Raw genomic sequence first — 136,945 nt, forward strand, 5'->3', positions numbered from 1 at the left:
GCATCCCTTCTGGACCCACATATCCTTGCTGTCATTGTCCCTAGGCCTGGCTGAGTCCCTGCCCTGGGCAGCCGAGGGCCCCAGTGGGCCTGGCCCGGAGGGTTATGGATCTGCTGGTGCAGGGAGGGTGGGCCGAGGGTCCCTAGTTAAACCTGAATTACAGATAAACAATGAATGCTTTTTAAAAAAAATACATAGCCCCAGTGTTGCATAGAATATATACTAAAGGAGTTCTTGGTGTTTATCTGAAGTTCAGATTCAAGCAGGATTCCCGTTTCGATTTTGATTTGCTCAACTGCCCCCCCTCCCTGAGAGGGATGTTTGATCAGCTGGGGGCTCTGATTTTAACCGGGATTTGAGGCACGGCCTGAGCAGCCCATAAGATGGACAGAGGAGGGTCACGGGCCAGGGGGCCTGCAGGGAGGCAGCCTCAGTCAGGGTTGGCTGGGGGCTTGGTTGCCACATCACCTCGGGGCTCCTTGCATGGGTGGGCCCCCGGAAGGGCCCCCAGAGGCAGGGCACCCACACAGGAGAGGGGCAGCCTTCCAGGCCAGGAACACAGCAGGGCCTCCGAGACCCCTGTCTCCACGCCTGGGATGGTTGCCTTTTGTGTGTCTGGACGAGATGAACACTTACATCAGTGGACTCTGGGTAGAGAGATCGCCCTCTGTGATGTGTGGGACCTCACGCAGTCAGTGGGAGGGGTTCCCCAGCAGACCGCCCTGGTCCCGGCACTGCGCGTCGGCTCTCCCGGCTCTCCCCCAGACCCAGCTCCCTGCAGGTTTGGGGTTCACAGCCTCCACAATCCCCCAAGCCAATTCTGATAATGTCTCCTTTCTACACACTGTTTTCCTGGAGAGTCCTCCACCCCCAGCCCCCGAGGACACAGTGCTCAAACGGGCAAAGGCTCCCGGGAGTCAGGACGGCTGTGTCTAGTCCCGTGGCCGAGCCTCAGTGTCCCGACGTACCCATGAGGGAGGGGTCAGCTGGGCGCTGTTCGTTTTCCCCAAGCACCCATCCTATGCGGCTTCTCTCTCCCTTGAGTGACCCGGTTGTGCAGCTGGTGCCCAGGGAGGAAGAAGGCAGACGACGGACACCAATGCCGCCAGCGCAGCAGCGACAGAGGGAGCGACCGCCTCCTGTCCCTGCCCGGGGCTTCCTCCTGACCAACTGGTGCCACCGCATCCCTGGACAATGTGTGATCTCTGCTCCACTGGGCGGGAACAAAAAAACATAAATCAAGATCTGTGTACGTTACGAATGCAAATCAGAGGGGGAACAACGCAGAAAGCATGACACTATTTACATCTTTCCGAGTCAGCTTTCGGGCTTCTGTCCTGTTGATAAACATTCCCAAGGCGCGTGCGGCTCCCGGAAGTTGGCACGCAGTGTGACGTGACCACATTCTTGTCCCTTTGACACCCATGTCATATTTCTTCACGGCCACATCCTGGGGTTTGCTGGGCTGGTCATCCTTTGTTAATCCACAGAGATGCAACGGCCTTTACTGTGATAAACAACACTTCAAGAACATCTTTGCACAAACTGCATTTCTTTGCAGTTGCTTCTTCAGGGTCATGATTTCCTGGAGAAATAGCGTCTGTGGCAGTTTTTGCATTTCCTTACCTCCGGGGCTCCCTTCCCTGAAGCCCGATCCAGGGGAAGGATGACCAGATGTGCGAATCACACCTCTTTCACCAGTTCCCCCCCCCCGAGACCAGACTTTACCTACGTCCCCATCTGCCAGGTGTGTCAGTGCCGTGTTGCTGGCAAAATTATCTCCTTTATAAAAAGAAACAAACTCTAAGGAAACCATAAAAATCAGACCACAGGACAGAATTCCCTGGCGGTCCAGTGGTTAGGACTCTGCACTTTCACTGCAGGGGGCAGCGGTTCAATCCCTGGTCAGGGAACTAAGATCCTGCAAGCCGCATGGCGTGGCCCCCTCCCCCCCCAAAAAAAAATCAGACTGCGGGAGATAGATGAAGATTTGGACAAATCTTCGGACTGCTATGCTAACATTGTCGAAATTTCCTGAGTTCCAATGCAGTTTTTATGCGATGCCAATCAAAATCCCAAAGCTGCCCTTTTTAATTAATGAAGCTCCACCGAACGTCTCAAAGAATCAATAGGCAAAAATATTTTGAAAAAGTGAGGGAAAGCTTGGAGTCCAGTATGAATTACACTAAAATTAAACAATTCAACCTGGTCTTAGCATAATATGGAAAAGTTAAAGTTATAGATGTTGGAAATAAAAAGAGTCTGGAATAGAATTTCTTTTGCTCTTTGGAGGGAAATCTTCTAAAGGTAAAAACAATGGAAGTAAATGAAGTCAGTGAAAAGGGAAGACAGAGGTAAAGAGATACTGTTTATATATTTGTCAAACACATAACGTTGTGTCGTTTAAAAATATAAATAAATAGAAATGCCAGCACAAACTGAGGAACCATCAGGACTGGAGTCACTCAGAAGGTCAGTACTTTGAATGTGTGAGGAGGCTTTACAAACCAGTACAAACACGACGCCCCGCACGGACAAGAGCAAACATTCCCAGCAGGAGAAATCCAAACGGTGCAAAACAGACTAAATTGGTGAGTTACGTCCACAGGTCATCGAGCGAATGTCACAACCCCAGGTGCTCCGGGGCTGGCGTGGTGACCAGGACCTGCCAGGGTCCTTCTCTTGGGGCTGCTAAACAGTTGAAAACTGAGCAGAGCACTTCTTCTGTTTGCAAGTTACTGGCTTGGAAAACCTCAGTCTTGGTGTCCTCATTACTGTGACGTCCAGACTGACAGGCTCTGACTCCAAGGCGACTTCTCAGCCCGGGGCAAGGACGGGAGGGTTGGCATCTACTCCGCGCCCTTGATCCAGTGACCCCTGCAAGACCGCTAAGCCCAGGGGAGCCTGGAGGGGACCTGGGTCCTGCTGACCGTCAGCTGGGCCATCTTCTGGCAACACCACTAACCCCGGGTGATAACCAGCCCCCAGAGAGACAGCGGGACCCGGTCCTTCCGGCCAAGCAAGGTCCACCCTGGCTGGTGCCCTGCGGTGGGCACAGGGGAAATGCCAGCTGAGCCAAGACAGCGGGGTGCCGAGGGCTCTGGGGAGCAGGACGGCCCAAGGGGGCCGCTGCCAGCTCAGCTGTGCAGGCGGAGGGGCCGCCCTGGTGGGGCCTGGCAGGGGCAGCCGCTCAGAGCTGTGCCAGGGCGCCTGGGTCAGGGCCCGGGTGCCCACTCTGCACACCGCCGCAGACAACAGGCCCCTCAGAGAATTCCAGCATAGAGGTGACCCCGCCCAGAGAGGCCTCCAGGCCCTCATCGCTGACCTTCCGAAGGTCTGAGTGTGCGTGTGGGGGCAGGGCAGGCGGAAGCGGGAGGAGCGTGCGGAGCCGCGGTGGACGGTCCTGTAGGGTCCCTGCCCCGGGCTGGCTGGGCGCTGGGAGTCGGGTGTGACTTGATGAGATAAGGGACTTTGAACAGGTGACAGCTCAGTGTCCCGACTGTTCTGAGAGCTACACCTGCCACAACTACAAATCCAGTGACTGTGGTCCTCATATGTTTACATAAATGTGTTCTTTTCGGATTTTCTCCGTATCTTAACTTCTCTGATGTCACTGCCCGGCTGTGGAGGCTTGATGGGCCACCGCCGGACGTCTCTCTGCCATCCACTGCTGCCCAGCAGCCTGGTCACGCCCTAGCTGGGAGCACGGCATCTCTCATGACCTTGGGCAAGTGCTCTCAGCACTCGGTGCCTCAGTTTCCCCGTTCAGAAGTAAGGGTCGGCTGTCAACATGGGCTCTGGTGTCAGCGTCCAAGCCTGGTGGCCGCTCTCCCTCTACTCCCAGGCTGCTTCTGTCTCTGCTGCTTCTTCAGCCTTCCTTCAAAGGCCCCCTCCTCTCCAAGAGCAGCTGGGCACAGAGGGAAGGTCGGCCGGTGGGCTTGTCTCTCCATCTCGCTTTGCACAGAACTCCAGGCAGGTGTGTGGCTGCTTCTGACAGCTGAGTCAACCACGCGCCTGCCCTCTTTCTGGCCAGTGTTGTTGCCGTGGTTACAGATGCAGACCCGGGCACACCTGGGTCCCAGTGAGGGCATCTCCGCTCCTGGCCGGCGCGGCTGCATGTGGGGAGGGGCCCGTGAGGCCGGGCTCCACTCTGCCTCTAGCTCTGGCCATTCTTCAATCTGGGGCTAAGCCCGGGACTTGCCTCTTCGTTTTGGCAACACTCCAGGGCCCAGATGAGGACTTCCAGGCCTGGGTGTCAGAAGGCCCAGATTCCAGCCCCACTCTGCCTGCAACAAGCCAACTCCTGCATCCGCCATTTCTCCCCCTGGACCTCGGAATCTTGGGTTTCTTGTCTGAAAATAAAAACATTCCCAACCGAGCCAGGGCCCCGTGAGAATCCGCTGAGGTGCCCTGCCCGGCGGTACACGCTGCCCACGTGCCTTCATGGCCACTGCTCTTTGCCAGTGGGCAGCCTGCCCTGGGCACAGCTGCGGGCCTGAGCGCTGATTTCCATGCCGGGTTCCTGCAAGGCCGTGCAGCTTGGCAGCCGCTGAGCCCGATCTCATCCCCGTCAGTCAGCACGTCCTCCGTGGGGCCCCCCGTGTGCAGCCCGCCCACTGGCCCACCCTCACCAACTCCGGGCCCGGGCACCCACCCAGAGGCCCTTCCTCCAGGCCGGGTCCAAGCTGCTGCCCCTGAAGAGCTGTCCCTCCTGACACGCAGCCTCCTCAAGATCTTGCACCCAGCCTGGCACTCGGGGGGTCCCCCTACATCTGACCTCAGGGCCCCCGGTTAGGGGTCGGCAAGGCCTCGCCTCTCTCCCTAGCCTGTGGGGGGCGAGGCTGAGCGGGGCCCCCAGACGTCCCCTGGGCAAAGGAGAAATGAGTGCGTGTGCGCGCGTGTGTGCGTGTGTGTGCGTACACACTTTGTGGGCACGTCTGCTGGCGGGGGCAAGTGTCCAGTGTATGGCCCTGTGTGAGTGTGAATGCGTGCACCTGTGGGCTTGCCTGGTGGGTGTGTGTGCATGTGTGGTGAGTGTGGGTGTGTGTGTCTGGGTGAGCACGTGCATACACGTGCATGAGTGTGTGCACGTGTGTGCACACTGTAGGTGTGTAGTGTGTGTGTGTGTGGGGGGGTCCGTGGAAGCCGGCAGGCTCAGAGTTCCAGCCCTGCTGTGGCCCCTGCACTATGGCCCTTCGTCTGGGAGGGTAGCTCCCATCTTGCAGGGAAGGGAGTAAGGCCAAGAGGTGAAGTGAGCTCCTGAGGTCACTCTTGGTCACTCGGCCAAGGCATTAAACACGTACTGACCCCAAGAACTGGGACTCAGTGCGGACGAGCAGGGCAGCCACGGAGCTCAGACGGCCATCTGCTCTGGGCACAGCAGCCGCTCTCGAAGTGGGGAGACTGTTAGTTCCCTGAAGCTGCTGTAACAAAGGACCACACACTTAGTGGCCTAAACAATACCAATCTATTTTCTTAAAATGCTAGAGGTCAGAAGTCCAAAACGGGTCTCACTGGGCTAAAACCAAAGTGTGCAGGGCTGTTTCCTTCCAGAGGCTCCAAAAGAGAATCCATTCCCTGCCTCTTCCAGCTTCTAGGGGCTTCCTGCGCTCCTCCCTGCATTCCTTGGCTGGCGGTCCATTCCCGATCGTCACGGGCTCCCGGGATTAGGACCTGGACATCCTTGGGGGCCACTGCTCTGCCCCCAGAACTGACCTGAGGTGGGGGGAGATGTGGAAGCAGAACTGGCTCACTGGGTGCCAGGCGGTGCCCCTGAGGGACCCCAGCAGCAGTGCTAACAACCTCCAAACGGCCAACAGCCTTCTCGGGGCAGGAGGGGGCGACTCGACTGTAGCTGCTGTCAACGGCCCTGAAGTAAAGGCTCTCCCGTGGACAACCTCAAGCTGACATCACGGTGTCGACTGACTCACAAAACTCCTCAAAACCTGACAGTCGGCCATCACGAGCCTGTTCGAGCCGCTCCAGGCGGGCCCAGCACCCCCGGAACCCCATCCCTGGCCCGGCTCTTCTAGCCGTGGGCTCGCAGCGCTGGCGGCTCCGCAACACAGCAGGGAAGGCAACGTGGGCAGGTCCGGCCCGCGTGGGGTCGCAGAGCCACAGATAACAGAGCCCCTCCGCAGTGGACTGAAGCACAAAGGTTTATTGAGGATTCGCAGACGGTAGGTGGGGAGGACAGTAGAATGGGGTTTGGGGCCAAGCCTCCAGGAAAGACGACTCCAGAAACCGCCCCAGGCTCCTGCCATGGCGGTGGAGGGGGGGGGAGCTGCCACAAGTCCAGAACATTCCATCTCCTCCACAGTCTTCAGCGCCTCCTCCCCAGGGAACTTAGTCCAGGACCCAAGTCTCATGCAAACGCATCTTGGACAACAGCCTGCAAGGGAGGCTGCAAGTCTTCATGCAAACGCATCTTGGACAACAGGCTGCAAGGGAGGCTGGGGAGCACCGGGCACAGGGCTGTCCAGCCCCCCGCCTTTATCCCCTCCCCTCCGCCCCACCTCCTCCCTGGAGCAACTTTCCTTTAAGAAAAACACAACCAGGTTTAACCCCAGTCCCACATCCAATTTAAAACTGTCATCCACCCTCCCTGCAGGGGGACTGAGGGACTGGGTCCCCAAGGTGGGGGGCAGTCCCTGGTTCCAGCACCGGGGCCCTTCCCAGAGAGGAACCATTTCAGGCATCCTCCCAGCCCCAGCCTCGAGGCCCTCCTACAGCCTTGCAGCCAGCCTCGAGGAGGGGCCTGGGGTGTTTCTGGAGCAGAACTGGGAGCCCAACCCACCAGGGAGAGCCTCTGTGTATCAGGATGGCTCTGCTGGGGGCTCAGCAGTATGCCTGCTCATCCCCCAGTGCTGGACCACCCAAGGGAGCAACTGTGCGTGTCTGGGGGCCCCAAAGTCCAAAGAGGAAGGGAGGTGGGGTGTCAGGAGGCTGTGAGTGTGGGGTGTCCCCTCCTAGGGTCAGGATCAGGGGTGGGGCTCTGGTTTCCAAGGGGACCGCCCATGGTGAGGCCAGGGACCAAGAGAGCAAGCAGTCTCACCCCGGCCCAGAGTGGCTGGGCAGGGGGACCGGGCTCCCGAGCGGCCCATGAGCCCCTCACTGCCCCTCCCCTCCCCTCTGGCCCCCATGGGAAGGATGAGAGGCCCGGCTGGGCGGCTGTCAGGACAGTGCACTCACACCACGCCTCTGCCCCATAAGGAGCCCCAAGGTCATCCCACCCTGACCCCCAGACCCTGTGAAGTGCTACCTCCGCAGGCAGGAGGGGCTTTGCAGAAGCGGGGCTGTGCGCACGAAGCTCTTTGACGCCTCTCACCTGGACTGCGATGACAGCCAGGGGCCACCCATGTCCCAAAAAGGCGCCGCCCACTGACCCCCCGACTGAGGCACCCCCTTTGCTGTGTCCCCACCACTGTCAACACGGGTCCCCTCCATGGGGCCAGCTTGACCCCGGCCTCCACAGAACTAGAAGACAGCAAATGCCGGCTCATGCCGGCCCATCGGTGCTGGGCTGCAGGTGGAGGGTCAGCCTGAGGACCCACAGGGCTGGGGATGGGCGTCTGTACTCACACAGGGCAGCAAGGAACCGGGTGGGCCCAGGCAGGGCATTGCCTTCAGCAGTCCCTTATGGGAGGGGAGAGGAAGACAGAAAAGGAGGAAGGGGAAAAAGGGCAAGGGGAGGGCTGGGCTCCCAGACACCAGGGCTGGGAGCTTCCATGAGCAGGAAGGAGCTTCCGGGTCCTGGAATTGGGGTCCTGCTGGTCTTGGCAGGGAGGTATGCTCTCCGGGGAGACCCCACAAGGGGCGAGGAGGGCAGAAAGGCCAGGAGGGGCCGGCAGCGCCCTGACTCTGGACTCGGGATGAGAGGGAGTGGGCCCTCGGGTGTGCTCTGGGCTCCTGGGCCCACTTCCTCTTCCCAGCAGGGCGGAACAGGAGCCTGGCAGGCCCACACCAGGGGGAAGGCTGGCTGGGCGCTGGGTACCAGCAAAGGCTGGGGGGAAAGAAGCCCCACTCACTCCCCGTGCGCCCCCAGAAGAGCATCTGGCTGGTGTCAGGCTCCGGGCTGGCTCTATGTAAGAGCAAATGAAGAGTTCCCTGGTAGCGGAAAGGGCCCCCCGAGGTGCCCAGGCCGGCTGGCACCTGTGGGACCCGAGCCGCAACGGCAAGACGCTCACATCCGCCCCCACCTCCATCCAGGCCTCAGTCTGGGACTCAGGGTCACGTCCATCGGGCAAACCTGCCAGGTGACGGCTCCTTGTGTTGGCGGGACCCTTCACCCCAGGATGCACGGGGAAGGGAGACCCAATTCACCCACAGAGCCCGTGTCCCGCTGGTCAGCCGGCGGCCACACGTACCTGCTCCCATGGCGTTTGTCCCACGAGCGGACCAGCACCCAGGCTGGCTGCTTGGCTTTTTTAGTTCTCACTGGCAGGGTGGGTGGGCTGTTGGTGTCCTGAGGACCGGCATCATTCGCAGCATCATCTGAGCCCTGCCCCCCACTCCTGCACCCTGGTCTGGGCGGTGGGCAGAGAAGGGCCCACCCCACACTCAGAGCACAGAGCCCCCGGGTCACACTGTGCGTGCTGTGCCCCCCGTGACCGCAGGGGGTGGTGCTGGGGTGTGGGAGGGTAGTGGCATCTGTTGGTTGTTTTTTAACGCACCACAACTGAAAACTCATGACGCACTGCATCCACACGTAAATGTGTTTCCCACTGCCAGTCACACGACACTTTCCGAGTACAAACCTCCCCCGACCTTTACCCTTTCTAAGCATCTGTCCTTTACACCTTAGATCCATGAGCAATGTACCCCTAACTGGCTTCCCCCCAAAATATTTGAAGTAGTTTAAAATATAAACACTCATACAAAAAGACCGTGAAAAATAAAACTGGAAAGACAGATCAGGGTTACACAGGTGGAGGTAAAGTCTACCCTGAACATGAATTAGGTAACAAAACTGAGCAGTAAAGTAGCATTGAGAGTCCTGTCAGCAAAGCTGAAAAGGAGAGAGTCCCCGTCGCTGGAGGAAACGAAGCAACCTGTTGAAGAGCCCTGAAACATCAGAGGTCGATCCTCCCATCCATTGGAAAGGAGCTGCTTAGTGAGTAGAAAAGCAAGGCGTGGAGCGACCCAAGATGACAGGCTCCCTGGGGCAGGGCACAGCCGCAGGAGCAGGAATCGGGACACGGCCACACTTCTCTGGCTGCTGACACGGCCCCCTGAGGAGCTACTATGGACCTTCCTCAGGTTTCTCTCCATGGTTTAAGTTTTTGGTTTGGGGTTGGTTTTTTTTTTTTCCCCTTCTCACTGGACTGAAATTTTGGTACAAGTGTTACTCTTAACACACATTCTGAGAATAAACAAAGCTGACAAAGTTGTTCAAAGGTTACATGTTCCACTTATCTCCCGAGAAAAATCCGGTCTCTACCACTTGGCTGTGGATAGAGCCCTGTGCTCAGAGGTGTTCAGGAAATACCGGGGAAGCAAAGGCAAACCAGTTCCACGGGGTAGGACGACCTGTGCCTACAGCCAGCAAAATGCACCCAACCTCCTCGGGGAGCCTGACTCATGGGCACGCACCCTTTCTCCTCTGAATGCTAGTCCACCCTGCGGGCGCCCCGTGGCACAGGCTCCCAGAGCGGAAGGGGCGTAGCAGGATGGACGGCCTGAATTTACACCCCAGCGGGATCACTTCCTGTCCGTGACTTTCCATTTCTCTGAGTCCGTGTCCTCATCTGTCAGTGGGTCCGATGGTAGAATTGCCTGACCTGAAGGTGTCGCAGCAGCTACACGCCCTGTGGAAAGCGCTCTGTCGGAGTGAAGCCCTGGACAGAAGCAGCCGTGTCACCCTCCCTGGGGGAACATCGAAGGTGGGACTCAGTCACCATCTGCTACAGGAGTGACAGGAGACAGGTGGGCCTTGGGCTGCTGGAGCCGTGGGCACTAGGGCGTGGGGCCGATGGGGTCCTTGGACGCAGGAGTGCTGGGCAGGGACTTCAGGTACTCCAGGTGCCTCCTGGCGTCCTCCTGGTTCTGGCGCACGTAGCACACGACGTAGGCGATCACCATGGCGAACCAGCCAAACATGGTGAGCAGCATGGCCACATCGGTGGTCTTGTGGTGGACGCTGCAGAAGCTGACGCCGGAGTCGAGAGCCTGGATCAGCGGCTTCCCCACGTATTCCTCCTGCACCGAGGTGTGGCAGGCGATCTCGTCCACTGAGTCAGGGTCCAGCTTCAGCTCCCACAGGGCCTCCTGCAGGGCGCACTCGCAGTGCAGGGGGTTGTGGGACAGGCGTATCTTGGCGCTGAGCTTGCCCAGCGCGTCCTTAGGAATCCTGCGGATGCGATTGTGAGACAGGTCCAGCAGCCGCAGGCCCCCGGCCAGGCCCGAGAAGGCGGCGGGGGCAATGGTCTCGATGGCGTTCTGAGACAAGTCCAGCTCCCTCAGCTGGTTCAGGTGCTGGAAGGCTCCGTTGGGGATGCGGGCGATCTTGTTGGCGTCAAGCTTCAGGAGCACAGCGTCAGTGGGGACGTCCTTGGGGATCTCCTGCAGGCCCCTCCCGCTGCAGTGGACGGCCACGGCCCCAGCATGGTCAGGGCACTGGCAGCTCAGCGGGCAAGAGGCACCCAACCGCAGGCAGAAGAGGAGGAGGAGGCAAGACCCCCCCGTGGGTACCGGCAGGGACGACGGGCTGTGTTTGCCCACGGGGCCCATCCTGAACACTGGGGACAGACGGCACTTCGCTCTCACTCAGCGCGGCGGTCTACACTCTTCCCCACTCCCCGGTGCCGCTGTGGAAGGGACCATCCCACACAGACATAAACGCTCCCTCCTCACGTGCAAGGAAGAACGGTGTTCTCTTTCGGTCCTAAAAGAGAGAAGCAATCAGCATTGCCGGCCGTGGCCTGGCTGGGGACCCAGGGGCACACTTTGACTTTGGGGGAGATGTCACAGCCAAACGGACACACTTGACCAGTGGGGGGGTCTCTGTGACGTCCTCCTGGAGATTCCCACTGCCACCCAGGACAGCAAGGCTGTGCTGACTGCTGGCTGGGGGTTGGTGCCCAGCAAAGCCGACCGAGAACACTGCCACCCTGCCCTGGACACACCCACTGCACACCTTGGGGGTCAGGGGCTTGGACAGCACCGGGTAATGGGAGTCCACCCCTCCTAGCTACTCAGGGCTGGAAAGCAGGAAGACTGGGCTGCAGCGTTTTCATAAGAAACTGGAATGCAGGGGCGACCGCCGGCCACCACTGGGAACCAAGCCGGCACCCTCATCCCCGCGGGGCTAGGCTGCTGTCAGAAGCTCAGCGCTTTGCTAATTGTGACAATCCCTTTGACAATTATAACATTAAAGCTCTTCTCTGTCGGCCCTAATGGGAGGAGCCACCCGCACCGGCATCGGGGTCGGCGCCTTTTATATCAATTATGTTTGAAAAAGGGAAACGAGAAAAGAGAAAAGCCAAGCCCTGGGCGCGCGGCCCGCGCTGGGCGTGGAGTGGCGGGGCCGCGCGGGGCCTGGGCGGGCGGGGCTCGGGCCCCGGGGGGACCCCAGACCTCGGACCTCTGGATTCCCAGGCTCCGGACCCCAGGGACCCCCGGGACTCCCGGGTGGGGGATGGACGGGGGCGGGGGTGTCCACGCTCCGGGATGAGGCGGGAGCTTTACCTGCGCGGCCGCGTCCGGAGACTGCTGTGCATGAGGCTCTCTGCCGCTCGGAATCCGAGCCGGCGCCACGCCCGGAGGGCGGCGGCGACCGGGAGGCCTACGCCCAAGTCCGCGGCCGCTGGGTACACACGCGGCTCGGCCTGCGCTCCCGGGGCGGGGCCTAGGAGGAGTCTGGGGCGGAGCTGTGGGGCGGGGCGGAGTCCGGAGCGGGGCGGGGCCTGAACGACAGCAGGGCCTGAGAATTAGGGGCGGGGCATGGGCGGAGCTTGTGTGACAGGATGCGGCCAGGACATCGCGGGGCCTAAAGATGGGGGGTGGGGCCAGGGCGAGGTCTGGCCGGAGTCTTGAGTGGGGCGGGGCCTGGACGATGGGGGGAGGGGGTCCTGAGGACGAAGGGCGGGGCCTGGGAGCCTAGCTTGTGGGAAGGCGTGGGCAGGCCTGGGATCAGGATTTTAGGAGTGTGTCTCATGGGCTGTGGGCGGAGTCGTGGGGGGGGGGGACCCCAGAGCCCCGCCCCTGGCTGTGGCTCCAGGATGTGGGGGGCGGGGGCGGGGAAGTTGGAGACCCTCGGGTCAGCGCGAAGACCCAGAGCGTCTGTCTCAGGTATGGTGCCAGTGGCTGCCAAAGCATTAATGGAGTTAGGTCTCCGCCCACCTGGGTCTCTTCCTGCCCACCCCCCATATCCCCACCCCCACTCCTCCACCTCGCGTCTTAGGGTCCATGCATGGGCGTCCAAGGCGCGTAGGCAATGTGGGGATTGAGCCATCCTTAGGGGTTTTATAACAGCTTTACTGTGGTGTAATTGATATACAGTAAACCACATATTCAAATTTGATACATTTTGACATTTGTATACACCCGTGAAACCATCACCACCTCAAAGTATTGATAGTAAATACCCCAGTCTCCCGTTTGCAATCCATCCCCTCTGGTCCCCATCACCAGGCAAGCACTCATCTGCTCTATCACTAGATCAGTTTGCATTTCCTGTAATTTATATAAATGGAATCATGGTTGTGTACGTTTTGTCTAGCTTCTCTCACTCAGCATAATTCATTTTGGTTCACCAGGTGCTGATGCGTTTAGCAATGGTTATTCCTTTTGGGGCTGAGTAATGAGACATTGCAGGAATGTTCCACCATTTGTATATCCACTCACCTGCTCATGGAGATTTGGGTTGTTTCCAGCTGTTGGCTATTACAAATGAGCTGATATGAAAATTGTGTACAATCTTTGTTGGGGCAAATACTCTATTTCTCTTAGGTAAATATCTAGGAGTGGAATGACTGGTTCATACAGAAGCTTATGTTTAACTTTTAAGAAACTGCCAAAGTGATTGTACAATTTTACATTCCTGTGCTGTGTATGCTCCGCATCTTCACCAGCACTTGGTATGGTCACTCTTCTTAATTTTAGATATTCTAATAGGTGTGTAAGGGTATATCTCATCATGGTTTTAATTTGTACTTCACTCATGACTTAAGTGTCTTTTCATCTATTTATTTGCTGTCTGTCTATCTTTAAGGAAGTGTTCTGTTCAAATCTTTTACCCACTTTTAATTGAGTTGTTTTCTTATTTTGAGTTTTGAGAATTCTTTGTGATTTGTATCAGATATGTGATATGTATATATATTCTCTAATTCTGTGGATTGTCTTTTCATTCTCTTTAAAGTTTTTCCAAGAGAAATTTTTAATTTTGATGAAGTCCAATTTATCAGTGTTTTATTTTTTATGGATCATTCTTCTGGTGTCATATGTAAGAAATCTTACATATTGCACTTATATTTTGCATTTGGGTCTATTATCCATTTTGAGTTAGTTTTGGTGTGCAGTGTGAGCTATTATTCTTCCAACTTTGTTCTTCCATAAAGTTCTTCTGGTCATCCAAGATTCTTTGTATTTCCTCATGAATTTTAGAATCAGCTTGACAACTTCTACCCAAAAAGCCTAGTGGGGACTTCCCCAGCATTCCAGTGTTTAAGACTCTGCCTTCCAATGCAGGGAGTGTGGGCTCAATACCTGGTTGGGGAGCTAAGATCCCACATGCCTCGGGGTGCAGCCAAAAATTAAAAACAAAAACAAAAAAGCCTAGTGGGCTTTTGTGTGGGATTGCATTGAATCTACAGATCAGTTTAAGAGAATTAACATCTTAACAATATTGAGTATTCCAATCCATGAACATGGTATATTTTCTCATTTATTTAGAGCTTCTTTTATTTCTTTCATTTGCGTTTTGTAGTTTTTAGTTTACAGATCTCACACATCTTTTGTCAGATTTATCTCTGATTTTTTAATGCTATTGTAAATGGTATTTTAAGTTCAATTTATCTTTGTTAAATGCTAATATATAGAAATAAAATAAATTTTTATATACTGATCTGAACTTTGCTAAACTCACTTATTAGTTCTAGTAACTTTTTAATAGAAGCCTTAGGATTTTCTACATACACAATCACATTATTTGTAACTAAAAAGAGTATTACTGCTTTCTTCCCAGTCTGAATGTCTTTTTACTTCATTTTCCTACCTAACTGTGCTGGCTAGAGCCCTAGTTCAATACCGAATAGGAGGAGTGAGAGCAGATATCCTTGTTCCTCTTGACCTTAAGGGGAAACATTCAGTCTTTCACATTAAGAATAATGTTGACTGTAGGGTTTTGTAGCTGTCCTAATCAGTATAAGAAAGCTTCCTTCGATTACTAGTTTGCTGAGAGTTTTTAACAGGAATGGATGTTGGATTTTGTCAAACGTTTTTTTCTACATCTATGAAGAATATTTTTATTAGTCTATTAATATGACGGATTATACTGATTGACTTTCAAGTGTTAAATCAACCTTGTGTCCTTGAAATAAATCTCACTGGCTCATGATGTATTATTATTTTTACATGCTGTGGAATTATTTAATAGATACAGAGTTGCTGAGGTTATTTTTTTCTTTGACTGAACGTTATAGCTTGCATCTCTCAAGGAATTGCCCATTTCATCAAATCTGTTGAATTTATCAGCATAAAATTGTTCATCCTTTCAATATAGAGTATGAAGTGATGTCACCTCTTTCATTCCTGATGTTGGTGCTTTGTGTCTTCTCTCCTTCCTTTTACTGACCAGTCAGTATGGAAGTGTGTCAGTTTTATTGATAATCTCAAAGAAGCAGTTCTTAGTTTCATAGATTTCTCTATTTTTTTCCTTTTCTTTTTTCCATTGACTTCTACTCTAATCTTTTACTTACATTAATTTTCTCTTCTTTTTCTAGTATCTTAAGGAGGAAGATGAGCTCACTGATTTGAGACCTTTCTTATTCTCTAGTATAGGCAATATCTTGGAGATATTGCAGGTTCAGGTCCAGACTACTGCAATAAAATGAATATCAAGATAAAACAAGTCACTTAAATTTTTGGTTTCCCAGTACATATAAAACTTATGTTTACACTATACTGTAGTCTATGAAGTGTGCAATAGCATTATGTCTAAAAAAATTTATATAACTTAATTTTAAAATATTTTATCGCTAAAAAAAAATGTTAACCATCATCTGAGTCCTAGTAGTAGCACCAAAGATTACTGATCACTAATCACCATAACAAATGTAATAACAATGAAAAAGTTTGAAATATCGAAAGAATTACCAAAATGTTACAGAGAGATACGAAGTGAACAAATGCTGTTGGAAAAAATGGTGCCAATAGACTTGCTCGACTCAGGGTTGCCACAAACCTTCAATTTGTAAAAGACACAATATCTGCAAAGTGCAATAAAGCAAAGCACAATAAGACAAGATATGCCTGCGTAGGCATATAAATTTCCAAGTCTTGCTCTAGCTGCATCCCAAAAACTCTATGTTGTATTTTCATATTCACTAAGTTTGAAATATTTGCAAATACACCTTTTAATTTCTTTTTGACCCATGGGTTTAGAAGTACGTTATTTCATTTCCAGATATTTGAGGATTTTGCAGAGATTATTCCGCATTTGATTATTAATTTAAATCCATTGTTGTTAGAGAACATACACTGTATGCATCAGATCCTTTTAAACTTATTTAGACTCATTTTATGGACCAGAATATGGCCCATGTTAAAAGTTGTTATGTGTGTACTTAAATATGTGTTCTATTGCTCAGAGGAATATTCTATAAATATTGATGAAGTCAAGTCTGCTGATGGTATGATTACTGATTTTCCATCTACTTGCTACTTAATTATCGACAGAGGTGTGTTGAGGTTCCTGAGATCTGTCTGTTACTCCTTGCAGTTCTATCAGTTTTTGTTTCACGCATTTTGAAGGCTTATATTCAAATTAGTATGTCCTCTTGATTAATCAACCACTTTATCATTATGAAAAGAACCTCCTTATCCCCAGATTCTTTGCCTTGAATTCGACTTTTCTGACACTAATAGCCACTCCAGCTCTCTGTTTTGATGGGTTAGCATGGGATATCTTCCTCCATCCTTTTGCTTTTAACCTCCTATGTCTTTTTTAAAAATATTTTTATTGGAGTATAGTTGATTTACAGTGTTGTGTTAGTTTCAGGTGTACAGCAAAGTGAATCAGTTATACATATACATATATCAAATCTTTTCCCATATAGGGCATTACAGAGTATTGAGTAGAGTTCCCTGTGCTATAGAGCAGGTTCTTTTTTTTTAAAAATAATATTCTTTTTTCTTTCTTTTTCTTTTCTTTTTTTTTAAACCCCACATTTGTTTATTTATTTATTTTTGGCTGTGTTGGGTCTTCGTTTCTGTGCGAGGGCTTTCTCTAGTTGTGGCAAGCGGGGGCCACTCTTCATCGCGGTGCGTGGGCCTCTCACTATCGCGGCCTCTCTTGTTGCGGAGCACAGGCTCCAGACGCACAGGTTCAGTAGTTGTGGCTCACGGGCCTAGTTGCTCTGCGGCATGTGGGATCTTCCCAGACCAGGGCTCGAACCCGTGTCCCCTGCATTAGCAGACAGATTCTCAACCACTGTGCCACCAGGGAAGCCCAGAGCAGGCTCTTATTAGTTACCTGTTTTATATATAGTAGTGTGTATATGTCAGTCCCAATCTCCCAATTTATCCCTCTCCCCCTCCTATGTCTTTATATTTAGTTTCCTTCAGGATTTCCATAGCATCAAAGTTTCATCCTCCATATATTTATTAACTGCAAAGGGAAAAATATTAGCTTTACAGTGAAGAAACCCAGCAGAAACTACCTTACATATGTGACCAAGGTTAATATCAGTAATAAGACAGACTGACATCATGTAGCCCTTGATACCACGGACTGAGAAAGACACGGCATCACTGCCATAGTATTCTTGCCAAAAATGCACAATCTCTTCTTGCCAATCGTGGGAACACGTCAGACATACCCAAATTGAAAGGCACTTTATACAAAGTGACTGATCAGTATGCTTCCAAAATGGAGAGATCATAAAAGACAAGAAATGGCAACTAGATGGGATGTGGGATCCTGGGATATACCCGGGCACAGTGGGGAAACGGGGCGCACAATAAGGCTGGTGGTGCAGGTGATGGCTTGGTACCCCACATCCACAGGGTGATGGGAACTGTGAGCTCCCGTCTGTCCTCTGTTTCTGCCCCCTTTGTCCCTCTGCTCTGTTTCCTTTTCCTCTTTTCCTGCCTTCTTCTGGACTGAGTCCTTTATTTTTTATTTTTTATTTTTTTGCAGTACGCGGGCCTCTCACTGCCGTGGCCTCTCCCGTTGCGGAGCACAGGCTCCGGACGCGCAGGCTCAGCGGCCATGGCTCACGGGCCCAGCCGCTCCGCGGCATGTGGGATCCTCCCGGACCGGGGCACGAACCCGTGTCCCCTGCATCGGCAGGCGGACTCTCAACCACTGCGCCACCAGGGAAGCCCCGGGACTGAGTCTTTTTTGAGCCCATTTTCTCCCTTTAGTTGACTCCTAGCTGGGACTCTTCACTGCTATGTCAGTGGCCGCTTTGGGGGGTGCTGTCGGCTGTCACTTCTCATCACAGACTGCGTCGGGTCACGTCAGACCACCTGCCACTTAGGGTGGGAGCCCTGCAGGGTGTGCCCGTCCCCGGCCGTGCAGTGGACATCCACGTGGGTAGGAGCCCCTCAAATCTTACCATCAACAGTCTTTTAAAGGGATATAAATAAGATGAGCCGTGAAGCTGCCGCTATGTTATTGTAGAGTAGATTGAAGAGGGGAGCCCCAAATTATGGAATATTTTTAATATTTAAGTTAAACACATGAATGTGGTCGCCACCCAAAACTGCAGTGTGGATGCAGGTGAGTCCAGCCATTATGCGGGGGGCGGGGAGGGACCAGACACTCAGAGTTCACGCTGTGGCTTCTGTTTATGGAAAGTTCAAGATCAGGGGGTGGAGGCAGGGACGGGGAAGAGGTGTGAGGGGGCTTCTGGGGCTACATGTTCTGTGTCTTGATCTGGGTGCTGGTCGTCAACATAAGTAAAAAACCCACCAAGCTGCTCACACTTCAGATGTGGGCGGGTGACTGAGGGCGTGTAACTCCTCAATAAAAAAAAAACAGCGGTGTGCTGGCCACGTGTGCGCTCACAGGTGGTTACGCGTGTAGGTGATGAATAGAATGATGGATGGGTGGGTGGATGGGTCCATTCAGGGTGCAGTGTTGCCCTCCTGGTCCTCACTGGTCCGTGGCCTCACTAGGTGATGACGTCGGAGTCGCCACAGAAGGTGCTGGCAGCCGGCCAGGTCCAGGCTGCAGGGCCCCGCGAGAGCCTGGCTCACTGTCCACTCCAGACCACGAGCCTGCTCTCAGAAATACCAGAAACCTTCTAATGCCATTCTGGCCACGTGGTCTGTCCATTGTAGCTGCCCTTATAGTGTGAATGGGCTCCGGGCTGCTTACCTCACCCATTTATCCACCTAGGATCCAGGCCGTCTGACCCCAGGGAGAAAGCACGATGCTTCAGCTGGGTACTTGCTTCCCACCAGGCAGGCTGCTTTGCTAGCGAGGTCTGCGTGTGCCTCCCTGGGGAGGGGGTGGCAGGAGCAGAGCCTGAGGCAGCCACCGTGGTGGAGATGAATGAAACCTCCCGGCAAGGCCGAAACCTTGCCTGCCCGCAAAGACACCTCAGAGAAGCCCGGGACTGGCCCCTCCTTGCGGCGTGGCCGGCCGTCTAGCTGCGTGCTCGCCACCCTGCTCCCCCACCTGCCCGTCCACAGTCACCAGCGTGGCCCTCAGCCGCCCCAGCCTCACACTGGCTCCAGACGGCCCCGCCTCCTGCCCTCGTGCAGCCGTGGGGACCCTCAGACAGAACCACAGGCCGGCCAGGCTCTGCTGACTGCAGCCAGCTCGTGGGTAGGGGCTGGACCCAGGGCACCTGAAAGAGCCTGCCCGCTGCCCAGCACCACAAAAGCAGGGCCTGAGCTCGCCAAAGAGCCTCGATGGCTGGATTGCCTTGGGCAACGTTACCCTCAGCAGCTTGGGCCAGACTCAGCCTCCTCCTACGCTCCCTGAATCCCTGGAATCCCTGGATCTCCCGGAATTCCTGGATCGAAAAGCCCTGACGTTAGTTCCCCTCGAGGGCTTCCCGAGCACTGGGCCTGAGCAGCTAGGGCCCAGCCCCCCGCGCCCTTCCCGAAGCCCCTCGGAACCAAAGGGCCTCACACTCTGGGCTGCCGCCCGGATCCAGTGTGGGAGCAGAGGGCAGCCCGTTTCCCAGGGAAGTGGAGGCCACCTGCACCTTACCTAGTAGTTCTGGGTTTTCCAGGGCAGTCTCCCTCGCCCCCCGCCCCAGCACACAGCCCCCCTCCCCAGGTCTCTCACTCTTCCTCTTCTCCAAGTTTTGTCCATTTTGTTGCCCTTTTTCAAGAGCCGAGTCCTGAATACATTCACGGTGCCAATTCTTAATTTTTCCCTCTCATTAAACTCTGACTTGGTCCCTGCCTGAGCTCCTAGGTTGATGCTGTAGCTATTTTTTGAGCTTCTTGAGTCATAACCTCAGATAATTTACTTTCACTCTTTTCCTTTTCAAATAAGTGCATTTAGGGTCCTAGCTGTTCCTTCCTGAGACTTTCAGCCACAGCCCTGGGGCTGTGACCTGAGACTCCCTCACTGTCTCGCTCTGGCTGCTCCCCAGGAGGGTGCAGGTCTCGGGCGGGAGGTGGAGGGCATGGAAGCACATGCAGCACCCAGCCCGCAGGCCTCACTTGCCCCAAATCCCGAGCAGCAGGGGTGGCCCTGGGCCTAGTGCCAACCAGAGGCTCGGGGACAGCAACCACTCTCCCCACAGAGACACTGCCGCTCCCCATTGGTCCTCCTGCCCTGAAACTAGAGGCTCCAGAGTGAGGACGGAAGCCCCCCACCAGGGAGGGCAGAGGGTGGGGTGCCGCAGTGTCCTGTGCCCGACGCCGCCTCAGCTGCCTTCCAGTGGTCAGGGGACTGGTCACTCACATCCCGTGAAGGCACCTGGAATCACTGATGTATCTCCTGTCCTCTTCTGGGGCACGGCTGCGTTCTAACATTACGCTTCGGAAGCTGTGAGCCGAGTGTGGCCTCAGTGATGGAGCTCCCTTGGAGACTTGCTGAGATCCACACACTTGCTGGGTGTGATGCACGCCCACTTCTGTGAATGTTCCGTGTCTGAGAACCATGTGTCTCTTCTGGGCCATGTTGTTGTGGTGGGTACAGAATCACACACCCGCCATAGACTGTGTGTACATATATGCGCATATTACACATCATTTACTCTACCAATATACATATATATTACACATATTGTACCTAAAGAAACATATTGCACACGACTTACACATAAACACGTGTGTGTAAATTATGCATAATATATATGTATAATATATAATATGTATTTATAGATAAATACACGCATAATATGTAGGTAAACATACACCACACAGAATGACCTCAGTCCTGTTGACTGCGTTATTCAAATTCCGCCCTATTTTTCTTTTGCTCCTTGATTCCTTGATTTCTGAGAGAAAAGTCTCAAACATTACTGTGAATTTGCCCATTTCTCCGTGAATTTCTATCAATTTTGCATTATATATTTAAAAAGGTATTGTTCTAGGTGGATAGCAGTTCACAAAAGTGCTACCTTCTTAAAGGACTTATACCTTTTCCCACTCAAATATTCCCCTTTGTCCTTAAAAGGACAAACTCGAGCCTTGGGTTCTGTCCTCTGCTGGACCTGTCTCCCCAGTTTTCCTTTTGAGAGTGTTTGCTAGGATGAATCCCTTGTGTTGTCATCTAGTACATGTCTCCTTTGGGTGATAGAGAAAAACATATAGAAAAGAAGAGAAATTTTTTGTTAATTTTTTATCCCAATATGACTCACAATTTGTGTGTGCCATAATTGCTGACACGTTTTGACTGGTTCCTGCCATTTTATTTCATGTGAATCATCTTCTATTGATATTTTTTCTTTCCTTGATGTGGTCGTTCCTCTTGTTTCCTCCAGTGGTTTGACATTATTCCTCTCTTTGTATCCTCTGGAGGTCACCCTGGGCCTGTGATACACTTACAGGTCTCACCGCCTGCATTTCTCTCCCAGCACTAGGCCCGGTCAGCATCTATTTCTCCCTCATGAGCAAGAGGAGACCTGCGCTGCACTTGGATTCTCTGCGTTTGTTCTTCTGCCAGCTCCCAGGGAGACCAGCTGGGGCTTCGACAAGAAGCTATCATTAAATTTCTTTTTTTTTTTTTTTCTTTTTGCGGTATGTGGGCCTCTCACTGCTGTGGCCTCTCCCGTTGCGGAGCACAGGCTCTGGACGCGCAGGCCCAGCAGCCATGGCTCACGGGCCCAGCCGCTCCGCGGCATGTGGGATCCTCCCAGACTGGGGCACGAACCCGTATCCCCTGCATCGGCAGGCGGACTCTCAACCACTGCGCCACCAGGGAGGCCCAAATTTCTTTTTATATTATGCCTCAACAGTGGCAGGACTTGGCCCTACATTTACTGGTTCCTTTGCTTGCACAGAGCTCAGTCTGTGCACGCGTGCATGTGTGTGTGTGTGTGTGTGTGTGTGTTGGACGAAATGATTCCTACGTTGAAGCCATAATCCCCATTGTGACTGTATTTGGAGGGAGGACCTCTAAGGAAGTAAGGTTAAATGAGGTCATAAGGGTGGGGCCCTGACTTGATAGAATTAGTGCCCCTATAAGAGAAGAACCAGAGCCGCCCCCCCTCCTGCACACTCCAAGGAAAGGCCACCTGAGGACACAGTTCAAGGTGGCTGTGGCCAAGCAGGGGAGAGCCCTCACCAGGAACCACCCTGCCCACACCTTGACCCCCACTCCCAGCCTCCAGAACTGTGAGAAAGTGAATGTTCCATCTGTGGTGCCTTGTTCTGCAGCCCAAGCTGACTAAGACAGTGTGTTTTGCTTTTCTGTAATTCATCCTTGAGAAATTCTTCCAGGAAGGGTGCATGAGAAGCACACCTTCCGGGTCCTTATGCTTCTAAAAGGTCTTTGTTTGGTGCCGCCACTGGAACGGTCGTTTGGCTGGATATGAGATTCGAGATGCAAAACCGAGGCCCCCACAGTGGCTGCCTGCAGGGTAGGGGCCAGTGGGGAGGCGCAAGGGGCTGGGTCCCAAGCTGGGGGCCAGAGCCGGGGTCGAGGAAATGAGGAGGGTGTGTGTGTGTGTGTGTGTGTGTGTGTGTGTGTGTGTGTGTGTGTGTGTGTGTGTGTGTGTGTGTGTGTGTGTGTGTGTGTGTGTGTGTGTGTGTGTGTGTGTGTGTGTGTGTGTGTGTGTGTGTGTGTGTGTGTGTGTGTGTGTGTGTGTGTGTGTGTGTGTGTGTGTGTGTGTGTGTGTGTGTGTGTGTGTGTGTGTGTTGGGGGGTGTTGATTGGAGGAGAAATCATGAGTTTGGACTGGAGGGGCTGCAGGCTGTCCACAGGAGACCCCCTCAGGCCCCAGGAAGCTTGGCTGTGGGCTGGGTGAGGTCCTGGTGACCCAGACACAGCACCTTGACCACTGCTTGTGTCTATAACTTTATTCGAGGGAAGCACAGAAGAGGCGGGCGAGGCTGGTGTAGGAAAGCGGATTTCATGTGGGGTTTTCACAACATTCCACGGCTCCTAATGGCCTATGAGTCGCTGATGCTGAACTGGGTGGCCCCTCAGTCCACACCTACCGCCCGCTCCTCCCGGGCTCTCAGGGTGGGGGGAGGGGGCACCATGTGCAGGAGAGCCCCCGCCCGCACAGTGCGTCTGCATCCTCCCCGCCTGGGTCCCGGGGCAGCACACAGGCAGAGACCTCTGCATCTCGGGAGGAGGCCAGAGTTTGCCTGCACCTCCTGCCCTGCTAAGGGGCTCAGCACTGACAGCCAAGGGAAATAGGTCCCACAGTGCCCCACCCCAGGCCAGGCAAGGGGCTGAGTTAGGTCACGGTGGAGGCCCTCTCGGGGTGTGGGCCTGAGGAGGCCATAGGGGAACCCCGACTCTCCAGGAAGTGCCAGCCTTGGGTGGAGACACCTCTGCTCGTGGACATGCTGCTCACAGGATGTGGCCAGGAGGGTGTCCACTGGCCGCCAGCAGGCTCGGGACAAGCAGTGTTGGCTGGTGGGGTCCCCGTGGCCATCTCAACCCTGAGGCCCTGCCTCGTGGCCGGAACCCACCTGCGCCCTGCTCAGCTCTCCTCCCAGGGCACCCCGAAGCCTCCCAGTTCAACAGCTTGGCATAAGGGGCTGCTGATCCGAGGGGGCCGTGGATGGAGCAGCTCTGCCGGCCCCTGCAGAGCTGCCCGGGCTGCGTCCCCAGGTTAGTAGTAGGCCCCGAACAAGGCGGCCACCTTCTGGAGGATGGCCTTGTGGTTGGCGTACAGTGGGATGCGCTCGTCCACCACCTGCCACCGGATGGACACCCCCGTGTCGCAGGAGTATAGGTGCTGCAAGGACAGGGGTAGATCCTGACTCCCTCCTGAGCCGGCCCTGCCCCCACCCAGACACCCCGAGACTACAGACGTCAGGGGATGACGGGGACCCCACGACCTGGCTCCCGGCCCTGCCACAGCCCTGGCCAATGGCCGCTTGCTTTATCCTTCTGCTGCACAGGCACGAATCAGAAAATGCCCACAAAGCCTTAAAAACCCTTGAAGGAGGAGAGAGAAGAGGTGCAGCCTTGTTCTGGGGTTTTCTGTCCTGCAGACACAGCCTGAGTTTTGTTCCCTGGGACTTCGTGGTCCCAGTTCTGGATTAGGGATACGTAGGACTGATCTAAGTACAGGGGACGGCAACCCCACAAAAGTGCTGGAACCAGCCTCCCCTGGGTGCGAGCCTGGAGGCCTCCAGGGTTCCTGGCCAGCCCCGACTGTGCCCCAGTCTCCTGCTGCTGCCCTCTGGCCTCTCCCGGATGCCCCCTTGGTACCGTCTGGGCACAGCTCTGACCCACGCAGCTCCCACTCTGGCCCCGGAAGCCCTCAGACCCCTCCCTGCAGACCCCGGGGCTCTCCCGAGCACTGATGCCCCTGGCCCTGGAACCCCTCAGACCCCTCCCTGCAGGCCCTGGGGCTCTCCCGATCACTGATGCCCCCGGTCCCCCCGGTCCTCAGAGCCGGAGGCCCAGCAGGCCACGTACAGAGTTCAGCCTCTTCAGCTCCACGTCGCTCTGGTCTGGAAAGTGGACGCTCACAGCCACCGTCTCGATCCAGGCGTTGTCCGTGTTCCTTGGGTCATCCACGTACCCTTTGTACACCTGGGAGGCAGCACAGGTGTGAGCTGTTTCGCCTGATGGACCCCTGAGCCCCCCAGCTTCCTCCCAGAGGAAGGGGCCCCATGCTTTCTCTGCAACCGGTCCAGGTCTGGGATGCTCTGAGCACAGCTGTCCACTGCACCCAAGCCCCGCCTGGCTCTCCCCCACCCCGTCCACCTGCCCCCAACACCTTCAGCTTGACTGACGCATCGTGGGGACCCACAGCCTCACTCATCTCCCTTCTGGTCTCTGGCCTGGTACCCAGACCTGCCTCGACTGTCCTTGGGAGGATTAAAAAGGGCCAGTGGACCTCAAAACATTATGCAAAGTGAAAGAAGCCAGACACCAAAGGCTGCACGCTGTATGATTCCACCTATAATAAATGTCCAGAACAGGCAAATCCACAGAGACAGAAAGCAGCCTCGTGGGTGCCAGGGGCTGGGGGAGGGAAGGGAGTGACTGCCAATGGGTATGGGCTTCCTTTCGGGGTGATGGGATGTTCTGGAACTAGACAGAGGTGGTGACCATGCCACGCTGTCTGTGTACTAAATGCCACTGAACTGCCCACTTCAAAATGGTTCCTTTTATGTTGTTTGGATTTTACCTCAACAAATAAAGAAGTTTATTTTTACAAAGCAGAGAAAAGAGAGATGGCAGTGCTCCCTGTGGGGCTGCATGGGACAAGCCGTGTGAAACTGCTTGGTTTGTAGGTCAAAACCGTAAATATCAGCCATTGCCTATTTCATCCTGAGATGCCACAGAGACAGAACCAGCAACGACTCAGATGCCCACTTGGAGGACTGTTTAAATAAATCATGGCACAAAATATTATGTGGTCCTGAAAAAGAGCGAGGTGGATTCAAAAATGTGGACCTAAAAGTATGGCCTTTGAAAATTAACTGAAAAGAGAGTTATGTCTTTGTGCCCAGATGTGCTCAGGGCAAGAGGGAGTGTGGGCCGGACGCCAGGCGTGCCCCGGCCCCAGGGCGGCAGAGGCCGTAGCCCCCCAACTTGATCTCGGGAGGAGCAAACCCAGACAGAGAGAGAAGGCGAGGGGCCCAGAGCCGCGGCCACGTGGGTCCCTCCAGGAGGCTCCCCAGCTCCATGCAGCCCACCCTGCAGCTGTCACGACCCGCACCTCGGGGCCCCAGACGCACAGGTGCAAGCAGAGCAGGAAGATCACCTCACCTCCATGCCCTGCGTCAGCAGGTTCTCGAAGGAAGGCCAGAACTCTCTCCGGAGGACCTGCTTCAGCTTCCGGGGCAGCGTCTCTCCGGGTTCCTGGGAGCCCTAAGCAGAGAGGGAGCAAGGGGCGGGTCAGCACGGCTGTCTGGGGACCTGCTTCCTCTGGCCACCTGCCCAGCGTGGGCAGCAGGCCAGCCCCCTGGAGCCACAGGCGGACGAGTGTCTGACAGCAGCTGCCTCGGGGCTGGAGTGACACTGCCCAGAGCCTAGAGTCCACGTCAGCCCGCGGGGCAGGAGGGTGGCACAGCCTTTGAGGCGCGCAGGGCACTGTAGGGGAGCCAGCCCCCTGACCTCCACCACCCTGAGCGCCAGCCGGGCTGTGTCTTGTCTGTGTGCATCCCTGTCCCCGTCTCCAGCCTGTGCTCTAGCACACCAGGCTCCCGGCCACTCCCGACGCCCCAGACACGGGCCTGCACCCGCACTCCCCTCCCCATCCATCTAGGGGACCCTCTCAGTCCACGTCATGTCCATCCTCATAGGCCCTGGACACGCTCTAGCCCCTCGCTGGCTGCGGTGGCGGGGACCATCAGATGCCCCTCAGTACCTCTCTCGGGGACACAGGGACACAGCTCAGAAGATGCCCGTCGGCAGGAGAGACCGAAGTGCCAGAGGGGGAGGCTGAATGGTGCCGGGGAACCCGCGGGAGGAGAGGGCCGGGCCTGGGCTCAGAGCCGTGCTCCCTCAGCTAGAGGGCACAGGGGCTATGGCTGCAAGAACGGGAGCCGCCCAGGGCCCTGGAATCCTGGTTGGGGTCTGAAGACCCTCAGTGGCACCTCTGCCCCACAGACACCCACTAACTTTCTGTCGCAGCAGAGCAGCTGCTGGGCCACTGGGTGGATGGTGGGGAAACCCGACGGCCTCTTGCTGAGCTGGGCGAATCACGGACTCCCGGGTGCAGGCTCAGAGGAGGGGACCCCGGACAGAGCTGCACCCAGAGACCAGCCGGGGGTCTGGGGGGGCGACACGGTCCTCCTGCAAGGGTCAGCCTACTCCAACCCCAGAGCAGTGACAGGGTCGTGGGGGGCAGAGGGCAGATTGGCGGGTCAGAATCTGAGCGGTTGGGCCCGCTTGGACAGGACAGGCCCAGGGCCTTCCACACCCCAATTCTGTCACAAGGCCTCTGGGGTGCGCGCTGGCCTTCGGTCCTGCAAGGAGCTGCCGCCCTTGAGCTGAGGGCCTGTGCACCCCCATCCCCAGCCCCAGGCTCAGCTCGGGCCCCAGGGCTAGGGGCAGGTGCGCGCCTGAGACACCCACCTGGGAGCCGCGTCTGACCCCAACCCCTGAGCTCTGCAGGGAGACCCAGTCTAGCCTCCGAGGCAGCCCCAGCCCTGAGCCTGGTGCCCCCCGGGATGCAGTATGTGCTCAATTAGCGCTTCCACTCCGAAAAGCACCTGAACCCCTTTTCACAACCGCAAAACAAGGTACTAGGAGGGAGAATTCCCTCTGAAAGGCCAGGACCGGCCTTTGTCATTCAGAACCAAGGACAGAGTCTGAGCTGTCCAGGGCAGCGACCACAGGTGGGTGGTGTTCCTTCGGTGGGTGGGACAAAGGCACGCAGGGCCCCGGGCCCCGGGCCGGCGGGCGTGGGCTCACCCCGGGCAGCACCCAGTGCTCGGAGAGGCAGCGCTTCACCACCAGCACCTCCAGCACCTTCTTTATGCCCTTCCGACAGATGGCGCCGTCCTGGTTCCGCCTCCAGCTGCAGGAGGGATGGTCCGAGGTCAGTCCCTCCCCCGCTGCGGGGGAGGCCAAGGCACCCCCCCCCACTCCTGAGCGCCTGCTCCAGGGGCACAGAGATAGTAACCATCGCTCCCATAACTGCTGGTCTGACTAGAACGGGTAGGCCTTTGGGGAGAAGATTTTTCTATCAAAAGCCTTAAAGAAGCATGTGCCCTGGACCCGGCCCTTCCACCTCTGTGACTCTTTGGAAATGACGGGTAGATTGATATGGATTTTCACTTTGTCTGCGTAGTGAGCCCTGGCCCTGGCTTTGTCCCTCCCCCAAGGGGCCTCTGAGGGAGGGGGACCCACAGGGAAGTGAGGGCAGCCTGGGGGCATAGACGCTCCTGCCCTGTGTTTTGGGGCACGCCCGCGCTTATCCAGGCCACTACGGGGTAGGGCGCGTGGCGCACGCTGTGTGCTCATCGGGGCTACTCACCGGGTGATCACGGGCTGCAGTGTGTGGTTGGGGCCAAAGCAGCTGAGGTCCCCGCGCCCGCGCAGCCCTGTGCGGCCCATGGGGTTCCTGGGCGGACAGGGGTCTGCTCAGCCTGCCGCCTGCAGCTGGAGAGCCAGGCCGGGGCAGCAAGCGGGGCCTCTGATGGGGCACATGCCAGTTCCGCCCATACCTGCCCTGGCCCAGGATGGATGGGAGCAGGAAGGAGGCCACCGTATGGAGCCCTGACGCGGACCCCCAAGGCCCATGGGCCCCTTGACCGGTATGGCCGACTCCGCATCACCCACTGGGGCTGTCCACCCCGAATCCTGTCCCTGGGGGACTCCAAGGCTTCAGGTCACCTTGGCTGAGTTGGAAAGGAAAGGGGTCTCCTTGGGAGCAGAAGCCCAGCCCCACTGCAGACCCCCCCGAGCGTGCCTGACCGACCATCGTGCTGCGTCCGAGGGCCTCGGCCGGCCTGTGAGCTGGCACCCGACGGTCCCCCTGCCCCGCCGTGACACTCTGTCCTGCTCTCGTCCTGAGCACCACGTCCCCCTAGTCCCCTCCCATCGGGGCTGGAGACGCTCCTGGTCATGTCTGTTCTCCTGCCCCACCCGTCTCCCAGCACCTCCTTCCACAGCCTCTGTTCCCTGTTCCAGAACCTTCCCCAGAGGCCCAGCACACACCTCCTCCCCCGGTGCCCTCAACGACCGCCCGCCCCGTGGAGCCCCCGTCCTGGCCGTCCGCAGTCCCCCTGCAGGTGCTGACTGCTCCTTCCTCAGCCTCCGCCCTGCGGTGCTGCTTCCCCAGCAAACCCCAGCAGAGGAGGCCCTCGGATCCCCAAACCCCAGGCTGGCACACAGTAGGCGTCCGCTAAGTGCCTGCTGGGCCTGACGCCATGGGTCACCTGACATCTTTATGTTGATTCTTCACCTGTACAGTGGGGCTCAGTGCCCGTCCCTACAGAGCTCAGACCTGGAAACACCTCTGTCCCCTACACGTAACCCCAGGGGCCCTTTAACAGCTCCCCCCCTTCATGATCAGTGCAGCTGGCAGCCGGGCGGTCCACGTTTTACCCCATTTCCACACCACAGGAACGGAAGCCGTAAAGGTGACATCGGGGGACGAGGGCGCAGCGCCCAGGCCAGCGGGGCCAGCCCACGAAGGAAACGCCTTATCTGGATGTTTCTTTTCTTCCGTACTTTGTTTTTATCAGAAAAACGCCCACTTTGCCGGAGAGGAAACCTGACCCCAGAAGGAAACCCCAGAGGCCGCGGAGGAGGGCCAGGCTGCACTCACAGAGGGAGCCCGTCCTGCACAGCGTAGACCCCATGGAAGCTGCGCCTATCCAGGCATCCATCCACCGCGTTGTAGTTGATCCTGGACAGAGGCTCCAGGGCGCTGGGAGCGAGAGGAGAGGTCGCGTCCCCGACAAAGACGGCGGGATGCAGAGTGGCTGCGGTGACCCCTTAGGGGGTCCACCACGAGAATTCCCCGGCCACAGCCCTCCCAGCATGGCCCCAGCCCCCAGAGAGGATGGGCCACCCGTCCAGGCGGGAAGCAGGGCACTCACTCCCCCACAGGGTCCACCAGGTCCTTGTTCTTCCTGTCGGCCGTGTAGAAGGGCGGGTTGTAGATAAGGAACTCCGTCTGCACGACACAGGGGCTCCCCTCAGTCGGTCACCACCCCAGGTCAGCTGGCACCCAGGACGGCTGACCTCAGAGCCCAAGACCCTGGGACGGCCCAAAGGGCCTGGGAGCCCGAGCTCAGCAGACCTGAGGACGCACACACCCGGCCCAGCCCCCAGGATGGGGCATGAGGGGCTAGGCTGGGCTCTAGAGGAGAGAAGGGGTCCCACTGGCAGAGACTGGGGAAGAGTAACAGCCTGGAATGTTCCAAGGAAAACCAGAGAGAAGACCAGGGGGGCACCCACATGCCTCAACCATCTCTCCCTCTCTCTCTCCACCTCCGGCCTCCCCGGCACTCAGAAACAGGGCGGGGACCGTTCACTGGGGACAGGGGGTCGGACAAGCAGGGCAGTCGGCTGTGTGTGGATGGAGGCCCACCAGCGTCCTGGCTCAAACCCCAGCTCTACCCCCTCTGGCCACATGGACCGCGTGCCTCCGTTTTCTCATCTGTTGTCATGACCCTGTGAGGCCGCAGTGGGCTCATCCAGCCCAGGGGGCTGGACTGCTCCCCCCGAGGACACCGCGGCAGAACAGGCACTCACCTCCCAGGGGACCTTCTCGTTGGGCACTGGGAAACGCTGGACGGGGCAGTTGGGGTAGAGGAGGTGCCGGGCATCCACGTGGTAGGCATCGCCCGGGTCCTCCACTTTCAGCCCACCGTCCAGCTCAGGGTCCCGCCCCACCGAGGCCTTCTGGGGTGCTGGGAATGGGAACAGCCCCACGGAGCTGTGGGCAAAGCTGGGCCCGGACTCGGGTGCCAGGCGCACAGGACAGGGCCACCCTCTATGGTCCTTTCCCCCAAACTTCTGGGCTGCCTCTGCCTCCCCAAGCCCGGATTGAATGCCAGCCCCAAAGACGGTACCCTCCCCAGGGCCCCCAGCACTGCGGCCCAGGAGGACAGCGACCTGGGGTCAGGCAACCACCACCTTGGACAGCTCCCAGCAGGGCTCTCAGTAATTAGCTGGACACACAGGCCCTTACAGAAGCTTGTCCAGCTGAGGAGAGCACACTGCTCCTTCGGGGCCAGCAACACCCCAGGAGGGTTACTCATGCCCATTTCTTGGCCGACTGCAAAGTTAGGAACAAAGACTTGCTTTCTGTCACCCAGTCGACGTGACTGGGTCTCGGGTATCTGCTGGAGCTGCCCCCACTTTGTAGCTTGATGCACAGGAGGAGGATGGGGCTGTGGGCCAGGCGACCTCTGGGAGTCCCCAGCATGGTCAAGCGGGGGACTTGGCCACACTCTGTACATGTCTCTGTGGGGTGGGCCATGCTCCCCGAGGCACTGGGCATGCTGCCTCTCCTCCCCACGGACCCCCGGACGCAAAAGAGCACAGGTGGTAGAGACCAGCAGCTGGTACAGCCCTCCACTCACCCAGGGTGGGGATGCCCTCCTCCGAGCCAAAGCCGCTGTCCCTCAGGGCTTTCACGATCCAGTGCAGTGCTCTGGCCGTCTGGGCCACCTGGAAGGCACATCCCAGACAAGATTTGGTCAACACCTGCCCCCACATGGAATGCCCAGCTCCCACCCACCCTGTTCCCGTGTCGCAAGGCACAGGCCTTGGGGCCAGAGCACCCAGAGTGAGGAGGGGAACCCAGGGCAGGCCCACGGGGTTGGGGGGCACAGGGTCAAGGCCCAGCAGGAGAGGCACGGAGGGGCGGGGACCTGGCCTCTGCCTGGTCCACCCCTCCTCGTCCTGGAGTCCCAAGGCCTCCCTGACCGAAGCCCCTGCATCCACCTCCTTCACTGTGCCTACTGAACTACATTGTGACAATGAACCTTTATGTCTGTGCCTCCCCCTGACTGGGAATCCTCAAGGATGAGATAATGCCTGCCACCCCAACATTCTCAAGGCCAGCTCTGTACAGGCACGGAGGAGGCGCACAGGAAACGTGGGATGGATGGATGGATGGATAGATGGATGGACAGTTAAATGGATAGATGAATGGATGAATGACTGGATGGATGGATGACTGAATGGACTGGATGCATGAATGGATGGATGAATAGATGGATGGATGAATGACTGGAAGGATGGATGGATGGATGAGTGAATGGATGGATGGATGGATAGATGGAAGGACAGATGAGTGGGTGGATGGATGGATGGATGGATGGATGGATGGATGGATGGATAGAATGATGGATGGATGGATGGATGGATAGATGGAAGGACAGATGAGTGGGTGGATGGATGGATGGATGGGCGGGCAGATGGATGGATGGAAGAATGGATGGATGGATGGATAGATGGATGGATGATGGATAGATGGATGGATGGATGGATGGATGGATGGATAGATGGATGGATGAACTAATACACATTACTGTCCCTCAGCATCACTCATGCACCCGAGCCCAGCTGGCCTATGAGGCAATGACTCTTGGATGTGAGGCCACTCAGGGCTGCCCAGCTGATGGGGGGGCTGTCAGTGGACATTGAGGGGGTAGGGGCGGGGGGAGGCTGCTCTCCTGTTGCCTACTGGCCACCGCTCTCTCATCTGGAGCTGCTCTGAGACATCCACATGCTGCTTTCTGATGTTGCCCCTCAGTCCAGTTGTCCACACGGACATCCATACGCATCCTTGCTGGCCCCATGGCCTCCCTCCTTCCCAGCATAGCTGGCAGCCTGAGAAAGCAGCCAAGGGCTGTCAGTAATTTCCACGGCCTCCGCCCAGGTTCCAGATGCAGAGTCTGGAGATAGCGGCTGTCTCAGAGGACAGTTCCAAGGAGGCCAGGGGAAGGTCAAGAGTTTGTTCCCTCAGACCAGCCCCTGATGTGGCCGCCACACAGTGCGGTGTGGCAGAGCTCAGGCAGGGGAGCGTTTGGTGGAATTCTCTGGAGGACGGAGAAGGTGCCCCTGCCAGTTGGGAGCAATGGCCCCGATGTCACTGCCCCCTTCTCCTGGTTGGTTTCCCAGTATGCGCGCTCTCAAAGCCACCACACCACAGAGCGACCTTCCAGTCCATCGGAGCTGTGCCCAGAAACAGAGGTCCCAGCCCAGAACCCACCTGCTCCTCTAGGGAGGCCAGTCTCTGCTCCATGGAGCTCGACTGCTTCAGATGTGCCATTTCCAGCAGGTCCACCATGGTGTCCACCCTGCAAGAGGACACAGCTGAGCCCCGCAGGCCAGCCAGGGGCGGGATGTGAAGGAAGCCTGGTGCCTCTTTGCAGGTGGGTGGCCTATCAGATCCAGCAGCCCAGGCTCTGGTGGCCTTAATTTCACGCATCTTCCTCTTAATTTGAAGGTATTTATACCATACGTTTCCATATAGAATGAGCACCGCCTAGTGGCCCAAGGGGACGATCTCTCAGCCAACGGATGCCCCGGCTCACAGGGCTGCCCCAACAGCCTCGGGCTTTGGGTGGGGGGAGGCACGGCTGGGCAAGAGGCGCAGGTGTGCAGACGCGCACACGCCTGGGTCCTTGCCTCGATTTGCCACGAGTTCCACAGCCAAGTCACAATGGGGAAAGCTACCGCTGGGCGCCACTGGGGACTTTGGAAGGAGGAGGACGCAGCACCATTGTCTGGGGAATGTTTCTTTGGTTTCTGTCTTCTTTTGCTACAACATAGGAATTGCACCCAATGTGGCCTCTGTTTTTATACGAAAATTACTTCCAAACGCTCTCGTCTTTTGCGTGTGGGGTTCCTGAACTCTCTTCCCCCCCACCGGCGCCGCGTGTGCTGTGTGACAAAGAGGAAACGTGTCAGGAGCCCCGAGGGCCCCGCCCTGGTCCCGTACTTGTCGCTGATGTCCTGGATCTTCTGCTCTGGCCTCTGCTTCTGCTGGATCTGCTGGTCCTGCAGGTAGTTCTCCTTCAGGTAGATCTCCCAGGACAGGAGGGCCGCCTCCTCGTTCTTCTCTAGCTTGTTCTCTGTCGGCGGAGGGGAGCCTCTGACCCACTCAGGGCCCCGCAGGGAGGGGCCGAGACCTTGAGGGGCCGGAGGAGCCAGTCCGCACCCGCCCCCAGTGGGCTGGTGGGAAGTCGGTGGCCTGAGCGGTCTGCATGCCCACCGAGCTTCCAGAACTCTCCAAGGAGCTGCGGCCCCCACCCCACCCCGTCTGTGCCCCAGACGCAGCTCTGGGATGAGGGGCCGGCAGCTTACTGAGCTGCTTGTGTCGCTTGGTGGGGACCTTCAGGATGACCCTCTTGATGAAGAGATGCAGGTGGTTGAGGAGGATGAAGGGGGGCGGTGCGGGGGGCCTGCCCTGGTACTCCTCGATCAGGTCATGGCGCTGGAACTTCCAGATCTGGTCCGTGCGCTCCTGGACCTGCTGGAACGTGTAGCTGCAGGGGGCAGGGAGCACTGGTTACAGGGGAACACGGGCCACCCAAACACAGCTACCAAAACACCCGTGTCACTGCCCGGCGTGTCTGCCATGATGGCCCATAAAGAGCATACACACCACCCAGGGGGGCAACTCCAGATGCAGGAAAAGGCAGCTGAACTGCCAGCCTCAGAATTCTGAGCTTCCTGGGAGCCAAGGGGAGAAGGAAGAAAGAAGACCTAGATTTTAGGTTCTACAAACCTCGCTAGAGGGTAAAACAGAGCTGCATGTGTTGGGAGATGGACAGTGTCCTGCACTGGACTCTAAGAGGGGCTCGTCCCTTGAATCTGACAAACAGAAGGGACGGTGTCCTCAACAGGCCGACACGTTTATTCTCTGCAACATGTGTGTCTTGTGGATGGACTTCAACTGACCCGAATCCTTGCCAGAGAGAGGCCCTTGGAAGGAGGGAGGGAGGCCAGGCAGGGCCAAGATGCAGCCCCTGCCCGCCGGCCTTCTGGCCTCTCTGTCTCTATCACAGCCCAGCACAGGTCAGGGTCTCCCACTGTTCAGAACACATGGTAAATCAGAAAGTGGTGACCTCATCACACTAGCTGATGAAAGGGAAGAGAAATGGTGCCCAAACCAGGAATTCAGGGATTTTCACCAGGGTCACCAAGGGTCCCAGGGGCCCTTCTGCAGAGGCCGGGAGGGGCGCTGAGGGGTTGGCGATGCCCTGAGCCATGGAAAACAAATACAGGTCATCCTGCATCGTCCGATTTTCAATAAGTGTGACACGCACCTCCACATCCAGAGCCGGCCTCAGCCAGGTCGCTGCCCCGCAGCCCCTCCCTCCAGGGTGGGAGGAGCGAGACGTCCATGTGCCCCAGCCCGCAGCCTCCAGGCACATGGCCCGTGCGCTGGTCCCACAGCAGCAGTGCCTTGGATGGACTCAGCGGTGACCAGAGCGCGTGGCCGCGCACGGTCAACCTGGGCTGAGCCAGGTCCCAGGTCCCGGGCTCCGCCCCGTCCGCACCCCATGGGGATGGGGGGAGGGCAAGGGGTGTGTACCCGGCTAGGCCGGCGCAGGGCACTCACTTGAACATGGCGATGAGGAGGTTGAGCAGCAAGATGTTGGTGAAGAGCAGGTAGAGGCAAAGCAGGATGACCGTCAGCCACTCGGGGAAGGCGGGCTCCCGCCGCGTCGCGTCGACCTCGGGGCACTTGGGCTTGTAGGGGTCGGTGCCGTTGGGGCTGCACTGGTCCAGGTTGAAGTTCACGCCTGCATCGGGAGTGAGGGGGCAGGTGAACCAGGAAAGCCAAGTGGAAGCACAAGGGTCCTCGGGCGATGACCCCGCAGACCTGGACACCCACACATCTGGGTGACCTCAGCTGTCGGGTCAGGCGTGAGGGCAGCCCAAAGAGGGGCACCCATCTACACCCAAGCATCCTCGTGGGCAGGAAGTGCGGCTGCCAAGGGAAGCCCAGGAGCCAGACCTGTACTCCAGGTGGGCACGTGCCCCTGTCCAGATCCAAACATCCCACCAGGGCACTTTCTGGGCCCCAGGCGGGGGCAGCACCAGGAGGGGCTGTGTCATCATAAGACACAGATTCCAACCCTGGGGAGCAAAATGCATTGGGAAAGAATTCAAAGAGAAAATTAACAGCCATCAGAAAGAGAAGGGAGACACGAGAAAGGAAAAACGCTACAGAGGCAGCATTCCTGTATGTGGAACGAGTTATTACAAAACAAAATATAGCCCCACAATTGCAGAAAAGTAAAGGATACTATTTATGCTTTATTATAATATTTGTAATATACTATTACAAAACATAAATATATATTCCATTTGTGCATTTAAAAACCTCTGAGAAAATATACTAAGTTAATAGTGGTTAACTCTGGGAGGTAGGATTATGAACATTCTTCTTTATATTTAACTTGAATTAAAAATTTTTTTAGCAATGAGTATGCACTGTTCTGTAATCAAATATAGTTTTGAAAGTGCTACTAACCTTCTAAGATAGAAACTCATTATAATAGCTAGAAATACCTATATTTTTTTTAAAAAAGAGATCAAATCAATAAAATAACCTTCCATTTTAGTAAAGTAAACCCAGAGCAAGCAGAAGGAAGGTAATAATAAAGAGAAGAATGCAAATAAATGAAATAGAGAATTCAAAAACAATAAAGAAAATCAACAAAACCAAAATCTGGTTCTTGGAAAAGATTAACAGAATTACAACCTTTTGGCTAGACTGATCCAGGAAAAAAAGAAAGACTCAAATGACTAAATCATAGCTGAAAGACAGGACATTGCAACCAGCCTTACAAAAACAGAAAAAACTATAAGGAAATACTACAAAAAATTGTATGCTAACAAATTAGATAACTTATAAAAAATGGAAAAATTCCTAGAAAGACAAAAACTATCAAAAGTGACTGAAAAAGAAGTAGAAAATATAAATAGACCTATAACAAGTAAAGATATTGAATCTGTAATTTTAAGACTTCACACAAAGAAAAGTCCAGGCCTAGATGGCTTCTCTGGTGAATTCTACCAAATATTTAAAGAATAATTAAGACCAATCCTTTATAAGCTTTTCCAAAATATAAAAGAGGAGGGACTACTTTCTAAGTGATTCTATGAGGCCAGTATTGCTCTCATACCAAAACCAGACAAAAACATTACAAGAAAAGAAAACTACAGACCAACACCCTTTAAGAATATAGATGCAAAAATCCTCAACAAAAGGCTAGCAAACTGAATCCTGCAACATATAAAAAGATTTATACACCATGACTAAGTGAAATATACCCCAGGAATGCAAAGTTCGTTTAACATCTGAAGATCAATTAATATAATATGCCATATTAATAATATAAAGAAAATAAATGAACATATGAACATTTCAATTGATGCAGGAAAAGCATCTGACAAACCTAACACCCTTTCACAATACAAACACTCAAGAAACTAGGAATAGAGGGGAACTTCGTCAACCTGATGAAGGATATTTACAAAAACCCCATAGCTCACATTGTACTTAGTAGTGAAAGACTGAAAGCTTTCCCCTAAGATCAGGGACAAGATAAAGACATTTGTTCTTGATACGTTTCAACACTGTACCAGAGGTTCTAACCAGGATAATTAGGCAGGAAAAAGAATAAAAGACATCCAGACTGGAAAGGAACAAGTAAAAGTATCTCTATTTGCAGATGACATGATCATAGCAAATCTCCAAAAAATGCACTTAAAAACTATTAGAACTAATAAAGAAGTTCAACAAGGTTTCAGGATACAAGTTCAATATACAAAATATAGTGTATTTCTATACACAAGCAGTAAACAATCCAATTAATAAAACAATTCTACTTACAACAGCATGAAAAAGAATAAAACACTTAGGAATAAATTTAACAAAAGAAGTACAACTTATACACTGAAAAATAAAAAAATATTATGGAGAGAAATGAAAGATCTAAATAAGTGGAAGACATCACATGTTTACAGTCAAAATCCTAGATGCTCTTTTTGGAAAAATTGATAAGATGACCCCAAAATTCATGTGGACCCAAGGACCCAGAGGCCAAAACAATCCTGAAAAAAGAACAAAGTTGAAAGACTCACGCCCTGATTTTAAAACTTACTGCAAAGCTATACTAGCCAGGACTGTGGTATTGGCACAAGGGTAGACACATAGATCAGTGGAATAGAACTGAGAGCCTAGAGATAAACGCTTTCCTTCATGGTCAATTGATTTTTGACAAGGGTGCCAAGACAATTCAATGGGGAAAGAACAGTCTTTTCAACAAAGGGTGCTGGAACTACTGAATGCTTGCTGTAAAAGAATGACTCTTACATTGCATACAAAATTAATCTAAATAGATCAAAGGCCAAGAGTAGGTGCTAAAGCTCTAACACTTTTAGAATAACACCATAGGCATAAGTCTTCCTGACCTTGGCTTGGGCAGCGTGTTCTTAGATATGACACCAAAAGCACAAATGATCAAAGAGATTGACAAGGTGAGCTTCGACAAAACTGAAAAATTTTGTGTTTCAAAGGACAACATAAAGAAAGTGAAAAGACAACCCACAGGATGGCGAATATACTTGCACAGCATACATATGATAAGGGACTGGTAACCATATGTAAGGAACTCTTACAACTCGATGAAAAGACCAATACCCACTTGAAAAATGGGCAAAGGACAGAAACCGATATTTTTCCAAAGAAGATGGCTCGGTAATCACGTGAGGAGATGCTCAACAGCATTGGCCATCAGGGAAGTGCAAATCAAACCACAGTGAGATACACTTCCTGCCCAGCAGGGTGGCTAGAATCAAAAAAGACAGATAATAACAAGTGTTGGTGAGAATGTGGAGAGATTGGAACCTCATACATTGCTGGTGCAGCTGCTGTGGGAAACAGTTTGGCAGCTTCTCAAAAAGTTAAACACAGAATTACCATGTGACCCAGCCATTCCACTCCCAGGTATACATCCAAAAGAAACGACAACGTGTCCACACAAAAATTTATAGAAAACATTAGTCATAAAAGCCAAAAAGTAGAAACAACTCAAATGTTCACCAGCTTATGGATGGATAAACAGAACATGGCAAATCCATCCAATGGAATGTTATTTGGCAACAAAAAGGAAGTCAATGCTGACACGGACCCACTATACGCACGACTCCTGAAAACATTATGCTAAGAAAAAGAAGCAAGACGCAGTATTATGTGTCAAACATTTGTTCAGTTATACTCACGCATGTGTGGTTTTATTAGGTCATGGTAAAATGTACATCATGCGCTGACTATAAAAATTAAACCTTAAAAAAAAAAAGAAGCAAGACACAAGAGACTATGTATTGCGTGATCCACTTTATATGAAATGTCCAGAAAATGCAAGTGCTATAGAGACAGAAAGCCCATTAGAGGTCACCTACGGTTGAGGGGAAGGGGGAAGGGGGGGGACTACTAATGGGCACGGGGTGTCTCTTTGGGGTGATGCCAATGTTCTAAAATTAGATTCTGTAAATATACGAAAAACCACTGCAGCGGACACTTGATACCACTGAGCTTTACGGTAATGCGAATTAAATCTTAATGAAGCTGTTCAAGAGAACAAACTCAGTACACAGAGACTGTTCTCTGTGTCCAGAGAAGGAGGACTTATTTCTGACTGCAGTGGGAGGAACACAGGGAACAGGGCAGCATTTAATGCTGGGGGGGTGGGGGTCAGCTGATGCCTCAGGGCCCCATCTCCCCGAAGCTGTGAGGTACGGCTCAGGCTCTGCCAGCTGGCGCCCTCCCTGCTCAGCTGGACCCAGCGTGTACCTGTCTCTTTCGGCCACAGGCACTGCAGGAGCCACGGCCCCCGGGCCCTCCCTCCCCCACTTCTGTGAGCTTGCAGGACCCCTGCTGGGCTGGCCCCTCCTTTCCCAAGGCTGTCAGGGCCCATCGTACCGTCGATGTAGGCCGGGATCTGCCCGAAGATGGTGAGATACGAGTGGTAGACGACCCCCCGGAAGATCCACTCCACCCGCCTCTCATTGTGGATGAGGATGGCCTGCTTGGCCACCCCGAAGGACACGACCCACACGGCCAACAGGAAGAGGAAAAAGAAGACATCCTTCATCTGCGGGGACAGGGAGACACCAGGCTGCAGCCCCACACCCGCACCGCCCACAGGTGGGCTCCTGTGTGCCCTGCAGCGGAGGGGGACTCCATCGACGCCCACGGCATGGACGCCTAGAGCCAGGAGCTCCGGGGGAACAGCCCTGGGGCTGCCCCAACACCCCAAATGTGTGCTGGGCACCCCCCTGAAGTGCAGGAAGGGTCCAACGTGACCATGACCAGGAGGGGAGTGATAGGAGCCGTAACCGGGATCAGGAATGAGCTGTGGAGATCAGGCAAGGCTGCCTGGAGGAGGCAACATACAGGCAAAGACCTGAGATGGGCGTGCCCGGGGGTGGGAGCCCAAGGGGCAAGGCAGGGACTGGGGATCTAACGGGGTGTGCTGAAGCCCTGGGGCGCCTCACTTGCAACTGACATCAGAGGCCCCTCATCCCCTTACCATCCGCTTCACGATGATGATCTTGGGCCCCAGCGTCTTGCTGATGGTGAAAATGTGCATCAGCCGCAAGCAGAACATGATGAAGTCCAGGGACAGGATGATGCGCCCGGGGTACAGCAGCGAGGGGATGAGCCTGGCTGGGCAGAAGCAGGGGCCTCAGCTGGCCGCCCCAGGGCCTGGGCCCAGCCTCCTGTGCACCTGCCCCAGTCCAGGGGCAACCCCGGGACCCCAAAGTACTAAAGCTGGGTGTGAGCTCAGGGGCAGAGCCTCCAGGAGAGTCCAGAAGCCCAACGGGAACCAGAAGGCTGGGCTGGGCAGTCTCGCCTGGTGGAGAAAGCGGGTCATGGCACGGCAGACACGCGCAGCCTTGACGGGCAGTGGAGAGGTCCGAGCCCCAGGCTGGGATGCAGGCGCACACACCCGGCAGCTACCCGCAGTGACAGAGCCCCGAGTCTCCACCCTGGTTCCCTCACTGTCCCCGGGCGGGGGCAGGGCACCCTCGGGACAGATGCGTCCAGAGAGGAGCTGAGCCCCGCGGGGGGGGGCCCTGGCCTGTGGCCTCATCCAGAGCCAGCCCTGTGGGGCGGCTGCCTCAGACGGGATGGACGGGATGGGCACCACACGGGGAGGCTGCTCACCGGCAGGTCAGCCCCGCGATGAAGAGCAGGATGGCACAGATGTCCAGCTTATTCCAGAAGTCGCTGAAGTACAGGAGCGCCATCTTCATCAGGCCACACTCGTCTGGGTCGTAGAAGAGCTGGGAGGGGACACAGTGGGCCCGGCGTATTATGCATCTCACTGCCCCAGCAACCAGCAAACCACGGCTTCCTGGGGAGGGGCCGCGGGCAGGACACGTGGCCTCCGCTGGCCCCAGCCTCAAGCGAAGGTGTCAGGGGCCAGCTCCCCTCCCACAGGGCGTGCTCCCCGCCCCCTGCAGCGGCCCCCAGAGGAGGGAGAGACGGTGGAGGGACCGCAGCCCTGCTTGGCCTGCCCCGCGGGAGTCCCCAACCCGGAGCCCAGCAGCTGGGTGTGCGGGGCAGGTGGCCCCACAGGAGCAGCCGGGTCCCCTTCCTGGCACCGCTAGGCAGACTCCGGGAGAAGGGGCTGCCCTCTGTCCTGGGGCTGCCTGCGGTGAGGCCGGGGCCCAGGGACAGGGGGCTTCTGCTGCAGGAGGCCGTGTGGGACGAGGCGAGGCCCACAGAGCCAGCGCGGCCCCAGGCCTGGCCGCCCACCCTGCACCTCCTTCCTGGGGACCCTGACAGTGCCCTAGGGTCCCCCGCAGGCGGTGGGTTGACGCATGTGAGCTAAGCTGGCTGGATCTTGGGGCGCGTGGATGCCAAGTTCAGAGAGCAGGGACGAGTCTGAGTGGGCGTCTCTCAGCGGCCGGCCCCTCCCCACACCAGCTGAGGGTCACGTTCACGGGCTGCCTCCAGGTACCGGCAGGTGGGGACAGTGTGGTAGCGGGGGGGCGGACAAGCTGTGGGGATCAGCCTTTCCCTCTGCTCCGGGCACCCGAGGAGGCCTCTGAGCCCAGAAGGGGTCTTTGTTCACCAGGTCGTCTCACAACGGGACTCAGGACAGGGCCTGGACCACGCAGGACCAGCTTGGCCTCCAGAGGGGCTGGACACTGGGGTGGGCCACCCCTCAGCACCTGACCGAGCCCCAGGAAACACCCTGCCCACCGAGGGGAGGGGGCAACAGAAGCTCTGCGTCCAGAATCCTTGGACGGACGCTGCCGTGCACCCCGACCCTCGGCCGAGGTTAAGCTGTGGCCTCCTGTGCGGTTGGTCACTCGCCCGTGACCACCAGCTGCTGGCTCAGGGCGCTGGGGGTGCTTCTGGAGAATTACCAAACCCAAGAGTGGTCTCGGGACCCCCCACTTTGCAGTGCCCTTCACAGCGTAGCTGGGGTCTCACACGCCCCCCAAGTCCAGGAGGCCATGTGGTGAGGGCACCCCGTTCGGGGTGATCAGAGAGGGTTTCAAGCAAAAAGCAGCGCCTGGGGAGGGGTGGCCAGGTGGAGGAGGGGCAAGGGCCGGTGTGGCTGCTGGACCGCAGGCCGCCCTTTCCGAGGGGCCCTGCCCGGCTCTCAGCGGCCCCGTGAGTCTCGCTGGGGATGGCACCAGGCCAAGGGCCACCGGGAGAAAGTGCCCGAGCGCAGGGAGCTGCCCGGGGGCGGGAGGGTCAGTGGGTGGGGCTGGGGCCGGGCAGGGCCCCACCTGCCGCAGCTCCTCGCACACCAGGGAGCTGAGCCAGAGGTAGATGAGGCACTCGCAGCCCGAGGGCCGGGGCTGGAAGTCCACCATGAGCACGTAGGCGAACAGGCAGAGGAAGGCGAAGTAGGAGAGGACGTTCAGGTGGAAGACGACCACGGGCGCGCTGAAGAAGGCGCGGACGCGGGCCAGGCCGCCCCCGGCCTGCAGCCGCCTGTCCCTGCGGGCAGACGCGGGGTGGGGGCCACGGCCGTGAGGCGCCTGACGGCCCACACGGGCCCCCGCGCACAGAAGGGGGGCCCAGGACCCGCACGCGGCTGCTGCCCCTGCACGCATGGCTTCAGCGGGGGCTCAGCCAGACGGCCCCACGGAGGGGTCCCCAAAGGGCCCTCGGGTTCCTTTCGGGCTGTAACAAAATACTCAGGCCACGGTGGATGCGGCGGGCGGGCCGGCGCTCAGCCCCCTGCGGGTACTGGGGGAGAGCAGGTCTCCGCCCAGGCGGTGGGCCCTCCCCCAGGCGTGAGTCCCCTCCATCCTGGGATCAGTGGCAGCGGTGAGGACCCCCGAGAGAGGGCGTTTGGGATGGAAGGTCCGGGCCCCCGGGCCCCCAGCCCCCGGCCCCCGCCCGCAGCCGGGCTGGCACCTGAAGGAAATGAGGCCCGTGTAGAGCAGCGGGAAGGCCAGCATGCACAGGGCCAGCTGCCAGAGCCCGTTGTCCACGCAGAGCTGACCCCACCACACCTTGGTCAGGAAGGCCTGCGGACACAGGGGCCGGTCAGGGCGACGGGCGTCCCCCACCCCCGACCCCGTGCTCCCTGAGGCCCCTAGGAGGAGTGACTGCACGCTGCGGTGGCAGCTCAGCACAGGCCCTGTCATCTCCCGGCCGAGGAAGAGGCTCCCTGTGGGCAGGGCAGGGCCAGCTCTCCCGGACAGAAGGGGCGGAGAACAGGGCTCAAGCCCAGGACTTCTGTCTCCCCGTCTCTCACCAGCTGGCCCCTCTGAGCTCTCTCTGGGGGTGTGGGGGTGTGGACAGGACCCCCTCCCCGCCACGTCCCTGGGATCCAGCACGGCCGGCACACGACAGTGCTGTGGACATGGTGACAGCAGGAGGCTGTGCTCCAAGGAAGCGCCAGGGTTCCGAGGGACACCCACTGTGTGCCACGTGTGCCACGTCACCAAGGATCCTGCACTCGGTGCTCCAAGAGGATGCCCTGCCCCCTCCACGTACCCCTCCGAGGCCCCAGGCAGAGGGGGTGGGCATCCGAGTCCTGTCCCTGGGACCTCCTGGGGGCCTGCTGGGGTCTCCCACATGGGGACCTCCTGTGTTGTCTGTGTGAGCGGGAGGCCGCGTCTGCCCCTGCAGCAGCGCGGCAGGTGTTTCTGGAAGGTCACCTGGATGCCCCCGTGAGACACGAACTTCATGTCCTTGGCCTCCAGGGCCAGTTGCAGGCAGGTGGTCTTGCCCCAGGCCTCCGACACGCGGACCAGCAGCTTCTGAGCTCTCTCCTCGTCTTTCCGGTAGCACTCGGTGAAGACCCCTGGGTGGGAGGGAGCTCACGTCACAGCAGCCGTGTCCCCAGCAGTGACAGCCGAGGACAGTGTCAGAGCATGGCCTCTCCAGATGACATAGCCTGAACAGGGATGGCGCTGAGACTCGGGGCAAGGGCCCCAGGGCGACCCACGAAGAGCTGAGCCCAGGTCGGAGGCCGCGGCCCCAGGAACTCACCGATGGCTCTCTGCTCATACTCGTCAGCAAGCACCAGCATCTCCTCCAAGCTGTCCGTGTCCTCCTCCTCCTTGGACAGCTCCTTCAGGATCTTGCTGCAGGCCAAGGCCGCGGCGATGCAGTCCTGGCTCTGGGCACCAGGGGAAGCCACCGTGAGCACCTGGATGGTGCAGCCCCGGGAACCCCCGACACACCGCCCAGGGTGATGAGAGCAGAGGCCCCGAGACAGCACAGGCTGTGGAGCAAGTCCTTGTGGATCCTTCCATATGAACCACTGGGCTCACCCGGATCGCAGGTAAGGCCTGCTGTGGCCAGTTTCCTGCACGGGCTGGTGGGCGTGGTCCGCTTCTTACCAGGCAGCCCACTTGCCCCCCAGAACGTGGACTGGACACTGGTGCTGGCACAGCCCTGCCAGCGGGAGCCCCACAGCTCCCCTCACGCATGGAGCACCCTGAAGGTGGAAGGTGGGGACCAGGCCCTCGCACGTCCCTGTCCAAACCCAGGGTGCCCTGCCTCGGTGGCACTGCCAGTCCCCGGCACCAGAGTGGGGGCCAAGAAAATCTCATGGAGGGTCTCAAAGCTCAGCCTGGAGGCGCTGGGTCTGAGGGCAGTGCCAGCCCAGGCGAGGGGTTGGTGTCAGAGCCTGGAAATCCGAGTTTGGCTTTTCTGTCCCCTGAGCCCCAAGGGGCATACCTGAGGCCACCATCAGGCCCGGCTCTGTTGTCGACCCCCTCCCCCAAGCACCTTGTGCGAGGGCAAACCTCCCAGAACTACGGAGAAGGGGGGAGCCACCAGAGCCTCTGCTAGGACCCTGGGGGGAGCGGGCTCTTGAGAGCAGCCTGGAAATGCCAGCACGTAAAAGCGGGGCCTCTCTGAGAGAAAATTACAGAACTTTACTTTCCCGTTACGAGGAGAGTCAGCTTGAACTAAAGGAAAACCACACAGGAAGACTTGGGCCTGCAGTGCCCTGTTTCTCAGGGAGCTCCCCGGCAAGTCCCCCGCAGCGGGTGATGAAGCCGCACACAGGCCCAGGGACTAGGAGCCGACAGGCCAGCTGGCAGGTGTTCCCAGACGGCCCGCCAACAGCTCAGGGCAGCGGCACCTGGGAAGCGCCCCTCTTAGTAACAGATTGAGTCTGAGACCCCCAACCATCAATGGAAAGAGAGGCCACCCCTCCGGGGATGGAATTTGCCTGTAGAGTCTACTGACTGGGGGGGCAGGGTGGGGGGCACAGCACGTGCGCTGACCACCAGAACGTGTGGGTCACAGAGGGTGGCCTGGCCTGCTTGGTGTGTGTGCCAGGTGGGCCTTGGCCCAGACAGACCCCAGGAGGAGGTTGTGTGGCACTGCTTTCTAAAAATTCCTCTTGCCTAGCGCCTAGGGCCGAGCTCTCTGTCCTCCAGCCCTGGACACCCTGAGCTCCTTTTGGTGTTGTGGACACCCACTGCCCTCCCTGCATGGCCCTATGCTACTCACCCACCCCTTGCGGTTGGCTCTCTGGCCAGGAGCCCCAGCTAGAGCCCTGTCACTGGTCCGCCCATAGCCGTGCATGCCAGGAAGCGGGTCTGGGTACCTGAGCCCAGATGATTTCTGCCAGCTCCCGGCGGTTCTGGATGATGGCCCAAATGAGAAGATCACGGACAGGGTCCACGGTGAAGGCAACGTGGCCTGATGAACGCTTGTACAAGGACCGGAGACTCACTCCCTGCACCTGGTGAGCAGTGGACAGTTAGAGCCCTCACCTAGGGCCCCATAAGCATCAGAACCCCGGGGCCTATTGAGGGTCCTGAGCTTAGCCCCACCGTCCCTGGAGGATGAGCCCTGCAAACTGCATTTCCAACAACACCCAAATCTTTCTCATGCACACTGGGGTTTTTAAAGCACCACTCTGGAGACGTGAAGACACACCCCAAAAGTGAAATACCCAGTTACCTCCCACACCAATATCTGTAGACCCTTGTTGCTAGCCAGGCACCCCAATGTTTCCTACTGTTATCTGCTGGCATCAAAGCCTTTTTCTATGAAGTAAAATTCTAACACAGAGTCTGTTAATAGATTTATGCTGTGAGCTCCTCAAGGGAAACTACACTGTGTCTCCTGCAGAGAAGGTCAGCAAGAAACACCAGACAGACAAAGCCATGTGTGAGTGGGAAGGCCCTGACCCCAGACACACTCAGCCTACAGTGATATGAGAACCCAGGCTTCCTGGCCCATCAGTAAATAAACACATCCTCAGACAGTCTGGAAACAATTCCCAGAAGCAAAGAACACATTTCCCACATCACACACAAAACTGCACTTTCTTTAAGTGATTTTAGAAATCGCCTGAAGACTCATCTTTATAAAAAAAGAAAAATTAGTTCATCTTCTTAAATTACAGACATGGGTTTGTGTGAGCTTCCACTTGAGCACATTCCAACTGGACATCTTAAACACAGTGGAATCAAGAAAGGCAGAACTGTAAATATATAAAACCAAGCCACAGCCCCATCATTCTCAGGGGTCAGGAATAGCTCACACAGGACAATGGACAGATTTGCAAACCTGAAGGAAGTGGATAATTTCCTAGCAGGAAAAAAACAAAATCAAATATGATCTCAGAACAGACAGAAAACCTAAACATTGGGACCATCAGGAAAGAAAATGAGAAAGTTATCAGTTACTCAAAAAGGCACCGGGCCCTGATGGACTCCTAGGGGAGTCTGCCAAGCTTGTAAGAAGCAGTGAACTCCAGCCACATAAACCGTTCCAGGGCAGAGAAAGAAGAAAGGTTTCCCAATGTTTTTACAAAGCTAACATAAAATTGATACCAGAACCTGACAAATATAACCCCCCCAAAATAAAACTACAATTAAAGACTTAAACATTCTGATGCAAAAACCGTAAAAATATTGGGATTCCAACACCATATTAAATACACGTTACCCTACAATCGAGTTGAGATTCAAAACGGGAATCAAAAAATATTAACGACCCATAATTCACCAAATTCATAGGTCAAAGAAGAGCAGTTCAACTCCTCAAAAGGCATCTGACAAAGATCGGCACTGAGGCTTCGTCTGTAAAACCTTACTAAGTCGGAAGAAGAGGCTCCCTCACATAAACACACACACAAACGCCAGCCTTGTACTTAATGTTGAGAGGCTGTGGGATTCCCATCAAATAAGGATGCAGACTAGAAAAGTGCCTGTCCTGTTGTTGCCACACACATGCATCTCACACAGATAAGAGTGGGAGATGCTGACCTGGCTACACAGACACCGATTACACCTGTGAGCAGGGCTCGGGGTACAGGGCACAGGGGAGAGCATTTTCCCCACATCACTTTTTGTACCGTTGGAGGTCTTCAGAAAGGGAGAGTTATGGACTCAACTGTGTCCCCCACATTTCATATGTTGAAGCCCCATCCCCTAATGTGACTGTATTTGGAGATGGGCTTTCAAGCATGTGATCAAGGTGAAATGAGGTCATGAGAGTGGGGTGCTGGTCCAACAGGACCGGTGTTCCTTGGAGAAGAGGAAACGGTACCAGACACACTGAGGACAGGCCGTGTGAGGACAGGGTAAGAAGATGGTTGGTCCCCTGCAGGCCAGGAGGAGAGACCTCACCAGAAGCCCACCCGCCGACACATTGACCTTGACTCCAGCCTCCAGGGCAAGGAGAAGAAGACGCCTGTTGTGTAAGCCGCCCCATCTGTGTCACGGCAGCCCAAGCTGACTTTCCCAGTGAGAACTAAAGCCCGTGCTTCAAAGGTCCGAGGATACAGCGGTGCGCGCAGCACGCAGCCAGCACTCACGCTGAGCTTGAGGTTGGGTACAGCAAGCAGGAGGCGCGGGCGGTCGCTGGAGCGGGGCCGTGGGTACAGCGGCTGCGTGGAGTCCCCCAGCAGCTCCCGCAGCACCTGCGCCACGTGGTGCATCTGCACACGGGGCGCCGGGCGCTCGGGCTCCTCAGCCAGCGCCTTGTGCAGCTTGTAGTGGAACAGGCAGGTGGGCTCCAGGTTCTCGTACAGGTAGAGCAGGGTGTCCCACGTGACAAACTCCTTCAGCCGCACCCCGTTCTCCAGGAAGAGCTTCACGAACTCGGGCTTGTTGGCGATGAGGGCGGCCGTCATCATGGGGTACAGCTCTGAGGGCTGAGAGGGGGCCGTGGGGGGCCGTGCATGTGGTCATCGCCCCGCATAACCCTTATCTCAGCGCCCCTGAGCGGGGGATGCCGGCGTCTCCCGTCTCGGGAGGAGGAGACGTGCCAGCCGCCCTCACTGAGGGCAGAGCTGGTGTCTGGACGAGGCCACCTCAGGGCCTGCCCTTGTTCCGAGGCCTGGCAAGCCCCTCCCCAGGGCACCCCCTGCAGCCTCACCTTCCACTGACGCTCGTCCGTGAAGATCTCGCTCCGGGCGATGTCCACGCGGTTCCACGCCACTGCTAACTTCAGCTGGTGGTCCCAGTTCTCGTGGCCAAAGTGGTCGTGGCTCCGAGAGGCTGCAGGTAAAAGCACACGCGTCAGGGGCTTTGATCTGGGCCTCCAAGCCACTCCCCATCTAACAAAGTCAGAGAGGGAGGGGTGTGTCACCAACCCGTCTCCATCATTTTAATTGAACAGATAAGGTGCTCGGTCACAAAATCACCGCCATCCCCCACCCTTCCCCTGCATGCACCCTTATAAAATCCCTTTTCCTTTCAGTGGTAGAATCAGAGAATCTCTGGGTTTCTGTCAACACTGCCACTCACCCCAGCCCTCCACTCTGTCCCCAGCTCCTGGTCAAGCCCCCACCCTAAGTGTAAACTAGACACGGGTCTCTGAAAGGCAGGCATTTCAGATTCACACTCAAAAGTTGGACCAAAAGGCCATCACATTTCCTTCCTTTGCCCTGTTTGCAAAACCACCACCTCACCCAGGTTCTCAGGGCAAGTATTTTGCCCAAGTAGTTTCTGCTCTTGCTAGGTTAACATTTTAAAACATGGGTTGTTATTTGGGGAAAAAGAAAAAAGAACTTTGACCCTTACCTCACACCACACAAATAAAGTAACCTGAGGCAGATCATAAACCTAAATATAAAAGCTGTGGCTATAGAGCTTCCACAATGAAACAGACGAAAATATTTGCAACTGTGGGGAAGGAAAAGATTTCTTGGGATGCAAAGAACATGAATCATAAAGAAAAAAATTAGTAAACTAAAATGTGTTAAAATATAAGCCTTCTGCTCTCCAAAGACACCTCGAAGGACATATAAAAGCAGACCATGAGGGGCTTCCCTGGTGGCACAGGGGTTAAGAATCCACCTGCCAATGCAGGGGACACGGGTTCGAGCCCCGGTCCGGGAAGATCCCACATGCTGCAGTGCAACTAAGCCCGTGCGCCACAACTACTGAGCCTGTGCTCTAGAGCCCGCGAGCCACAACTACTGAGCCCGCGTGCCGCAACTACCGAAGCCCGCACGCCTAGAGCCCGTGCTCCACAACAAGAGAAGCCACCGCAATGAGAAGCCCGTGCACTGCAAGGAAGAGTAGCCTCCGCTTGCCGCTACTAGAGAAAGCCCGCGTGCAGCAAAAAAAACCCAACGCAGCCAAAAATAATAAAATAAATAAATTTATTTAAAAAAAAACAAGAACCAAGAAAACCATGAAAAACCACGAACCAAGAGAAAATATGCCCAACACATATATCCAACACAGGATTTGTATGAGAATATATCAAGAACTCATACATCTCAAAAATAAGAAGACAAATAACCAAATAAACGCAGACATAAGATCTGACACACATTTCCCCAAGATGAAATACAAATGGCCAAGAAGCCCAGGGAGACGCAAATCCAAACCACACCGAGATCTCCCTTCATAGCCACCAGGAGGGCTACAGCTTCAGAGACTGACAGTACCAAGTGTGGGTGAGGATGAAGAGTCCAGACCCGCATCCACGGCGGGTGGATGGATGCACGGAAATGAAGCGGAAGCCGATCCTCTGCTACGAAAGCCTCCTGCTCTGCCCTCAGGGCTGGCCTGGGGCTGGTGTCCCTCCAGGGGGAGGGGCTGCTCAGCGCAGAGCAGAGGCTTCTGGGCACCAGGGATGCCTCAGCCACGTCAACCCCGGCGGGAGGGCAGGGAAGCACTGGCTTCCGTCCCCCACAAGAAGTGGGAGAAGAGGGAAGAGTGAAGTGTGGGCCCGGGGAGAACGGGCTGGAGGGCAGAGGCCAGACCACGGAGCAGAAGTCGGTCGAGAGCTCTATCGGTCGTGAGGACCCCTGCGTTTGGACTCCGCCCTGCGCTGGGGGCGAGGAGTTAAACATGAGACAGACCGTGGGGAGACAGGAGCAGACGTCCAAGGTTCTTTCTTTCTGTGCTAGAATTTTATGAGAAACTATGACGACCACTAAGGGGTAGATCAGTGCAGGCTGCACTCAGATTTCAGGGAAGAAGGTAAGCTGAGAAAGGAGCCTGTACCCCAGCATTGGTGGTGGGCACCCACCTGCCCAGGGGGAGCATGAGGTAGGCCTGGCGAGGTCCACCACCAGCTGCCCTCTGACCAGCGCATCTGCCCACGGGTGGCATTTCTGGCTCCTCTAGGCTAGGACTCAGGGTCCTGAACCCTCAGCCGGCCCCTCCCCCTTGTCCCCACTTTGCCTGACCCTCACCCTTCAACAAGGCCTGCAGGATGGCCACATCCACGTCCTGCTGGCCATCCTTGCCTTCCCGGAACACAGTGAGCAGCTGCCGCCTCCGGACGATGTCCTGGATCTGCAAAAGACCGTCCCCACGTGAGGTACCTCCTGCCTCCCCAAAGGGCACCCTCAGAACCAAGGCCCTGGACACAGAGCCAGAGCCCCAGGCAGGAGTCCTAACTGCTTGTGTAGCCAGGGCCCCCCCGCCCCAGACGGTGAAGATGAAAGATGCATGAGGACCAAACACACGGTGTTTGCGAGTGGCCTGTGGGGTGGAAAACACAGCCCAAGTGTAAAGAATCTTCACCTCACTGATCGGTCACTGATCGACACTCAGCATCACTTAACTGAAGACTTCTCCCCGGGTCCTCCTGCCTGGGGGCGGACCTACCCACCTACCTGTCCGTCCATCCATCCATCCTCTCATCTATCCAATCATCTACCTACTTAGCTAGCTATCCATCAGTCTGTGCGTGTATGCATGTATGTATGTAGGTATGTGTGTGTATGTATCTATGTACCTACCTGTTCACCCTACCCACTTGTCTACCGACTTACCTATCCTACCTACCTACCTACCCTACCTACCTACCTACCCTTCTATATATCTACCTAGCCACCCTATGTATCTATTTAGCTAGTCACCCCACCTACCTATGTATCTATCTACCTACTTATCTATACACCTAGCTACCTACCCACCCTTCCAATCTATTTATCTATTATCTATTATCTGTCTATTATCTATTATCTATCTATTTTATCTATCTATCTACCTATCATCTATTGCCTATCACCTGTCTATCTAGCTGTCCCCTATCGTATCTATTATCTCTCAGCTGCCGTGTCTGCCACCAGTTATCTGCCCCGCCTTGAACCCTTCACCCTGAGACCGGGGCTGGGGGAGCCATCCACTAGTTCCCCACACCCCCAAAGCTTCAGGCTCCTCCCCCAGCTCCCGGCCGCCCCGCCTGCCTTCCCACCTCCTCTCGCAGCCTGGCTGTGCAGCTTCCACTTCTGTACAGACTGCTCCCACTTAGAGGGCCCCTTGCACACCCCACCTCCACCTCTAAGACCCCAACCTCCCTAATCCCTCGGGGTCCAGCTTTCATGTCAATTCCAAAATACCCCTGGTGTCTCTCCCCAACCCCAATCCCATCTTCCAGCTAAAATCGCTCTGGGATTTAACCCTTGCTTTGATTCACAGGATGAAGTAGCTACTGTCAGTGTGTATGTGCTGACCAACCACTTAGCACTCTCCCAGGTGACCTTGCTCCATCCTCTGAGTTTAAGTATCAATTACCCCTATTTTTCAGATAAGAAAACGGGATTGCTGAGAGAGGGCCACAACTCCTCCGACCCCAGCTATGTGGTGCTGGCCGCGGGCTGGCAACGAGACCCCCATGGCAGACATCCACATCCGCCAAGGGCCACATCCAAGCACCTGCCATGGGGCAGACTAGCCCTGAGGTTTGTGGAGTGAATCAGTGATCACGGCTCTGGGGGTCCTCTCCCCACTGAACGAGAACCACTGAGGGCAACCCCCTGGCTTGAGACTGGTGTGTATGAAACACCACTCTCAGGCCTCTACCTGGCAAGGGATTGAAAACACAGGCCCCTTTAAACCTTGGCAGGTTAGATCCACTTCTGAGAGTTGCCTGAATAATTTACAGACTGAGGAAAGGCCACAGAGCCGGCCAGCCAATCCCCGCCATCTCCATTGGCAGCCGAGCTGACGCCAACAGCAAAAACAATCTCACAGAACATTGGCTTCTAAGGAGGTCCTCTGAGGCCACAATAAGACAGACAAGAACAGGGTCACTGTGCCGCCCACAAAAACCGCCCGGCTCCCCTCGGAGCAGGCCCGCTGCCCTCCCCCTCCCCAGCCCCCATCCGGGGTCCCAGCCCTCCCCGAGGTCTTTGGATGGTGGGCACAGACCGTCCACGTGGCCCGAAATTGGATACGGTGGGAGCTAAGCTGCTCCACAGACGTGCCCTGAAAAGCACATGTCAGGCACTTAAAACTGAATTTCCATGAGTTTTTACAGCCTGGCTTTAGCATCCACGGAGCTGGATGAAAGTCACAGACCCTCACTGCTTTGTCAGCCCCAACTTGTTGGGGAAACCGAGGGTCAGAGAGGCACTGACTGCCCCCATCCCACAAAGAATCCTGTCAGGAAATAGAGGTCAGGCGACCTCGGGGCGGGGGAGCCCCTGCCCCCGGGGCTCAGAGTGCGGCCGGACAGCAGGGTCGGCAGGACCACAGGGGCCGCAGGTGCGGGGGTTCTCCACTGGCCAAGGGCTTCGTGGGTGATCAGGGCTCAGCCAGCGCTCTCCTTCACACCTACCCCCCTTGGAGGCTGGGGCCATGGCCATGGGTTAGGGTCCCTCTGCAGAGCTCACCAGGGCCCCCGAAATCTGGAATGGGGAGACGGCCAATTCTGAGGCCCATTCCAAATGCCCCAGATCACCCAACTGAGCCGAACAGCCTCAGAGTATGTGAGAGAGAAATTCCTTCTTTTCAGGACCTGGAGAGACTTCCGTATGTGCATTCCTGCGCTATTCCCCCCCTCCCCACCCCGGTCCACCGAGGACCCCGTCTATAAGGGATGCTAGCAAAGTCTACACCCATCTGTAACCAGTGTTATCTCCCACTGTAGCTATGAAAGAGCAAATACCAATTCACTTTAAAGCAAAAATACTGAAATGCAGGGCAATTATGGTCCTGGGCTGTAACAGCCATGGTCTCCCTGGGTCAGGAGAAGGGCCCAAACCAGAGCTCTTGGGGGTGGGAGCACCCACAAGGCTCAAGGCTCAGGAGTTGAGGGGATGGGCAGAAAGTGAGACCCCAGAGCCCCCAGCCCACCCCACAACCAGAGCAGCCCACTTTCATCCACTTCATATGATGGTGTTCCAGAAAATCTTTGGAATCCGGTGGGCTAGTTAGAAAATCTCACACTTAAAACAAACAAAAGAAAGAAAGAAAAAGACAATGAAGAGACCAAGCTAATGGTTCGGATTCTGGCACAGAAAAAGGCCACTAGTAGATCAACATGACATCCAAACAGCCTGAGTTTGGTCTGGGGATGACCCAGGGTCCACTTCTAGGTTCTGATAAATGCACCAGGTTATGTAGGGTGTTGACAGCGGTAGAGTTGGGTGAAGGGGGGCAGAAGCCCTCCACTACCTGTGCTGCTCTTCCACAAACCTAAAATCAGTACAAAACAAAGACAGAGAGAGGACAGGCAGGCACACGAAGTAAAGCTGAGGCCGCCCTTCCAATGGTCTCTCTCTGGACTTGTCACCGCAGGGTCACGTCCCCAACTCCCTGTGCTTCCACTCAGTACCTCCTGCCCACAGGGCAGAAAGGATGCCCGTTTGGGGTGTAACTAGCTCCCTCCCAGGTCTCAAGTCTCCAAACCCCCCGGAGATTGGGGGGGGTCCCCCAGAACACTGGTCCCAGGATGGGCCCGGGCCACTGATGTCTCTATCTAAGGGTGCACGTGAAGCAGCCCCCAGATCACCACACAGTTCCCGGAACCACGCATGGGCCCCCATCTGGCACGTCTGCCCGCCTTGCTGACCCCAGAAGGTCTCCATTAATCTCCCCAGTGGCGTTGAGGTCACCAGGCCTGGAGGCTGGGCTGGACCCTGCCACCCACTGCCATCACCTGGCAGTGCCCCTCTGCCGGAATCTGGGCTCCCCACCCCTCTGCCGCCCCCAGGGCCTCAGCACCAGCCTCCTGCCCGCCCAGTGCAGCAGGGTCCTCTCCCCAGGACGGCCGTGCCTCATGCCCTGCGGTACCGGCCCAGGCCCGGAGTTCTGCAGGCTAGAGGCTGAGCACGTCCTCCCTGACGACAGCTTGCTGCCTCAGCCGAGGGCTTCCCACCTGCCCTGGGCCCACTGCCTTCCGGGCTCACAGCCCCCCACCTTCTGCAGATCACTCCCGTGGCCGCCCCAGGCCCGCTGGGGTCTCTGTGTCTGGTTTTGGCGTGTCCTGGTCCCGCTTACCAGGCTGACAGCGTCTAACTTACTGGCTGCAGGTCCACGCCTGGTGACTGACGTGCCCGTGTGCCTCACCTTTTTGGTCCACTCCACAATCCTGCTTTCGGTGAAGGTCTCGAACATCTCCTGGAAGAACAGGTCCAGCTTCTGCTGAATCAGGGAGATGGTGATCTCGGAGATGGGCAGGCTGGCCACCTGGGCAATGACGTCAGCCACTCGTCCCGAACCCTCCACGATCACACATGGGGTGCCGTTGGTGATGGCATTGTAGATGGTCTGCAACACAGGGGCTGACCGTGAGCCCGGGACCTGACACCTCACTCGCACGGACACCTTCTAATACAGAGATGCTCAAACAGTGTTAATGTCTGGCTACTGCGAAGTTTACAGAAGGCATTTGCTTGGTAGCATCCCACTGCTCAGAGGGGAAAATGGCTAATCCTGATATACGTGGGAAACACACTCGATACACCACCTCCTTCAGGCCTATCGCTCAACACCACTGTCACAAAAGGTTTGGATGCTTCCACCCTTTGATGTGTGGACGCGAGCACCGTCTCCAGAAGGAGGGGGCACTGCCAGAGTTCCGCCCCCTCATTAACCAGGACATCGAGGGAGACCCCCGGAGCCCCAGGGTGAGCAACCTGAGGAAGGGGTTCTACCCCAGCAGGAAGGACGCCCTGCTCTGGGCCCGAGGAAGCCATCTGGGCGATGCTGCAGGAGAGCCATGGTGGGAATGGGGACCAGACGCATCCCGTCCTCCCAGGGACCCCAGGATCCTGTGTTGACCTCCTGTGGTTACTAAACATAAACAGAGACTTTCGATGATCCCATAAACAGAACGTCATGCTCTTGCCCCAAATCTGCAGGCTGTAATGTCGTCGTGTGTTACTACAGCAGAGGTCAAGTTGGGCCGCGTTCCACAAGGGAGGCCCACCCCACGCCAGAGAGTGGGATCTGAACAAAGGTCCACGGCAGCACGTCAAAACCGCTGAGGATCCTGCTTTACATTTAGCTGCTGGTCCCACAGGGCTGAGGGGGAGCCGAGGGCTGTACTTGGAGAAGCCCGCCCGGGAGTCGGGGTGCAGAGCTGCAGAAACCCCCCATGGGCTGCTCGGGGGTCCTGGAGGGGGGGCATGGGCTCTACCCTTGCCCCAGTCCCCTCTGGAGCCCCTCTTTTTTCTGTGCAGGTCAAGCCCCAGGGCCAAAGCCAGAGCACCCCTCCTGCACAGGGCCACTCAAGGGGCTCCGACCCCCCCACCCAGCAGACAGGATCCCTGTCTCCTCTTGCTGATGACACCCCTGGGGGGCTGGTGACAGCACTTGGGGCAGTCGTCCCACCCGCAGCAGGACTGGACCCCCAAGAGCACACCCCCGCCTCCCGCCCTGGCCAGGACTCACGTGCAGTGTGCCAGGTCCCCCCTCCAGCACCACGCAGACGATGGGAATTTTGATGGCCACACCTAGGACGAAGCACAGAGCCCAGTTTAGGATCGTGGGCCCCCACCCCCGCCAGCTGCAGCCTAACCAAGAGCACTCCTGTCCCTTTCTGGGGTGGAGGGAAGGCGAGGGCTGTAGACCATCCTCAGCACCCAGGGCTCCCCCAGCTGGTCTGCTCTGCCCGGCTGGCCACCGCAACCAGCCTGTTTTTCCCTGAAGCCCTCTCGTGGCGCCTCGAATCTGGGCAGGGCTGGGGACACGTCAAGCCAGCGGGCACCATGCATGGCGCGGGAGTACGGCGTCGCAACTCCATCCTCTGGCCAGCCAGCCCCACCCTCAGTCTTTCATCCAGCTTGGCAACCAGGAGGGCTTGTGAAGATTCTAGAAACATCTTTCCCTGGGAAGCAAACATTCTTTCCAAGAGCCCACATGGTCTCGCCGTCCCCACACACTCACACACCCCCAACACTCCCCACCCAGCTTCTCTTGGTCAAAACAAGTTATCCAGGTGTGGTCCCCAGGCCAGCAGCATCCGTGTCCCCTGGGGACTGGGAGATGCAAGTCCTCACTACCCGGACCTGTGAATCAGAGACCCTGGGGGTGAACCCACACTCTGGGGACCCCTGATATGCAATGAAGCTTGAAAACCTCGGCTCAAAGGTGTCCAACCAACCTGCAAATCGTGTGAAAAATCCTGTGTATCTGGTCTCCCAACACCCCAGAATCCATCCCATCCCACCCACAAGGGAAGAGATGTCAAGGTCCAAGCTTTGACTGCTGCACGCTCTGACTTCTGAACTGAGGCGTTTGTGATGTAAAGTGACCGCAGGATGCCATGACCTCAGTGCCTGCCAGAACCTTCCCTCTGCTGGTTAAAAGGGACGCAAGAAGATGAACCCCTGAACAAGTGTACAGACATCCAGCTGTGTTCTGACCACGCCCCCCAGCACCCCTCCTGTCGAATGTCCTGGTCACGGCCAGCGGAGCCCCAGACACCTGGACCAGCCTGCTCGCCTCTCCCCCCGAGCACCCTGGAAAGTGTGCCTCGCTCACCTCCCCTTTCCTTGGTCTGCTCCGATATGAACTTCTCTAGCTTCGTCCTCAGGGGAATCTCGACGCCGTAGCGGCCATGGGTCCCGTCGTCCACAAGGATGAAGTGGGAGTGGTTGCTGTCCAGACAGGTCAAGTGCCCTTGGCCGTCCTCATCCATGATGTACTCAGCTGGGAAGCCGCCCTGGGGATGGAGAGGAGGTGGGCACGGACAGGCGGAAAGCTGTACATCTTTCCCACCAAGAGCAGGAGCTCCATCCGGCTGGATAAGTGACCCCCCCACCAAGATATCAGGCTCTAATGCCTGGAACCTGTGAATGTTCCCTCATTGGGAGAAAGGGTCTCTGCGGATGTGATGAAGCTAAGGATCTTAGCATGGGAAGATGAACCTGGATCATCCAGGTGGGTCCTAACTGCCATGACAGGTGTCCTTCGAAGAGGGTGCAGAGGAAGAGGAGGGGGCCATGTGACCAAGAGGCGGAGACTGGAGTGATGCGGCCACAAACCAGGGAAAGCAGCAGCCGCCAGCAGCTGGAAGAGGCAGGCAATAGCTTCTCCCCCACAGTCTCTGGAGGGAGCCTGGCCCTGCTCACATCCCGATTTTGGCCGGGTGGTACTGGTCTTGGAGTGCTGGTGTCCAGAAATGTCAGAGAGTACACTTCTGTGGCTTTAAGCCACCAGCTCTGTGGTCATTTGTCCCAGCAGCCCCAGGACCCAGATCCAGGAGGGGTGGCTGCCGGACCCGCGCCCACGGCCCCTGGCATCCACAGAGGAAGGCGGGTGGTGTCGCAGGAAGTCTTCTGAGCTCGAAACGGGGAGAAAAGTGCAGAGTGATCTTGGAAGTCAGCCAGCCTCCCGTGGCCTCAGATTTCCACTCCGTGTAACAAGCATTCAAGACAGAACCGGTCCCGTCCACTAAGCACATCTGTGACGCTGACACAAAAGGACAAGGGCCGAGGGGCAGACTGGCATGATGACAAGTGTCTGTGACGGACACAAGGAATCACCTTCCAGAGGATGCTCTCCCCAGGAAGCGAAGGCATGCCGCCACCGGCCGGGAAGGGCAAGGGCTCGTTCATAAATCAGCCCTCGCGGGGCTGTTATAATAACGTCTCCTCAGCAAGTGAAGGAGACTTGTCTTTGGGGCCAGTGTTTCCCCCAAACTTTCCTGACTCCGTGAATTAGGTGGACATGTGCTCATTATGTCACATCTACTGTCCTCCAAAATCTTACTGAATGAACCGAATGACCTTTTCCACTCACATCCCCACGTTTAAGCATCGCTTCTCAGGGCTGCACCCAAGTGAACGGACGCAGGAAGGCTCGGTCTTCAGTAGGGGAACCAGAGTGTTGTCGACCCTTGGGCTAGAAGGCCAGGCCCTGGGGTCTGACAACCCAGATGCTCACTGGCTGTGTGCTCCCGGCCAAGCTACCGCCTTCTGCAAAGTCCATTTCTCATCAGGGAGGCATCGGGAGGAGCCCCCGACCAGTGGCGGGTCCGGAGACTCTTGTGTGGACCCATCCCGTGATCTCAAGGGAGGAAACCAGAGTCCAACCGAGGTAGCTACTCGTCTGGGGTCACCAGGGTCCACGGCGTGGGGGCTTGAGCCTGGGTCTCCTGTGTCCCTGTCCAGCCACTCCCCTCCACACTGCGTTTACCCTGCTGCCCAGGTGGTGGCCTGTCCGCTGAGCACCCGCTAAGGTCCTACACCCCACTCGGCCTCCCTGCTGCGCCCCACCCCCGCCCGCCCCGGGAGCAGCCACCAGCTCACCGTGGGGTGGATCAGGCTCTCCCGCTTATGCAAGGTGCCCCACGTGGCGATTCCGATGGTGACCACTTCCCCTTCGTTGTAGCTGCTGCTCAGGCTGAAGTCCCGCACCGCCTCTCCCACCTGCTTCATCACGCCCGTGTGGGACCCCCCGGTGATAATCCAGGCCCCTGGGAAGGAGAGGGCCCTGCCACGCACACGCCCGACGCCTACTCCCTGTGCGTCTCTGGTGCTCACTGCCCCACGGCTGCAGACCCGCTACCCCAAACCAGGGCCTCCTCAGGGAAGCCCCGCCACGATCACGTCCTCCTGCGGCAGCTGGGAGCCGCGGTTCCCCACGTTGCTCAGGCGGGGGCGGGGACAGGACAGGACCCCCGCCGCTGCCTGCAGGCCCTGCCCTCTCTCCCCACCTCCCTGATGCCTCTCTCTGTCCCGCTCTCGGGAGCACGGCATCTCAGAACTGCCTCTGAATGTGTCTGTTTCAAAGCATCACTAGTGGAGAGCCAAGCAGAGCTGCATCTGCTGCCCTGCGCAAGCCAAGCACAGCAGCACACAGGGCGGGTGAGTCTGACCGGACACACCCACCCTGGCCTGGGCCTGGCCTCGGTGACCCCCGAGGCCCCGACTTGGCCTCCCAGGGACCCTCCCTCCAGCCCATCACTCCCGGGCCTGAGCCCCTCCTGTGGTCTGGGCCCTGGTCCCTCTAGCCCCGGTGCTACCTGTGGTCTGGGCCACCTTGACCAGGCCTCTTCGGAAGACGCTCTTCAGCCTGGGCTTCATGTTGAAGTCCTTGGCCCCGCCCGTCACGGAGATGAGAAGGTTGGGGACGTCCAGGCCCCAGTGCTGGGTCATGAGGTGGTAAATCAGGCTGGACGGTGTGTCCTGGGACAGGCGGACGTACTGCGTGGAGGTCAGAAGACCCCAGAGGGTCAGTGAGCGGCTACGCTCGCCCCAGAAGCCAGCCCTCCTGCACCAGCAGTGTCTGAGAGTCCCAGCTGGGCGGCTGGATGCTCACACCCCGGTCCAGACCCAGCGAGTAAACGTGGCCGCACCCGAGCAGGACACTGATTGAGGGAAGGGGGAGGCAGGGGCAGGGAAGGGAGGCTGCCCAGAGGAGACCAGCCCCTGGCCCCTGTTTTGGGAGCACCCCCAGCCTGAGCCCCATGGCCGATTCCAGTCTCCCTGGAAGGCCACGCCCGCCATCGCCCCCGCAGGGTCTGACCGGCTGCCGCCACCTGCCCTGCCCCCGCGCGGCAGAAGACCGCCTCCTCCCTCCCCACTCCCACCAACGCTCCACAGAGGACGCCCCTCTCAGATTAAGCCAGCTGCGCCTGGAGGGACCTGGCATCGCACCGACACTGGCTCACGAGGGGCAGGGCTTGGGGCCGGTGCCCACCCCAGCCCGACCCTCCTTGTTCAGCCTCTTTGGCCAAGTGGGCAGCGTCTCAGCGACTCAGAGTCGTCGAGGGGGAAGGTCACACCCGGCTAACAAGAAGCTCAAGGTCCCAGAACCCCAGCACAGAACTAAGTGGCTACACCAGACCCTCCAGGACAGTGCGGCCCAAGAGCTGCCACGGAATCCTCCAGAAGTCTGGTTAAAACCGGGGTGGCTGGGCCTCTGATTCCGCAGGTCTGGGGTGGGGTCCGAAACTCTGCTTGGAGATGCTGCTGCTCCAGCGATCCCTCTGAATCTGCAGCAGCTGGGAGCCCAGGGGGCCTGGGCCTCCGGCTGCTGCCCCCACCCCGGCCCTGGGTTCCTGGGCAGGCCTGGGACCCCGCCCCACCGCTGGCAGGACTCTCGTCTCTGCTCCTGGGTCTCACCCCATCATCGAGGTCCTCCCCACTGCCCTCGCTCCCCGCCCCGCCCACTCCCTCCTGGCAGTGACAAAAGCCATCCAGGCCACCCTGCCCACACCCTGCAGAGCACCGGCAGCAGCCCTGCCTGCTCCCTGAGGGCACTGTGTGTCTCCGTTTGCCATGAGAGCCCCACCCACTCCGCCCTCAGCGCTGGGCAGGTGGGCTCCGCCCCGGGTTTCCGCCAGCCTCCCACTCCCACCCCAGGGAGTCCCAGCCACCTCTGTCATCCACAGTGGGCTCTGGTCCACAGTAAGAGCAACAGAGTCATGGAAACCAACCTTTCCCACCTTCTGGCCCAAGCCCGTGAAGACGATGTCACCAAAGGCGTCTGTTGGCATCTCCTGGACGTGCTTTTTCGGATCCCACTCCTTGCCCTGGAAGGCGTGGGGCCTGGTGGCCTCCTCCAAGTGCTGTTCACGCGTGTAGCCGCACTCACACACCACCTTCCTGCAAAGCCACTCGGTCACCAGGGGTGACCAGCGCCTGCCCCCGCCCCACTGCGGGTGTCAGAGGAGGCCCAGAGGGGTCAGGACTGGAGGCCCAGCAGGGTGAACGAGGTGCCCCAGCCGAGAGCCGGTGGAGACACACAATCGTCAAACTTCTAAAAACTAAAGACAAAGACAAAAATCTTGAAAGTCGGAAATGATACCCTACCTATTAGGGGAAAATAATTCCAACAACTGACTTTGAATCAGAGCCAGAAACAAGTGCCAGAAAGAAGTGACATGACATTTTTTCAAAAACTACCAACCCAGAATTCTACATCGAGCAAAGATATCCTTCACATATGAAAGGGACGTCAAGACATTCTCAGATGAAAGAAAACTAGGGAATTTGTCACCAACAGAACTACCCCAAACAGGTTGGCTAGAGAAGCATCTCTAAACAGAAACGAAATGTTAAAAGAAGGAATTTTGGAATATTAAAAAGGAAGAGTGAACATGGAAAGAATAAAAGTATGGGTGAATATAGCACATTTCCCTCCTCTTGAATTTTCTGAAGTATGTGTGATGGTTGAAGAAAAATCGCACCATGATCTAACATAATTCTCAGTGCATGTGGACGAAATTTTGTAAATAATTATATTATAAACGGGGAAGGGCAAAGTGTTGTAAAAGGTGGGACTGTTTCTACACTTCATTCAACTTGGTGAATGTCAACACCAGAAGACTCTGATGAGCTTTGGATACATCAGTAGGTAAGTAGATGTCAGTAACACACGATGAGCTGTGGATATATAACGTAATACCTGGAACAACCACTAAAAAAAAAAAGCTATGCAAAGAGATACAGTCAAAAACAGCATAGATAAATCAAAATGGAACTCTAAGAATTATTCAAGTAATGCACAGAAAGGCAGGAAAAGAAAAACGGAGAGAAATGTAAACAAGAAAATACAGTGGCAGACTTAAGTCCTAATATATCAATGGTCACATTAAACGTAACATTCTAAATACACTGATCAAAAAAAACAGAGACTGGGGCTTCCCTGGTGGCGCAGTGGTTGAGAGTCCACCTGCCGATGCAGGGGACACGGGTTCGTGCCCCGGTCCGGGAGGATCCCACGTGCCGCGGAGCGGCTGGGCCCGTGAGCCATGGCCGCTGAGCCTGCGCGTCCGGAGCCTGTGCTCCGCAACGGGAGAGGCCACAACAGTGAGAGGCCCGCGTACCGCAAAAAAAAAAACAAAAACAAAAACAGAGACTGGCAGAGTAGGTAAAAAAAAAAAAAAAAGACCCCATATTTGCCGTCCACAAAAACCTCACTACAAATAGTGTGATGGCAGCCACTTTGCTCCTTGGCAGCAAACAGGAGGCAACTACCAACACACACAACCCGAATGGATGTCAAAGGCATTCCGCTGAGTGAAAAAAGCCAATCTCAACAGATCACACAGTGTATGGCTCCATTTATATGACATTCTGGAAAGGAAGCAGTTATAGGGATGAGGGCAGATGAGTGGTTGCCAGGGGTTACAGGTGGTGGGGAAGAGGAGGTGACCGTGTAACCACTGGTGGAACCATGGGATCTACCTGTAGTATCTTTGCACCGTCCTCTAAATATATATTTATTTCTAAATGAAAAGCTTTACAAAGCACACAGTGCAGGCCCCAAGCAGAAGCCTCTGGACACAGGGCTGGCACGATACGCGTGGTCCCCCAAAGAGGACGCCCTGCTGTTGCTGTTCAACTGTTACCTCCTCTCCTGCCTTCTGTGTCTTCGTGGTTTGAAATCGCTTTATTCCTTTACGGCTATTCTTTGGGGTTGCAGGAGAGAGAGAAGACGGCAGCTGTGTTCTTTACAGCTTATTTAATCGGAAATCTACACATTTTCTTAGAGTCCTGCTTTTGCTAGTAACAAGTGACCTAGAAGACTAGAATAGATGAGACCAAACCAAAAAAGTCCAAAAGCAGGTGAAACCTGAGCCGATGACATGGGGGAAACACAACTGGACTCAGAGAGAGAAAACAAGTTTCCCTGCTGCTTAGAGTGTTTGTCCATAGAGGCTTCTGACTCTCAACTTCTCAGTCGTTAAATGGGAAAAATAATACATTGTCTGACCTCGAGCTTGCAAAACTTGTGAGGGCCAAATGAGGTTCTAGATGGGAAATAATTTATAAAATTTGTGCAGGTTAACTAACCATGCAGCGAACCAAGGACGCGTTAAGAGGGCCACGGCCCACCCTGTACCCCAGTCTCCTGGGCTCACTTGGGTGCCCTTTCTCCACTCACAAAGCACGTCCCTGGCTACCCCTGGTCCCACTGCTCAGGCCTGGGGCCCCAGGGCTGGGAGCACAGGGCCAGCCATAAGGAACTCCCAGCATGCCCCGTACACCTTCCTCTACAACCCCTAGGGACTCAAGTCACTCGCAGACTCACAGGGCTCTCTCTGAGCACCTCATGTAGGCTCCTCCATTTACGGAGGAGAGAGCTGCGTCCGAGGCAGGGAAGAGGGTGGTCAGGACGAGGACCCCTTTTATGATGATCTGGAACCAGACGTGCATGATCACCGACGGTGATGCTGTTGCTGGGGTCCTGGGCTGTGCCCAGGGTGTTATCACAAAAAGTGCCCCGTTTGGGAGTTCATACTCCAGCTTGGCCCAAGGCTACCCAAAACTTTCTCATAGGTTCTAACAGTTAGCCTAAAACAGACCCTTTCCCTCTTCTCTTTAAGCATCCCCCCCGGTGGGATTAGATCTTAAGTCAACGTGGCATTCCCGAACCGGACACAAAGCAGAAAACTGCACTGAGACCGCTGACCCAGAAATTGAATAATCAGAGAATTTCCTCCTGCACTCATGGCCTACGTGGGCATAAGTGGGGCACCCCCGCCAGCCCCTCGGGACAAATGGGGAAGGCGTTACACACACTCAGAGCAACGTCGGAGTGACAGCCCGCTGCACCTGCCACCACCGTAGCTGCTCCTCGCGTGGATCCTGATACTGAGAAAGGTGCTTCTGGAAGTTTCAGAGCCAAACGCATCATTTCTTCAAAGCGGGACAGAGACACTGAATGAGGAGGGAGCCCCGTTTCCATCTCAAACTGTACCCCAAGCCTCACTGACTCCTGTGGACGATTCTCCACTGGCTCAGAATTCAGAGGAAACGAGGGGGCAGAGGCTTGATGGATGGTGCCCCCGAACCCCTACCAAGCAGACCCAGGTTCTGCAGTAACCGTCTTCAAAGTGCTTTGGAACCAGTGATTCCTGTATGGAAAGCTTGGGTGTAACGAGTCGCCTCTGAGGCTATTTTTATAAACCTTTTTTTTTTTGCGGTACGCGGGCCTCTCACTGCTGTGGCCTCTCCCGTTGCAGAGCACAGGCTCGACGCACAGGCTCAGCGGCCATGGCTCACGGGCCCAGCTGCTCCGTGGCATGTGGGATCTTCCCGGACCGGGGCACGAACCCACGTCCCCTGCATCGGCAGGCGGACTCCCAACCACTGCGCCACCAGGGAAGCCCTAAACCTATTTTTAAAAACGAAAACTGTAGACCTCAGCACAAAGCCCCCTCTGCACACTGTCAGGATAATCGGTGTGAACTCGAACTCTGATTACCACCAAGTACTTTAGAGGTTGCCAGCCTTGAGGCCGTCATCTGGAGCACGGTGGCCCCTTTCTCTGACGCGAGGGTCCGCCCCTACCACCACCCGGGGAGAAAGGAGGGCTCTTGTCTGAAAGGGAGCCAAGCTGGAGCGTGAACCCCCAAACAGGGCACTTTCTGTGATAACACCCTGGGCACAGCCCAGGACCCCAGCAACAGCATCACCAACAGTGATCGTGCACGTCTGGTCCCAGATCATCCTCCTCCTCTATCGTCCCCACAGGGGACACCCTTCCTCCCTGTACTGCTCACTGTCTGAACTGGATGCTGGCCATCTGTCCAGCAGGGAAGTAATAAAGTAACTCAGACACGGTCAGAGCCCAGAGAGGACCACAAAGCCACACGATTGCAGAGCCATCGGCAACTGGCATAAAAGAGAAGCACGGAGTGCAGTGGGGGAGAGAGGTTACATCCCAGGGCGTGGTCAGGGAGGGCTCCACGGCAGAGGCAGCGTCACCAGGTGACACAGGAGTGGAAGTAAGAAAGAGCGAGGCCCGTGTGTGGCACAGCGCAGACGAGGGTGTGTCTGGAGGGGAAACGCAAACACGAATCAACCCTGTTTGTGGGGGACGTGGAAACACTCCGAGCATCCCAGGCCGGTACAGACACAGGGACTGTCCCCCACTGAGGCCCCCCGGTTGGCCCTGCTCTGATCAGCCATTCCACGTGGGAACAGGGAAGGGGCCGTACACCCAGAAAAAGCCACTCACCCAGCATCGGACAGTTTGGAGCTTTCCACAAAGTACATGCATTCTTTCTTCTTGATATTCTCAGGAATCCATGAACTAAGATTTCCTTGCTGAGGGTAAAAAGGGCACTTTGAGATCCTGAGACAGTCAAATCAACACTCTTCCAAAGACCACCCCACACCTCACTCGGACCCGCCTGTGCGCCCTGGCACACGTCAGGGGTCTTTCTTCAGAGATGGGAGGCCGAGCCCTCCCCACCACCCGCTGGAGGCCCTCAGGAGCAATCGGGGAGGGAAGAGTGACCCTGAGGAATCGCTTCCTCCTGGGCCCCAGAGAACGCTCACAGCCCTTTACAGTTTATAGGTCAATGTTGCCTATACACTGGGAAGCACTGTGCTTCCAGGTTGTGCCCTTCCTCAGGAAGAGCATGATGTGGTAAAAAGGGGGCCAGTGAGTGTCAGGACACCTGCCTATGTCCCACGGGACTGCGGGCTGAGACATGAGACACCCTCCTCCCACCCGACCAGGGGCTGTGACATTCAAGTGTCTCCAACACAGGCCTGCCGGGGCTTTCCGTGAAGCCAGCCCAGGACTTGGAGGGTGCCCGGGACCTTCCCTGTTGGGAGAGGACATGTAGTCACTGCACAGTGATGCAGGTGGGGGGCTTTCTGTGAGGGCGGTCCGGGACCCTGGTGCCTACCCAGCACTTCCCCAAGCAGACCAAGGACAGGAACAGTCCCCGGGCACAGACCCAGCCACCCAGCACTCTCTCCAAGTCCCCTCCGCTAAAGGGCCTTTGTGGGCTGGAGCCCCCAGCTCAGCCGGGTCTCTGCCCTCCCCGGGTGTTCACTGTACCCCACCAGGGCCCTGGCAGAGCCGGCGACCCCCGGACCTACCTTTTCACAGTTGCCGAAGGGGTACTGCGACCTCCTGCTCCTGCAGAGGCTGCTGTTGCTTTGCCGGAGGTTGGGGACCATGCCCAGGTCAGCCACCCTCCTGGGCTGCACCCCGAAGCCGTCCTCCTGCCTGGAGCCGGCTCCATCCCGACGCCTCGGCATCGCCAGCTCCATCCTGACAGCGCCACTTTGGCTCCGCAGAACGGGCCTGTCCTGCTCCCTCAGAATGGGCGTTTCTCCAGCCTGCAAGGCTGAGGGGCCTGGAAGTGAGGCAAGAGGTAGATGGGACCCAGGCTGAGCAGCTGGAGCTCATCAGTCTGAGCAATTAGACACTTCAAGGAAAAGTTAACAGCAGGAGCAGAGAGGGGAGCTAAGTGCTGACGGAGTAAAAAGATAAGATGACCGGGCTTTTCATTCTTGAGATCAAGGGGACCTCCCCAGCTGCACATGCACAGAAAAGCTCCTCAGGGGTCAGAAAGGGAGAGGGCATTAGCCCCTAATATGTCCTGTCAACCTCCCAGAGACCCTCGCACTGGAAGCCATCTTGGCTAGAAGATGCGCGCACACAGGGAAGGGCCCCGAGTCAGACCGGATATGGGAACAAAGCAAGATGATTGGCCAGAGGAAAACAAAGACCTGGAAAACGGCCCCCATATAAGTGATCTAAGCCACCCCATTGCACGTGACTCTCTGAGCCCACCCATGTGTCTATCTGCAGGTATTCTGTTCTTAATAAACTCTTTACTTGCCTCACTACTTTCTGTCTCTTTGATTTCTTTCTTCAAAGCAGACAGGAACCAGGGTTCGGACCCTAGCCGCTAGTCCCTGGTGGTCTGGCAGTTAGGATTCGGCACACTCACCACGTTGGCCCAGGTTCAATTCCCAGTCAAGGAACTGATATCCCACTTCAAGCTGCCACACCCCACGGCCACCCGAGGTCAGAAGCAGGCCATGGGGGCTGCTGCAGTGGATCGGGAGAAATGAGTCAGACATGTCCTCACGCAGGGTCCCCTCTGCTCGCCGGTCTGTACATTTTCCTGGCTGCCCAAGCTCGGCAGTCTGGAGGCACATGCACATCCCTGGGGCCCAGCCACCCACTCATAACCTCAGGTCACTGGGAAGGGCCAGAGAATGAGCGCCATCCCCCAGCCACCACTCCTTGTGTGCCCGGTGGTGTCCAGGAGCCCCCAGAGCCGGGGGGAAACCACCCAGTCATCACACGTGGTGCTCACGCTGGGGTCCCATCCTCCTGTTTCCAGACATGGTTCACTTTTTTTATTTTTATTTTTTTGGTTGTGCAAGGTCTTAGTTGTGGCTTGCTGGCTCATTAGTTTCAGCGTGCATGTGGGATCTAGTTCCCTGACCAGGGATCGAACCTGGGTCCCTTGCATTGGGAGTGCAGAGTCTGAACCACTGCACCACCAGGGAAGTCCCATGATCTACTTCTTTTGTTTTCCAAAAAGGAAAAAAGCCCCCACTGCCCACAGAGCTGGTTTCAGGGAGTGGCACAGCTCTGCACTCCATCACACAGGTCCTCCAAATAGAACAGATCTCATTTCCTCAAATCCTTTGCTCCAGCTCTGACCTGGTCTCCCATCACTGAGACCTCCATAAGCAGCCTGATCATTTCCCTCACTTTACAAACAGGAAAAACAAATGTGTGTGAACCCCACAGGCCTTCCCTGGAGCCATGATGCCCATGATGATATCCCATGATGTCACCCCATATCACCCCAGGGTGTCATCCAGGAAGGCACCTCCCACCCAGCTGCTCCGAGGGTGTGAACGGGGGCCATCGGGGGCAGAGAGCAGGTCACAAGGTCTCCCTCCGTCTCCTGCCCTGAAGCCCTTTCTGGCCACTTCACCTTCCCCCACACATCATGGTCGCTGATGGACAGGCCTTTCTCTGCCCATTGTTGGGCCCCAGTGTAGGTGGCCCCCAAATATGCCTCAAAGGCATATTGATTATTTTGAATTAGAGTTTCTTAAGAAACGACCAATGCAAGAGGGACACTCTGACCCTCCTTTCTGTCTCCCTGAGAGCAGGAAATAAGTCTCTCGTGTGAAAGGTGTACCCCTGCACCTGGAGGTCGAAGGACACACTTATCATCAAAGACGGGGAATTCGGGGCCGAGAAGCCTGTAGAAACCAATCTCATGACTTCTGTCATTGACTAACGCCCGAACTCCGCTTAGATCCTTCACTCGCTGGGCACCCAAAACCTGAGTCTCTTTGTCCTGTCAATTCTTTACAAATTTATACTAAAAAGTATAAAAGCTGACTGCTTTGGCCACTTCTTAGGTGCCATTTCTATGAATTAAAATTAGTTTCTTTCTCTCCCGCTAATCTGTCTTGTGTAAATTTTACTGTTAGTCCAGCCACAAGAGCCCTAGAGGGGCAGCGGAGGGAGTTTCCCCTCCCTAACACCCTTCATCCAGCGTCAACATGCGGTCACTGTGCTCTGGGGAGGGGCGGGGATTTGTCAGAGAGTGAGGCACCCGTCCAGCCCTCATCTGGCCCACCTGGCCCTCCTGGTCCACCCTCTTCGGGGCCGCTCAGCTCAACACTGGGTACTTGGGGTTCGGCCACCCAGTCGCTGGCGCGCAGGGCTCAGGCCGCCCTCCCCTCTGCATTCTCATTCCCTCCCCCAGGCGGCTCCCGTCCCCCTTGCTCCTGGGCCAGGGTCACTCCCAGAGGCGCCCACACCTTCTCAGAAGAAGGAGCCAAACCTCCCTCACATGAAAGCACCGGGATAACACAGAACATTGGCACCAGGGGTAGGGGCTGCTGGTACAAACACCTGCACATGGAAAAGCAGCCCTGGAACTGAGCAACGCGCAGAATGGAAGAGTCCGGAGGGGCGCGGGAAAAAGCCTCCATCGCTGCGGACAGGCAGAGCAAGTTTGGTGAGGGCAGCTCAGAGGAGAGGAGTGCTGGAGAGAGGGTCCCAGCCTCCTTAGAGAAGCCTGAGTGGTCACGAGCAGGTGTCGGTAGAAACGTGGATGGTAAAGGCCATTCTGACGAGGTCTCAGACGGACACGAGGACCACGTTATTGGAAACCGGAGGAAAGGGGGTCGTGCTATAAAGAGGCAAAGAGCCGGGCGGAACCGCTCCTCTCCTGGTGTTTTGTGGAAGACAGAACTTGTAAGTGACGGAACTGGAAATCTGGCGGAGGAAGCATCGAGGCAAAGTGTTGAAAGTACAGCTGAGGCTTCTCTTGAATGCTTATGGCAAATTGTGAGGAGAGAGAAATGACCTAAAGATGGGCTTCTGATCAAAAAGGATTCAGAGTTTAGAGAGTTGGGAGATTCTCAGCCTATAGACAAGGAAAGGAATGAGAAAGCTTGCTCAGGACAGAAGATGGAGGGTGTGGCCAGGTTTGCTAAGGATGTAGGCGGGCTGTTTGTCTTCATCCAGCTGGGGAGACTGGTCAGCCATCTCATCAGAAGCCGGGACCCACGTCCACGACAATGGAAGATTGACCCCAAGGCATTTTGGAGCTCACGGGGCTGCCCTCCCAGCACAGGCCCAGAGTGGGAGGGCATCAGGGGCAGAATGATCTCAAAGGGGGGCCCAGCTGCCCTGCACCCCTCGCATCCTGGACTCCTCAGCAGGAGCGTGGCCCCAGCCAGTCTGGTGTGGCAGCGCCTGCAAGATGCTGTCTCTGCTGATGGGAAGCGTGCACAGCCCTGGGGGGCCGGGGTTGGCGTGGCTACCTGCCCCCGGATTTGAAGGATGCAGGCGCCCAGAGCCCAGGGCACACGCCCCGGCAGAGGGCTGCCTCGAGGGCAGTGTGTGGGGCAGGGCAGCCCCAGAGCGGTGGAGCCCCTGGCCTGTGATTCCGGGGCAGGAGCGTGCAGAGCGGACGGTGCCCAGCAAAGCAGAGGGGCAGGACCACCCCCACAGTGGGCCTCAAGGCTTTAGATCTGCTCAGGACCTGTCACCTGCCTTTTTTTCCAACCTCTCCCTTTTGGAATGGGAATGTCCTCCCTACGCCTGTGTTCTGGAAGCACACAGCTTGTTGTAAGCATGCAGGACCCTATGGCGCCTTCGGGGCAGGCCCTTTTCCCACATCCTCTGCTGTATATTTCCTGCATTGTTTCACATCTGTGAAACCACCCGGCCCCCTCCCCCACCAAGTGGAAGACGCTAACTACTTGATGACTGTGAGCATGTAGCCCCCAGACCTACTGGAGCCTGAGCATTGATCACGTGAGCCCCTGTGACCCCACCCGTTACCTCATCATCAGCCAGTCAGAGAGCTGTGCACGAGCTGATCACAGACCCTGTGACTCCCCCCATCACTTGGCCTTTAACGATGCTTTGCTGAAGGCCATTGTGGAGTTTGGGGTTTGGGGAGGCACAAGCCACCCATCTCCTTGCTCAGCTCTGCAATAAACCTTTCTCTGCTCCAGACTCCGACGTTTCAGTTTGTTCTGGCCTCACTGTGTGTCCGTCGGGCACACGAACTTGCACTGGGTAACACTGTCTGGTTTCCCAGGTTCACAGCCGGAGAGGACGCTGCCTCGGGGTGAATCTACCTCGAGTCCCCCCACACCTGACTTAGGTAGTATTTAGAGGAGACTTTGGACTTCAGACTTTGGAGTGGATGCCGGAATGAGTTAAGACTTGGGGGCTGTTGGGATGCAGTGAATGTATTTTGCATGTGGGAAGGACATGAATTTTGGGGGCCAGAATGCTATGGTCTGAGTGTGTTCCCCTAAAATTCCTATGTTGAAACCGCCCCCCGAAATGCGATGGTATTTGCAGATGGGGCATTTGAGTGGTAGTTAGGTCAGGAGGGTGGAGCCCTCGTGAATGGGATCAGGGTACTTACAGAAGAGGCCCCTGAGAGCTCCCTGCAACCCAAAGGGGCCCTCACCAACCCTGCGGGCACCTTGATCTTGGACTTCCAGCCTCCAGAACTGTGAGGAATAAATGCCTGCTGTTTATAAACCACCGAATGTGGAATTTTATTATAGTGGCCTGGATGGACTGAGACACGGCAGTAAGCAGCACTGGCTCTGCAGCCCCTCCAGGGCTTCCTGGCACAGCACTCATGGTGGAGGGGGCCTTATACCTGTGTGGCCCTTACAGGGCCATCTGCAGTCCTATATGGCAGCTCACCTGGCCTCACGACCAGCTTCTCAGGGAAGCGGATGAGCAGGAAATGTTCCAGGTGACCAAAGAGGAAAATGAGGCTCTGAAAGGCGCACAGCCGGGCAGCTAGTCTGTAAGGGGACCTGGACTAGAGGCAGCTCCCGCCCCCCTCTCCAAGGCTCGGTCCTGTACAGGACAAAGAGCAAAAGGATGAGCAATAGAGGACTTGGTCTTAAGAAACTCAAGTGCGTTTGCTCAGATTCACATTCTTCAGACAGTTGCCCATCTCAGCACACCCACAGAGGCTTGTGCGGATTTTCTCAAATCCCAGCTGCCAACAGGTCCCTGGGAAATGTGTCAAACACCACTCCTCCCACCCACCACCCCATCAGACTTCACGGGACAGAGCCAGCCATGTGTAACCATTCCCATGCCCAGCTGCAGGGGGGATGCTGGCCTGACCCTCTCCTCCCTCCTCCCCCGTCCCTCCCCCCAACCCAGCCCCGCCATGCCCAGCTCCCTGTCCGCCAGCCTAGGCCCTGGGAGAGTCCGGAAACCCAGAGCTGACGGTGACCTTACAAAGCCCCCCATCCAACCTTCCCTGGGGTTCTTCTCCCCAAAATCATATCATCAGTTGCTTTCTTCACATATCACCTAAAAGCAAATTTGGCCACCCTGTTTTATAGCTAAAATTCTTCATAAGCAATTAGCACAGGTGTGTTGAGAAAACTCTGAAAGTAAATGACTTCCAAGAAGAGAGAGAGTATCTGACTGCATAGGCCTGAGTATACGGCCACAAAACACGCACACCCGCAAACGTCACTTAGCACAGGACACTGACAAGAATGTGAAGCTGTTGCCACAGAGGGGAGCGAGGGGGGTGAATGTCCCACTCAAGACCACGGGGCAAGACCACGGGGACTCACCAAGACAGACCTCCTGCTGGCACTCCACCCTCCCCAGCCCGGAAGACTCACCAGGAAACAGAACCGCAAGCGGGCCTGGGCGCACTGGCTGCGGCCCTTTGTGCGCCCGCCTCTGCACTTCTCTAAACCCTGCAGCTGCTCCCAGCCGCACCGTGCGCTCCAGCATCCTTTGAAATCCTGGCTGTGAAAGCACTTCCCAGACTATAAATAGCCACACGCGGGGTGAGGGGCAAAGGAAGTACCGCCACAGAATTGGGCCGGGAGGTCTTTGGCGGGGGCGGGGGGGGGTTGTCGGAGCAAGAACCTGAGATGGCCAAGTCCCTGATCTCCCCAAGTTGGGACACGGCGCCCCCAGACAGACCGCGCCCAGCCCTGTCGCAGCGCCTGCGTCCCGCGCCGCAGCCCAGCAGACGCCCGCACCCGCGCTGTCTGAGTCCCTGCCTCCGTCCCGCACGCCCGCCGCAGCCCCGCACCAGCACCCCAGCCCGGGCCCGCGCCCAGCCCTCCGCGCCCCGGCTCACTCAGACCCCAGAGCCTGCAGTCGCCCCCGAACCCCAGCCGCGCCCCAGCTCCCGCCGCCGAGCCTGCACCCAGGCGGGTGCCTGGGTCCCCGCACCCCGCGGCGCACGCACCCCAGCCTGGGCTCCGCTAGTGCCGGCCCGACCGGCGCCCCCGGACCCCTGCGCTTCCTCCCCGAGACCCGCGCCTTCGCCGCACCCCGCTGTCCTCCGCCCCGGCCGGCGCGCCTACCTGCTCGGGGAGGCCCGCGCCCCCGCGTCACTCGCGCCGCTGCGCAGGACTGCAGCCCTGGCCCCGCGGGGCCGCCCGCATCTCGGGCCCCGCAGCGCGCTCTGCGTCACGGCTCCGGAGAGCGCAGCCCGCCCCGTCCCGCGCCCGAGGCCAGAGCCAAAGAGGAGAGAAGAGCCGCAGGAGCGGGGTCTCCCAGACGCCCGAGCTGGGGGGTCAGCCTCCCCAGACACCCTCCCGAGAGGCTGGCGGCACGTGTAAACCCGGAGGCAGCGATTCTGGCCAAGTCCAAAGAGCCCTGGGAGGGGAGTGCGCAGGGCTGGGTGGGGATTGTGTCAGCCAGAGCTGGAGACCCAGGGGGCCCCCCCGGCACTGGGTGAACCACTTCCCCTGCCGGCCTATCCCTGCCGTCACCTGTCTTCCTGGGGGCCCGAAAGCCAGGAGACGGTTCCCGGGAAGGCAGGAACCGAGGGAGCCGGAAAGACGCAACCGCACAGCATCCACCCTGCCCTGCGCTGGCCCCTGGGTCCTCAGGTGCCTGATTTCCACCCTGGCTGACCTGCCCCGCTCAGTCCCCCTGGCTGGAGGGCAGAGGGGACTGTATTCTGAAAGCCTGATCCCAACTTTCCCTAAAGGTCCAAACTCCCCGGCCACAAGCCTCTCACCCAACAGAGACCCTCTGCTCTCTCCTTCCCAGCTGCCCCCCACAAGACCCCACGGCCACTCCCGGGCCCTTGCTCAGGGTCCAGGGACGTGAACAGGGTCCTGTGCCTCTCTGATCCCGGGGCCCGGGGGGCTGCCTGCTGACCCTCATTTCCTCCCCTGGGTATGCTGACCTAGTGTCCAGACTCCTGCCCGGAGCACCCTCCTCTGGAAGGCCCTTCACCCCCACCCGCCCCTGCCTCTCCACAAAGCAGCCAGCCGGCAGTGCCACGGGTCCACCGGCCAAAGGCTGGCCCCTGTCTCGCTCTCCGGTCATCAGGAGGTTTCTAAGCAGCTTGGGGAAGGTGTCGGAACCCATCAGAGCCCCTCGTACAGCACTTGATCGTTTTCTCCAGACATTTTAAAGGCAGCTGGAGCCACTCCTCCAAGGTGGTTGGCACCACGGAGTTAAAGAACAGCAACAGTGGGTGCTACCCAATGGCTCTGGGCTGCACGCACGCTGCAGGGGGCACAGCCTTCCAGACATCACTGTTGCATCCTCAGAGCCCGCAAGCAGCAAGCGCTCAGTGAGTGGCCGCTACAGGACTTATCCTGCTACAAGGATGGCCACAACCCCAGAAAGGCATCTCAGACCCTAGTTAACAGGCAAAGGAAGAGGAGACCCACCCGTGTCTGCAGCTGCTTGTCAACAGCTGTGCCCATACTCTCACCCAGGGCTCCTTCCTTGATGCCCTCTGGCCCAAGAGCCATCATGACTAAAAGCACACTGAGGGGAAGTTAATATTTCATGAGACAGAAGTATAACTGCAGGACCATCGATGGACAGGTGCAGACGGGCTGGCTTTCGTTTCCAGGTACCCCAGGGCCTCTGTGGGAACATTGCTTAAGGTGAAGTATCTCAGGAATCAGGCTTCTGACGAAACATATGTGCCCACATTGTTCCCTGTGGGGTTCTTTCCCTTCTAGAGACCAACATGTTTCACAAGAAGGTCCTGTTCCACCTGCCAGACACCGCTGCAAGGGCAATTATGAAATGTCTTTTCCATAAAAATAAAAAGCAGGAACCATAAAGTACAAGAGCGGCGAGTACTGATCTTGACCGAGGGTTGTTTCAAGTTCAGATAAAGGAAATGCAGCGCCAAAGACTTTGTTACAGCACGGACGTCATGCCCAAGATATAAAGCCCCTTGGTCTGGCAGCGAGAGAAAAACCACAATCACTGAAAAGATGATGATCTAACCGATTAGCATGGCGAGCCCTGGTCATGAATAATACACAGGAGCAAAGAGAGGCCAGGCTGCAGGCTCCTTGGAGGAGAGCAGAGGGAGGCGGGGAGGGTCTGAGGGCTGGGAGCCAACAAGGCCAGAGCCTAGAGCAGGGGCTGCAGACGTTTTCTGTATGGGGCCGGATGGTTAATGGTTCAGGTTTTGCAGGCGATGGTCTCGGTTTGAACTACTCAACTCTGCCCTTGCAGCGAGAGAGCAGCCAATGGCAAAACATAAGCGGATGGGTCTGGCTGTGTGCCAATAAAACTTTATTTACAAGAACAGGCAGTGGCTGGATCTGGCCTGTTGGCTGGGGGTCGCTGACCCTGGTCTAGAGAGAGGACCAAGAGAAGTGGGCTTCATGCTGGGGGACAACCTTGTTTTCCTTCATCACTTCATTTCTGAGGTCAAAGGATGAACTGCATTCCAGAAACGTCTAATCAAAAGGGACTGCCCATGGAAGTAAGTGGGCACGGTGGTGCTGCCCAGGAGGGTAGAGGCCGTGGACACCCTCGTGGCTGTGTGCCCGCCCAGAAAGCTCTACTAGGTGGTCCATTCATTCTGCAGCGACAAGGTCGAGAACGGACATGGAAATGACCCAGACAGTCAGGACACAGAATAAAATGAGTAAACACAGGCCTCACTTCTCTTCCACAAGTCCATTCTGTGGTTTGCAGCCAAGTCTGTCTGTCCGGGCTGCTCTCTGCACCGGCCGGCATCACCGTCGGCGGATGAGGGCAGAGAGGCTTGATCGCTCGGCTGGTCCCCCCACCCGCCAGCTCCCATCCACTTGCCAAGCACCACGCTAAGCTCCCACGTCCATTGGCAGTCCTCACGACCCAGTGTGGAAGGAAACCTTCTCACCCCCAGTGGGTGGTGAGGGGGCGGTGACTCGGGGAACTGCCAGAGCTGGCATCCAAAGGCACCTGCAGACCCTGCATGCACGTTGGTCAGCCAGCCTCACCATGGGCAGACCCTGTCTAGGGGCTGGGGCTCTGGGGAAAAGAGGATCCCAGACCTGCAGTCCAGGGGAAGAATGACATAAACCACCTCAGGGCGTGAAAAACATTGAGGAGTTCAGCGGGGCAGGAGCTGGAGGTCACGGGGTCAGTGTCAGGCAAGCTGGGATGGCCTTTCTCAGCAGGGTGCATCAAGGAAGTGATCCATTTTCTAAGGAAGTGTGATGGATCGAACCAGAACAATCCGATGAAAGCCATTTGAACCCAGGGAAGAGTAGGTGCAAAGGCCCAGAGGTGAACTCAAGTCGTGTGTTTGAGGACCACCAGGAAGGCCATGGTGGCCGGTGGAGTGTGCCAGGGGAGTGGGGCATGAGATGAGGGGAGGGGGCAGGGGCCAGATCATGCAGGGTCTTCCTGCCCCTGATGTGGGTCCCCTGATCTGACGAGATGTTGTGGGACCCTGTGCTGGTGGATCAAACCACAGCAAGCCTTCAGACCATGGTGCTTGCTGCCTGAGGCCCTGCGGGCGGGAAAGCCGAGGCCAGCCCCAGAACCTGTCCATCCTGCCCGAGTGCATCACCGTCCCGTCTCTCCGAGGGATGGTACCGTGTGCGGCCTCCATCTGGGCCACCGTGGCCTTGCCCTGTCTGACTCACCAGCCAGCACCAGGCTGGCTAAGGACAGAGGCTGAGGGCCATCAACTAGCTGAGGCATTGCCCTCCCTGGCTGTCCAGCGCCTCGTCCATGGGCGGTGCCCGGTGGCCTCACTGCTGGGTGTGAGGATCTCTGCACCGCGGCCCACCCCCAGTGTCTCTGCCAGACCTCCCGGTCCCCGATTCTCCCGTCTCTCTCCTTCCGGTCCCACCACCACCCAGAGGGTCAGGCCATTCCTGCCCACCTGTGAGTCCACGCGTGACCCAAAGTCAGTGCCCTTCCCCATCCCAGAGCGGAGGAACAGGCGCTCCCCGTGGTGGGCCCGCACTCCCGGGACCTCCTGCTCACCTACAGGTCTCGCTGGTGTGCCAAGGCTGCAAGGCCGTTTCCTTGGGTTGTTCCTACAGCTGGTAACCGTGAGACATGAGGGATGTCGTCCCTGGACCAAGATGAGGCTTGCTTGCTGGTGGCTGGAAAAGCGTGGATCCAGAGCTCCCTGATCCGTCCTGGTCCCGCATGAACCCGCAGCGTGGGCAGTGAGCATCCACTGAGCCCCTCGCGTCGCTCCCGTGGAACTCGGGTCGGGGCGCTGACGCAAATGTGCCAGTGCCGCGAGGAGTAAACCATCCTTTGTCTCTGACTCAGGAGCCGCAGTCTCCTGCCGTCACCCGCGAAGGAGTAACAGGCTGACTTACCAGCCTGCAAGTGGGATAAAACCAAAGCCCAGGCTGACACCCTGCTTGAAGCTCTGCCTGTTGCGGGCATCAGCCTTCACCAGTCTTTCAGGGCCACCCGAGGGTGACATCCTGCAGCTCCCTGCGGTTTCCAGCCCCACACTGAGCAGGCCATCCCTCACCAGCTGATCAGAGGAGCCCCCGTGGGGCCACAGGCACTGGGACAACAGTGGAGGTGGCATGGGGGTCTGGGCCACCTGTGCTCCAGCTAGCTGTGCCCTCCGCCCCATGCCCCTCGCACCCGGTTCCACTCACTCAAGATTGTTTCTGGGCCCACCCACCATACGGTAGGACCCAGGCATGGATGAGGGGGCTCAGGGCAAGAACTGACTGGTAGACCCCTCACAACATGGTGTGTCCCAGCAAAATACAGCACACAGGATGAAATACAGAAAACGCAGCAGTTGTTAAACTACCGTGGGGATGCTTTTCTTTTTTTAGAATTCTCTGCATTGTCTTTACAATAAAAATGGTGGGCTTGGATGGGAGATCCTATAGCAAAATTCCACTCTCCCCCACTGAATTGCAACCCCTGCTCTTGCCAGGGGTCCCTCGTACAGGCAGGTCCTTCACCACTCCCCAGGGCCATGGGCTTCGGATGTGGCTGTGACACCCTGGGAAAGCAACCTCTGACCCCTGTGAAAGAAAAAATTATTCTGACACTTGTTAAAAGAGTAAGGAAGACTATTCAAGATTATTGCAATTAGAGGAGAGATTGTGCTCAACTCCAAGTTCAACAAGGAAAAGGGGGATTTACAGCCAAGGAGCGGTGAGGGGCCAGTGGATGGAAAGTTACTAAGAGACTTCAAGGGCAGGGGATCTTGCAAACTACAGGCCAAGATTAGCTACCACTTGTGAGGGAGGGATGAGGCGCTTAATCAGATAATGAGGGCGACCAGAGATCAAGGGTGGGGGTGACTTAGCAGGATCTTTGCTGAGATTGGGCTGGGCAGGCCAAAGGCTGGACCAGGGCCTAATGGGAAAGAGGTCCCAGAGGAGGCTGAGTTTGGTCTTGTCAGTTCTAACGGGTCTGAGATCCCGGGTATCTGTCTTAATGTACTTTGCAGCCCAAGTAACCTTTGATTTCTAAAATGTTTAAGTACTTGCGAGGTCTCTGTTACGGCTGGCCCGTACCTTTGGCACCTGCCGCCTTCCCTTAAATGCTGAGAGGGAGAGTATCAACGCGGCCCTGGGACTGTCCTGGAGTTCTCAACACTTTAAATCTTTCTAATTCAGGGCAGTTACGAGACCATCACTTCTAATGCATGGGGCTCGGGGCGGGGACTGTGGCCCGGGGTTAGGGCTCTGGGCGGGGGCGGGGGCTAGGGCCAGGGGATGGGGTTCGGGATTTGGGACTCGGGGCGGGGACTGGGGCCCGGGGTTGGTGTCCAGGGTTCGAGGATCGGGGAGGGGGCTGGGGGCCGGGGGTTGGGATTCGGGACCCAACCGGGGTCCCGCGGCTGGCTGCAGTTTCCAACCCTGTCGCCCCAGAATCGCGCCACAACCGCGCCAGAGACGCACGAGAATTGCGTCAGAGCCGGGGGGCGAGGTCCCCACAATGCGCATGCGCAGAACCGGGCGCGCGGTGCCAGGGGCGGAGCCAATGCGCGGAGCAGAAGCCCAGGCGGCCCCAGTGCGCTCGCGTCGGCCCGCCCCCTCGCTGCCGGCCAATGGGCTCTCGGAACCCGCCCCTGACGACGCGGGCCCCGCCCCTTGGAGAAGCGCCGCGGCCTGGCGGACGGCCTCCGTGGTAGCTGGCAATTTGAGAGCGGGGCAGGGGTGAGGGTTTTGGGCGGCTCGCCGTCATGAAGCTGACGCGGAAGATGGTCCTGTCCCGGGCCAAGGCCTCGGAGCTGCACAGCGTGCGGAAGCTCAACTGCTGGTGAGGCCCAGAGGCCGGGGGCCGTCCCCGCGTGTCCTCCCCGCTGCCCGGCACCCCCTTCCCGGGACCCCCTCCCTGGGACAGGGCTGGGAAGAGTCGTCTAGGAATGGAGACCCCTGCCCAGCACCTCGGCCCTGGAGCGGGGACCCCAGCCCGCCCCCTCTGCTCTGGGGCGGGACCGAGAAGGGTTCGGGGTGGAGGGGGGCACCTCTGGCCTCACCTTCCTGGCCCCTGTCCAGGCTGGTCTGCCCGGTCCCAGGGGCTCACAGCCTCTGGGAGGTGACGCCATAAGCTCAGGGGCCCTTTGGGGAAAGGTCGTTTCAGAATTTTCACTCCTCCTGAGCAGTGGTATTTCACACACAGCTCCAAAGCTGCCCTCCTTGAAGACTGGCTCTTGGGCTTCTCGGTAGTTTTAGTGGGCAGACGTTTCCCTCTGTGGACAGGTCTCATTTCTGACATTGCCAGCAGTCCCCGGGAGCCAGGCCTGCTGATAAGGTGGGAGATCAAGGTGATTGACACCCTTGCTAGGGGAAAGAAAGGAAACGGAGACTCTAAAGTGATGCTTCAGTGAACATTTTTGTAATTGAGCCCTGGGGGGGTGCGGAGAGGGGTTGTCCCCAAGGGAACTTACTGTCCAGGAGGTGACAGGAAGAGATACAGGTGCAGGCTCAAAGGCAGGGCGGCCAGGCCTAGCTGGGCCGAGGAAGGACCAGAAGTACTTCTGAAACTCCGGAAAGGTCCGCACACGTTCACTGGGGGTTCAGAGCACGGCTCCACGCGCCCTGTACACTGGACAGTTGAGGTGGCGTTCAGCCAGAAGTAGACCGTCCTCCCACTGGTGTCGGGCAGATTGACTGCAGTGAACTCTGCCTGTTCATTAAAAGCCTGTCTCTTTGCCCTGCACGTCTGGTATTTTGGCCACGGCATCCCTGTCACTGTCTTCAATAATGCGTGCCTTTGTTCTGCATAGGGCGGTCATTCTTCCCCTAAGCAGGGAGGCACAACAGCCCTATTCCAGGCTTTCTGAAGTGTGTTTCATAAGTTGCATGTTTAGCCTTTGAACTTGGCCCTTACAAAGGCTCCCTTGTTTATGCACATTAGTGAGGGAATTATCCCTCAGTGCAACAGCCTTGAGAATGAGTAAATCTTTGTGCCCTTCAAATGGGGCAACCTCTGCCGTGCCTCAGTCTGCGAAGGAGCCCGCCAGTATCAAATAGCTTTGTCCAAAATCAACCAGGAAACGATTTTTGGCACCTTTGTCAGTTATCTGGGGAAGCTTTCTTTTACTTTGTCCTTAAAATCACAGACTCTTCAAGTCTGTAGACGTTTGTCATTAATTTTTGTTTTTAATGTTTTAAATTCAACTTTAACAAAATAAAAGTGCATATGTCTTTTTCTCTCCCCAGGGGCAGCCGCCTCACTGATGTAAGTATCATGCTGATCATCTCCAGACAATCCCTGGTCCCCAAGAGGCTGGTTAAATTGACAGACCGCTCCCATTCGATCCAGGCGGCCGACCAGTACTTTGTTCCTTGAGCAGTTTTCGTAAGGCAGAACCACTCATGAAAAAAAAGTTCTACAGGACTCAAGTGCACTGTGATGTTCCTGCACACATTTTCCTGCAGGTGAAAGGCAGGCCTCCCAGGGGAGCGGGCAGGTCCAAGGCACAGGCCTGCTCCCACCCGGGGAGGAGCCCCAGTGGCTTGGTTGGCTTTCAGGAGCAGTGCACTCAGCCGGAGGGTTCTTTGTATAGGTTCCTGGACTTCACGTCCCCGAGGAGTTTCTTCACTTCAGCTCCTCCCCTTGGTCAGATCCAGCTTCACCCCGACTCCCATGCAGGAAGAGATGGGGCCTGGGTGGGGTCAGAGCTCGGAGCTGGGCCGCCGGGCTGAGCTGTATGTCCACGAGTAGATTTCTGTCCCCTCCTGCCCACCCGTCCGTTTCTGGGATGAATGTCTCCAGCTCGCACAGAGCGTGGGTGCTGGTCAGCGAGTTCTTATTGACTTCTGTTTTGTGCCTTGAACCGTGTTGGAAGCGCTGTCAGGGCGTGTCCCGAAGAGCCAGTTCCACCTCGTTCTGTAGCTGAAATGCTGCCTATTCAGCAGCAAAAACAAACGAAGCAAAACACCACCATAACAGAAAACGGATCCACTGCAAATGTGAAGCATTCTGACCAGACAGTGCGCTTGTTGATGTCAGGGACCCCATCTGGCCCCATGCGTGGTGTCTGGCAGGCACACCGATATTTGGGGCTTCACCGTTCCTCAGCCTTACAGGTCGGGGGGCTGCGTGGGCCATCCTGAGCCCCGCTGCTCTCTTCCACTGAGTCAGTGTTAAGATGGTCTGAGATCCAGTTTCAAGCCTGTCTCCCTATTGGCACAGCTCTGTTGGCCAGAAGCGGCTTCTGTCCTTTCCCTGGATGTCAGGGGCAGCAAGAAGAAAGGTTCTCTGTCCATCCAGCTCCCCTTATGGATGTCCTTTGAGGGTATCTAAAATTAGGAATGCTCCGTCTCGAGGGCTGGCAGCATTTGGTAGTCATGATGCTGTTTAAAGTTGTGGAGAGGGTGCCCGTTTCTCCATCTGGTAGAGGGTGCCCGTTTCTCCATCAGGTAGAGGGGACGTCTGGGCTGCAGAGGGGAGCGGGATGCAGAGCCCTGCGTGCTCCTGGGGTGAGGGAGGCTCCTCTGCTTAGGCCCTTGGTGTGGGGTGGACTGCAGCTCCAACTTGGTTCTCTTGGCTGCTGGAGAGGCGTGACGTCACAGGGCCAGTGCCCAGCGACTTTTGCAAAATCACATTCTTTTCCTTCCTAGATCTCCATATGCCAGGAGATGCCTAGCCTGGAAGTGATCACCCTCAGGTACTAAATGCCGGCCCGCCCCACTCTTAAGTCAGCGGGGCTGCAAGAGAAGGAGAATGTTCACATGCCTCCTGCAGGCCCTTAGGTAACCTGAAAATTCCCAGCCACGGTCTGGGAGAGCCGCTGTTGCAGGCCAGGCCCAGGCAGCACGAGGGCCTGGCTGCTCCGCACCTCCGCCCCCTTCCTGGAGGGCACCGGGCCTCCCCCTGAGCTTGCCCTGCCCGTCCTGGGGTCCGTGGGTGCCGCCCTCCTAATGGTGAGCAGCCGCCCCAGGGTGACCCCGTCTGCCCCAGCGCCCAGCCTTTTCTGCCCTCCTGGTTCCGTCACTGCCTGGAGCTCTGCCAGCTTCCCTGCATCACACGATCTGTCCTTGGTAATAGTTGACCTCCTCCAGAATCATCAGCCGTTTAACAAAGGAAACCTTGAAAGAACCAAATATTGCCTTTGGGGCTTCAGGTGCCTGGGGAGTTTGCAGGGTCAGGGGGAGGGAGGAACGCCCTCCAGCCCTGAGCTCTGTCCTGTCTGCTTTGGGCCCGGGAGGGAGCTGACCCTGCCAGATGCCAGGGTGGGTGCTTTCTGCAGGTCCCCACACCTAAAACCTCAGGGAGATTTAAGCCCTGTAAGGAAGGCAGACTCCCTGTTTGGCAGCTCAGAAGGTCGCAGGACCTTGGTCCCGTGCAGATCCCGTCACTTACCTCCTCATCACACAGCCGGCCATCCTGTTCGTCCCTCCCTAGCCCTCTGCTCGGCCTCCTTTGCGCCTTCCGAGGTCACCTGGTGGGTGCCGTGCCGCCCACCTTGTGCTCACGCACCCCCAGCCGCGACCCGACAGGCTCAGGCCGGCACCTTCTTGCGCGATGAAGGAATGAATGAAGGAGTGGGCCCAGGACCGGTCTCCCGCCCAGGTCCCAGCTCGGGCCTGCGTGCCTTGGCTTCCCTGGCTGCGAGGCCCGTGGGACGGGGGTGAAGGCAGCAGCGGCCCCAGGGTGGGGTGGGGTGGGGTGGGGGCGAGGAGGGGCAGGTGCAGGGGGCCACGGGGAGCGCCAGCCGTCCACTGTCACTCACCCCGTACGACTAGTGGGATTTTACAGACATTCGTTCCTCACAGTGCTGAGGCCACAAGCCCGAGATCAGGGTCTAGTGAGGGGCTGCCTCTCGGCTCACAGACGCATCCTCGCCCTGTGTCCTCACCTGGCAGAAGGGCGGGCAGCTCTGTGGGGTCCCTTTTATAAGGGCACTGACCCCGCTCGTGGGGGCCCCACCTCCTAACATCCCTGCACCGGGGGTCAGGATCTCAGCATCTGAACCTGGGGGACACATTCGGTCTGTAGCAACGGCAGCCTTAGCCCAGTGGGCGAGGAGGGGACTCCGGGCCGCTGCAGGTTGAAGTTCTCGCTTCACCCCGTGGCCTGCGCAGCTCCCCGATGGTGAGGATCCCAAAGCCTGGGTTTGCTTGTGGTGAGATGGCGTCAGCCTCATCCCGGCCGCCGAGCACACCAGCCGCCGCGTTGACGCGTGAGTGTCGGGTGGGGCAGCAGCGGCCCTAAGGCAGGAGCTGGGACACAGCCCGCCCTGCACAGACGCGGCGTCCAGCAGAGGGGGGTCTAGACCGGCCTGGCACGTCGGGCAGGGTCCCCTGCGGCCTGGGGCTCAGGGCATGAGGCTGCTCGGCTGTCCCCCTCGAGCTCAGCCGGCTGGTCCGCCTGGGTGTGCAGGGGGTGATCCCGTTCCGTCAGCTCCAACCTGTAGGTCTCTGCCGGGTGCCTGGCTGATTTCCTGTGTCTGGTTCACTCATAATTTAAACCCGTAGCTGTTTCTTTTGTGAACCTGGGGTTTGGAAGTTCAGTGCTCGGTTCTTGGTCACATGGGTTTTCCTGGCCGCTGCCAGCTTTGGGCTTGCTGTGTCCCGGGGAGGCTGCCGTCTCCTGTCCTGTAAGGGGGATGAGACCTCCTACCCCCAAGGTTGACTCCTCACGGCCTCAACAGAGCGGAGGCTGCCGCTCCCACCTTCAGCTGGAGGAGCTTCCCCCGCCCCCAGGGCTTTCTCCTGGGCCCGGGCCCTCCCTTGCACTTGACTAGCCACGGCCGGGTCTGACCTACTTCTAAGGCGAGGGCAGGTGGGCACTGGCCCAGCAGTGCTCTCGTCTCCATGGGGCGGGGGTGCCCCAGCGGGCACTGACCGCCATCTCCCTGCAGCGTCAACAGCATCTCCACCCTGGAGCCCGTGAGCCGCTGCCGGCAGCTGAGCGAGCTCTACCTGCGCAAGAACTGCATCCCCAGCCTGGCGGAGCTCTTCTACCTGAAGGGCCTCCCGTGCCTGCGCGTGCTGTGGCTGGCCGAGAACCCCTGCTGCGGCGCCTGCCCCCACCTCTACCGCATGACCGTCCTGCGCAACCTGCCTCACCTGCAGAAGCTGGACAACCAGGGTAGGTGCCCGCGGGCCGGGTCGCACGTGGGCAGGTTCCACCCCTGCCCCCTCGCAGATGCCGGGGAGGCCGGCCTCCTCGGGGTGCCCAGGCTGTGCCGTCTGCCGCCCGGCGCGGCCCCTCGCGGAGGGCAGGACCTCAGCTGAACCCGCGCAGCTGTTGCTCGGTCCCGCCGTCGAGGCGCTGAGCTACTGCTTCTTTCTGTCCTGCTAAGTGCCCCCTGCTCCAAATGCTCACCCACTTGCCCCGGGAGCGCGTGACGGGCTGGGTGGCCGGGCAGCATCACTGCTGGTCGACAGGGTCCCGAGGTGGTGATGCCAGCAGGTGAGGGGGCTCCATCGCTCCTTGACCCCTCCCACGCCGGGCGCCTTGCTGTTTGGGGGGTGGGGTGGGGGGTTGGGGGGCGCCTTCCTGCCGTTTCAACCCGCATCTCCTCCGTCACGCACGAGGCCATGTGTGTGGGCCTTTCCTGCTCCCGCCTCTGGGGTTCCAGCTCGCTTCCAGGGCCAAGCCTTTTCCTGTGAATCCCCTGGCGTTCTCTATGCTGCTTCCTGACCCTTATGTGCACGATTATTTTCTCCTAGGTGAATGACTTTAATATAAATAAACTTCAGATAAACTGTCACGTGTGAGTGAAATAGAAGAAATATAGTGTAGTCTATTCCTTTTAAAAACCTGTCTTAGTTTAGGGTTTTTTATGAGTATCTATCTGCTTTTGGCAAATGCTGAAGTTCAGATTCACAAGCAGCCACTGGCCATCTGTTGTGTCTCCAGCACCTCCAGGGCGGGATGCAATGGTGGGGGACCCAGCCCTGCTCCCGGGTGCTGGCCGTCGGGGTGGACAGACAGCCACCTCACCTCCGAAGCAGACCGTGCTGAGTGCCGAGCGGACGGCCGGGCCACGGCTCGCGGGGCTCGCTTGCGGTGAGGCCACTGATGCTTTTGCTCCCTCCCCCTCCCAAGCTGTGACGGAGGAGGAGGTGTCCCGAGCGCTGGTGGAGGGAGAGGAGGTCACGGCCCCCAGCAGAGAGCACTCGGGGAATGGCCCGCCTGAGCTGTCCTACACCCTGAGCACCGAGGACGCCGCCGCCGAGATGCCACGGGACCCGCTGAGCCTCGGCGAGGAGGAGACCAGGTGTGGCCCGCGGGCCTGCCCGGTCCTCCCGCATGCGGCTGCGCCTCTGGGGCTGGAGGGGGGGTGCGGGTGTTTGTTTCTGGGCTGGCTTCGGGCCCCCGGCCTGGGGTCAGCCACGTGGCCAGGAGAAGGCTCAGAGCGGGGAGCTCGTGCGAGTGCGGGACCAGCCCTGCGGGGGGTGGTGGACTCGGGGCGGCGGGCCAGTGGGCGGGCAGGGCCCTCCCTCCCTGACCCACAGGGCACCTCAATCGAATGATTGTCACAGATGTTTGTGGGCAGCAGCTGGACTTGGGGAACGTGGTGGCGAGCATTGTTCACAGCGGGGCCCCAGGCCGGGCGTCCGCTTGCAGATGAGGCCCACGCGCCGTGCTGTCCCGCAGCGGGAGAGGGCGGGCACGTGGCCTTTGCTCTGTCTGGGGCTCGTGCAGCATTTGTGCTAGTGCCCCACCCCCCGGGCCTGGGGGGAGCTCCGGGAGCAGGGAGGCGACCCCAGGGGTCAGAGACGTACAGCTGCCCCGCCCCCCCGTCCACTGCTCCTGTCCCCGCAGAAGCAGAGTCCTGCAGTGGGGCTTTCCCTGCGGACGGGGTTCCTCGCTGTTCCCCGAGGCGCCGGACCCACAGATGTGGTGTGAACAGTGCGGGTGGGGCTCCGTGCCCCTCGGGCCTCACGCACCACTGTCCTCCCCCCACCCGCCCCCGCCAGCAGCATCCAGGGGCAGCTCGGCCTGAAGCGCCCTTCCCGGGACCAGTTTCCCTCCTTCTCGCAGAGGGCGGCCACAAGCAGTCGCAAGAACAGGGTGAGTGTGACGGAGGCGGCTCTGGCCGGAAGTGGCCCCAGAATGTGGAGATTGGGGGCTGGGGGACGGGGGCTGGAGACACCACAGGGACGCGCGAAGCCAGGCCCTAGAGGGTGGGAAGCCGACCATCTGGGTCCAGAGTCTGCGTCTACATCTAAGCCGGTTGGACATGGCAGACGGAGGAGGGGGTACCTGAGAGCGCAGCGGGGCCCCCCTGTACCCGGAGCTGTGCCGAGGGTGGTCTGGGGGCGGGAAGGTAGCTGCCTGGGGAGAGGCCTCCCGCCTGCGGTTAGAAGCAGGGACCCTCCTGGCCAGGGCGGTGGCGGTGTCCCTGTGCAGTGACCAGGCGGCAGGGCCCACGGCTCCACAGGCATCCCTGTAAGGATCACGGCTCGTCGGCTGAACGATAAGTAGGTCACGTGGGCAGTTGAGTGACGTCAGCGAAGCCCCGGGTCCCTCCGGGTCCTCTCGTGTCACTTTGGCTTGTGCTTGGGCTCGTCCCGCGCTCACAGGGATGCCCTGCTGCAGGCTCGCGGCCGGCAGAAGGCTGGGGCCGTTTGTTGCCGTGTGTCCTCTTACCAGTGCGACATCTTCCCCACGTGCCCCCTGCCCCCCAGCAGGCTCGGTGTCAGTTCCCTGGGCCGGTCATTGGCAGGGGAATGGGCCACCAGTCAGCCCAGCCCAGGGGGACCTTGCCACCGGCTCACGTGGGAAGGGGGGCTGTGGGGAGGCCCGTGACCCCCCGGCACCTGCTCCAGCCCCTGGCTCGGCCTGACCAGAGCTGTCAGGTGCTGTGACTTCCCTGTGGCATCATGAAGGGGGGCACCACAGTCCGAGCGGGGCTGCCCGAAGCCACGGGCTGGGCCTCATGCACGCGGTGACCACTTGAAATGCGTGCAAAGCCCACGGGAGGTACAGAAGTGGATGGACTGAGGCCCCGTCCTTGGAAGTGCCAGCCCCCAGGGCTGTGGACAGATGTGACCGCAGGCTGAAGGCCGATCTAGGCAGCAGTCGCTTGGCCTGTGGCTAGTCTCCGCCACCCTGCCCCACCCCGGCAGGTCACTGTCCCCTCGTGGCAACACTCTCAATGAGGTGGCCGCGTGGGGCAGCTCAGGGTCCTGCTCACACTTCCCACATGTTTTGGGAGGAGCCCGAGGTATGTACCATCCCCAGTGGCAGGTGTGCCCAGCAGGTGGGCTAAGGCCTGAAGCTCCGCCCACCCTCACTCCCACTCCAGGGCCTCTGCGGCGCAGAGTGGACCAGAGATTGAAGACACTGGTTCAACTCCGCGCCTGCCATAAATGCAAACGAAAGACCATCAGACCTGCTCAAACAGGACACCTGCTCTGAAAGCAGAGAACAGAAGGGCCCTGGCTCTGCCACCGAGGGTCCCGGCCAGGCTGGGTGTCCCTGTGGGCACCAAGCCCCCCGCAAGCCTCTGAGTGCAAGGTGCCGGTGGCCAGGAAGACCTGGGGACACGGGGGAGGGCTGGTGAGATTTGAGGGCAGCAGGAGTCTTAGGGCGTTGCAGAGCCAGGGATCAGCGCCCCAAGCGTGAGCCTCTGAGCCGTGTCCTCACGTGTCCACACGGGCCACGTGCTCTGGCTTGCAGCTGTGCCTCAGGTCATCCCACAAGAGGGATCGGCTCAAGTAGGCGCCTTGGGCAAAATCCTTCCAGAATTTTCCTAGTAGGAATGGCAGTGTTTCCCTGCTCAAATGCAGATGGAAACCAGGTGTAGCTCTGTGGACACGGGTGCATCACACACTAAGCACGTGTGCACTTGAGTGCGTGTTGCTGAGAGCCTGCTTCTGGCCCCTGCTCCATTGCCGCCCCGCCTCTTGGGGCCTCAGGGCTGTGAACAGGACCTAAGTCAGTTCTTAGGAAGCCCCTGCCGGCAGTGAGTGCCACACCCATGCCACGACTGTGGCTTCCGGCCGCCGGAGTCTCCACCTGTTGCCTGCAAGGCCGCCCTCCTGCAGGCTGTGCTCCCGCGATGTGCGCATGTGTCGTGGTGTGGGCGGCCCAGCCTCGCAGGCGTGATGCTCACCCAGGGACTCTCTGTGCCCCCAGAACAACATCCTGACCGCCATCCTCCTGCTGCTGCGGGAACTAGACAGCGAGGGGCTGGAGGCTGTCCACCAGCGCGTGGTCAGCCGGCTCCAGGCCCTGCAGAAGCAGGAGCTGCAGGAGGCCATGGAGTGACTGTCGGCGGGGACCCCGAGCTGAAGTCCGGCATCTTCCCGCACACCTGGGACAGTGGGGGGTCACAGTTGCGGCCTCTGCTCGACCCCAGGCTGAGCCTCGGCGCACAGGGCTGCGTCCTTAGGAAGGCTCGCCCACCCAGGAAAGCCGAGCTTTCGCTGTGGATGGGCACCACGCCAGGGCAGGAGGGGCTGGCTGGCAGACCTGCCCCTGTGCCCCCTGCTGTGAGGGGCCGTAGCCAGATGCCCTCCTGCGTGGCAGGGCCACCTTGACTTGCCTCTTCCTGAAGGTGGGCTTTGCAGCCGTTCTCCCTAATAAATATTTTTCCAAAGTCTGATCTGGAAGCAGATGTTTCCTGAATGACAGGCACGGCCTTGACGTTCTTGTTAAAGGTAAGGGCAGTCGCTCGCACATGTGTTTTCTCAGCCAGTTGTCTGACTCTGTCATGGGATGGATTTCTGTTGACCACAGGAGACTTCCAGAACAGTGGCAGCCTTAGGGGTGGGCTGCCTACCGTCTCCAGGGACGTTTTGTCTGCAGGGCCCTTGTGTCCGTTCTTGAAAGCCCTGCACGACACAGAGGGTCTGTGCTGCCCGAGTGAGAAGACCTGGACAACAGGCCTGCCGCTTCTGTCTGGGGACGTGAAGCAGCTGCGTGGGAAGGGACAGCCTTCTGGAAACTGTGTCTTATGTTCTCTTCCTTTGGGAAGAGTCGTAGGCCTTGCTGTGGTGACCAGGATGCGGGTGGTGACTCCACAGCTCTGGGGTCCTTCCTGGTGCCCCCAGTGCAAGGGTAGGAGCCGTTAGGGGAGGTCCCTTCTTGCTGGGCTTGAAATGACAGGGACTGGTGTCCTGTTGGGGCAGGAACATCCACGTGCCTGTGGGAGCCGAGGGTGTGTCAGGTTGCATGAGGGCTGCACAGACCCAAGGGGGACTGACCACAACGTGTGCAAGAAACCAGCCTGGAAGACCACCAGCTCCGGGAAGATGAAGCCGCACTCATGGTGCAACCGTCTCACGCTGGCCTCGTGGGAGGCCCCAGGGAAGGCGGTGGTTCACCTTGGGGCCCCCCTGTAGTTCTCAGGGCACGGGGTGAGGTCTGGTCGCGGGAAGCGAGGACTCGCCACGCGGGGCCATCTAGGACGGGTGGCCGCGGCCTGTGCATGTGCCTTCTCTCGTGTTTACGGGACGTTGGATGTCCTCAACAAAGCCCCGTCCTGGTTAGAACAAGCTGGGTGTGCTTATGTTACATTAACACCCTCCCTCTCCCCACCCACGAGGCACGGCTCACACCCACTTCCCCTGCCCCACGATCCGGTACGCCTAAGTCGGGGACCCTCGACTCGGACCCCGGTCAGGGTGAGCTGCCCGCCTCAGCCCCTTGACTCTTCAGCTCCCCCCGCATCCCACCTTCGCCACCCCCTAGTCAGAGCTTCCTGTCAGCTCACCGGCTCCCACTCCCGGCCACCTGCTCCCTCGGTGCCCGTCTGAAGCCCTCAGGCTGGACCGAGGACGAAGCGCATCCACTCCTGGCCTGGATCCCAGGCCTCCGGTCTTTATGGGCACGTCATAGTCCCAGCTCTGAACTTCGCCCCAGGTAACACTGAAGGTGGGGTTTCGGAGCAAAGCAGGTGCTGGCATTACGGCCTGTGTGTTTGTCCTGTTGGCTCCCGTTTAAGGAGGAGAGGGCTGAGACCCAAGAGGACACATCGCTCGTCTGAGACGCTGCTCAGTGCAGCCAGAGGTGGGCCAGACGCACTGTGTGCTCCCCACGGAGCTGCTGCCAGGAACGAGGGCGATCACTCTGCATCTCGGACCCCACCACGAGGTCACCTGCGCCAGCAGCCCCTGTGCTGCACGCAGCGTCCAACACTCGTGGCAGGACAGGCCGAGATCTGGGTCCTGACCTGACGTGGGGCACTGGGCCAGGCTGCAGCACAGCCAGAGCCAGGAGGTGGCCAGTGTCCCCCCCGCCGAGCCTCCCACGTGGAGGCGACACCCCGTCTCCCGGCCGCCGGGTGGGTGGGGACCCCGAGCACCCCCCGTTTGCTGAGCTGCACACCCTCCTCCCTCAGCCCCTCCCCCCACCCCCAGCGGGTCAGGAGGTGAGCTCCGAGTTCTGGGGAGGACACAGCGGGGGTGCCCCCCCGAGCGTGCTGACTGGGGGCAAGTTTCAGGAGGAGCGGGAGTGGAAAGGAGACTTCCAGGGGCCACCTACCCACCCTGTCCCCGAGCCCAGGGCTGCCCTGTTTGCAGGAGAACATGGGCTTCCCTCTGATGGTCATCCTCCGGGAAGCGTTGGTGGGGCCTCTGGGATGCTTGTGGATCCCTTGTGGGATGCTCACGGGGCCCCCGTCAAACCAGTTGGGAAATTAGACAAGAAACAAGGGGTCCTGGCTGCCAGCATCCCCTGAGGACAGCGGTTCTCCAGGGCGCTGTGAATGGACACGGGCTCTGGTGTCTTCCCGGGGAGCCTGCGGCTCCGAGGGGCCCCGCCAGGGCGTGGGAGCAGCTGGGGATGCCGAGCGGGATGCCACCGTGGCGAGCACCGGATCTTCTCGGGCCGAGGAAGAGCGCTGGCCCAGCTAGGAGTGCGTGCGAACGGTGGCCTGGCCAAGAGAGGCCAGCAGTGCCGCCCGTCTGAGTTCTGCCTGCCCTGAGCTCCTGCGGCCGCTCAGCCAGCCAGGACGGCATGGGCACGCGGGACCCCGAGCTTGGTCTGTGTCCTGCTGTCGCCGGCCTGAGTGTGTTCATCCCTGTTCAACACGCGGCCTGGTCCCGGGGAAGTCGGCATCTTTCTGCTCTCGCAGGGCTGTCACTTTTTGCTATTTCTACGTAAAGGGCAAAGCTGCCCGTCACAGCATCACGTGAGGGAGGTGGGTGGCCGCAGCTCGCCTGAGGAGCCCGACACATGCCCCGCCCCCTCTGCAGGGACTGGTGGGCAGGGCAGGGTTGGAAAAGACAAACCTATGAAACTTAGACAGGCCAGGGGTGTAGCATCTGCGTAAACCCTTCCTCAAGAAGACAACAAGTAGGCAAGCCAGTACGGCGTCACCGTACCGTCCCCACGTGCCCAATGGGCGGGACTGCCGACAGGTGAGCACCTCAACAGGTGAGCACCCCGACAGGTGAGCATCCCTGACAGGTGAGCAGCCCGACTCGACCATCAGACTGAGACAAACACACTGCAAGTGGCCTTGATGTCCCCTGGCCGGACTGTCCAGGGTCTGGGACTGTCCGAGGGCCTCCCCCACCCCCCTGCATTTAGGCCCTCAGGGGAGGCCCCTCCCACAGTCCTGTCGTGAGTGCACCTGCGCAGGAGCCTCTGGGGTGGCTTCGACGCTCTCCAGCACCTGCTGAGCCCTGCCGCCGGCAGAATTACGGAGAAGGGCTCCAGTTGAACCTGCTGCACAAGCGTCTACTTTGGTGGACGCTCGCAAAGTTCCATCACCTCCGCAAGACTGACTCATGGGCTGTGTTCCCTGGAAAGCTCGCAGGAACAGCAGTGTTTGCCAGGGCCTAAAATGATAGTCTTCGCGTAGTGAGACAGAATGCAAGAACGCCGAGACAGAAAAACTAGGCGTTTGTGGTCACCTGCGTCCCAGAGCCTGCCTGGCATCCTCCCCGGTGGGCGCCAGGCTCAGGGAGGGGGCCATGGCTTCAGGGGAGCTGCCCTCCAGGACCGTCCTGGGCCTCAGGGGTGCTGTTAGGGTTGAGAGGGGCTCAGGGTTTAAGCCCTCCCCACCCTCCTCAGCCGGGTGGCCCTAGACCAGTGGGACTGAGGGGGGTTGCAGGAATCGTGGGGATCTGGCTGCTTCCCAAGGCAGGTGGGTCATCACCCCTGCTCTCCAGACCACGTGGACGCCTGCCCAGCACCCCAGTGTGCAGGAGACCCCACCCAGCCCCTCCCAGGGCCCTGACCCGGCCTCAGGGAGCCCGAGAGTGATGCCCAGTCCCTGGCTCACCCCGTTCCTGGGCCTGCAGCACCTTCCTTCCCCAGCCACGTCCCCTGAAACGCGCCCGTGGCCTCACACCCCACCCCAATCCTGTTCCGAGAAACTGCTGCACAAATGCTTTCCTGCAGTTGAGGCCCAGCCTTGTTGTCTGTGGCGGGGGGCAGGATTCTGAGGTGGCCCCAGGTCCCAGACCCCTGGCGTGTACACCCTACCAGATCCTCACCCCCAAATGGGGGGCCAGTCCGTGAGCATGATGGATATACGGCCACATATGGCCACGGTGAAGGGGTTGCACAGCTGTAGCTAAGGCCCCTAATCAGGTGACTGAGTTAACAGAAGGGAGTGTCCTGGTGGGCCTGCCCTAATCTGGTGACCTCGGCGCCCCGCCTCACCCCCCTCCAGGCATCCCCGGATCAGGGATAAGGAGGCCGTGGGCCTTCCCTCCCTGAGCTCAGAGACTAGGGGCAGCGGACACCCTCCTGCTGCCGCTGGGATTCTACCAACAGGCAGCTCAGAAGGGCCGAGGTCCAGCTGAGACCAAACCCGGCCTAACAGGGAGCCCCCTTTTGCTTGGGGAGCCCAGGCGCTGGCTGAGAGGAGGAAGGGGGGCGACGGAGGGAGGAGCAGGACGGGGACTGGGCCCGGACACATAGGTGTGCACACACGCCCGGACACCTCGGCCCCTCTGAGCTGCCGCAGCCTCTGCCTGGGCCTCCCAGCTGCGGGACAGGCAGCCGGTGGCACCGCGGACATCCTTACAGCCTGGCAGGCAGCCTCCTGTGTGCCCCGCGCGGGACGCCCTGGGGAGGGCTGAGTGCTCGGAAGGCAGGCGGCAGGCCTGGAGGGCGCGTCCGCGCCTCGGAGGCCAGCACGGGGCCAGGTCCTTCATGGCTGCTGAGGCATCCGCCAAGTGCTCGTTATACCAGCATCCGCAAACACTGCACATTTAAGCCAAACCAACCCGAAAACCCTGTGAAAATAGCCTTCCAGCGCTCCTCCCCCCTTCCCCAGGCTGGGCATTGGGCACCCTGGAGGGCCTGGCCCCAGCACCACGGGGGTCAAGCGGAGCCAGGCGAGGGCGAGGCCGGCACTGGGCAGTGCCTGGGCCATCGTGGCATCCTGGCTGGGGCGGGCGTGTGGTGAAGACAGAGGGGACATGGCTGCCACCAGCCAGGGTCGCCCCCAAGGGAGACGCCACCCCTGAGCTCCAGCCTCCTGCTCATGTGTATAGGCGCGTGTGCACAGATACATGTAGGCACATAGGTGTGCACACGTGCACACATGCATAGGCAAGCTCACATATGCACACACACGCACATATACACACTCAGGTTTCTGGGCCCTGGAAACTTGCCCCTGGTCTTTTGAGACAGAGGCTCAGACTGCTGGGGGACTGCCCCCCCTTGGCCTGCCCCAGGGCTGGCCAAGCAGACCGGAGGGGCCCCAGCTCCAGAAATGGGCACCCAGGAGCCCCCAGGCTCTCGGCAACACAGTGAGGCTGGCGTGGGCCCCCAGCACAGGTCAGCCCAGCCAGGCCTGCAGCGCCCAGGAGTCACCGAGGCTCCCTGCCAGGGTCTGTGAGGACACGAAGGCAGCCTGAGACGGTGGGCCCCAGCCTGGGCCCGACAGGGAGACCCCCGCCCACCCGGGGACCCCCAACTTGGCCTGTGGGCCTCCCCACAAAACCTCCTGGGCCCCAGAACCTCATCCTGACCTCTAAGGGTGACAAGGGCAGGAGTGCAGGCAGAGCAGTCGTGGACGAAGGGCCCAGGTGACTGCAGTGGGAACACACGTGGATGGGCAGCCTGCGCAGGGGTGACGGGGACCTGCCAAGCACAGACCACGAGGTCAACATCCAGCTCGTCCTTCCGAGGACGCTGGTGCCAGCGCCACACTGCGGAGCAAGGGACGCCTGCCCTCAGCCACCTGCCCCGGGATCCTGGGCTCTGCTTCTGAGACCCCAGGCTGAGTCGGGGGGAACGTTCCGGGTCGGACTTGGGGCCTAAGAACTAGGCTCAGAAGTCCTCCCAAGAGGTGGGGGGAGGCCAGGCCTGTCACCCCTCAGGACGGGGTTGGGGGGCCCAGGTCACCCCGCAGGATGGGGGGGCTCAGCTCATCACATGGACAGGGGCTGCTGGTCCTGGGATGAGGGTGCGGCCCCAGAGGGCGCGTGTCCCTGAGACCGGGCTCAGCCCCGAGCCCAGAGGAGGCCCCCAGACCCGTGTGTGCAGGTGGGGGGCTACCAACCACCAGCCCGCCCACCCTCCCTGGAAGGTTCCAGAGGCCCTGCTTTCCCGAGACTAACAGCACCCCACAGTCGGGGTGACTTTATTTCTAAAAAAGGTGACAAGCGCTGCTCAGCCCCTGCGGCCAGTGCACACAGGGGGAGGGCCACAGTGAGGCGCGCCGGGGCACGTCCCCACCCTCTGCACAGAGACCCAGGCTGCTGCGCCCCCAGGGCTGGTGAGGGTGCACGGCCGGCTTGGGGAGAGGCTCCGGGCCACATGGGTACCGAGACCGAGGGGCGGCGGTGTCCCAGCACGGACGCCCCCACATACCCCTGCGCTGGAAGGTGGGTGCCCAGGGTGCCCTGTCCTGGGGGAGGGCCGAGCGGACAGCAGGCGGGATCTGGGGCCGTGGGAGTCCCGGAGCCAGGGCGCACCCCCCGCCGCCTGCCCGCAGGCTCCAGGCGGCAGTAGCCCAGGCTCCAAAGTGGGGGCAGGTGAGCGGGGGAGAGGCGGGAGCAGGCCGGGGCGGGGCAGGGACGCGGCTTCAGAAGCCTGTTTCGATGCTGAGGGTGCTGCGGGTGACGTGCTCCAGCTCCCCGGACACGTAGTCGGCCATACTGATGCGGTAGTGCGCCAGCATCTTCAGCATGAGCCGCAGGTTCAGCCACCACTGCTCCAGGGGCATGCGGTGCCTGCGGCGGGCCGGGACGCGGTCAGGGGCGGGAGCGGGGCCTGCGGCGGGGCGGGGTCAGGGCCAGGGGGCGGGGCAGGCGGGGCAGGCGGGGCCAGCGGCGGGCCGGGACACGGTCAGGGGCGGGAGCGGGGCCTGCGGCGGGGCGGGGTCAGGGCCAGGGGGCGGGGCAGGTGGGGCCAGCGGCGGGGCGGGGCAGCTCCCGGGCCACTGCCCCAACCTGGGCCCCGCACGCCCCCTCGGGACACCTGGACCTCAGGACCCGGGACATGTGGAGGCTAGCTCCGGCCACTGCGCTTCAGAGGTGCCGGGGCCCCCGCCCCCAGGAGGGGTCGGCAGACCGCGAGCGCCCGCAGACCCGGCCATGGCTGACCCCACCCTCACTCTCTGCCCCGTCGGGAGGAACAGGGACCCGGGGTCAGCCCCGGGCGTGGGGACCGGGCGGCCCTGTGGGATCAGGGGTCCAGGCAGGTCTGGGCCCGGCGGTCCACCCGCCTTCATTGGGACTCACTCAAAGTCGGTGTCCTTCTTGAGCTCGGTGACAGGGCTGAAGGCCACCGCCTTCTTCTGCAGGCCGATCACGCAAGCCGAGTCGGGGCCGTTGGCGAAGACCCGCCCTGTGGACACAGGCACGTGCTGGCAGCCCCACACCCAGGGCCCTTGCGGGGACAGGTCGCGCTAGCCACCACCTCCCTCACGCACCCTTGCGGTAGACTGCCCGCAGCTTCTCGGACATCCAGAGTATGGCCTTCACCCCCAGCTTGGTGCCGTAGTTCCGGTCGAAGGGGGTGGGAGCCCCGCCCTGAAACACACAGTGGATGAGGCCAGGTTCTGGCCCTCAGGGAGGAGCTGGGCCTCAGGCAGCCGAGCCCTGGCCCGAGCCCAGCAACCAGGCCCTGCCGTGACCTCAGGTGAGCCCTGCTGGGCTGACACCCCGTCCCCTCGACCTGCAGCACTCCGGCCCCTTTCTCCGTCCCACCTCTAAAAACCCCTAAAAGCCACCTCCAGAGGCCGGGCAGTGGGCTGCCTACTCATTGACTGGAGGGCCTCAGGGGGCCCCGGCATCCGGCAGGCAGGTCCCACCACCAGTGAGCAAAGACCCCCGGGAGAGGGGAGCCCTAGGGGTGCACACGGCCCTCAGTCTGCTTGGAACCCACAGCGCGGGCTTCCTGCAGGGCCTCCAGGGGGCCAGAAGGGGAGGGGCTTGTCAGGGTGGAGGTGGCTCCCGGCCACGCCCCTTCCTCAGGCTGAGGCCTCGGCAGGACACAAGCCTTGCTCAGGGGTGTGAGGATGAAGGGGCACCTACAGCCAGGTGCCCCATGAGGAGGGGCACAGAGACGGGTCCTCATCCTGCCATGGCCTCCTGGGACCCGTCGGCCCGGGCACAGTTGGGGGCCGGGGGCCAGGGAGCAGCCTTCCACGGAATCCGTGCTCCCCCACCCCGTACCTGCTGCAGGTGGCCCAGGACGTTAGTCCTGCAGTCGAAAATGCCCTTCCCCTCGGAGGAGTACAGGTTGTACAGAAACTCCGTGGTGTAGTACTCATGGCACTTCTCGTTTCTGGGAAGAGTAAGGGGGTGGGAGCGGCAGGGGAGGCCTGAGCCTCGCCTGGAGGCTGAGCCCCTCCGGGCCGGGCCACAGGCTCACAGGAAAGCCCGACCCCACCCACTCCTTCCTAAGCCCCCCAGCCTTGCTCCACCCAGCTGCCCCCCCTGCTGGACCCTGCGGGCTGGCCCAGCAGCCTCACCGGAGCACCAGGCCCCTCTGGATGTCTGTCTTCATCTTCTCGGTCATGTGCTCCACGTTGGCCTGTGGGGTGAAGACCTGGGTTGAGCGGAGTCGGGGCAGCAGCCAGCACTGCACACCCCTTCCCGCAGCCTGAGGCTGTCTGGGAGGGCCGATTCCGGACTAGCCAACAGGTGGGGCTGAGAAGACCCAGATCAGCCTGGGGGCGGGGGGACGGGCACGGGAACCGGCTGCGGTTGCTGGAGGGCTGTGTGGGTGGTGCAGATGTGGGCCTGTGGCTGGACCGTGAAGCCGCAGGGGGAGGGCCGGGGGCGGGGGTGGCCACGGAGGCCACAGGGCGGCAGGGGCACTGCCCGGGATCAGGGAAGGGGTGCAGAGGCTCACGGGACGTGTCCCCTCGAAGGCAGCGAGCCCCCAGCCTGCTGGGCCGTGGCTGCTTGGCAGGGGCCCCGTCTCCTCTGCAGGCCTGCTCCCCTGTGTCTCAGGAGGGGCCCCTTCAGCCTGGCCGGGAGAAAGGTACGGGCTCGGCTCACCTTTAAGTCCTGGATGTTGAAGGGATCCTCGAAGACATAGGCGGCGTCGGCCCCCACAGCGATGCCGGTCACAGTGGCCAGGTAGCCACAGTAGCCCCCCATGGTCTCCACGATAAACACACGGCGCTTGGTCCCCGAGGCCGACTGCTTGATGCGGTCACAACTCTGAGGGCCAGGGTGCGGGTCAGAGCCCTCCCCTTGGACCGCGGGGACCCAGGACACTGCAGGGACCCGGTCTCTCTCCCAATGTGACTGAAGATCAGGAGCGGCTGGGACAGCCCTTGCCCTATGTGCCCAGGGCACTGGCAGCCCTCACCACACGCCCTCCACGCGGCCACACAGAATTGGGTCCCCAGCCCGGGTGTTTGTGCCCCCAGGACCAGGTGGGTGTCACTAGCATCTAGTGGGTAGGGGCCAGGGACGCTCTAGGAGGCTCTCCCTGACCTTGGGCCAGGGACACACTGGGCCTTAATCTGCTCATGTGCCAACGGGGGAAGACACTCTGCCACGGCAGGGTCTTCGTAAACAGGGGCCCTGACGACACGTGAAGTACGTGCTCTGCAGACGCTAATGGTAACACGACAAGTGATGACAATCCTAACTGAAGAGTTCAATGAAATTCAAGCATTAAATAAAGAACTGAGGAAACAGAAATAAAACAGGTATGTAGGTTACTGGTGTCTGAACTATGAGGATAAACCCCAGGTAACAGAGGAAGAGCAAAGTGGAGGAAACGGCTGCAATGTTTGGCAAAGGGTCTACCGCCTACATATGTAAAGAACGTTTACAAATAAAAAAGAAAACGTGCCCAGAGAAAAATAGGCAAATGGTGGAAAAAGATCATTTCAAAAAAAACCCCTGACAAATGGGCAGTAAACATATGGAAAAATACTCAACCAGAAATCAGAGCCGCAAATTAAAAGCGAACCCTGTCCTCCCTCATCTGGCGAGGGGCAGGGGCACCAGAAGGTTCAGAGGGGCCGTGGGCGACCCACAGCCAGTTCAGATGGGAGTTAAATTCAAAGAAAACCCCTGAGGATCATGGGACTCTGGGTCAGGAGATGGGGGTGGGGTAGGATCTCCTCTAGCCTCTTGTTTCACTTGTATTTTCTCCTCCATCTAAAAACACGCAGCACTTGATTGAGCAACATGCCCCCTTCCAGCTTTAGACCCCCCCAAAACGGAGGTGCTGAACCCCTGGGGAAGCTGGGCTCATGTGGGGTCACAGTCGAAGGTGGGAAAGGTCTAGAGGGTGGGGACAGCGGTGGGGATGCCCCCAGAGAGCCCCTGGTGGCGCCAGCCTGCTGGGACTCCTCCAGGACCTGGGCTCCCACCTCCCACCCTCCCACGTCCCAGCCGGAGCCCTGGGTTTCCCCCAGAGCCACGTGTGGCTGCTTCACCGGACAGAACCGTGGCCCGATGTCCACACCAGTACAGAAGCTCACTTAGGTCAGCAGCAGCCTTGACCACCGTCATCCTCACACCCTGATGACCCCAGAGTCACACCCTCCCTGCCATCCTTGAGACCTCGGGGGCAGCCGGGTCCTGCCCACTCCCCATGCAGGCCGCCAGCCTCGGTGGGGGCCCCGCACCCCATCCCACCCCTCGGCAGCCCCTCTGGGCGCTCTCCCCTCCCAGGCGCCCCGTCCGCCCACTGCCGGCCTAGGTGGGGGCAGCGGCCCCATGCCCCACCTCCATGGCGGCGTTGACGGCGGTGTCCGAGCCCAGGCTGAAGTCGGTGCCCGGCACGTTGTTGCTGATGGTGGCGGGGATGACACACATGACAATGCAGAGCTCCTCGTAGCGTTCGCGGGCCTCCACCAGCTGCAGCACCCCCTCGTACGCCTGCAGGAATCGGGGAGTGGGGGGGCTCAGGGCCAGCCCCGGAGAGGCCGTGCTGCCGGACGAGGCAGGAGGAGGGGCCCCTGGGTCCTGCTCCAGGCTGTGTGGCTGGCAATGGGCGTCTGGGCCCACCTGCCACACCCCAGGACCGAGACCAGGCGGGCCCCACCCAGGAGCTCTGCAGCCGCCTTCACTGGGGAAACTGGACTCCGAGGAGGACAGGAAGGAGGCCCGCCCACCCCGCCTTGACCCCAGCCCACTCCATGCGGTCTGCGGGGGCTTGGGCTCCTTCAGGAAAGGGCAGGCGTGGGTATCTGTCATTTACGGGGGCTGACCATGCCCCTGCATCACGCCGACGGGCCCCCACCGCCCAGAACTCCGCCGAGACGCGCTGGACCACCACCTCAGCAGCGGGAGGCTGAGGCCACTCACCCCTCCTGCCTGGGCCATCCCACCCCCACTGCCCCTCCCCTGCGGTCAGAGCTGCCCCTCCCCCCTCCTTCTCCTCCCTCCTCCCCCCTCCCTCCCCTCTCCCCCTCCTCACCAGCCCCTCCACACTCACCCTGGTGGCCCCATCAGTCCAGCTGGCTCACGGTAACCTCCTGCACGCGGGGCTTCCGGAAGGGCCACCTCGGCGGCCCACACCCTGGGGTCTCCTCCACCCCCGCTTGCTCCCCTGCAGCCGCCCCCTCACCTCGAAGCCTCCGACGACCAGCAGGGCGTGGATGTTGTGAATGCGGATGTTTTCCACAATTTTCTCCATGTAGCCCTTGGGTAGTGTCCTGCAGTGGGAGATAAATCAGATGGACGTGCTGCATCTGTACAGAACGCCAGGCTGGAAGGACCCACGTCCGCACCGTGCCTGACCTCGGGAGAAGGCAGGCCTGGGGCGTGGCGGTGGGATTCCCAATTAGAGGTGGAGGCAAAGGTGAGGCACAGGGGGGCGGCGGGGCCCACCAGCAGCCTGGCACCTATTCAATGCCCTTGCTGGGCACTGGCCACTGCCCTCTCGACAACCTGGCTGTGAGCCTCACGTCCTGCCCGAGGGGATCCCTTCTGTAGGTGTGGAGCCGCCTGAGCAGCCTTCCTCCACACAGGTGACTTCAAGTGAGCTCTTGGCCAGGAAGCCCCAGGCAGGAGGGTCTGTGTCCCGCTCTGGACAGGCCACCAGCCAGAGGAGACCTAGCCCAGGGCCACAGGGCTGGTTTCCCTTGCATCCCAGCCCCCTGCTGCCCTCGGTAGCCAGGTGCTCACCTCTTGGTCCCCAGCATGGAGCCACCACGCCCCAGCCAGCCAGCCACAGCATGCCAGCCCACTTCTTGCACCTGCAGGGGGGAGGCACGGCTTCAGGGGGGCAGGCCAGGGGCGCTGGCCCACCCCTCCTCAGGTGATGGACCTGTCCTCAGGGAGAGCACGTCCTTGGGGGAGGGGGGACAGAGGTCGTGCCTGGCACTGACCGTCCTACCACAGGTCAGAGCGGGGTCTCGGGGCCTGGGCCAGGCTAAAGTGGAACCAGCTGCTCCCACTCCACCCCAAGGAGAGGACCTGGCCTGGCCTTTATACCCACATCGCGAGCCCCTTGGTACTTGTTTGCTTGTAAGCAAGCCGGGGACACGTCATAAACTGACCAAAGACACACAGGTCCACCACCGCAGGCCCCGTCCCCCACCCGGCCTCAGGCACGGCTACACCTACCTGCCCCTTGGCCAGGCCTTCAAAGCCGTCATGCACGACGTACACCGTGTGGCCCTGGGAGATGCCGGTACGCACCGCCGAGCGCACGGCCGCGTTCATGCCGGCCGCTGGGGCCCCCACGTTCAGGATGGCCAGGGAGAAGCCGGTCTTCAGAGAAGGTGGGGAGACAAGGGCATGAGCACAGGGGCGGGGCGGGGGACTGCCGACCCAGACAGATGTCAGCAGAGAGCCGCTTCCAGAGAAGAGGCCCCAGTCCTCGTGGCAGCCTGGACACGGTCCAGAGATGGGACTCCCCCGGGCATGACAAAGACCTGCCCTCCTGACACCACAAGGCTCTGCCCAAGACCACATGAGCTACGGTGCAGGCCCCGCTCACTACTGCAAAGTCCTCGGCCAAAGGTAGGAGCGGGACTCGGGCTGCTGTCGGCCAAGCGCGGCTCGCGGGGGCAGCAGTGGCTCAGGCCAGAGTCAGCGCCTGCCTGGAAGCCCTGGGCAACCACCCCACGCTCAGGGCTCAGGGCAGCAGCACCCCAGAAAGTCCCTGGCGAGCTGCACAGGTGCGTGGAGGGAAGGGGGCCACCGCAGCCACGGTAAGGAAGTGCCAGGAAGCAGGCGATGCTTTCAGTCCCAGGGCTGCTGGAACCCGACAGAACCAACACGTCAGCACCTCAACCCGGAAGCAACGTAAGACATTGCTGTCGGGCGCCTCCACGCCCGTTTCCCTTGCTGCTCCCCAGAACCTGCACCCGCGTGGCATGCAGGCACACCTCACTAGGACAGCCATGTTGCCAGCACTCCGCAGCCACGTGTGGCCACCGGCTCTGCTGGGCAGCCTGGCTCTAGTGGGTCCTGGTAATAACAGCCTGACGCACCCGAGGTGGTTATGCCCCAGGTGGTTCTGGAAGGGGATGTGGGGACCACCCTGCCTTGTCAGAAGCCGCTGCCCACCCCTGACCAGCTCCCGGGATAAATGGGGGGCCAGGACCCCACCGTCCAAGACTGTCTTGGTGGGACCCTTTCCTTGTCCTTGTGGTTTCAGAAACGAAGCCTGCCGTCATCTTTAGTTTCAAGAGAGTCCATTTCCTGAGGGTTTGAGCTATTTCAGAACGTGTCCTAACACTGCATCACTCGTCTGCTGAGTTAAACCTCCTCTCCTGACTTAAATTCCTCCAGCCGTTTGATAAGCAACGGGCCAGCGTAATCCCCAGGCCTGTCTGGGACCTGCTGGTCAAGCAGAGGCCAGGTCTGGTACTCTCAGCTCACAGCTCAGACCCCAGACAGGAGGGAGGGTCCTGGCTCAGTGGGGCCAGCTCCCCGCTCCCTGAGCGGGGTGGCAGGACAGGCGAGAGGAGGCCGAGGGCGCAGCCAGGTGTGGGCTCTGCGGCTTGGCCCTCACCTTCTCCTTGGAGATCTTCTGGTGCGCAAGCAGCTTGTAAATGTTCCAGTTGTTCTCAAAGCTCCTGGAAAGGAAGCGGGTCATGCGTGGCGCAGCCCACAGCCGAACAGCTCAGCACAGCACGGGGCCGGCAGCACAGCCTCAGAGGAACTGGACACGGGTGCGGCCCACCTCCCCACTCTTGTCGCCACGGACCCTGGCTGGGCGCCATTGCCGGGCGGCAGAGACCCCCACGGACACGCGATCCCAACGCCCCTCTCTGCAAAGCGAGCGCCCGCTTTCAGCCTGCGTGGGCTCGGCAGCTCCGCAGCGGGGCAGGAAGCGTTGCCACGGGAACCACAGGAAGCAGACCTGCAGGGCCAGTTGACCTGGCCCCTCGGGCCTGCCTGCTGCTGCCTTCTGTAGTCTCCCCCTCCCCCTTCCCAGGTGCCCTCCCTGTGCTGTGTCCCCCCATCCCCCCAGCGCCCTGCAGGCCCCGCCAGCCCTGCGGGGCGCATCCACACAGCCTGCCTACTCCTCAGACACTGTCGGGCCCTGTCCCTCCTACACGATGCACGCCCTAGGAGGAGGGTCTCAGAGCGCCACCTCTGCAGGTGGGCACATCCCCGTGTCGGGGGGTGGCCGTGTGCGAGCCACTCAGAGTCTGCTGTGGGCCCCACTGAGCAGACAGCTGCCCAGCACCAGGCCCCCCAGGCCCTCACCTGCCTCGGAGCTGGATGGCCTCCTCAAACCTCTTCTCGTCCATGGCCTTCTGCACCTCCTTGGTCTTAAAGAAAACAAGATGCACAGCCTGGAGGCGGAGGCCTGGCACATGCATCTGAGCCCAACGCGGGGGGCCTGTCCCAGACCCACCGGGCAGCTGTCACTGCCGGAATCGAGAGGGCTGAGGGGCCGAGGGGACCCCACCTGGCCTGCCAGGTCCTCCCCTCCCTGGAAGGGGCACCCGGGCCTCGCGCCTCCTCAGCCCTGGGAAGGGGGTGGGGGGCAGCCAGGGCCTAGGAACGAAGGGTGAGGCTGCTCCGGCCCCCAGACCCGCCACCCACTGGCGACCAGCCTGCCCGAAAGCGGGGCCCAGGGGAAGTCGCCGCAGGAGGATCTTCCAGGAGAAGCGCCAGGGAGGCCCCTCTCCCGCGCCAGCCCACCTCCCCTGGGAAGGCCCTGCTCTGCCCCCAGCTGCAGGGCCCCCCAAACCTACCGAGCCCCGCACCCCAGTGTCCCCACAGCCAGCCTCTCAGCCTCTCTCTGCTCCCCACTCCCCGCTCCCGTGGCCCCTGCTCCGACCACATGAGATGTCCCGGCGGCTCTGGCCACCTGCTCCCCCTCCCCCTCCCATCCTAGCCCCAGAGCCCCACCTTGCCCAGTTTGCAAAGCCAGTCTGTCCCAGGCCACTGGCTCTGGGAAGCTAAGTGTCCTGGGCTCCCCCCAGCTACGCCCCCAGGCCCCCCACGGGCTCCCCAGGGCTCCTCAGCTCCCTGCAGCTCCCACACCTGTCTCGGGCTTGTCTTACCTTAGGGGCACCTTGGGGATGTGCTCACACCTCCCTCCCCCACCTGGAGGACTGCAGGCCTCGGATACCCTGAGGCCCGCAGGGGGGCGCAGCAACACACTCGGAAGGGGGCCCACAACAGAAGGTGCGACGCACCTGCCGCCCGCTCCATGTAGCACGCATGGAGGAGCGGCAGGGCTCCCAGGGGGACGGGGGGCGGGGGCTTGCAGCAGGCCTGCTGACTGGGCCCTGAGAGGCCTGAAAGGACAGGCAGTGCCGGGGTGTGGTGGGAAGGGGGCACGAGAGCCCCAGGCACCTCCCTGGGAAGCCCCCACGCCGGCGCCCGGGCAGGCGGGTGCTCACCATCTGCACACACTCCATGAGGGGCAGCCGCACGGACTGGTTCCCGGAGAGGCTGACCACGCAGGCCGGCGTGTCGGGCGAGGTCTCCAGCAGTGCCATCACCGCCTCCATGCCCATCTTGCTGCTCTGGGCGGAGAGAGGGGCAGGCGGGGCTCAGGCAGGCGCAGGGGGCACGGAGCCAGCCCCACGCCACGCACACGCCCTCGGCTCTCAGAGCCACACGCACATGCACACGCACACGCTAGAAACTTCTGGAGTAAGGGACACTATTTATTCTAGAAATGGTGACTGAGCATGACCACGTTTCACAGCAGCCCCCCGGCACCATTTCACCGGGCCTCAGCCGGCCCTGCTAGGAGGGCGTGGCCCCTGCACCCCGGGGTTGCAGTGGCAGGGCCAGGGCTGGACCGCGGTTTCCAGAGTTCTCTATGACGAAGTTTCTCGCTTAGGGCTCCTTTGTCACAGCTGTCCTGGTGTGTGTGCAAACTTGGGCATGGGCTGGCGGGCCGGACCAGCTAAAACAGGTCAGGTAAGGACCGCCCTCCATGGAGACAGATCACAAACAGGGGTCCTGCCACGGCCAACGGGAACAGACAGGCACACCAGAGACCAAGGCCCGCGGCTCAGCTCGGTGAGACATTGGCGTCCTCTGCCTCCGCCGCGCCCCCAGACCGCGCCCCTGGCCTCCCACACTGGTCAAGTTGGTGCCGGGAACAGCCCAGGAGAAAGTTCCTGTGTCCCTCGGGAACCGTGTGACGGCCACTCTCCTGGAACCCACTGTGTGCAGCTGTCGCCCTGCAGGACCTGGGCTCGGGGACCAGCACTAAGCTGTGCCTCTGGCGCCCCTCTGTCGCCAACCCAGGCCTCCGGTGTCTCCACCATCTGCAAAACCAGCAGGTCAGCCCATTCTCCTGCCACCAGGTGAGACCCTGGGCCCATGCTGGCACTCGACAGCCAGGCCTGGTGGAGGGCCAGTGCTTGACCCCCCGTCCCGAGTGCACCCCTGGGGCCAGACACCCTCTGAGGTCAGTGTCCCCACTGCTCTGTGTGGATGGGGACGCACTGAGGCTTCCTGGGAGAGGTTCGGTCCAGCGGCTCCTCCAGGCCCACACTGGTCACCCGGCCTCACCCAGCACAGTGGCCCAGGCACCGCTCCGGCCAGCCCTGCAGTCTTCAGCCCCCAGCCCCGGTGACCAGCGCCTCACAGGCGGGTGCTTCACCACCTCGGGGCCTCCCTGGCCCCGGGCCCTGTCCCTGTGGGCCTGCAGCATGACTCCCACCCTGCAGAGGGTGGGGTGGGACCAGCAGTAATCAGGATTCGGCACCCAGGCCCTGCAGCTGGGCACCCAGGCCATAGGCCAGACTCAGAACAACCAGACATCGACCTGCTGCTCACCCCACCCTCCGTTCCCAAGGTCCTGCTAAAGCCATCGCCAGGAGGGTGCGGCCTAGGCTGCCAGGCCGTGGTCTCACCCACAAGCACCAGCAGCAGTGAAAAAATGCTCACGCACACCCACGCTTGCACACCCACCACGCCACCAGTGCAGCACACCCAGCACCGGGGTGACGCCCCACCTACCAGGATGCGGTCGAACGCCGAGGGGGTCCCTCCCCTCTGCACGTGGCCCAGCACGGTCACTCGTGTGTCAAAGCCCAGCCTCTGGACCACTAGCTGCTCGTGGGGACAGAAAGGGGGTCCCTGAGTTTGTCGCTCTAATCCACTGTCCCACCACCCCGTGGCCCCCAGCCCTCTCCCCTCCCCCTCCCACCCTGCCTCAGGGATTTCAGGGTGTCAGCTCCCCAGGGGCCCCACAGAGCCAGCCCAGGGTTCACGCCTACAGCCTGAGCGTGAGCACGTGTGCTCCTGTGTGTGTGGGTGTGTTTTTCCATGTGAGTGTGTGGGCGTGTGCTCCCACACGTGCTGGCTGCAGGAGCTCATCACAGTCTCCAGCCCCTGTGGGTCAGGCCTTGCCAGGAACTGTGGCAGGAAGCACAGGGTCAGCGGAGGGGCCGGCTCCTGGCAGCACCTGGTTGGGAGCTCAAGGACAGGGTGGGCGGCCAAAGTGAGGGGCGTGGAGGCTCCCAGGGGCTGTGCTGGGGGACAGGGGCCCCGGGCCCTGGGCAGAACCCGGCAGGTGGGTGCTGCTCACCGGGACAAAGGATTCCCCCCAAAGCTGTTCTGTTATGAATCTGGTACTGGATAGGCAGTGGGCTCCCATCAATGGGGGGCTGGCAGGGGCTGGACCCTGTCACTGGGACGCTGTTGGGGGGCTGGACGGGGCCCCTAGGATGGGGGATGATCTGAATGAAGACTGGAAACCAGAGCGTTGCGGGTTCCCAGCAGGTGGGAACCACACCTCATCCTCAGAGGGGCCACGGCTTCTCGGGTCCCGGCCGCACCCACCCCACATCTGGCTATCGTTAGGGACAAGAAAGCTCCCTCCAGGAGCTGGGGGTGGGGCCCCAGCAAGAGCACTTGGGGACTGGAGATAAAGGGGAGCCCCCTCCCCAAGGCCCCGCCCACCCCACGTGACCCAGGCCCCCGCCCACTCACGTCCTTCACGTAGCGGGATGAGATGGGCTTCCCGTTGCGGTCGACGGCGCCCTCGGCGATGATGATGATGTTCAGTCGGGACCCTCGGCTCCGAGTCTGGGTCAGAGATGCGGCGGGGCTCAGCCGCCAGCCCGCAGACCCCGCCCCAGACACGGCCGCGAGCCGCAAGCCCTCCCCAGGCCCCAGGCTCCACGCCGCGGGGCTCACACGGGCGACGGGTGGACTGAGGTGGGTGAGCCAGGACCCCCCTGCCCCTCCTGGGGGCAGAGACTGGGGGACTGGAGGGTTCCTCCTCCCCCTTCCCCTCCCCCTCCCCGGCCTGAGGGAAGATTTCCTCCATCAGCTGGTGATGGACGAATTAGCGTCACCTAACTGTTACAAAGACAAAGCTCTTTGGGGATTTGAAAGTACTTTTTGCTTATTTATTTCCTCAACAAATGTTTGTGGGGTTCACCCTCATCCACCAGCCTCAGATGTCTGTCCCACAGCACCCGAAGAGGCTTAGAGAGAAAGATAGGGTCAGAGCAGCTCCTGCAGGACCCGGGTACAGAGGGGCGGGGGAGCCAGGAGTGGAGGGCTGCCTGGAGGAGGTGGGGGTGGTGCAGTGAAGCGAGACAGCCAGAAGAGACCACACCTCCCTCAGCCTTACTCGCTGCAGCCCAGGAGGTGGGCAGGACAGAGGGAGACATCTGCATGTAACAGGTGGGGAAACTGAAGCTCAGGGAACCCTGGGGCGGGGTGGGGCGAGGGCTTTACACAGAGCAGGAAAGAACCAGGATGTGAGGCCAGGCCTGAGTCCAGGCCACTTCCAGGAAGATGCAGCCCCAAGTTCTCAGCAAGTAGGCCAAGGCCGAGGTCAGCCAGAGACCATCACCACCAGAGCTCCCCTCTACCCAGGCGAGCCCACAAGGCCACCCGGGGGTGCAAGGACTCCCCCCAAGGAGAGGACAGAGGTCTCTGGCCAGCTTCGCTGCCAGGCTCAGCTCGGCCCTATCCTTGTCTTCACTGGGGAAGGTTCCAGAAGCCAGTCATGACCCTTGGCCCCTCCCACTGCCCTGGGCAGGGGTACAGAACCCTGGGGTGTGAGTGGGAGGTGGGGAGAGCAGCGTCTGGCAGTGGACGGGAATGATGCCACCACCTCGGTCACATGGGGACAGCGACGCTCTAGAGCCAGCCCCGGGCCGCCCGCCTCCCTCAGGAAACATAGGGCCTGGCACTGACCTCCCAGGACAACAGAACAAACAAAAGGCCCGGCCCCGGGCAGCCTCCACACTCGTCCTGCCCTTGGGCCAGGATGCAGAGGACATTGGGGGTAGACAGAGCCCGTTAGGGCCCCAGACTGGGCCCGAGTGTGAACTTGGGCACACAGTCTCAGGGGCTCCCCTGCCTTGAACCCAGACCACAGCCCTCGAGTGCCCCCCGACCCCTGATCTGAAGGCACCTCTCCCCCCCGTCACAGCCCTCCCGTCCACCACTGGCCTAGCCAAGGGGCCAGCCTATCCTAGTTGGGGGGCCTCAGGGATGCCCAGGGCAGAGTATCTGCCTGTTCTGTGCCAGAGCCCCCCAACTCCATCTTGAAGGGCCTGGAGAGCCGCGTTCCAGGCACCCCCTCTCAGGCACCCCTGCTCATCTCTCCTGGATGAGGCCTCAGCCCCCCATCTGCTCCCGCCTCCACAGCCTCTTCTGCTGGAGCCACTGCCCCAGGTTCCCGTCCACCCATCTTCACAAAGCCACCTCCCCTTGCCCAGGCTCAGCGGTCAGGGCCCGAGGGAGCCAGCTGAAACGTGTCCCCGCTCCCGCCCCTCGCCCATGTCAGGACTGACCACGCGGAGCCGAGCCTGAGGCAGTGGTGAGTGTCCCCCTCAGGCCCCTCTGCGCTCCGGGGCAGCCCCCGGGTGTGTCTATCAGCGTTGGCACCGAAGCCCTCTCCACTCCTTGCGGTGCCGCCCCCAGGGGGGATGCTTGCTGAACCAGAGGGAAGTGAATCAGCCAAAGCTGGCCACGTGACCCCAGGGACACTCTCGGGGACACGGGCCACGCAGCTCACGGCAGGGACCCTGGGAGAAGACCCCTGGGCCCTCACCTCACCCAGCCGCTCACACATGAAGTTCTCCCAGCCGTCCTCGGGCGGCGCCTCAGGGATGAACAGCCAGTCGGCCCCCGAGGCCAGGGCGGACACCAGGGCCAGGTACCTGGAGGGGTGGGAGGGCGAGGGGCTGCAGTAGGTGGGCCCCGACCCGACACCACGGGCCCGGTCCCTGGGTCACAGGAGAGGTACAGCTCTGAGCAGCACCCAGCCCCACAGTCAGGACTCCCCACACCCCGGCTCTCACACCCAGTGTCAAGTGAGCACCTGCCACATGCCAGGAGCCCTGGAGGCGCTGCACCCTGCTCCCACTGCCCCGAAGCCCCGGGCCCCCCGGCTGACCCGGGCAGCCCCCTTACCCGCAGTGCCGCCCCATCACCTCCAGCACGAAGGTCCTCTGGTGGCTGTGGATGTGGAAAGGGCAGAGGGCATCAGTGCAAAGTCCCCCTGAGCGGAGCTGAGCCACGAAGCGTGGCCTCTCGTGCCACACCACCCATGGCCCCAGCTCTGCCAAGGGCGTGCCCAGGAGAGACAGAGGACGCAGGAGCAGCCCAAGGACAGACAGCCCTGGTCATTCCCAGGGCGGCCAAGGCCCTGGGCGAAGGGCCACCTCTGTCTCGGGCTCACGGCCAGCTTCACGCTGGTTTTCACCGATCTTTGCTCCTGAGGCTGAAGGCCATTCACCCTGCTGGGGCCTGGCCGTCACCAGCCCGCAGCCTGAGGACCCCCTGTGGGGTGCACCATTGCCCCAGGGCCGTAGGAGACCTGTCAGAGCCACTGCCCACCTAGGGCTCGGGACAACCTGGCAGGGTGGGGACCAGACCCCCAAGCCCCTCTGCTCACCCCACTGTAAGTCTCCCCCGACCTGGGGGCTGGGGGCAGCCAGTACAGGCTCCTAGGGATGGAATTACGCTGACAAGCCATTGACCCTGCAGAAAGGCAGCCTCAGCCCCTCGCCGGGAGACGGGATCCCAGGCTTGCTTGCCTGGTGGCCTGGCTGGGCGGGGGGCTGCGGGCCTCACTCACCTCTGGGCAGTGGTGGTGATGGCGTCGATGACCTCCATGATGCGGTGCAGGGCCGAGTCCGTGCCGATGGTCATGTCGGTGCCGCAGAAGTCGTTGTCAATGGAACCCACCAGCCCGGCGATGCTCAGGTGCGAATAGGTCTGAGCCGTGTTCTGTGAGATCTTGCCTGGGAAGGAGGAGGCCAGCCCAGGTGCAGCCGCAGCGGCCCCACCCGGCCCCCTTGGCCACAACACGGGGCCCGGACCCCGATCCCCACCCCCTCCCCCAGCCCACTGGGCAGTGCAGCTTGGTCAGGTCCCCAGGTCCTGCAGCAGAGGTCCTGGGGCCGTGCGGCAGTGGCTGAACCGCTGATTACGGACTTGTCACCCTCTGGGAGACGTCCAGGGGAGCCCTGGAGAGTGCACCCCTCACTTCCGGATCCCCCACGAGCAGCACAGAACCAACGAAGCTCCAACAGGTCACTTTCCGACTGGTGACCCCCAGGACTCTGTGTCTTATGTTACCAAATTTTAACTCTCACACTTCTGCAAACTGTGACAAGTCCGTAACCCATGCTAGGGAGTGAATCACTCACTGCGCAGGTGAGTCAGCCTGGGAACTGCCATGCGGCATCAGGAAGACAGCACTGCCTGTGGGTCCCCGACGTTGGGTCCCCACAGGCCTCACTACCGGCCAAACCCGGGCCCGTGGCTCCTGGAGCCACCCAGCGTCCGCCTGATCTCGGGCCAGGGCCCCCCTCCCGGCCAGCAGCCCCGCAGCATCTTGCTGCCTCCGGTCCTGCCTGCTCCCGGCCGCAGCTGCTCCGCCACCAACCCACCTTCGCTCACCAGCTCTTCCAGCAGGCTGCCCCACTCGCTGCGGAAGATGTTGGCGCCCGTGAGGCTGCCGTCCCCGCCGATGACGCACAGGTTGGTGATGCCACGCTGGACCAGGTTGTAGGCGGCTGTCCGGCGCCCCTCCCGCGTGGTGAAGGCCTTGCAGCGGGCGCTGCCGATGACGGTGCCGCCCTGCACGGAGGAGGGGCAGCCTGGGCCAACGGGGCACCAGAGGGACCCGGGTACTGGGCAGGGGCGGCCTGGGAGACCCCAAGGAACAGAGGGCCAAGTCCAGGGGCTCCTCAGAAGCCTGGGCAGGTGTCCGCCTCCCCGCCCTGACCCCCCGGACTTTGTCCTCGTGTGCAAGGAGGAGATTGCCCGCCGTCAGGCTCGGGGAGCTCGACAGGTGAGGGATGAACAGGCTGAGGTGTGTAAGGCGTGCACACCCGCACACATGCACGTACTCTGGCCCACATGGCCGGGCACCAACGCAGGGACGTGCCTGGGCAGCTCGTGCCGTTGTCTACGTGCCCCCCCCCCACCGGCTCAGCCTCAGCCCAGGCTCCCCAGACCCTGCCCACAGGCAGAACTGCCGGCCCTGCGCTCGGCCAGCTGGTGGGAATGACGTGTTGCTCCCCAGAGCACCAAGAGCACCGGGCTGGGCCCCAGGCCCCAGGCTTCACAGAAAACGCAGATCAGAGCCGGCCCTGGCCCGGCCCAGCCTCCTCCTGAGCCCCTCCCCGCTGCCCCCGTGCTCTACGCTCCCCACCTCTCTCCAAACACCAGCCCGGCCCCGCATCCTCACCTGCCCACCTTTCATGCAGCTTCACACCCCAGCTAACACTTGGCCTAAAGCTCCTTCCCCGGGCGGTCTCTCAGGACAGAGGCCACAGCCACCTGTGTCTGAGACACAGGCTCAGAGCAGAGCAACGGCTGGATCCAGGCCTGAGGTGCGATGGCCGCCCTCCCTGGACCCCTGGGGTGGAGGACGAGGTACCCAGGCTGCAGCCCCACCCATGATGGGGTCAGGGAGCACCGCACCAGAGCAGGAGGACACGGGGTGGGGGGCTCTGATGAAGCCCAAGAACAGGGCTTGTCCGTGCCCCACTGGACCATCGAGGGCTCAACAAACGGGCCTGCTCCCACAAGCACCTGGAGAGCGCGGTCCCTTGGGGACGTCCACCCTGGGCAGGAGGGGTGGGTGGCACGGCAGGGTTGGCTGTGCCTGGATGACCGAGGGTCCAGGCCCGTCGCCCACTGCTCCGCTGACCCAGGCCTCTTAAATAAGCAGGTGTCAGCTGGTGGTTTAGGATACACAGGTGACAGGTGCCCCACAGCAGTCCCTGCTCTGTGGGAGGACTCCGGTCTCCCTACAGAGACCTGGTGCCAAGACCCCCGCTCCTGGCAACCCCTGGCCCCAGCGAGGCGCTCAGCGCCCCACCCTCAGTAAGCAGGATGACGAAGGGGAAGGCGGGGGAGGCGCAGAGGCTGCTGAGGCCAAGCCTCTTCCAGGGCGCCCCCTCCTCCCAGAGCCCGCAGCTGGAAGCGGAGACATCCCGGGGCCATCGCACCCCCATGACCTCCCACTCCCGCGTCCCCAAGGCGGTCGGACGACAGTCAGCCGGGAGCCGAGCCCCTGCGTGCCTGTGTGTCTGTCTCTGTGTGTGTCTGATGTGTGCACCTGTGTATCCCTCTGTGTGTCCCTCTGTGTGCCTTTGTGTATGTCCCCGGTGCACACGCGTGCTCGTGGCGGGAAGGGCCGCGGGCCTCACCAGCTGGATGATGTTGGAGACGCTGAGCCAGTTGGCTGGCCTGATGTTCTCGCCCCCTTCCACGAGGCCCTCGTAGCCCTGAAAGTGAGGGGACAGGCGTGAGACGGGCGCCCACGGCAGCAGGACATGTGGAACCTCGGCCAAAAGCCCATCTGGCAGGAAGTGGGCCCAGGGGTCCTGAGCACGGAGGCCCCTCCACCCCCAGGGCCTCGGGGGACAAAGCCGGGGTCTGCTGGGGTCAGGGGTGTCAGGGGAGAGGCCGGGGTGCCCAGACGCCTCCCCAGGCACGATCTGTGGGGCCTGCAGGGTAGCGCGTTACAGACAGAGCACCACTTGGCTCGGCAGCGCTCCTGTCACAGGCAGCCCTGGGACGCGTGCCCACGAGCCGCAGCTGGGTCACCGCGCCCGGGTCAGCACCAGATCCAGCCCAGCGCCCAGCAGCCCCTCTGCCTTCCAGGACCCTCCCTGCTGGAGACACCCGCTGCCCTGCCCCCCAAGGGTGCCGATTAGATGCGGAAATGACAGTACAGCGTCCCCACTGCGTCTGTGGCCTCTTTCGCTCAGCCGGGCGTCTGCAAGGCCCCACCAGGTCACATGCGACTGTGTCTGCACTTGCTGCCGTGCGGGGGTCCCCTGCGCACGCCCACAGTTTATGACCTGTCCACCGCTGATGGACATTCTGGAGGGATCCCGTTTGGGGCTCCGTATCTCCCGGGAAAGGACTCCCGGGTCACTGGGTGTGCAAGCAGCCACCGACAGCGCTGCCACACGGTGCCCATAGGCGCCCGTGGCCACCTCGTCCATCAGCAACGCGGCCAGGGACTCAGAGCGCTCCACCCCCAGCGCCAGGCCACGCTGGTCTCCATCCCGGAGGCTGTATGTGGTCCCTGCAGGGCTTCTCCCCTGCGTTCCCCTGATGACACATGCTGTTTCGGATATGACATAAGCCCCAGGCCACCTGCACAGCCTCTGCGAGGGCGGAGCATTCCAGTGTCTTGCCTGTTTCCGCTCTCGTGTGGCCAACCCCTTCTTATCAGCAGGAGCTCTTTATACAGTCTGGAGAGAGGACACGTGCTTTCACAGATGGTGAAAAGACGAGGCACCGCCGAGCGGAAATGAGCAGGGCCACCTCCTCCGTGCAGCCCTCCCAGCCCCTCCAGTGAAGCAGCCGCGAGCCAGCACTCCTGCCTGGGGTTCGGCCCTGCGACCCGCCTCTTCCGTTCCCACGCTTGTCCTTAGATCAACCGGGGCCTGCAGGGTCCTGGGCAGCAGGGCCCGGGGGCGGGCGGGGCAAATGCTCCCACCCCTGGGAACAGAGGGGGAAGCAGCTGGGAGAAGGGCCTCAGGACGAGACCCCCGTCTAAGGGATCATCAAGCTACCTTCCCCAGCTCAGGCCAGGCCTGGCCCCCTCTCGCCCCCTCTCGCTCCGGTCAGGAATTTGGCCACTAGGACACACACACCCCCGCCCCCACCCCCTCCCCACAGAGAAGCAGGAAGATAACCTGAAAACCCTCAGACACTGTCCAGAGCAAGCAGCGACAAAAGAGGCCGCCCTGAGTCTGCAAAACCCCAGCATGGCGCAGCCTCGCCCCAGCCCCGCGGTGCTCCCAGCTGGAATCAGAGTCTCACAGACACAGCCCTCCTTTCCTGGCCTGGGAACCTTCTGGAATGTCTTTGCACACCTCCATCCACTTGGTATCACCTCTCCCCTCCCCACTCCTCTGCCTTCTCCACTCCCACCTGGCTGGGCACCCAGGCAGCCTCAGAACTGGCCGCAGGCCCAGGGCACTTCCAGCAGCCATCCTTGTGGCAGCCCTGGGCCCACAGGTGCAGTTTGGGCTCTCAGGTGAATAAAGCAGCCCCGTTCACTGAGCCCTTCTCGGCGCCAGGGGCTGTGAAAAGTGCCTCAACTCTCAGTGTTGCATTAGCTTTTCGCCCTAACACCCCCACTTCATAGAAGAAGAAACCGAGGGTCAGGGAGGTGAAGGGATGCCCCTGTCACATGTGTACAACCTCCAGGAGCCGGGCCCTGGACCCACCCCACCCTGACTGGAGACCACTTGTTCACAAAACTAGGCCACTCTCTGAAGAATCTCACCCTGTCCTTCAGAAGGTTCTAGACCATTATCAGGGCATGGGTTCCACCTGCCCAGCTCCTGAGGCCACAGGTCCCTGAGACTCTGAGGAGATACGCTCCCAAAACATGACCTAAGGCTTTGCAGGGTCCTGGTCATCCAAGCCTGGTCTGAGGGTCTGGACTCTGCAGGACGGAGGGGCCTGCAGAACTGCCCGCCCATTCATTCGTTCAGATAGCCCCATACAGACAAGGCTGGGGAGGAAGGGCCTGACCTGGACCAGAGTAAAGGCACAGGGATGCGGACACACCCAAGGTGGGGGGAGGGAAGCTCTGGGGAGGGCAGAGCAGGTCGGGAGTCGCTACATGTGAGCAGAGAGTGGAAACAGAGTAACACGGCGGGAGAGAGAGAGAGAGAGAGTGTGTGTGTGTGTGTGTGTGTGTGTGTGTGAGCAAAGAGTGGAAACAAAGTAACACGGCGGGAGAGAGCTCCAGGACGCGTGTGTGTGTGTGTGTGTGAGTGTGTGTGAGAGGGAGTGTGTGTGTGTGAGAGAGAGGGAGAGAGTGTGTGTGTGTGTGAGAGGGAGTGTGTGTGTGTGTGTGAGAGTGTGTGTGTGTGTGTGTGAGAGAGAGAGAGAGTGTGTGCATGTGTGAGAGAGGGGGGTCTGCCCCAAATCTGCAATAGGGATTTGGGGGGATAGGAACTGGGGGATGAAGCACAGGGCGCCCCAGCTTTGGGCAGAACGACACAGAACAACGATCCTCTGCTGCTGTGCGTAAGGAGGCCGTGTACTGCCGTCACTGGGGGAGCTCGAGCTCGGGTTAGGTGACGAGGGTGCAGGAGGACGGGTGGGGCTGAGGTCCCGGCCTCTGAGGAGAACAGCAGCTTCACGCCCTCGTCTCTCACAGGGGACACGCCCACCCGTGAGCGCCCAGGCTGAGGGCGGACTCCCCAGCCACTCCCCAGAGCCTGGCAGCCAGGCCCCATCCGCCATCCTCGCCCCTCTCCCCACACTGCTCCCTGCCAGAGCATGGGGCGAGGGCCGCCCCGCCCGCACCTTACCTCGTAGATGAGGAAGACTTTGGCTCCCACGTAAATGCCCATGCGCGTCACGGCTCGGACGGCAGCATTCATGCCTGCGAAGGGGTCAGGGAGACGCCTGTCAGTGGAGACACGGAGCGAGGGCGCCCTGGACCGTCCCTCCCACATCTCGGGGGGCGCCGAGCCAGGACTCCGAGTCCGGCATGGGGTGAACGCCCCCCACATTGCATCGGCTTCGCACTTGGAAATAAGCCGCCCCGGAGTTAAACCGGGAAGGTCCCCACCAGGGCCCGATTCCCCCTGAGCCCAGAGCACAGGCACCTACAGACCTGCGACGTCGCTTCCGGCCGCATCCCCGCCACCCATACTCACCTGCGGCCTCTGCTGCTCAGCACAGCCCCCCTCCCCAGCCCCCAGGGCCCTGACCTGGGGGAATCACAGCAGGTTGGGCACATGGCCCCAAGATGCAAAACGGGGCAGGTGGGACGCAGGGGCAGCCGCCTTCCAAATGCGCCCGCAGCCTCGGCTAGACTCTTGGGCCACCACCCTGGGGGGCAGCTTGGGGAGCACCCTGAGGTCGGTGCCTGTGGCCCTGGGGTCATGAGCCTTCTGCCCCTTGGCCTGGAGGGTGGGCTCCATGAGACAGGAGAGGAGGACAGCACCCCCTAGGGCCAAGTTCAGGCTCCTGGGGGTCGGACGGCCCCAGTGCAGCGGAGTGGGCCGGCGCCCCTGCTCCCCAGCCTGCAAACGTACGCCGGGGCCACCAGGCTCAGCGGGTCACCTCTCTTCCCTGTCCCCCAGCCCTGGGACCCCCACGGCCCCCACCCCCCGTCTACGGCAGCCACCTTGCAGTATAGGCTTCCTGGAAAGGCGGACACTCATAGGGCAAGACGAGGGAGCAGGAAATGCTCAGAGGAGCCCAGAGGAACCTCAGTCCCCTTCCCTCGTGGTCAGTTCTGAGACTGAGACCCAGAGAAGGCAAAGGTGTCCCTGCAGTCCCTGCATGGGGTCGGAGGCACCCCACTGCGTCCCTGAGGTCCCTCCACGGGGGGCCGTCCCACTGTGTCCCCGGGGTCTCGCACACAGTCAGGCTCACAAGGCACAACCTGAAGAAGACCCCGTGGGCAGCCCCACAAGAGACTCGAGCACCAGCAGTGGGCCCACGTGGTGGCCCTGCCCTGTCTGTGGGTGGGACGCGGCCCCGCCCAGGGCTGCAGCTGCTGCAGGCCTGGACAGTGCCAGGTCAGGGGCCAGGTCAGGGGCCCTGTGCGGGCACCTGGGGCGGGCCCAGCCTCCACACTGACTGCCACCTGGCTGGGGCCCAGGGACGGGGGAGGGGCAAAGGGTTGAGGGGGCAGGAGCCTGGTGGAATCAGCGGCTGCAGGCAATTCGCCTCAAACCTTCTTGCCCGTCACAAAAGATGTCAGTGGTTCGATACAAAGGGGCAGGCAGGGCGGCCCCCACGTCCTCAGAGAGGAAGACGGCTGGCCAGTCACCTGCCCTGGGCTCCAGCCTCTGACCCTGGGTCTGGAGGCTGGATTGCAGACATGACCTGTGCTTGGTCTGGCCCCAGGACCACCCCTGCTCCCCCTGCCTTCCTCCTGGTGGTCCTGGCCCAGAGCACATGCACATCCCGTGGTCTGTCCCTAAGCTGTGAAAGCCTTTCCCTGGAGGGGGCGGGGCACCAGCCAAGGGTGGCCGAGGCCCCAGGAGCCCTGCCCCACCCCCGGGCCCTCGGCCCTCTGAGCTGGTGGAGGGGCAGTGCCCGTCAGCTTGGGCGTCCTGCGGGAGTGCCGTCACCCCCAGGGTCCCTCGTAGCTTGTGTGGTCCACAGGGTGACCCTCATGTGAAGACGCTCGACCTTTACCGTACTTACACTAGTCTCACCCTGTCTCCAGCCTGGAAGGCGGGCCCAGGGGGAGCAGGTAGCTCCCAGAGGGCCATGGAGGGCTATATAGCGTATGGCACCTCAGGAAGAGCGCAGCGGGCAGAGCCTACCCCAGTGCAGGCTCAGGGCATCGGGCTCCCAGGAAATCAGCCCACTGTCACTGCCCCCATTTTGCAGATGAGAAACCGAGGTCGCAGAGGGAAGGCAGGGGAGCTGCGGGAACCCCGGCAGGTGAGGGCAGTGCCAGGATGTACCCTGGGCCCTCCTTGGGCCAAGCAAGCTGCCCTGTCCCCAGCCGGCAGCCGAGGCTCCTGCTGTCTGACGTCCAGGGCCAGGGACTCCCGGGGCAGAGGTGCCCAGATGTCACGGCTGGCAGAGCTCAGAGGCCACACTCACAGCCGACACACCTGCCTTTAGCAGAAGAACCCCATTTCTAAAGAAATCATAAAAGTCTCACGTCCCCCAAACGAACGGAAGTGGGGTTCAGTGACTGAAGTTAGGGGTAGGAGCCCAGAGAGTGTACCCCACACCCCCCCCAGACAGTGGGCTGCCCCAGGGACCGGACCCAAAGGGCTGACAGCCCTCTTGCCTGAGGTCAGGGGGCCTCAAGCTGCAAGCTCCCTGCCCTGCCTGCCCTCCCTGGCCTGCCTGTCCCTCCCTGGCCTCCCTGTCCCTCCCTGGCCTGCCCGTCCCTCCCTGGCCTGCCTGCCCTCCCTGGCCTGCCTGTCCCTCCCTGGCCTCCCTGTCCCTCCCTGGCCTGCCTGCCCCTCCCTGGCCTGCCTGCCCCTCGCTGGCCTGCCTGCCCCTCCCTGGCCTGCCTGCCCTCCCTGGCCTTCCTGCCCTCGCTGGCCTCCCTGCCCCTCGCTGGCCTGCCTGTCCCTCGCTGGCCTGCCTGCCCTCCCTGGCCTGCCTGTCCCTCCCTGGCCTGCCTGTCCCTCGCTGGCCTGCCTGTCCCTCGCTGGCCTGCCTGCCCTCCCTGGCCTGCCTGCCCCTCGCTGGCCTGCCTGCCCCTCGCTGGCCTCCCTGCCCTCCCTGGCCTCCCTGCCCCTCCCTGGCCTCCCTGCCCCTCCCTGGCCTGCCTGCCCCTCGCTGGCCTGCCTGCCCTCGCTGGCCTGCCTGTCCCTCCCTGGCCTGCCCGTCCCTCGCTGGCCTCCCCGTCCCTCGCTGGCCTCCCCGCCCCTCGCTGGCCTCCCCGCCCCTCGCTGGCCTGCCCGTCCCTCCCTGGCCTGCCCGTCCCTCCCTGGCCTCCCCGCCCCTCGCTGGCCTCCCCGCCCCTCGCTGGCCTGCCCGTCCCTCCCTGGCCTGCCCGTCCCTCCCTGGCCTGCCTGCCCCTCGCTGGCCTGCCTGCCCTCCCTGGCCTGCCTGCCCTCGCTGGCCTGCCTGCCCCTCGCTGGCCTGCCTGCCCTCCCTGGCCTGCCTGCCCCTCGCTGGCCTCCCTGCCCCTCGCTGGCCTCCCTGTCCCTCCCTGGCCTGCCTGTCCCTCCCTGGCCTGCCTGTCCCTCCCTGGCCTCCCTGTCCCTCACTGGCCTCCCTGTCCCTCCCTGGTCTGCCTGCCCCTCGCTGGCCTGCCTGCCCCTCCCTGGCCAGCCTGCCCCTCGCTGGCCTGCCTGTCCCTCCCTGGCCTGCCTGCCCTCCCTGGCCTCCCTGCCCCTCGCTGGCCTGCCTGTCCCTCCCTGGCCTGCTTGTCCCTCACTGGCCTGCCTGCCCTCCCTGGCCTGCCTGCCCCTCGCTGGCCTGCCTGTTCCTCGCTGGCCTCCCTGCCCCTCGCTGGCCTGCCTGCCCCTCGCTGGCCTGCCTGCCCTTGCTGGCGGGGGGCAGGGCAGGGGCGGGAGGGAGATGAGACACCTGCAAAGCTGCACCCCACCCCCGGCCCCAGCAGGCCCTGGGTCCTGCAGAAGCATTTGGTCCGCCTCTGGGGCCTTGGGCAGCCCAGGCTTTCCACCCTCAGGTATCTGCCTCCCCGGCTGCCCTCGCTGGGGTGAGGCCACTGTGGGCTCACTGCAGGCTCCTGGTCCAAGCCCCACCCCCTGGCAACAGTGGGGAGGCCAGCAGTTCCGGATGGGGTGGTGGGAGGCGCGGGGGCGGTGGCTGGAGACCCAGGGACTGCCAAGGGCCCCAGGCTTAGGGTGGTGTGCTCAGTCTTGTAGCGGAGAACAAATGACCGTATTACAGGAAAACTCTTCAATCGTAGAATGGAAGTGTGCCAGCTACCATGGATACGGAGGCCTGAGGGCGAGGGTTTCCCTGTAAACCTCATTGTAAGCTGCCTTCCTGAAAGGGCCTTTTTAATTGCCCTTTAATCTGCTTTTCTTCCTCAAAATAAACCCAGGGTGGCAGCCACAAGCCCCACAGGGCCAGAGGAGCAGCGGGGAGAGCAGCTGCATCTCCCGCTGATGGACCAGCCCTGGACCCCTCCACTCCAGCCTCCAGCCTCCAATGGGCCAGGGACGCTGCAACAGATGACTTCCTGTTGGAGGAAATCGACACCACCACCAAACTGATGTCCGAAGGTGGATGCCTTTGTTCATAAGGTGACTTTTCCTCACAATTAGCTTCCGGGAAAACAAAATGTACACGAAAGAGGTGATCCTGGCAGGACACGGGGCCCCGCAGATTCACACTTAATCATCAGTCGATGTGAACACGTGGAGCCAGGCTGGGACGTAACGAGATGGGGGCGGTCCTCACCCGCAAATACAGGACGTCAACATCCACACGGATCAACCCAGAAAAGGCAGGTCCTGCGTGTTACTGAGGGGCAGGGTGGGGTCCGCCCCAGGGCCGAGACCGAGGGGTGGAGCCAGTGGGCAGCGGGGCTATGTTATAGGCTTCTAGTCACTTTTGCACAAAGTAACATCCGGAACGACCACGTTCCCTCAACGCACGGACACCTCCTCCCCGCCAACGGGAAAGGCAGAGGACGCGACTTTCAGGCTGGCTGGAAGGAACCTGCCAGGTGGCTTGTCTTGTTTACAGAAGGGGAAACTGAGGCCCGAGGGATGTGCTCGGGTCAAGTCAGAGAGCTGGTCAAGGCCGGCCCCACCGGGACAGGGTCTGCCCGCTCCCCCGCCGCCCACTGCCTCGAGGCTGGCTGGTTTCCGCTCACTCCAACAAATGCAGACTTGAGCCTCGGGGAGGCAAGTGCAGGTCGGGGTGGGTGCCCGTTCTCCACGGCAGCTGTCAGCCCCGCGCCCACCCGGGAGGGCACGTGGGGAGGGCCCGCCTGGCACCATCAGGTCCCTAGAGGTCGGCCTCTGTTTGGAAGGCAGCGGGGGCCCCTGAGGGCAAACCTAGAACCCACCGTCTGGAGCCAGCTCCCCGGAGCAGTGCCGGCGAGAGGGCGCAGGCCCGGCGCGGACACCCACAGGCTGGCCTTCAGAACTTACAATACAGAAAGGCTCCCTGCCCCCCAGAGAGCCAGCTGGCCCTGGCATCTTCCCCCAGGCATCAGCCCGAGCCCTAAACTGGGGAAGCTTGCGGAGCCCTCCTCTCTCACAGCCCCGATCAGAAAACCACGTTACAGCCAGGGGTCTAGGGAAGCGAGGACCCAGCCGGCGGTCGGTGCGCTGACGGCCACACTCCTGGGCGTCCAGGAAGCACTGCCCGTTCCATGTGGGGCATTAGGGCCGGGCTGGCCAAGGGGAGACCCACAGGTCAGACAGGCTTTGCCCTCCCCTGGCCCACCGGCCCAGGCCGGCAGCCCCTTCCTCCCGGGCCCTTCCGCTGCCCCCACTGACCCCTCGTCCTGTTTAGTCTGTGCCGCCCACCGGCCCGGCTCCCCTGCCTAAACGCGCATTTATCTCCCCAGCCCCCCTCCACTGCTGTTGTCTCCACGGTGCAGACAGGAGCCTGGGCGGAGACCCCTGTGCCTGCTCGAGCCGGGAGCTGGGGCCTCACAGAGGAAAGGCCTCTCTGGAGAGGCGGGCCCAGCCTCTCAGGAAGTGTCTGTCCCCCATATACCAGGCCCTTCCCGTGGTCCAATCTCACAGGGCAATGCTTCCCCAAGACCACTCTCCTCCCACCTGGCCCCGGCCCACTGGCCAGGCCCTAAGAGGGAGCCGCCGCTGCCCAGCAACAGGCAAGTGCTCTGGCCACGCGGGGCTGCGGACGTGCAGCACAGCACACTGTCCGCCCGCCAGACCAGGTCCGGAGGGCTCAGCCCAAACGCGCACAGGCCGGGGCGCAGACAGTGGTTCATGTCTCTGCCTTCCTGGGCTTGCTGCCTTGTGAAAGCCCCCTCCTCCTGGCTCTTCCCTGCTTCTGAGTGGGGAGCGGGGAGTCGGGGGCCTGAGGCAGGGAGAGGAATTATGTGTCTGGACTTTCTGATCTGGAAGGACGCAGATCAGGCCCGGCTGTGCAGCCTGAGAGTGCCGGCTAGGTGCCTTCCAGGCCTACTTCCTGGGCTAATTAAGGCGTCTCCTGAGGTTCAAGGTGTGTGGTGTGGCCATGCGGCCAAGCCCGACAGGTGTGACACTGGCCATCCCAGGCCAGAGGCGCTGGAGAGCAGCAGTCAGGACAAGTCCAGGGCACCAGGACAGACCCCAGGAGGGGCACTCAGCTAGCTCTGCCAGGTCCCAGCTGCAGGACCCTGGGCAGGTCAGCAGGAAGGCCACCACCTTTGGCCTCCCCTGTACAAGGGGGGTGGGAACAGCTCTGCACTAAAGAAAATGCCCCAGAGCCGCCCTGGAGGCAGTGGTTTGGGGGAAGCACGGTGCCCCCAGGTCGTGTTTCATAACTAGTTAGAGTCGGGGCTCTGCGGGCCTGCGGGGACCTGCCCAGCCTTCACTGGCCTCCGCTCAGCTTGGCCTCCAGGAAATGGGGCTTCTGACACGCGCCACCGGGAAAGCGTGCGGGGAGGGCCTGGGGGCAGCAGGAGCGGCGGCCGGCGAGAGCACCCTGTTCCAGCCACGGCTGGCCGCGCGGACACACCCCCGGCGGGCCGGGCGCAGAGGCCGTGGTGGGTGGCACGTACGCGGGCCCCCGGCGCGGGGCGGGTCCAGGACGCGGACCGGGAAGGGGACCGGGGCTGGGAGGGGGAGGAGGAGGCGGGAGGCGAAGGCCGGGAGGACGACCTGCTGACCGCGTGCCCCAGGTGCCTGCCGAGGGTGCGGGCGCGCCCCAGGGACCCGGGGACAGCAGCACCCCGCCCGCCGGCGACCGGCCCCCGCGTGCCCGCGCCCACCTTGCGCATCGCCGCCGCTGGTCAGCACGCCGATGGCCTTGCCGGCCCCGGACGTCCGCAGCTTCTCCAGATCCACGGTGGCCATGGTGGCGCCGACTCGGCCGCACTCGCTCTCCCGCCCCGCGCCGCCGCTGTCGCTGGTCCCGCCCCGCGCCCTGCGCTCCGCCCTGCGCTCCGCCCCGCGCCGCCGCTGTCGCTGGTCCCGCCCCGCGCCCTTCGCTCCGCCCTGCGCTCCGCCCCGCGCCGTGTGAGGTCACCGCTGTCCACGCCGGGGCGGGGCCGACGTGCACCCGGCACCTGGGCGGCGGAAGTGGGCTTCGACCCGGCAGCGCCGGCATTTTTGTTCAAGTTTCTAAACCCGTTCAGTCTAACAAGGGGCGCGTTTATTGAGGGGGCGGATCGCGGCCGTCTGGGTCTGTTAGTCACAACCGCGGCAAAGCTGGTCAAGCACGGTGACCAGACCTGAGGGAAGGCCAGCCAAGGGAGGCCAGACGAGTCCCATTGCCAATCGCTGCCTGCCCGGCTTCCCGCAGGAATTTCTTATTCTAGGCGCCGGTCTATTTCAACTTCGTTTATTGCAGGAGCCACAGAAGCTCTACCCCGACTCGGGGCACCCCTGGTGATGGCCCTCCCGCTCGGAGGGGTGCATGATTAAGATGCGAAAAGAGTTAGGAAAACCAGCCAGCATCCATCCATTCATTTATCCCTTACTTCAGTAAATGTTTGCTGGACCCTTGGAAAACCTGCACACCAGGCATCGTGTGGGGTGGGCACCTGGGTCAGGACGGGGGGCTCTACCTTGGGTGGTCAGTGGGTCCGTCACTTGGAGCCACGAAGCCCCTCCCCGGATCCAGACCCCCGGAAATGTGGGAATCCAGCCCAGTCACCAGACTGGACCCTTGCCCTCAGGAAGACTGGTCGCTAGTGGGAGAGTCCCCATGAACCAAATCGGGGGCTTTGAGGAAAGGCATCCAACGTGACAGGGCCCAAGACACCCAGTGGGGTGGGGGGCTGGGGGTGGGGGTGGGGTAACATTCTGTTTCTTTTTATTAACTTTATTTATTTATTTATCTGGCTGCGCTGGGTCTTGGTTGCAGCACACGGGATCTTCATTGCGGTGTGCAGCGTCTTTTTTTTTGAGTAACGGCATGCGGACTCTTAGTTGCGGCATGCGGGATCTATTTCTCTGACCAGGGATCGAACCCAGGCCCCCTGCCTTGGGAGTGCGGAGTCCTAACTGCCGGATGGCCAGGGAAGTCCCGGTAGCATTCTGTTTCTTGAGCTGGGTGGTGACACAGGTGTGTTTGCTTTATGAAAATTCAGCAAGCTGATCACCTATGATTTGTGCCTTTTTCTTTATATATGTTATGTTCTAATACAAAGTTTACGTAAAAATATTGCATTGTCGGGGAAGGGGGAGGTATGAGTCAAAGGGAGAGAGTTTCAGTTCTGCAAGACGAGTGTGTCCCAGAGCTCACTGTCCAGCCTGGTGCTGGAAGTTAATGATGCTGTAGTGGACGCTTAAAACATGGCTAAGAGGGTACTCGTATGTTAAGTGTTCTTATCACGAGTAACAACAACTATTTCTTAAATTATCACAGAGGGGAAATAGGGACCTCATTAGTCACAGCTGTGCCAAGTCAGGCACGGATAAGAATCTGGGCCACTTGACTGACCTTCTGGCCTCAGGTTAAGAAGATGGAAGAATGGCAGGGACTCACAGGCAGCCCTCAAACTCTCTGTGCCCTGAGGCCCCCCGCCCTTGTGTGGATGGTGGCCTCACCACTGGGCACACAGCTGTCGTCCTGGGGTCTCTGTCACCATCAGTTTCCCTTGTGGACCTCGTGGTCACCAGCTCCCAAATCGTCCTCCTTCTTTTGGGCAGAGCACATCCTCCAGGAGCTTCCTGAGAAAGGGCTCAGGGCATTTTTGAGATTCTGCCTGTGTGAAATTGGCCTTTCTCGACCCTGGTACTTGATTGAAGACTCGGCTGTGTGTAGGATCTTGGGTGAGAAGTCATCGTCCTACAGGATTTTGAAGGTGGCTTCCATCATTCCAGTGTTGCTACTGGGAAGTCAAAGCCGCCTGACTCCTCTGTGTGTGCACAGGACCCAATATTTCCTCCCTAGAAGCGTGCAGGACCTTCCTTTCCCGGGGGCTGTGAAATTCCACAGGAAATGCCTTGTGTGGGTCTGCTTCCCAGTGCGGGGCCGGGCACGTTCTGGGTCCTTCCAAGGCAGCAGTGCGTGTAGGACACACTGGGACAAGTAACTGGGACAAGTTTCTGCACCATTTCCCCGACAACTCTTTCCTCTCTGCATTTTCCCTTTACTCTTTCTGGAACTCCTGGTATTTACATTTTGACATCCTATATAGTTTTACTTTCCATTTTTAGAAAGTCTTAGCTTGACTTTCCTATTTAACAACTCATTTTTGCTGTACGTTCAGAGAGCTTTCTTCAGCTTGCTATGCCAACCTGGTGTAAAGTTCTCCAGTTCTGCCGTCATGGTTTTGATTTCCAAGAGCTGTTCCTTTTAACAGAGTCTTGTTCTTGTTTCATGAATACAGGGCCTATCTCTCTAAGAATCTTACAGTTTTATTTGGTTTTTTACCATTCACTCCTCCCCTCTGAGTCTCTCTTTTCATCTGTGCTGCTTTCTTTCTTTCCTTTTGTCTTGGTCTCTGCCATCCTAGGGGCCTTCTTCAATGTCTGGGAACCCTTGGCTATCTGTGATTAAGAGGCAGAACCTCTGAATGTGACAGGTGACTTTTGGTTGTTGAGTCTTGCTGTAGGGTGAGCTTTCTGGGCCATTTTTTGGGTAACCCCCAGAACTGTTGTCCCTTTAGGTTGGTCAGATTCAAGAAAAGAATCTTCCAGTCTCTGTCTGGAGGGAAGATCGGGTCAGGAGCTGAAGGAAGCAGGGCTGGAGCCCCGCATGCAGCCTTCTGCCTGGTGATCCGGCCACGCACTTTCCATGTGGACCCCTTGCCTCAGTTGTTTATGGCATTCCCAGGTCCAGACACTCTGCCTGACCTCCAGAGTAGAGCTCCTGACCTCTGCTGGGGTGAGGGAGGGATGTGGGGCTCCATTTTTCAGCCAGCCTGACCCCTCCTCTCCCACCAGGCTCATCGGCTGAGGCCTCAGGACCACTCAACGCTTGGCCAGGGGCCCTGTGTTTATGCACGGGGTTCTTCTGGAGACTGTGAAGGGTAGATCGGCTTGCATACTGGGGGACCCCAACCTTGTACTGGCCCAGCCTGGTTGTTTGCACCAGCTGCAGAAGCACTTCAGATCCCAGCCCATCAACCACAGGCACGACCCTTTCCTGGGCTCCAACCACAAGCCTTGTCTGCCTGCTCCAGGCTCATAGTCTGTGAGCCCAGGAGACACAGGTGCTGCACATGGGGTACAAAGTTGGACAGAGACGTGGGGAGGGGACCCTGCGCAGGGAGGTGGGGGACGGGTGGACCACGAGCGCTCAGGATGGCCCCTCCGGGAGAGAGGCAGGTCAGACCTGGCTGAAAGCAGAACAGGGGTTTCGATCATCCCCCTGCAACTCGGGAGAGCCTTGAAGGCCTGTGGTCTGGGGGTTGTTGGCTTGCTTTTCCATTTTGCCGTGGAGAATTCAAGCATGCACGTAGGCAGAGAGAGCAGTAAGATGGCCCTGTGCCCCCACCTCCATCCCCCCGAATGTTCCGTTCAGAACAGGGTAGGAATTTCAGGAAGACGGCTCTGGGTGGAGGATGGAGTGGGGGCGGCGCATCTGGGGGCTACGAGCAGTGATGGCTGTTCTGGGGCGGTGATGGTGGAGAGGGGATGGATCTGTGAGGTGTCTAAGAGGCCCAGCAGGAGGGTCTGGGCGTGGGGGTGGGGGAGGAGGGAGGCGGGCTCCTGCACCCCGTGGGAGATGGGGGTGCAGTCGGGGCTGGAGATCCTCTTCCCCCTGACACCCTGCCCTCCTGGGCGCCCCTTTACCTCTGGAAGCACTGCTGCTGCACCTGTCCCACCCCCATCCCTGGGGCTGCCCCTGATCGCCCCCTAAAGTAACGTCCACCCCCCTTGGAATGACGGGAGCCATTTACAGAGAACAGGGGGTGCCGGGAGCTCAGCCTCCTTGGGATGGAACGCTGCCCCTCAACACACGGGAGGAGGACGCCCTTGGCTTTCCCACATCCGCTTGTGCAGGGATCCGTGAAGCCGGGCAGCCTGGGCTTGGGGCAGAAGGGGTGCGACTGCCCGCCACGGAGAGCACAGCCTGGCCACCTGCAGCACCAGCCCGCCTCGGCCAGGACGCAGGGACACGGTGGGAAGCGGCTGTGCCTTTTGGAAATCATACTTTTTAAGTTATTTAAAAATCAACCAGAGTGACAGAACAGTTTACAAAGGAAAAGTCATCTATAATCCTTGTTTCAACACAACTGTCTTCATCTTTTCAATGTTTTCTTCCAGTATTCCCCTCTGTACACACACACATACACGCATATACATACACATGTACATATGCACGTATATATGCGTGTACACACACATATTCATACATACATCTATATACATATGCCCTCTTTTTATATATATTCTGTCTATATATATAAGTATATACTTTCTAAATGTATATGTATATACAGGGGACCCTTGAAAACATGGGTTTGAACTGTGGGTCCATTTATATGCAGATTTTTTTCAATAAATATATTGGAAAAACTTTTGGAAATCTGTGACCATTTAAAAAAACTTGCAGACGAGCCACATAACCTAGAATTATCCAAAAAGTTAAAAAGTTAAGTGCGCCATGAATGCATAAAATATATGTATATATACATATAACATACAAAATACACGTTAATCAACTGTTTATATTATCGGTAAGACTTCTGATCAACAGTAGACTATTAGTAATTAAGTTTCAAGTTATGCTCAGATTTTCAGCTGTACAGGGGTAACTCCTGAGTTGTTCAAGGGTCAACTGTACACACTCTGTCATAGATAGAAAGATAGATAGATAGGTAGATAGATAGGTAGATAGATAGACACTTTCTAAGTACACACATACACGCTCTATATATAAAGAGATAAGGAGATGGATCAACAGAGTGTATGTACATACGTGTGCACTCTGTGTGTATACATAGATTTTACATACATATAAATATAATTTAATAAGTATCTGTTCACCCACTGGGCTTGTGTTTATCATTCTTATTGTCTGTCTAGATAACATCCCAACCTCTGGGATTATTTCTCCTTGGATACTGAACGTTTAGTCCATTTTCAGAGTCGGTTTCACTAATTGTGCGGCGCTGGCCGGCCTGGGCTCTGTGCAAACCTGCCCCAGGCACGCACCGTCTGGAGGGGATGGTCAGAGAGCAAGTGACCAGGCAAAGGGAACTGTGCCCTGAAGGGATGGAGAGGAGGCCGTGGCGAGAACGAGGGGCTTCCCTGAGACTGGGATGTGTTATGCTTGGGATGGGCGTCCTCTGGTGGGTGGTCTCTGTCAGAGGGCTGGGGGGCTTCAGCGGGGCTGCCAGGCTGCAGGAAAAGCCGCAGGTGAAACAGAGTGGCCGTCAGACACCCCCCGGGGGCCTGGTCCCCCCTGAGCGCCTGTCCCCGGGACCCCTGTGAGACCCCTGCCTGCAGTGCTGCCACCAACCTCCCAGAGGGGCTGCAAGTCCCGAGAGAATTAACAGAGGTGAGGCGACCATCCTGGAAGCTGCAGGTTGACAGTCAGATGACCGGAGCTCGGGTGACGGGGTGAATGAGTCTGCGTCCAGTCCAGTTCAGACCACCAGCCAAGAGCTCAGCCCCGCTCGGTTATCTCGACTCTGACCGGGTCCAGAGCACTGTCTGCTCCCAAACCCACCAAGCCCCCGACACGTTCGCCTGCACTGGGCTCTTCCCCGCTTGTTAGCGATGACCCCCGACCCCGTCCAAGGGTCCAGCACGATAGGGTATGAAATTCACACCCCTTATTCACAGATTGTTAACAATTTCAGAACACTGACAGCTAAGCCTCCAACCAAGTGCAGGAGAGTAAGACCTCTGCCAGCCTCGTGCAGATGAAAAGAGCGACGTTGGTGTCATGGCCAAATTCTGTCCCTGTTAAAGAAACAGGTACTTGTGACACTTGCTAAGGTGGTAAGGAACTTTATTCTAGGGGGACCCCTGCACTGGGGTTTGCAGGAGGGGAGAGAGGTCCGGCTCAACTCTGAATACAACGTGGAAAGTGGGGATTTATGGCCAAGGAGCAAGGTGAGGCCAGTGGATGGAAATTACAAAGAGCAAACACTGAGGTGAGGGGATGCGGCTAAGCCCCTCGATGGGACCCTTCCTGAGGGCGGGCCAGGTGACCAGCTGTTGAGGGTGGGGATGAGAAATGCAGCAGATATTGAGAGACATCAGAGTCCAAGGGTGGGGATCTCCCCGAAACTGACTTGGCAAGATTCTTGCCAAAACTAAGGACCAAGGACAGAGGCCAAGTTTGAGCCAACTCAGAGGCTCAGCTCCCGAAACTGACATTTCCTGAACTTGTGGGAAGTGACACGGGTGCAGCGGAGGCCACCAAAGGGAGCACTGAGCCCCGGTGGAGGGTCTCTATGGACCCATCCATAGAAGGATTCTGATGAGGCCGGGTCTCCAGAGCCCGGCGTGAGACCCAGTGGTGCCGGGGCTGCAGTGGGCTCAGAGGAGGGCCGGCCGCGGCTGTGCTCAGCAGCGCTGGGGGTCCTGGGAGGGTGTGACGACGATGGGCTGGGTGTCTGTGACACCGGGGTTCACCCTGGTCAGCTCCCCGATATACCCCTCCACCACTGCCACGGTACCCACACCCCGTCGTCCCCACCGGCCTCTGCAGACTTCATCCAGCCCGGCTTCGTCCTGTGGGTGGGTGGCGGCCGGGGGCAGAGACAGCAGCTGGGCTCTGTGGGGAAGAGCAGCTCTCAGGTAAGCAGGCCCCGCCCCCGTCGGGAAGGGCCTCCGCTCCATTCCCCACCCCGCCCCGGAGGACTCTGCTGGGGCATCCCCCACCCACCAAGCCTCGACTCCGGTTTCCTCCCTCCTCTGGCTCTTCCCTTGTCCACAGATGTGATCTGGCCTCCAAGCTGGGACGCTCCACGTGCAGCCACGGCTGCTGTGTCCCTCCTGCCATCACTGTCCACCTCCCTCTGTCCCACTGCTGCCCACGTAGCCCGGCCTGGCCTGGAACAGCTGCCTACTCATTCATAGGACGCTAGTGTCCTCACCAGTGGGTCCCTGTTTGAATAAACGGCTCGACCTTGTGGCCTGGGGTAGTGACCCCCTACACTGGAAGGCACCGGCCAGCCCCTCCTCAGTGCTGTCCTGGGTGGGCCAACATGCCCTGTCCCACCCCCGCAGAGGCTACCTAATGTGTGCCTGGCACAGAGCAGCTCCGGAGGGTCTGAGTGAGCCACGAGACCCCCAGAAGTCCAAGGGCTGTGTGTCCTGAGCTGGGACCCCCATTCCTGCTGCTACTCCCTGCCGGCCCCCCCGCCCGGGGTGGGGACACAAGCCACAGGTGCCAAATCAGCACACATCCCGCCTCTGCCCCCAACGCACATGAGGGCTGCAGCTACCACTCCCTCCCCAGGGCTCTGACCCCTGTCAGGGCTTCTATCACGGGGGGCTCTGCAGGTGGGGGCTATGACAACCCTGACATCTCCTTCCACCAACACCGACCCAGCATCTGTGCCAGGTCCTGGGGACATGGCTGAGAACCAGACAGGGTCCCAGGTCCCACAGTGGCCTCTTTCAGGGGAGACAGACACCGCTAGGAAAGAACTCAGTTCTGACGGCTGTCTCCCGGTGGTGGGTGCCACAAGCAAAATAAACACAGCGCTGTCCATGGCGGCCCACTGTGCCCCCGTCACCTGACCTGATGTCTGTCCCGGACACACCACTCTAGCTTCCAGCCCCTCCCCTGGCACACTCCGGCCCCCTGACCCCTGTCCTCTTTCCTGCTTCTGTCTGAGGTCACCCCCTCTTGAGAGTGGTCTGTCACCAGAATGTTCCTATAGGACCCCTAATGCTCAGCATATATAAGACCCACAGTAAAGGTTTCCCGAATAAATGACTCCGAATGAATGAATGACGAGCTGAGATCTCACAGGTGAGAAAACACGTGCCAAGCACCAAGGCAGTGGAACTCCGAGCAGAGGGAGCAGCCCATGCAAAGGCACTGGGGTGGGCAGAGGTGGGCGGGACCAGGCCACATGAGGCAGACGCTGGCTGTGCTGGGGGCAGGGCAAGCCCCTGGGGGCTCCAGCAGAGGGATTCCTGCTCACAGCATTCTCTTCCCGTTACAGCCAGCTCAGCCTACACGACGGGCACCTGAAACACAGGGGAACAGACCCCCCCCGAAACAAGCACACTGTACTGGAGAGCATGTCGAACCCACAGAAGTGACTTTAATTTCAGCGCACACGACAGATTTGTGCCACCACAGGCACAGCTGCTGACAAGCTGACTGCTGACGGCACTTGGAACATCTCAGTTCCTGCTCCTAACCTCCCCCTCGGTCCCGTTCCAAGCCAGTGGCCATGCGTATGAGGTCTGCTCCGCCTCTGGCAGTGTCCTCAGGTGCCTGCCCTCCTCATCCCACGCTGCCCGAAGGCCGGGGTCCTGGATCAGCAGGGGAAGGTGGGCGCCTCGGCCACCGGGCGGGACATGCTCTGGATGGCCCACTGCAGGATGCCGTCGAAGGAGTGCTGCAGGACAGAGCAGAGAGCGGGGCTTGGGCCCTGGCCAGAACCTCAGGGCACAGGTGTGCCTGCCGGGCCCACATCCGGCCCGCGCTGGCCTCCGGGGCCACCTGAGTCATAAACATCGTGATGGGAAGGCGCCATCCAACCCAGCCCTCCTATACAGAGATGAGGAAACAGGCCCGAGGCCCCACCAGACATCGGCCAGGGGCACGCCTCATCCCACGCTCCTCCTCTGAGCTTCCCGTAAGCCCAGGCACAGCCACCACGGCTGTTCTGCCAACTGGTGGCCTCTTCCCGGGTGTCTCGGCAGGGCCAGCTCCTTCCCTCACTCTGCACAGGTCTGCGCAGGGCCTGGCGCTCCAGCGGGACTGGGGGAGCCGTGGGAATGCCCGATATTCCAGCAGAACAGGGGGGACCTGCTCCACAGGGGCCTGTGAATCTGCCCCATTCTGCCCACCTATATTGGCACCTCGGGTCACCCCTGGCCCTCTTGGGGCCTCTAAAGACAGCTTCAGTGTCTGGGACCTGCCCGTGCTTGGCCCACCACCCAAGGGATGCCCAAGGTGCCACGCCAGGCCCCTGAGGACACGTACTAGCCACCTGGGGTCTGGGGGTGGCTGGAGGACTTTAACCTTTTCTAAAAGCCACCTTTTCTTCCCAGTGATTCTAGCTGTTCATCGTCAGGTGGAGGGGCCTGGGTTGAGGAGGGGGAGGGAGGGATGTGCAAGGGGGCGTGGTCCCACAGTGCCTAGCGCCCACCCCCACCCCCGGGGAAAGTCACGGCCTCCACATCAGGCTTCATTGGCCCTGGTGCCGGTTCCGGCAGCTGCCAGGTCTCCAGGGTCCAGGCCCCGGGACCTCCAGGGCAGCTAGAAAGGGGAGCAGCTTGAGGCCCTCTCTGGCTTGTTTGTGCGTGGAGGGTCCAGCGCCATCTGGGGTGACATGCGCCTGTGGTGTCCAGTGTGCCCAGAACAGGGGTCTCCAGCTGCTCCCGTGGCCTGGGAGCTGGCTGCTTCAGAGGCCGCGGAGGCGGAGGCGGGTTGTGGGGGGCAGGTGTGGCCCCAGCCAGGTGACCTGTTACCTCACTCAGGAGGGACTCCAGGTCATCCCTGTGCAGAACTGGCTCGTGAGCAGCAGATTCGTCCCCCACCTGGAACCCAGAAAAGGGAGGAGGTCAACCCACCTTCCGCACCCCTGCCGGGCTCATCCCCACAGAAGCAGCAGCAGGGGTTAGGGGCGGTGTCTGTGCCAGGGCAGTGGGGTGCTGCGTGCTCCTCCAGGCGGGACCCCGGGAACTGAATTCTAACATCCAGCTCTGGAGGCAGGGTGGGCGCGGGCGAGCTCGGGGCTGCCTGCCCAGGTCCCTGCCACCCCTCTGGGGCAAGGACCAGCTGGAAGGCACCCTGTCACCGATGGGAAACGTGAGGCCCCGACAGGAAGGAGCCTGGTCCCACACCAGCCCTTCAGCCACCCAACAAGCCTGCGGGGCCAACCGTGCCCCTGAGGGGCGAGGGCCAGAGCCGGGGATGTGGCACAGTCCCCCTGGCTTGCAGGCCAGGCAGAGCGCGGCCACACTAAGTGGAACCACGTGCAATAGCCCAGTGTGTAGCTGAAATCAGCCAAATCCCGGCACCTCCTCCAGCCCTTGATGCCACCAGCCCGGGTGAGGGCTTGGCACACACAGTGCAGAGGGGTGGGGATGAGGAGAGAGGCTTCCAGAAGGAGGGGAACGCCAGTTGGTGTGAGCCCTCTTGTGCCCAGCGCCTGGCGTGCCCTGTCACCCACCGTGCATGCAGGGGATTACAAGGTGGGACTGGGAGGTAGGATGGACCATGGACGGGGTGGGACCTCACCACCCTGGGCCCCCGAGGATCCTTCAGGGGCAGGGATGCGGTCAGGAAGGCCCCTGCTGCGAGCAGTTGGGCAGATGCGCCACCTTCTGCAGGCCTCTGAGCAGGAGACACACAGGACCCCCTGGCTCTGAGGGAGCCCTGGGAAGTGAGGGTTCAGTGAGGCTAGTCACTCGTCCCCGAGGCCCCAGGGCCCGAGGCTGCTGGAGGATTGGAGGCAAGGTGACACGGGTGGAGTCACACGTGCTCACTCGTGGTGTGGAGCCTCCTTCCGCCCTCCCCTGCCCCGCCCCACCCCACGGGGCACTTCGGGGGGGTGCAGAAGGGGCCAGGGCAGCTGGGGGGTTAGGGGAGCTCTGGGCCTGCAACCAACCGGTGGCTGCAGAGCCACTGTGGCTTGGGAGGGTTGCCTTTTCCGGCAGATTTAAGTTCTCAGACGGGAGTCGATTTAAACAAATATATCGTATGTACAGAACGAACACACGGTCAGGAGGTTTGGTGCGCACCCGCGAAGCTGGCGCCCGGGCCGGGGCCTCCCCTGGAGATGTGCTTCCCCACCCCCAGCCCCGCGGCGTCCCCCCTCACCTGCGCCCCAGGGCCGGCGGCGGCGGCTTTGGCGATGAGCTTGGGGGTCCCGGGAGCCGGGCGGGCGGGGCTCGGGGCGGGACTCGCGGCGGGCGCCCCCTCCCCGGGGGCCGGGGCGGGGTCTCCGGAGCAGGATCTGCAGCGCAGGGCGGCCCTGGCGAGCGGAGGAGAGGCTGTAGGCTGCCCGGGCTGGGGCAGGGCTGGGAGTGCCCTCTGGACCCCGGAACCTTAAAGCCGTTGTGGGGCACCGGTCCCCCCCCTCCCCCTCCCCCCTCCCGGTCCCGGTCCCGGTCCCGCACTCACCCGGGCCGGGCAGCGCCGGCGGGGAAGTGGCAGCGCCAGTGGAAGGCGGCGGCGCAGTGTGAACACCGAAGCGCGTCCGCGCCGTCCCCACACACCCCGCACCTCGCGCCGGGCGCCGGGCCCTGCAGACGGACCACGGCGGGGTCACCGGGGGCCGGGGAGGGGCGCACGGCCCCGGGACCCCGCCGGGAGGGGCGCACGGGGTGGGGGGCGAGTCCGAGGTTTCGGGATCCAGGCCTGGCGAGGTCAAGGGCGCCCCAGCACCTTTGGGCTGCAGCTTGGCGAAACTAGGTGCCCCGTCTCGGTCCCCCTTGGTGGGCCCGGACCCCCTTCAGGGCTAGTCAAGGGGACCCAGAAGGGCGTCCGCTCCAGAGGAGGCAGGAGGGCCTGGGAGACCTGGGGCTGCGAACTCTACCCCCTTTATCGTCCTGCCCTTGTGAGGGGGCTTTCAAGAGCCATGAGAGAACGGTCGCGTCCTCTGGAATCCCTCCAGCAGCCCCCTTCCCTTCACCCTCCTCCGCAGATCCCACACCTCCTTCTGGGTAATCTAGCAACCCCAAGAGCCCCGGGGCCTCCCTCCAGCCTCCTCCGCCCGCCCTCCCCCCGGCCCCCACCCCTAACCTCCATCTGAATCCTACCTCCTTACCCCCGCCTGTCACTGTCCTGTTTCAGGCTTGCCTGGCTGCCCCTGTAGACCCTGAGCTCCCTGAAGACAGCCACCCTGACCCCAGCACCCCGCTCACCTGCTGCCCCTCAGGGCCCACACACAGCAGGGGGTGCAGGGCCGAGGGGTCCAGCACAAGCGGGGGGGCTGCAGGAGGTGAGGCCAGCAGGTGCTTGTAGGTGACCGCGACATCCATTCCAGCGGGGCGCTCGCTGGGCGGTCCCCTGGCCTCCTCTCCCGCTGACCTCGGTGCCAGGAGGACCTGGAACCGGAGGGTCAGTTCTCAGAGGTGTTGCAGGGGACTTGCCCAGCACCACCCAGGAGTTAACGACTAATGGGGCCCTGGGAACCGGGGGCTGGCGTCGTGGGGAGGAGCGCCACACTGGGTGGGAAAGGCACAGGTGCCATTCCCGGCTCTGTGGTCCCAGCAAGTTCCCTGACCCTTTCCCCATCTAAAGTGGGGGCCCCGTGGCCCTTGTGGGCTGTCAGAGTACACACTCGGCATGTGCTGGGGCACGCATCGTATCTGTCGTGACTTTGCAGTAACAGAACACTTAAAACATTTTTGGAGAATGTTCTCGGTGGTGGAAGTGTGTCCCCTGTGTTGGGCTGATAGAGCCGAAGGCCCCCAAAGCAGAGGACTGAGAAGCGGGGCCGTTGTAAGAGCCGCTTCCCGGTGGCCCCACAGGAGAAAGTGGAATTGATGGGGCCAGGCCAGGGTGGGGAGCACGTGGCTCCCTGGCTGGGGCAGGCCTGACCCACAGGAGTGGCCAGGAGGCAGGCAGCCGGCGGACAGGGGGCCTGGGAGTGGGCCTGTGTGTACCGGGGTCTCTGCAGGCGGCTCCTGGGGCCGGGGCTCCTCGGCCCGGGGCAGGTCCCGCTGGGCTCTTCCCTGGAGGCAGCTGGAGCACCTCCAGGTCCCGCTGCTCGCGTTGTCACCAGCCAGAGACATGCAGGGCGAGACAGAGGGGACAGTGGACTCCCAAGCCCGCAGCACAGGGGAGGCCTGAGGGCTTCTGCAGGTCACCCTTTCCATTCCCCGATGGGGAGACTAAGGAGACCGGGCAGGGCCACAGGGGAAGGGCCTGCCCGGCCGGTGAGCAGGAGAGCCCGGGGTGCCGGGGTAGTTACTCCTGGTGGGGCAGCCCTCGCCAGCCTGGCACGTCCCCCGAGTGCGTCTCACATGAGCCCCAAGAATTCCCGACACCTGCAAACTTGCAGCGGCCTGTGCCTGTGCCTGGCTCTCACGGGCCCTGCCTTGCAGGCGGGGCCTCCCTAGGCTGGCCTCGTTGCATCCCTGGGGCCCTCCCTCGATTCCATGGGGGGACAGTGCCCAGTAGAACAGGAGCCGGTCAAGGGCAGGAAGGAAGAGGATGGAAGACGGGCAGCATTGAGCAGAGCTGAGGGATGACCCGGCCAGAGCCCCTTGTTTTAGCTCAGAGAGATGTGACCTGGTCAAGGTCATGCGGTGAACGGGGCAGGGTTGGGGCGAGAATGCCCAGCCAGTGCTCCTCCCCGTACCCAGGCCGCCCTGACCTGCGGAAGCTGCTGGTAGCAGACAGCGCTCTCCCGGGGGGCCGTGGCAGGGGGCCTTGCGCTGGACCTAGGATGGGCACCCACCAGCCCTTGGGGGGCAGCTCTGTGGCCTCCGTGCTCCCCAGTCCGACTTGGAGTCAGACTGTGCTTACTGCTGGTGGTCAGCCACTTGTGGCACTTTGGGCTGGGGGAAGATGGGGCGAGGTGGGACGGGATGGCCATCCCTTGCCTTGGGCCTCAGGGGCCTGCTGGCCAGGCTGGGGGGACAGCGCGGCCACGCGGGGAGGTGGGTGGGAGGATCCCGGGCCCCAGCCCCACCGCCCGGCGACCTGAGCCAAGGCCCCCTCCCAGGCCAGCCTCACTGCCCGTCCCTGGA

General features: G+C 59.8%; 5 protein-coding genes across 15 annotated transcripts in view; 1 reads left to right on the plus strand and 4 right to left on the minus strand.

The window, feature by feature from the left end:
* Positions 1–8,882: 8,882 nt before the first annotated feature.
* LRRC3 (leucine rich repeat containing 3) lies at positions 8,883–11,809 on the minus strand. Its single transcript, XM_081234147.1, is given in 4 exon segments — positions 8,883–10,735; positions 10,737–10,776; positions 10,779–10,882; positions 11,686–11,809. Coding segments are annotated over 4 exon segments (957 nt in total). The 5' UTR covers positions 11,718–11,809; the 3' UTR covers positions 8,883–9,954.
* Positions 11,810–22,691: 10,882 nt separating this feature from the next.
* On the minus strand, positions 22,692–73,374 carry TRPM2 (transient receptor potential cation channel subfamily M member 2). 7 transcript variants are annotated; one of them, XM_081234950.1, is made up of 34 exons: positions 72,273–72,289; positions 71,323–71,481; positions 66,195–66,454; positions 65,320–65,408; positions 60,788–60,956; positions 59,372–59,552; positions 58,656–58,822; positions 56,887–57,067; positions 55,795–55,856; positions 54,469–54,669; positions 50,361–50,463; positions 48,086–48,207; positions 47,523–47,861; positions 45,300–45,437; positions 43,727–43,856; positions 43,393–43,538; positions 42,644–42,756; positions 42,007–42,220; positions 40,427–40,545; positions 39,789–39,921; positions 39,179–39,350; positions 34,805–34,988; positions 33,544–33,725; positions 33,179–33,311; positions 32,447–32,534; positions 30,810–30,897; positions 29,977–30,134; positions 29,319–29,395; positions 29,045–29,146; positions 27,749–27,835; positions 27,184–27,289; positions 25,534–25,635; positions 24,232–24,348; positions 22,692–23,542 (listed from the first exon to the last, which is right to left on the minus strand). In XM_081234950.1, exons 3-34 carry the CDS (start codon positions 66,366–66,368, stop codon positions 23,417–23,419), a joined length of 4,503 nt encoding a protein of 1,500 aa, XP_081091076.1. In that variant the 5' UTR covers positions 66,369–66,454; positions 71,323–71,481; positions 72,273–72,289; the 3' UTR covers positions 22,692–23,416. The 7 variants fall into 7 exon arrangements, with proteins under 7 accessions (XP_081091076.1, XP_081091075.1, XP_081091074.1 ...); XM_081234949.1 differs by lacking the exons at positions 71,323–71,481; positions 72,273–72,289 and adding an exon at positions 72,972–73,374; XM_081234948.1 differs by lacking the exon at positions 71,323–71,481 and having other exon boundaries at positions 60,797–60,956; positions 72,273–72,670.
* Positions 73,375–78,966: 5,592 nt separating this feature from the next.
* Positions 78,967–88,879, plus strand: CFAP410 (cilia and flagella associated protein 410). 5 transcript variants are annotated; one of them, XM_081235844.1, is made up of 7 exons: positions 78,967–79,125; positions 80,532–80,550; positions 81,936–81,982; positions 84,179–84,408; positions 85,372–85,543; positions 86,247–86,340; positions 88,411–88,879. In XM_081235844.1, the coding sequence occupies exons 1-7, from the start codon at positions 79,049–79,051 to the stop codon at positions 88,540–88,542; spliced, it is 771 nt and encodes a 256-aa protein (XP_081091970.1). In that variant the 5' UTR covers positions 78,967–79,048; the 3' UTR covers positions 88,543–88,879. The 5 variants fall into 5 exon arrangements, with proteins under 5 accessions (XP_081091970.1, XP_081091971.1, XP_081091972.1 ...); XM_081235845.1 differs by having other exon boundaries at positions 86,250–86,340; XM_081235846.1 differs by lacking the exon at positions 88,411–88,879 and adding an exon at positions 87,578–88,403.
* Positions 88,880–94,787: 5,908 nt separating this feature from the next.
* On the minus strand, positions 94,788–123,058 carry PFKL (phosphofructokinase, liver type). The gene is made up of 22 exons (XM_081234747.1): positions 122,917–123,058; positions 115,868–115,941; positions 112,730–112,807; positions 110,960–111,149; positions 110,143–110,308; positions 109,476–109,520; positions 109,114–109,222; positions 107,031–107,126; positions 106,056–106,148; positions 104,477–104,602; positions 103,329–103,393; positions 102,628–102,691; positions 101,232–101,378; positions 100,791–100,861; positions 100,231–100,318; positions 99,387–99,539; positions 97,695–97,859; positions 97,163–97,224; positions 96,864–96,975; positions 96,119–96,218; positions 95,928–96,033; positions 94,788–95,417 (listed from the first exon to the last, which is right to left on the minus strand). Exons 1-22 carry the CDS (start codon positions 122,999–123,001, stop codon positions 95,270–95,272), a joined length of 2,343 nt encoding a protein of 780 aa, XP_081090873.1. The 5' UTR covers positions 123,002–123,058; the 3' UTR covers positions 94,788–95,269.
* An 8,413-nt stretch (positions 123,059–131,471) lies between these two features.
* Positions 131,472–136,945, minus strand: part of AIRE (autoimmune regulator) — a 10,248-nt gene continuing 4,774 nt past the window's right edge. Inside the window, exons 9-16 of the mRNA XM_081234723.1 lie at positions 135,857–135,956; positions 135,113–135,295; positions 134,370–134,491; positions 134,067–134,220; positions 133,485–133,580; positions 132,900–133,034; positions 132,713–132,781; positions 131,472–131,634 (exon numbers count right to left, since the gene is read on the minus strand). Of these exons, the coding sequence (XP_081090849.1) occupies positions 131,554–131,634; positions 132,713–132,781; positions 132,900–133,034; positions 133,485–133,580; positions 134,067–134,220; positions 134,370–134,491; positions 135,113–135,295; positions 135,857–135,956 (940 nt within the window). The 3' untranslated portion in view covers positions 131,472–131,553. The remainder of the gene's footprint in view (positions 131,635–132,712; positions 132,782–132,899; positions 133,035–133,484; positions 133,581–134,066; positions 134,221–134,369; positions 134,492–135,112; positions 135,296–135,856; positions 135,957–136,945) is intronic.

This window comes from Mesoplodon bidens (assembly GCF_964165515.1).
Source record: "Mesoplodon bidens genome assembly, chromosome: 5".
Lineage (NCBI taxonomy): Eukaryota > Metazoa > Chordata > Mammalia > Artiodactyla > Ziphiidae > Mesoplodon > Mesoplodon bidens.

What these genes read in the sequence shown, in the direction of transcription:
- TRPM2 (XM_081234947.1), bottom strand. Translation starts at nt 72,387, where the DNA reads ATGCTGGAGCGCACGGTGCGGCTGGGAGCAGCTGCAGGGTTTAGAGAA. An exon ending in CGGACGAGCGTCAGTGGAAG is followed by an intron (nt 47,862 to 48,085) that starts GTGAGGCTGCAG and finishes GCCCCCTCTCAG; the next exon opens with CCCTCAGAGCTGTACCCCAT. An exon ending in CTGCAGCCCGTGATCACCCG is followed by an intron (nt 27,290 to 27,748) that starts GTGAGTAGCCCC and finishes TCCCTCCTGCAG; the next exon opens with CTGGAGGCGGAACCAGGACG.
- CFAP410 (XM_081235844.1), top strand. Translation starts at nt 79,049, where the DNA reads ATGAAGCTGACGCGGAAGATGGTCCTGTCCCGGGCCAAGGCCTCGGAG. An exon ending in CTGGAAGTGATCACCCTCAG is followed by an intron (nt 81,983 to 84,178) that starts GTACTAAATGCC and finishes ATCTCCCTGCAG; the next exon opens with CGTCAACAGCATCTCCACCC. An exon ending in GCAGAAGCTGGACAACCAGG is followed by an intron (nt 84,409 to 85,371) that starts GTAGGTGCCCGC and finishes CCCCCTCCCAAG; the next exon opens with CTGTGACGGAGGAGGAGGTG.
- PFKL (XM_081234747.1), bottom strand. Translation starts at nt 123,001, where the DNA reads ATGGCCACCGTGGATCTGGAGAAGCTGCGGACGTCCGGGGCCGGCAAG. An exon ending in CAGCGGCGGCGATGCGCAAG is followed by an intron (nt 115,942 to 122,916) that starts GTGGGCGCGGGC and finishes ACCCCTTCGCAG; the next exon opens with GCATGAATGCTGCCGTCCGA. An exon ending in AAGTCTTCCTCATCTACGAG is followed by an intron (nt 112,808 to 115,867) that starts GTAAGGTGCGGG and finishes CCTCACTTTCAG; the next exon opens with GGCTACGAGGGCCTCGTGGA.